This window comes from Equus przewalskii, chromosome 6, assembly GCF_037783145.1.
Source record: "Equus przewalskii isolate Varuska chromosome 6, EquPr2, whole genome shotgun sequence".
Taxonomy (NCBI): domain Eukaryota; kingdom Metazoa; phylum Chordata; class Mammalia; order Perissodactyla; family Equidae; genus Equus; species Equus przewalskii.
The window spans coordinates 2,589,001-2,706,085 of NC_091836.1; the positions used below are offsets into that span (position 1 = coordinate 2,589,001).

General features: G+C 64.2%; 7 protein-coding genes across 11 annotated transcripts; 2 read left to right on the forward strand and 5 right to left on the reverse strand.

Annotated features, from left to right (window-relative positions):
• Positions 1-345: 345 nt before the first annotated feature.
• On the reverse strand, positions 346-9,562 carry TBXA2R (thromboxane A2 receptor). The gene is made up of 3 exons (XM_070622570.1): positions 9,149-9,562; positions 5,016-5,857; positions 346-1,077 (listed from the first exon to the last, which is right to left on the reverse strand). The coding sequence occupies exons 2-3, from the start codon at positions 5,799-5,801 to the stop codon at positions 832-834; spliced, it is 1,032 nt and encodes a 343-aa protein (XP_070478671.1). The 5' UTR covers positions 5,802-5,857; positions 9,149-9,562; the 3' UTR covers positions 346-831.
• A 2,309-nt stretch (positions 9,563-11,871) lies between these two features.
• CACTIN (cactin, spliceosome C complex subunit) lies at positions 11,872-23,644 on the reverse strand. The gene is made up of 10 exons (XM_070622572.1): positions 23,385-23,644; positions 21,562-22,033; positions 19,185-19,280; positions 18,548-18,693; positions 17,536-17,698; positions 17,335-17,449; positions 14,384-14,576; positions 13,638-13,760; positions 13,240-13,523; positions 11,872-13,005 (listed from the first exon to the last, which is right to left on the reverse strand). The coding sequence occupies exons 1-10, from the start codon at positions 23,561-23,563 to the stop codon at positions 12,515-12,517; spliced, it is 2,262 nt and encodes a 753-aa protein (XP_070478673.1). The 5' UTR covers positions 23,564-23,644; the 3' UTR covers positions 11,872-12,514.
• A 1,650-nt stretch (positions 23,645-25,294) lies between these two features.
• Positions 25,295-73,838, reverse strand: PIP5K1C (phosphatidylinositol-4-phosphate 5-kinase type 1 gamma). Of its 3 annotated transcripts, XM_070622573.1 has the most exons (19): positions 73,651-73,838; positions 50,942-50,973; positions 49,548-49,640; positions 47,607-47,737; positions 46,678-46,795; positions 44,444-44,596; positions 44,014-44,313; positions 43,177-43,382; positions 41,623-41,706; positions 40,978-41,026; positions 38,609-38,693; positions 36,893-37,054; positions 36,075-36,213; positions 35,590-35,622; positions 34,852-34,956; positions 32,394-32,514; positions 30,998-31,075; positions 28,514-28,597; positions 25,295-28,232 (listed from the first exon to the last, which is right to left on the reverse strand). In XM_070622573.1, exons 1-19 carry the CDS (start codon positions 73,742-73,744, stop codon positions 28,230-28,232), a joined length of 2,070 nt encoding a protein of 689 aa, XP_070478674.1. In that variant the 5' UTR covers positions 73,745-73,838; the 3' UTR covers positions 25,295-28,229. The 3 variants fall into 3 exon arrangements, with proteins under 3 accessions (XP_070478674.1, XP_070478675.1, XP_070478676.1); XM_070622574.1 differs by lacking the exon at positions 30,998-31,075; XM_070622575.1 differs by lacking the exons at positions 28,514-28,597; positions 30,998-31,075.
• Positions 73,839-77,940: 4,102 nt separating this feature from the next.
• Positions 77,941-101,807, forward strand: TJP3 (tight junction protein 3). 2 transcript variants are annotated; one of them, XM_070622583.1, is made up of 21 exons: positions 77,941-78,180; positions 87,695-87,751; positions 87,862-87,971; positions 88,475-88,577; positions 88,725-89,025; positions 90,072-90,175; positions 90,948-91,107; positions 91,339-91,447; positions 92,584-92,642; positions 92,886-92,952; positions 93,046-93,202; positions 93,771-93,879; positions 94,004-94,241; positions 94,777-94,988; positions 97,306-97,401; positions 99,225-99,295; positions 99,595-99,805; positions 99,885-99,985; positions 100,208-100,489; positions 101,178-101,224; positions 101,614-101,807. In XM_070622583.1, the coding sequence occupies exons 2-21, from the start codon at positions 87,704-87,706 to the stop codon at positions 101,714-101,716; spliced, it is 2,688 nt and encodes an 895-aa protein (XP_070478684.1). In that variant the 5' UTR covers positions 77,941-78,180; positions 87,695-87,703; the 3' UTR covers positions 101,717-101,807. The 2 variants fall into 2 exon arrangements, with proteins under 2 accessions (XP_070478684.1, XP_070478683.1); XM_070622582.1 differs by lacking the exon at positions 77,941-78,180 and adding an exon at positions 83,985-84,188.
• Positions 101,808-101,890: 83 nt separating this feature from the next.
• On the reverse strand, positions 101,891-107,863 carry APBA3 (amyloid beta precursor protein binding family A member 3). 2 transcript variants are annotated; one of them, XM_070622584.1, is made up of 11 exons: positions 107,710-107,863; positions 106,525-107,182; positions 106,398-106,446; positions 103,958-104,103; positions 103,760-103,846; positions 103,515-103,673; positions 103,120-103,299; positions 102,824-103,036; positions 102,394-102,513; positions 102,163-102,303; positions 101,891-102,091 (listed from the first exon to the last, which is right to left on the reverse strand). In XM_070622584.1, exons 2-11 carry the CDS (start codon positions 107,098-107,100, stop codon positions 102,020-102,022), a joined length of 1,743 nt encoding a protein of 580 aa, XP_070478685.1. In that variant the 5' UTR covers positions 107,101-107,182; positions 107,710-107,863; the 3' UTR covers positions 101,891-102,019. The 2 variants fall into 2 exon arrangements, with proteins under 2 accessions (XP_070478685.1, XP_070478686.1); XM_070622585.1 differs by lacking the exon at positions 102,394-102,513.
• Positions 107,864-107,951: 88 nt separating this feature from the next.
• Positions 107,952-112,046, forward strand: MRPL54 (mitochondrial ribosomal protein L54). The gene is made up of 3 exons (XM_070622591.1): positions 107,952-108,746; positions 109,442-109,604; positions 110,346-112,046. Exons 1-3 carry the CDS (start codon positions 108,629-108,631, stop codon positions 110,476-110,478), a joined length of 414 nt encoding a protein of 137 aa, XP_070478692.1. The 5' UTR covers positions 107,952-108,628; the 3' UTR covers positions 110,479-112,046.
• A 50-nt stretch (positions 112,047-112,096) lies between these two features.
• Positions 112,097-114,450, reverse strand: RAX2 (retina and anterior neural fold homeobox 2). The gene is made up of 2 exons (XM_070622592.1): positions 114,061-114,450; positions 112,097-113,477 (listed from the first exon to the last, which is right to left on the reverse strand). The coding sequence occupies exons 1-2, from the start codon at positions 114,274-114,276 to the stop codon at positions 113,139-113,141; spliced, it is 555 nt and encodes a 184-aa protein (XP_070478693.1). The 5' UTR covers positions 114,277-114,450; the 3' UTR covers positions 112,097-113,138.
• Between the last annotated feature and the right edge of the window lie 2,635 nt (positions 114,451-117,085).

The window sequence follows — 117,085 nt, forward strand, 5'->3', positions numbered from 1 at the left end:
AAGGCACCTCCACCCCCTGCAGCCGGTGTGTCGTGTTGGGGGGAGAGCACAGGAGGGGGAGGGCACGAGGGTGGGGGGCGGGGCTGCCATGGTCGCCATGACAACACCGGATGCTTGTTAAGCGCCTCCCACGTGCCAGGCGCCTCACGAGGTGCTCACTGCGCGTGCGCTCGTCGTCTGGGGGCATCAGCGGGGTCTTTGCGCAGCGACCCCCGGGAACCCGCCCGGCGACGACCCCGAGACCGGAGGCGGGAGGCGCCGGGACCCGCCCGGACGCGGTTGCGTAGCAACCGGATGCAGGAAACTTCAAGGATCGACGATGATTGACGACTTCCGGACGCAAAGGACAATAAAGCCAGGCTGGAGATATATTTTGGCGAGAGAGGGGGTGTCCTGCCCGTTCCCATTCAGTCTTTTCTAGACAGAGCCTTCTGGGGCTGGGGGGGGTCAAAGGGAATCCACTGGACCCCAGGAAGCAGGTCACGGGGGTCAGAGCCCCCCATTTCCCAGGCTTTCTGGAAGGGGCGGCTCACCGGTCTGACCCCCTCCCAGCACCCCCACACGCCCTTCCCGGGGGGAGGGACTCAGGGGAGGGGACTCAGAGAGGGCAGGATGGAAAGGGGGGCCGGGGCGGGGGTGGGCTCCCCAGGAAGTCCGCAATCCTGCCGCTCAGACTTTGTCCATCCCGCAGCCCGGCTCCTCGAGCTCCGGGCCCCGCGATGTGACCGTGAGGGGCCCCGAGGTGCAGCGGGGGACACGCGGGCGGCGCGCTCTGTCCGGCTGTCCTTCCGGAGCCGCCGCCGAGGTGTCCACCGCCCCCCAACCCCGGGCCTACTGCAGGGAGGACCTGAGGGTCAGCTGGGGCTGCAAGGACAGCGACCTGGGCCGCGTGCTGAGGCGCGGGTAGAGGCGCCGCATCACCGCCCGGCGGAACAGGATGTACATCCAGGGGTCCAGGATCTGGTTCCACGTGGCCACGCGCAGGTAGATGAGCAGCTGCTTCTCCGTGGCGCGCGGCAGCTGCCCGCTCGGGCCCATGGCCGGCGGGCTCCGCAGCACCGTCTGCGCGATGAAGGCCTGCGGGGGTCGGAGGGTCAGCGCGGCCAGCCCTGCCCCCGCCCCTGCGCCCCCCACCCCCACCGCCCCTGCCCCTGCGCCCCCTGCACCGGCCCTGCCCCCGCCCCTGCGCCCCTGCACCGGCCCCCCGGCCCCTGCGCCCCCTGCACCGGCCCCTGCGCCCCCCACCCCGCCGCTGCCCCCTGCACCGGCCCTGACACCCGCCCCTGCGCCCCCTGCACCGGCGCCCCCTGCACCGGCCCCCCGCTCCCCTGCACCCCCACCGCCCCTGCGACCCCCCGCGCCTGCCCCCCGCCGCTGCGACCCCCGCCCCTGCCCCCCGCCCCTGCGCCGCCCTGCGCCTGTGCCCCCACCCCTGCGCCCCTGCACCCCCACCGCCCCTGCGCCCCCCTGCACCGGCCCTGCCCCCGCCCCTGCGCCCCCTGCACCGGCCCTGACACCCGCCCCTGCGCCCCCTGCACCGGCCCCCCGGCCCCTGCGCCCCCCACCCCGCCGCTGCCCCCTGCACCGGCCCTGACACCCGCCCCTGCGCCCCCTGCACCGGCCCCCCGGCCCCTGCGCCCCCCACCCCGCCGCTGCCCCCTGCACCGGCCCTGCCCCCCGCCCCTGCGACCCCTGCACGGGCCCCCGCGCCCCTGAACCGGCCCCCGCGCCCCTGCGCTCCCCGCCCCTGCCCCCGCCCCTGCGCCCCCTGCACCGGCCCCCCGCTCCCCTGCACCCCCACCGCCCCTGCGACCCCCCGCGCCTGCCCCCCGCCGCTGAGACCCCCGCCCCTGCCCCCCGCCCCTGCGCCGCCCTGCACCTGTGCCCCCGCCCCTGCGCCCCTGCACCCCCACCGCCCCTGCGCCCCCCTGCACCGGCCCCCCCACCCCTGTGCCCTCACCGCCCCTGACACCTGCACCTGCGCCCCACGCACCTGCCCCCACCGCAGCTGCGCCCCTGAACCGGCCCCCACCACACACGCCCCCCACTCTCCCTGCGGCCTCCCCGCACTTGGCCCCCACCGCACCTGCTCCCTATCGCACCTGCCCCCTCACACCTGCCCTGGCTCCTGAGACCCACAGCCCAGTCTGCCGCTGCTTTGCTGTGTGAGCTCGAGAGAGTTGCCTGACCTCTCTGAGCTTCAGTTGATGGGGCCACAAAATAGCGCGCTTTTCCTGCTCCTCTCCTGGGCGCGATTAAACACGGTGGAAAAGAAGACTTGTGGGTGCGCAGCGGTGGGATCGCTGTTCCTGCCTGCGCTATTATTCTAGCAACGGCTTATGTTTTATAAAAAGTGTATACTATAATGTTGCAAAATTATAGTCTAAAGTTGCAATTAAATAATTTACTTTTTATATTATATATTCAATCTAAATAATTTCATATTATATTTTAGGTAGCTTTTGGCAAATAATTTAATATTAAATAATTTTTATATTAAAATACTTTAATATTTCTTGAATGTTAGAGTTCATATTTAATATTACATAATATGCAATATATACTGTTATTTACAAATTATGTAATAATAATTATCTAATAATTAACATATTGTTAATTATAACTATAATAGAAAATTATAGTTATATATTATAAATTTAACAGCTATATCTGTAATGATTTAATATATAGGTATAATTATGTAACTTTGTATTATATAATAATGATATAAAGTATTAATCAATAATGCATTATTAGTCATATATAGTATTTAATAATTATATCATATATAATGTGATTACATGCTATATAGTAATTGGTATAATTATTAACTATTAATCATAATACAATTATAATGTGTATTATAGTTTATAATTGTACTTAAAATTTGTATTATCTTAAGTGTCATTATCATTCATATCATATTAGAATTATTATATTAGGATTGTCTCCTAAGCCCCTACTGTGTGCTGGGGACACTGCGGCGGCCAGGATGGAGCCAGGTCCCATGTGCAGAGACTCACAGTCCGGGGGGACCGAGCGGGACGGGGGCGGCCAAGGCCCCGGGGCAGGTCCCCAGCGGGTGGGCAGGCGTCTCCCAGGGCGTCGGAGGGGAGCGCCTGTGGCCTTTCTTCTGGGCACTAGGGAGCCACGGGTGGCTTCGGAGCGGGAGGGGGCCCTGGGCCGGGGCCGCCTGCCCCCTGTTTCTGTTTTGTGCATTTTAGCTTGTTTTGTCTTGTTGTTTTGCTAAGAACATTTTTACACATGGAAAGGGCGGGTGAGAAGGCGAAAGGAGCGTGGGTGTGGCAGGTGACAATGACGTGAGAGTCACATGAGGGGCGGTGATAGACTGCATTTCCCGCCAAGGGGACTCAGGAATCGTGACTGACTCAGTGATCCTACCCAGGATGCCTGCCCTGTTGTTGTCGAGCAAGGGAACTCCTAGTCATGCTTCAAAGCCCCAGCTCCAATGGTTCAGGGCAGGGCAGGGCCCGTTCGGGGTGTTCCTGGAGCCTGGGGGCCGCAGGCAGGTGGAGGCGGCTGGGCAGCGTGCATGCGGTGTGGCCTGCATGGGTCTCTCGGGGGTCAGGGAACTTGCATGGGGACACGTGTGTGCAGCCCAAACAGGGGAGGGAAGCGGGGACCTGCAGGACCCAGGCTGGGGGAGGGGGCGGTCCCAGGAGAGCTGCGGTTCTGGGCTGTCCCATCCTGTCCCTCCCAGGCCTGCCCCAGGGCCTTTGCATGGGCTGTGCCCTCGGCCTGGGTTGCTCCCTGCAGATCTCTACTCGGTTCACCCTTCACCTCCTCCATGTCTTTGCTCAAATGGCACCTTTCTGCCTGGCCAGCTCTGCTCCCTGCCCTGCAGCCCCCAGTCTCCGGGGACACCCAGAATGGGCCCTGCCTGCTCTACACCATTGCAGCTGGGGCTTTGAAGCATGAATAGGAGTTTCACTGCTCGATCGATACAAACCAGGAAGGCATCCTGGGTAGCATCACTGAATCATGAAACGTTTCCAGAGTCCCCTTGGGTGGCGAACTTTCTAGAAGGGCCACAGGGTCAACACAAAGTTAAACACGGTCTCTGTCACCCCCCACCCCAGCTCTGCCGTGTAGCGACAGAAACCAAAGGGTGTGGCTGGGCTCCAGGAAGCCTTTCTTTTTGGGTGCGGAAATTTGAATCTCATGTCCTTTCCATGTGGCACAAACTAGGAGCCTTTTTTTGATGTTTTTCTCCCACCCTCGTTCCCGGGAAAAGCATTCTTAGCAAAACAAGCGGGAACAGCAAAAACAGATGTGCCCTCCGCCCTCCGCGGGCTCAGTCTGGGCTCCCCCTCATCACAGCCACGTCTCCGCTCCCGCGTGTCGATGTGTCTTCCTCACCACGAGGCCCCGGGCGGGGGAGGAACTGTTCTCAGTTTATTTCCTCCTGTGTCCTCAGTGCCCAGATCAGAGCCTGAGATCCAGCAGCCACTCAACAAACATTTGTGGAAGGAACACACGAATAAATGAGTCCATTTCGTCCTTGCAGCCGCCTGCAGAGGCGGGAACTTTCTAAGCCGCATGATCGGGAGACGGAGGCTGGAGGGGGGACGCCCATCCCAGAGTCACCAGCATGGCCTTATCGGACGGACTCAACCGAGGGTCTGACTGCAGCCTCCAGACTCGTCGGACCCAATCAGAAATGAAAAAGCAGCCGCCCCAAACAGCCCAACGACACCGATCGGTGGAAGGACGTCAACCGAGCCCCCCTGACTCAGGGCAAACGTGCACAGGGCTCGGGGCCGGCCTGGAACGGGCACAACGAGGCCCAGAAAACGTTTGATGATTCAGTGATTCTGCCTAGACTGCGTTTCCCTGGTTTAGACTCGCAAGTAAACTCCTATTCATCCTTCAAGGCCCCAGCTCCCATGCCCCTCCTCTGGAAAGCCTTCTCTGAGACCCCAGGTAGAGCCTTGGAGCCCCTCCCTGGGCATCCCGGTCCCCAGACGCTGCCTTTGCCCCCACGGGCCACTCACCAGCAGCGGCATCCAGCAGATGCTGGCGACAACCATGATGCCCATGAGCTGCGCCATCATCTCGACCTCAGAGTCCCGCGGGCGCTGCTGGGCGGCCTCCTGGTTGTGGTAGACGTGGCAAAGGGTGGCCACGGTGACCGTGTTGAGCAGGAAGGACAGCACCACCGAGAGGCCACCGAGGAGCGAGAAGAGCAGGCCGAAGGCCATGTCGCCGCGCTCGGCGCCCAGCGTGAGGAAGCACCAGGAGCCCGGGTACTGCACCGTGTAGCGGCCCAGGCCCAGTAGCGGCAGCAGGCCCAGCGCCAGCGCCACGGCCCACACCAGCGCCACCGTGGCCCAGGCACGGCGCGGCGAGGCGGCCACGGGCCGTGAGAAGGGCCGTGTGATGCCCAGGTAGCGCTCCGAGGCCATGGTGGCACCCAGCAGGAGCGGGGACAGGCCGAAGAAGACCATGACGACGCCCATGAAGCGGCAGAGGTGGCAGCCGGGGTCCACGGCCTGCCAGTCGAACAGGGCGAAGTGCTGGGACACCACGATGGCGCCGGTCACCAGGAGCCCCAGGAAGTCGGTGAGGACCAGGCCACAGAGGAAGGTGAGGAAGGACGAGCGCGTGGCCGAGCTGCCGTGGCGCGCGCCCGCCAGCACCCTCAGCGCCAGCACATTGGACGCCAGGCCCACCAGGCAGAAGGAGGCTGCGAACCAGGGCGAGGCGATCAGGCGCCGGTCCGCCAGCGTGATGTTCATGGGCCGGAAACAGGGCCCCAGAGCGCTGCCGTTGGGCCACATGGTGCTGGGTGGAGCAGGGACGGTCACCACTCCATCCGGCCCGGGCTCAGTCACCCCTGGGGGGAGGCAGAGAGAAGAGTTGCTGGTGATTCGTTCTGCATCTTAATCTGAGGGGTTCTGGTGAACTCCTACACAACCTTCAACGCCTCAGCTCCAATACCCGCTTCTTGAGGAAGCTTTTCCAGACTTGGCTCACTCCCCACTCAGCAAGGATCACTACTCCTCCGACCTCCAGCCCTGTCCTGCCCCAGAGTCGGTGACCCTCAAGGATGAGGATGCATTCTGTGTCCTCTGGGATCCCCAGGGGACACAGGTTAGTATTTGCTGGGTCGCAGAGAAGGGCTGAGAAGCCCTGGGTTTGAACGCCCACCCTGGCGCCCACTGCGTGACCCCAGGTCCCTCTCTCCAAACTGCCGTGTCCCCACTGGCCACCCCTCTGAGCCCTCGGCGGACTGCAGGGTCCAGACAGGACTCGGCCAGGGTGGGCAGGGTTCGGGCTCCCGCGCCAGCTCTGAGGTGGCCCGCGGGTCACAGTCTGTTGTGAATGCGTTTTGGGGCCCCCTCCCCCAAGGGTGGTTTGGGGGAGCCCTCCTCACACCCCAGAGTCGGTTTTTCTCACTTTTGTGGCATCGTGTTTATCATGAGAAACAAGCCCAGAAACGTAGCCTCGTTCTGGGAACAGAAAACAGCTCGTCTGGAGCGACGTGTCCCCCGGGACGCGCTATAAACGGCAGCGGAGGGCCCCGGTCCCGGCTGCGCGGTGTGGACGGATCGAGGAGAAAGAGAAGCAGCTCCAGTTCCCCAAAAGGACACACCAGGGGGGACACCAGCTCCCGGGTCCCCAGCCTCCGCCCTGGGCACACACGAGCCCCCCTGGGTCAGCAGGGAGGGGGCACCGGGTGGGGAGGTGGGACCACCGAGGGAGGTACGGAGGGCCGGGCCGTCACAGCTCAGAAAGGTCCTATGATGACCCCCATACTGCAGAGGGGGGGGAAACTGAGGCCCAGAGAGGTTAAGTCACTTATCCAGGGTCACACAGCCTGGCCAGAGGTGGTTGAGATTTACACCCAGGCCTCGTTGCATCGTACCCTCCCGGTGACCTTGGGCTCGTCACCGCACCGCTCTGGGCCTCAGTTTCCCCTCCTGTGACCACTGCCCCTCAGCCCCATCGAGTTACAGGCCCTCGGCCGGCTCCTCTGCTCGGTTCAGCGACTCCTCATTGAGCCTCAAACGACACGGCTCTGAGCTTCGCACCCGGCACCAGTGGGTGGAGGCGGGGCCTCAAGTGGGGAAACTGAGGCCCAGAGAGGTGGGTCACGCGGAGTCGGGGCTTTCCGCCGGGGCGGGGGTGTGCTGTTTGCCGTCTCGGATTTGGCCTGCGTTTGGATTCCTCCTGGGACGGGGCGCTCCCTCCCTCGAGAGCTGCCATGCGCTGTTTCTCAACATTCCTGAGGACTCGGGTTGTATGTGCCGCCACTGCCCCAGCCTCAGCCGGGACGGCGGGCCAGCCCCTCCTGGGTCTCACGATCCCCTTTGCCCCCAGGCTTATCTGTGACCCAGTCCTTGGCCTGGGGGAGGCTGGAAACTGGCATGACTCCCTCTGGCCACAGCCTGCGGTTTCCAGTCTCCCCACGGGTTCAGTTGATAGCGCCCGGCTCAAGTTCCCCAGGCAAGCGAGCCAGGAGGGGCACCTGGCAGGGCCGCCCGTCCCCTTCCATGCTGGCCAGGAGGCATGGCAGGGCGCCCGCCTGCAGGGGACCGTCCTCATCCCAGCCTGAGGTCCAGAAGGAGCGCTGTGTGACCCTTGGGGAACTAGATTTCCCTCTCTGGGCCTCATGGGAAGCATGGCCCCCAGACTTGCTGGACGAACCCAGGATGCCAGGCCCGAGAGCTAAGGGGCTGGACTCCGAAGGGCTATGCTAATGAGCTTCCAGTTCTGGCACCCGGAGGCCCCTAGAGTCTAGAATTCCAAGGGGCTGAGGTTCCAGAACCTTCGCAGGAATTTGCCTGGGTCCTGGGTTCCAGAAATCTCTGGGTCGGCTCCCTTCTGGAGGACGGACGCTGAGCTGGCCGGTGGCCCGGCGGGGGGAGGCCGGGGTCGGGGTTGGGGGTCTCCATCCTCCAGGCCGGGAGGGAGGCGCGGGCACCCGGCTGGCTCCCCCACGCCCAGCCCCGAGGGAACGCGATCTGCGGTTCCCAGCGCCAGGCCGTCCTCTGCCAGATGGCCCCCGTCATCGCCTCCTCCCCCCACTCCACCGGCCACTCAACACCGTCACCCCGGGGCACACCCAGCCTCCCCCAGGGGCTGCGCTGACAGACAAGCTCGGCCTGGAGTCCCCGATCTGTCACGGCCGGACTCGGGGCACGACTTTCCAGAGCCTCAGTTTCCCCCCTCTGTGAAATGGGGTGACAAGGACACCGGCTCGCTCCTGCCTCTGAGCCTCCCTGCCTTGGCCGTGCGCCGTTCCCGGCCTGGCTGTGCGCAGGGGCCAGGTGCACGGGCTGCCAGGCGGGGGCCCTGATGCTCCGGTGACCTCGGCCTGCCCTGGCCCTCGGCCTGTTGGCTGACGATGACGATGACGCCCTTTGGCACGAGCCGGCAGGGACCGGGCCACGCCTGAGGCAGACCCGTGAGCACTCACGGGTGGGGACCCCCCGCCACACCCTTGTGTGGCTACAGACACCCGTGCAGACGCACCCACACACGCGGGGCCCCGGGCCCGCCCCACCTCGCTTCGTCTTGCCACAAGGCTCGATTTCCCGGAACTTTTCCTGTTTGCGACATGAACCAGCTCCCACCCCGGAAGGTGCAGAGCGGGGCTCCCCAGTGAGCCTGCCTAGGCTGAGCTGAACCTCAGCTCCGACTCATGTGGTCCCCTCTGAGCCTCAGTTTCCTCCTCCATCCAATGGGCATCCTCTGAGGGTAGATGTGAGATGAGGGGACAGGCCCCAGGCCACGCGGCTGGCGGTTAATGATGGACACAGACCTCACGGACATGTGCCACCATTGCATGCCCACACACAGACACACAACTGCACAGACGCGCGCTCACAGCCACACCAGGCCCTGGGCACCTTCCCTGTGGCCCCAAGGACCCCGAGTGGCCCCACAGAGACCCGGGGACACCCCACACATGCATTTCCGCGGCCACACAGCGACACAGCACCCACAGCCCGGGCACAGACTCATGAATGCCCCAGGACACCCAGCTTCGGCCGCTGTCACTGCCCAGGGTGACACTTCCGCCCAGGGTGACACACCCACAGCAGGGCGGGTCACTGACGGATGCCCCGGAGCCACCTGCCCACTCCCAGCCCCGCCTCCAGCGTGGCGGGCGCGTGCTCACCTGGCGATGCTGATGGAGACGGCGATGGAGGGGCCGCGCCCGGGTCCCCGCGCCACCGCGAGCGGGGCAGACGCCTGGGAGCTGGTCCGGGTGAGGCTGCGGATGGGCGGACGGGGGAGCGCGGCGGCCCGGCCTCCGGAGGTCCCTGGGGAAACTGAGTCACGGCGAGGGCGGGCCGCACAGGGGACCCGGCGCTGCCAGTCGCCGGGGCACAGAGGGAGGGCGGTGGCCGCGGCCGCGCCGTGCGCGGGGGCTCTGGGGGCGCGGGGACCCCTCCGGGCCGGAGCGGGCTCGGCGGGGCCAAAGACCGCGCGGGCGGGGGCTCGGCTCAGCGGGCCCCTGTCTGTCCCGGTCTCCGTCTGTCTCTTGCTCACTCTGTCCGTCCTTCTGTCTCACCAGCCCGCCCGCGGCGCTGGCCACGCCCCTCGGGCCCGGGCCTGGCCTGTGGGGGGCGGGGGGCGCGCCCCAGCCGGCGGGGAGATCGCGCGGCCTCCTGGGGGAGGGGACCCGGGGCCGCAGGGACAGGGGCGCGGTGGCGGGGGGTGGGGATGGGGTGAGGGCTGGCCCGCCCCAGCCTGGCCCCCTGCCCGCCGCCGCCCCGCATTCTTCGCCCCAGAGCCAGCGCCCCAGGCCGGACCGGGGAGGGGTGGGGGGTGGGGCGGCTCCCCAGGGTGCCCCGACCGCGGCCCAGGGGTCCAGGACTCTGAGCTAGTGGGCCCGCCAGGATGGTGCCTGGTACACATTGGGTGCTTAATCAATGCAGGATCTGTCTGAAACCCCTGCCAGGGCTGGGGGAGGGGGGTGCAGGGGTCCGGGAGGTGGGGGGGCCCAGACTCTCCAGCCAGCAGCTTCCTGGGCGGTCAGCTGAGAGCACTGGGGGGAGGGTCCTGTAAGGGCACAGGCTGGGAGGTGGCCCCAGAGCAGAGGAAGGAAAGCCCCTCCCTAGCAGCGCGCCCGCCGTGGGGCTGGGCCTGGGGCTGGGGCTGGGGGCGGGGTGGGAAGAAGCCCGGAGCCCCCACTGCAGGAAAGGCTGGGGACCAGGCCGGGCGGGGTCTCGGCAGCAGGGCCGTGGAAGCAGAGGGCACCCGCCAGAGCCCAGCGTGTCGCCGGCCGGAGCGGCGGGAAAGGGGGCTTCCTGCAGGCCCCTCCTGCCCCGGGCGTGGCCGCACGTAGACGGGGGTCTGCGGGCCTGGGGGGGTGTGGGGATCCGTGGGGGCAGGGCGGGGGCTGAGGGCTGCCCGGCACTAGCCGCCCGGCCGTGACCCCGCCCCACGCAGCCCTTAGGGCGCGAGAGGCGCCCGCGCGGCCGGCTCCCAGCGAGGAGGATGCGCTCCCGCCCCAGCCTCCCCGCGGCCCCGGCCTCCGGAAGCCCCTTCTCTGGCTCCCGGCCTCCCGGCCTTCCGGCCTCGGGACGTCACTGCACCCTGCGCCCCTCCAGACGGCCCCGCCCCTCTGCATCCCACCGCCGGAGGCCTCAGCCGTGGATCCCAATTTCTCTCGCTGGGCAAGGAGTCTCCCCAACTCCTATGCATCTGGCAGAGCCCTGACTCCAAGGCTCCGTCCTCTGGAAAGCCTTCATCTCCCCAGTAGTCTTGCTACCCGGCGACCCTCCTGCCATGCCGCTCTGCGGCCCAGCTCAGGGGGTGCGACACTTCTGAGCCCCAGGGAGGACTGGAAAACAGCCCTGCCCTCCGGGGTCCCCCAGGCTGGAAAGAGACAGAGCAGCACAGGGGCGGCCGGCCCCCTGCAGTCAGGGCTGAGCCGGAGGAACAGACAGGGCTTAGGGGAGCCAGGAAGGCATGCTGGGGGGAGAAGGCATGAGCACCGGGGCTTTGTGGGATGAACAGGAGTTCCCCAGGTCCGAGGGATGATGGCAGCAGCAGGAATTACGTGTGTGAAACTCTGGAGGCGAGAGAGGGCGAGGCTTAGGGAATTGCGAGGAGGCAGCTGTGGTGGGGAGAGGATGTGGGGCTGGGGCTCCAAATGGTGGGGCGGGCGATGGGGGGAGACTTCCGTTCCCACTTCCTCAGCCCTGAGATAAGAGGGACAATGTCCCTTCTGGGAAACAGCCGGCACCGGGGTCAGGGAAGAGCAGTGGGCTTGCATTTAGTCCTCAGGGCGCCCCGGTCGGGCGGGGTAAAGGGGAAACTGAGGCCCAGAGGGAGGAAGCGCCGCGCTTGGCCCGGCGTGGTTGGGGGCGGGGTCTCCGGGCCTCGGTCCCCTGCTCCCCGGGAGCCGTGGGAAGGGCTGTGCCGGCTCGGGGCTGGCGGCTGGAGCGGCGGCCCCGCAGCTGCGGTTTCCGGTGGGGGTCGGCCGGGAGCGTGTGTTCCTGGCCTGGGACGCGGCAGGGGACACTAGCCGGGTGGCCTTCTCCGAGTTGGAGACACCTGGGTTGGAACCCTGCCTGCCACTTTCTAGACTTGAAAGGGGGCCCCCGAGCCTCAGTTTCCCCAGCAGCAGCGCGGACACGAAGGCCGCCTGGCGGGGCTGCGGCGAGGCCCGGGCCCGGGTGGGGGAGAGGCCGCCGGCACCTGCGCTCCCAGCAGCTTCCTGAGAACTGCCGGCGGCTATTTTTAGGGGCCGTGGCTGTTTTGAAAAGGTCCCTGGGTTGCGCTCAGTTTCTCAGCTGTGACAGACTTGCTGCGGTGACACGGGACAGCAGTGGCGGGGACCACCGGCTGTGGGAACCCTAGACTATGTGCCACGTTTCTGAAAATCTAAAATTACTCTAAAATAAAACGTTTATTAAAAAACATGCAATCTCACCAGTAGACCAATTAAATGAAAATAAACAAGATTCCTGCCCGCCAAAAACAGTCCTTTTAGAGAAATAACCTCAGATGGTTCCCAATGGAGCAGGCCGTGGGGGGCCGCGCGGGGCTCCTCCCGTCGGGCTGGAAAAGACCCGCGAGAAAAACGTCACCGGAGACGTGTTTCTGAGGCGGACCGGGGAGGGGACCACGCCTGCCAGGCCCGAGGCGTCCGCGTCCCACACACGGAGCAGGAGGGCAGCGCTGGTGGCGGGAGGCGGCCCCGAGGAGCGCAGCCGTCCCCACGTGGGGGACACCGCGCCCGCACGAGGACATCTCGGGACCCTCGGTTCCCAGTCCCGAAGGCGACGGTGACACGTCCTCCACGCCCACTGAGGGGGCACTGACCCTCGGCCCGCGCAGCCCGGACGCCCTCCGACGGTCCCTCCAGAACGTGCGCGGCGGGGGCCTGGCCCCGAGGAGGGGCCATCGAGGCCCTGGACGCGGGTCTCCCGGCCCTCGGGCGCGTCCCCGCCGGCCGCCCATCCGCACAGCGCGGCGGCGACACTCGCGCCCCCGGGGCTCCGGCCCCGCCGGCGCCCCCTCCGGCGCTCGGTCACCGGCGGTAGCGGTAGCGCTTGAAGTGGAACCAGAGCTGGAAGATGCCGTTGGCGAACTGGCAGCGGAAGCCGTGGCGGTGCGAGTACTCCCACTCGCGGTTGACGATCTTGAAGGCGATGTCCTCGTAGGGCGGCCCCGCGTGGAAGCGCAGCGTGGCGAAGTCCTTGTTGTCGGCGCACGCCTCCAGGAAGTACTCGGGCGTGGAGCGCTTGTCGATGAGGTCGGGGTAGAAGATGTTGAACTTGTAGCCCTGCACGATCTTGGGCGGCGGGTTGTCGAAGTCGTAGTGCGTCTGGTTGTACTTGTTCCACTCGAAGCCCGTGTGCACGCGGTTGAAGAAGCGCGGCTTGCGCGGCCGGTACTTGTCCGCCCACAGGTACGCCTTGCCCGTCAGCGGCATCTCCACGCTGAACTGCGCCTCGTCCTGGCCCATGCCCTCCTTGGCCCGCCGGAAGAAGATGTCCTCGGCGCTCTCGCTCGCGTCCCCTGCGGCCAGGAGGCGGGGCGCGGGCATCAGCGGACAGCAGCACCACGGAGCCTCTGTTTCCCCGCCCCGCCCCAGCGGCCAAGGCCCCGCCCCCTCCAAGGCCCCGCCCCCCGCCAGCCCGGCCCCGTCTCCCCACCAGGCCCCGCCCCCAGCCCCGCCTCTCCGGCCAGGGCGCGCCCCGAGCCCCGCCCCCAGTAGCCCCGGCCCCGCCTCTCCCACCTCCCGCCGCGCACCTGTGACCTGGAGCTGCTGGCGCGACAGCTGCAGGCGCTGCAGGTCCTCGTCGGGCTCCAGCACGTGCGCGTCCAGCGGCAGCTCGTGGGCCGTGAGCAGCCGCGGGCTGTACTTGCCGGCGTCGTAGTCGTCCAGGCTCTGCTGGATCAGGTCCTCCTCCATGAGCACGGCCTCCCCGTCCGCCTCGCCCTCCGCCCGCGCCGCCCCTTCCGCCTCGGGCTCCGCGGGGCCGCCCTCCGAGGAGGGTCCCGGCGGGGTGGCGGCCGGCTCCTCAGGCTCCAGGCTGCGGGGAGAGCGGGCAGGGCTGGGTGGGCAGGCGGCGGGCGAACGGGCGGGCCCCGGGTCCCTGCAGCGGTGGGTGGGAAGGGGGACCGGCGGGCCGGGGAGGGGGGCCTACCTGTGGCCGGGCGACGGCGGCTCCTGCTGGAGGATGGGGAACAGGGGCTCGCTCTCCACGCCCTGCTCCTGCTTCAGCTTGTACAGCTTCTGCCGTAGCACGTCCTGGTGCCGCTCCCGGAGCCTGGAAGGCAGGCGGCGGTCACCCACATGTGACACTCGACACTCCAGGGGAAGGGGCCCTGCCCCTAAGGCTTTCTCCTGATCCCCTCTGGCTGCAAGGCCGGGCCGGCCGAGAGGGCAGCAGGGGCCCCAGCCGGGGGTTGGCCAGCCCAGGGGCACGGTTTTGGCCATGAGGAAAGTGGGACGCGGGGTCAGAGAGCCCTGAGAACGGTCCCACGGGGGAGGGGCGGGTCCCTGTAGAAGGGCATGCACGTGCGGGCGTGACCCCACAGCCCAGCTGGGCTGGACCAGGCCCCAGGCAGGCGAGGAAGACGATAAATTTAGAGGCGGCTGCACGGGTCGTGACGGGCGGGCAGGCGTGTTTACACAGCCAAGCACGCCGAGAATTTATACACAATGGGTGTGGGGCCTGCGGAAGGACGGCCCGGCTGGGCACACGCGGCCTTGAGGGGCTTCCTGCGCTGCCGGCTGACGCCAGGGGAAACACAGGGCCGGCGTGGTGACAGGACGAAGGCAGGCAGGCCCGCCGCGGGAGGAAAGCCCCGGGGCCCCGACTCCAGGTGGGGCCGGGAGCACCCCCGCCCGCGCGGCAGGCCCGGGGAGACCGAGGCTGAGCCCGCCCACCTGGCGCGCGCCGTGTGCGCGCGGAGCTGCTGCAGCAGGCTCTCCCAGTAGCCCATGTCCAGGTTGGGGCCGCCCGCGCGGATCTTGCCCTCGATGCCCTGGAAGATGAACTGCAGCTGGCTGTGCGTCTTGCCCTTGAAGACCGACTGCACGTCAGAGCTGACCGACGCGTTGACGCCCTCTCGCCGCTCGCCTGCGGGGGGGGGGCCGCTCAGTGCTGGCCGCCGGCCCGGGCCCCCCGTGCCGGTTCTCCTCCCCCGTCTCGGCCTCCCACCCGGGGGCCCGGCTTCTCCCTGGCTGCTGGCTCTCCCTGAGCCTGGCGACCGGCTGGGACGGATCTGACCCCCTGGGCCAGGGGGACGCCGCGTGGCATCTCTCAGCCCCTCCGAGGGTGAGCGTGACCCACAGATCAAGTCCGCGCACCTTGGCCTGGCGTGACCAGCCTGCACACCCCAACCACAGGGAGGAGCTGGGGGCGTTCATGTGCAGCCATACTCTCCAGAATTCACACCCTGCTCTGTTGGCCCCAGCCCGGTGGCCTTGGGCAAGTGGCTTCCCCTCTCTGGGCCTCAGTTTCCCCCTCTGTGAAGGCTGACAGGCCCACCACGCATGTGAGTGCCCAGCTGTGCCTGGCGTGAGGCCGCTCCCCACTGCAGCAGGAAGGGCTGCTCGTTTCCCAGGCTGCAGGAAGCCCTGACGCTGCCCTGAGACAAGAGACCACCTCTGTCCTGCAGGACAGTCTGTCCCAGCATCCGTCACGGCCGGGGGCCCAGAGACTCGTCCTTCCCTCTAGACTGAGAGGCCCCAAGGGGGGGCCCGATGCTGCCTGACCCTGGTGCCTGGGCACACCAGCCTCCTGGTTGTTCATCAGACAACAACTTTCACTCCCACCCTGCCCCAGGGCCTTTGCACCTGCAGTGCTTTCCAGCAACATGTTCTTCCCGGTCCTAGACCCCACCCGTCCTCAGCGTTCGGCGAGAATGTCCCTTCTACTGGGAAGCCTTCTCTGACCAGCAAATTTCTGGACCCAGACACCTGATTCATGGCTTCCCAAGGGTGAGGGCCTCCTTGGGCTTCCGGCTGCTGCCCCCAGCACTGTGCTGGGCCCAAGGGGAGCTCAAGCCGCCGCTGCTGGGTGGACACAGGGCGGGCGCCCGGCTTGTGCTCCGTGCTCGAAAGCAGGCTTCGACAGCCCTACCGGTGCACAAAGGGTCAGAGCCACTCGACGGGGTTGGGAGGGGCCCGAGTCCCTGCAGCCAGCCAAGCCGGCCTGGCACCAGCATCGAGACTCAGCCCGTGCTGGGCACCGAGCAGCGCCCCGGGGCTGGTGGCCTGGCCTCAGTCTGTCAAGATGCAGATACAGCGCACGGCCAAAACTGAATTTGAGACAACCCCCAGGCCCGGCCAGGCGGGGCTGCATCCTGCTCTCACACAGCTGGACGGAGCCGTGTGACAACTCAAGCCCAGACAGATGGCCCGGTGGGAGCCCAGCCACTGGCTGAGGAGGCAGGTCCCAGTCTGCGCCGCCCGGACGCCCACCCACAGGCCGGCAGATCTGACCGGGGCACTCGGGACAGTGTCGGGAGAGAAGGTGGCTGCGTGGGCACCAGCGAGGCCCCTGGGGAAGGGTAATGGGGGGCCCGCTGGGGAGGGACAGGGGTGTCCGGGGACCTGTTTCTATTGCACACCCAGTCAGAGAGAAAAAGAAAAAGCCCAACTTAATGTGAAAAATGAAGGCCCCGCTGTGGGGCTCCAGACAGACACTCATCTCTGAGGGCTCTTGGAGCCGCCTGGGCCCCCAGGGAGACAGTGGCAGAGGGGCGACCAACATGGCGAGGGGGGACGGGCCAAGAGAGAGCAGCGGGCGCCCGGGGGCCTCAGAGCGGCGGGGCCACTGCAGTGTCCTCTCAGACTTCCCGGGCCGTAGGCGGGGTCGCCTGCTTCCGAAGGACAAGGCCCTTCGCCTGCCACCCAGGGAGCCGCATCTGGAGGCGCATTTCTGACGGCACAGCTCCCCTTCCTGTCCCTGAGGGCAGGACGTGCCCCGCTGAGGACGAGGAACAGAGGGCCACTTCACCAACATCGATGCTTCTCCTGCCCCAGAGGAAGGAACCCGGCTGAGCGTGGGCCGAGCTCGAATGAGGATGCGCACACGCTCGGGGGACGGGACGGGAGGGGAGGGGAGGGTGTGTCCTTGGCCACCATGCAGCCGGCACTGAGGCCTAAGAGAGAGAGGGCAGTGAAGGACAGAGCTCCACGACAGGGACGTGAGGCTCTACGGGAGTCGGATGTTGTCAAGCCAGAGGCTGAGAGCGGGACTGCTGTGGTCACACAACCGTGGTTCCTGCCAGGGCGATGCTGCCCCCAGGGGACCCTGGGGAGTGTCTGGGGACATCTGTGGCTGTCACACTGGGGGGTGCCCCTGCATCGAGTGGGTGGGGGCCAGGGATGCTGCTCAGCCCTCCACAGCACCCAGGATGGCCCCCCAGAGATGACCCGGCCCCGATGTCACGGTGCTGAGCACGAGAAATGTGTCCCAGAGGCCACCTCCCTCGTGATGGTGGGCACACCCTCACTCTGATGACAGGTCCACTGACAAGACACCGAGGACGACCAGCTCAAGGCAGCGCGTCCAGGGTCCTGCCCTCCCTCACGCAGATGGAGCCTCCAAGGGACAGGGAGGGACCCGGGCAGGAAGCCCTGCAGGCCCCCCGCCCTGCCGCCCCAGACTGAGGGACAGCCCCGTCCCCGGCCCCGTGGCGCTCGCTGCCCATGCTACCCTCTGATGGCTCCGAGGCCGAGTGGGCTGCGGAAACCAAGCCGGGGAAGACTGAGGCGTGCACGGGGAGACCGGCCCAGGGGAGAATCTGGGGCTTCCCGTGGAGCCAGCGGGCCACGGCGCTCCCTCCAGACGCCCCCGTGTGGCCCTAGGGGCGCCCCCGCCCGGTTACCTGGCCCCTTGCCCGAGGCCTCCAGCTTGCGCAGCTTGGCGATCTCGTCCTCCGTGATGATGGTCATGTCCCGCCAGAAGTCAGCGTTCTTGCCCTGCTCGAGCTCCATGTACACCTGTGGGCGAGGCGTGCAAGGTGAGGGCAGAGGCGCGGCCCAGGGGCTGGGGGCCCGGGGGCGGGGGGTGACGGGCTGGGTGCTACCTGGATGTCCTCCAGCAGGTCCTCCATGTCGGCCACCGTGAGGCCGTTGAGGAAGGTGTATGGCTCGTGCATCTCCACGGCCAGGTCGTCGTCCTCAGCGCTGATATACTTGGCCAGCAGGTCGATGGGCTTGGCCCGCCCGTCCCGGATGCGGATCTTGGAGCTGCCGGGGAGCCGGGGGCAGTGTCAGAGCCGGGGGCACCCTCCCTCCTGAAGGCCCTGCCCTGGGGGCAACCGCCATGGGAGCTGGGGGAAGACCCAGCCTGTGGGGTCAGGGAAGGCTTCCTGGAAGAGGGGGCACCGGGCAGAGGAGCAGCTCGGGCGATGTGGGGCACAGGCCTGAGAGGGGCGGATGGGCGAGCGTGGGGTCTGCAGAGCGGCAGCGGGGAGTGGAGCCAGGGCAGAAAGGGCTGCTTCTCCCCGCCCAGCGGGCCATGCTGGGTGGACACAGGAGCCCGGCAGCCGTGTGCGCAGGGATGCGCCTCAGAGGCTGACTGGGTCCACAAGTGAGCCCGTGACCAGGGGCTCCAAGCCCGGGGGCCAGGTGCGGTGGTGGCAGCACGGCAGGGAGGGGCCGGAGCGGGCTCATGGGGCACGCACGTAGGCCTGGGCTCCAACACCACCGCGTGGCCCTGGCCACTCACAGCCCCCTGGGAGCCCCATTTCCTCTGTAAACGGGGCCGATGAGCGAACACGCTGGGAGCCGGGGTGGAGAGGGACGAGTGTGGCCTGTCCGGCCCGGCCAGGGCCCAGCGCATGCGACTCCACTCTGCTGCGAGGAGTGTGGCACATTCAGATGTCTCCTGGGTACCCGGCCCCATGGGGAGACGGGAGACCAGCCAGTGACAGGAGTGAGGAGGTAAGCACACGGGAAGCAGCGCAGAGAGGAGGGGCCGGCATCGGGGACGGGTGGGGAGGCTCCTGGGGGACCATGGGCAGCGGCGGGGGCAGCGGTTCCAGGCAGGGAACAGCAGGCACAAAGGCCCTGGGGCCGCCCCGCCTGCGCACGCACCGCAGCTTGGCCTGCTGGAGGTGGAAGTTGTCCTCCTGCTCCTCCCACGTCTTGAAGTGCTCCGCCTCCTTCTCCCGCTGCAGCAGCTCCAGCTCCTGCTCGCGCATTGCCTTCTCCCGCTCCCGCTCCAGCCGCAGCTGCTTCACCTGGGGGCGCACAGGCAGGGTGAGGGTGGGACGGCCGGACGACGGGGGGCTCACGCGGCCTGTCCTGTGCCCTCTTAAGCTGCGGGCTCCCCTGGGGTTGGGGGTGGGACTATAACCCAGGCCTGGCCTCAGCCCACTGGCCCTGCACACAGGGATCAGTCCAGGGACGCCTGAGGCTTCCGACAGACCCTGGGGCAGGAGGAGCCTCTCTCTCCTGGAGACACAGCAGCTTGGAGCAGCTGGGGCCATTTCAGCCACCTGGAAGGGAGCATCTGAGTAAAGCCCAGAGGCCAGCAGAGCCGAGGTGGAGGGAGACAGGGGGCTGGAGCCACTGCCTGAGCCCCTAGATCCAACTGTGCCTGCAGCCAGCCTCCCCTGGACTTTCCATATAAGCCCAATAGTTCCTGCTTGACCTAAGTGAGGGTGAGCTGGCCCTGGGACCTCAGGAGGGAAGGCTTCCTGACATGCGTGGGCGGGCCAAGGGCACCCACCTTCTGCAGCTCCAGTCGATTGTCCTCCTGGATCCGCTTGTTCCGCTCCTTCAGCTCCTTCTCCTCCAGGTGGCTGATCCCCTTCTTTTCCAGGGCCTGGAAAGGTAACCACATGCCCGCTGAGCAGATGCCTCCCTCCGTCTGCCCTCCCCGGCACGCCCCCTAGGGAGCCTTCGACACACTCGTCTGGGAGCGGGACTGGGCCACAGCGCCTGTGCAGATGAGGAGCAGGGCTCAGGGAAGCGCCCCACCCCTGCCTTCCACTGAGACGCTGCCTTCAACGCCCCTGTCACCCCGACAAGACCCGCCACAGGGGCAGGGAGGCGGCTGCAGGGCGCAGAGAGCAGAGACTGAGCAAAGGGGCTTGGAAAGCACGGCCGCCCAGGCGCTGCGATGGGGCAACGGTGCCACAGTCACACACCCCTGGGGGCGCTGCGACCACCGCGAATGATCCTCCCGGTCTGTCTCCTCGCCTGATGGGGGCCGAGGCGCAGGGGCTCGGAGACCCTCGCACCCCAACCTCGCCTCATAATCGACGCCCGAGCCGGGGGCACCTCCCGACCGGCACCTCCCCCGGCTCCGAGGGGTGTTCAACGATCCCCCCGCACCTGGAAGATGTGTCTCCAGGGGACCTGGGGCTACCTGGCTCGGGGCCGCCCACTGGCGCCTCCTGCCCCCCACAGCTGTGCAGGACGGCCCGGTTCAAGTCCCAATCTGCCATCACACGTGTTCCTCCTCAACATCGTGACTGCCCACTCCGCCAGCCCAGCAGCCCCAAGGACAAGGGGACAAGATGCACGACAACGCCCAAACTGTGGCCTGTCTAGTGCCCTCCCCAGACTAGAGGCGGCAGAGGCCAGGCCCAGCCACAGCCCACGGCCGATCAGAGGAGGGGCCGACGACGCCTCCCGGGGGTGAACCCCCAGGCCGGGCGGCCCTGAGAGGGGCGTGGGGGACACGCCTGCACACCACGCTGTGCACGCTCGCTCCGCTGACACTTACCGAGCACCCACTGCATGCCAGGCCAGGGGACAGAGCTGGCCCGAGAGCTCGCCATCTGGCAGGGGTGACATATTGGGAATTAGGATGTGTGTTCAGGTGGCAACTCCGTGACTAGACCTTCTGGACCTGCTCATCTTATGCCGCGGCTGGGCCACAGCGTTCTCTCCTCTGCCCACCTGGCTCGTGTGCTCACTCACAGGCCATCTGCCCATAGGACTGCTACCCCCAGGGACGGCCCCTCTGTCTCTCTGCTCGTTGACACACATGCCCAGGGCCCACACGGGATGCAGCACCCAGCGGATGCACAACACACATTTGTTAGTGAAGTGCTAGGGAGGGAGGGGCCGGGCCTGGATAAAGAACGCCGGGGCTCAGGAGACAGGGGCCAGGAGGGGCTCTCAGAGGAGGGGCTGTGTCAGCCGAGATATGGAGGGCGAGACAGCAGCGGCCATGGGAAGAAGTGGGAGTGTTCCAGGCAGAGGAACAGCAAGTGCAAAGGCCCTGGGGTGGGATGGGCTTGGTGTGTTCAAGACAACGGCAACAACTGTGCCTGGAACACATGTGACGCCAAAGCTTCTGACTGTGCCCGCCTGCTTTCACCCTCCCCCACACTGATGGGCACTGTGCGGGGTGAACTGTGTCCTCCAGAAGGATATGTCCATGTCCCAGCCCTGGAGCCTGTGAATGGGCCTTATCTAGAAACAGGCTCTCTGCAGACGAAATTAGTTAAGACGAGGTCGTCCTGGAGTAGGCTGGGCCCTAAGCCACCGACTGGTGTCCTTACAAGAAAAGGGGAATGTGGACAGAGACACAGAGAGGAGAGGGCCACGTGACCACAGGCAGAGACGGGAGTGACGAGGGTACCAGCAGCCAGCAGGAGCTGAAGGAGGCAAGACAGGACCCTCCCCTGGAGCCTCCAGGAGAGCACGGCTCTGGCGACACCCTGACTTGGGACTTCTGGCTCCGGAACGTGAGAGAAAGCCTGTGGCTGGAAGCCATGAGCCCAGGGCCTGGCTGGCGGGTAAGGGATCAGTGTGAGTGCCATCTCGAGAATGAGGTGGTGGCTCGGAGGTGACCGGGCATCTATCCTTGGGGATCCCCTCCTGGGCCCGTGTCACGTTGGGAGGTAGGCTGGTTTTCTGGGCAAAGGGTGCCTGAAACTCTCCCCTGCAGGGGGCAGGGGATGCAGCACGAGGAGCTGGTGTGCGTGCGCATGCGCGTGTGCACACGCTCAACCCCTGACCTGGGAGTGTGCCCAGAGCCACGTGATGTCTCCTGAGACAGGAGCCGTGACGCGCACACAGCCAAAGTGACGGGGGAGGCGGAGGCCTTGCAGGCGCCCCGACACAGGCCACGGGCCTCAGGGCGCGCTCACCTTGCTCCAGATGAAGGTGCCCAGGAGGTTGTTGTCGCCGAAGGGGTTGTCGGTGTTGGTGTAGCCCATGTACTCCTCGCCCCAGCCCATCTTCTCCCGCTTCTTGCGCTCCTTGGCCTCCTTCTTGGCCAGCCGCCGCGCGCGCTTCTCCTCGGGCGTCTCGAAGGCCTTCCGCAGCTCCTCCTGCTGCTTCCGCTCCTCGCGCAGCCGCAGCCGCTCCTGCAGCCTCTGCTGCTGGCTCAGCGCCGCCGCCCGGGGGCTCTGCGCGCGCTCCGCCGAGGCCGAGCTGGACGCCGAGGAGCTGGGCGACCAGGAGCGCGTCCGCCGGCCGCGAGCCCACCGGCCCCGCTGCTGCTGCCGCTCGTCACCAGAGTCGGACTGAGAGGACCGGTCCTGCGAGTGCCACCGGGGTGGCGGGGGGCTGCGGCTCTGCCTCCCTCGCCGCGGCCACCGCTCCTCCTCCGAGTCCGACCTGCGGAGGAATCCACAAAGGGCTGCTCATTCATCCATGCGATTCGACACGGGTTCCTGAGCGCCTGCTGTGTTCCAGGCGCTGTTTCAGGTTCTGGGGACACAGCAGGGACCAAACCCTTGATGGTGCCTGCCTTTGTGGGGCTCACGTAAACAACGAAACACACACACAGTGTGACAGAGATGGAGCCACAAAGAACAGGACACAGCCTTAGGGCATGGAGAGGTCAGCGAGAACCTCTCTGAGGACGCAACTCTGGAGGAAGCTACCGGGAGACGTGGGAAGAGCGATCCAGGCAGAGGGCACAGCAAGAGCAAAGGCCCTGGGGCAGGAAATCACTTGGCATGTTCAAGCAGCAGCGAGGAGGCCTGAGTGCCGGGAGCAGAGTGAGCGAGGCGGGCAGAAAGGGCGGGAAGGGGTGAGGGCACGGAGGCGGGCCGGGGCTGGTGTTGCTACAAGAACACGACCCAGACGACCCCTTTTGTCCAAGCTGTCAAAGAAGGACTTCCAGGAGAAGGTGGCGTTTAAATGGTCCTAGAGGACGGGTGGGAGTGAACTGGAGTAAGACTGGCAGGAACAGAGCCAGGGAAGGGCAGCGAAGGGAGGGAACAGAATGTGTGAGCCCTCAAAATAGATTCTTTAATGTTTGAGGGCCTCTGAATGTGTAGAGGACCAAACAAATCTGTCTTTATCTTGTTAAATGCTCCATCTCTTAAGCTCACGTCAAAAGTCCTACGCTGTGAATACCCATTACTTTGGAGTCCTTCAAAACAGGCTACAAACTTGAGCAAGTTTTCATAAACGACATCGACTCTAATTACGGATCCAGGGCGGCTGCCTCTTGGGAATAATTCAAACAGCCGATGGAAAACATACAAAGATGATAATAACAAGACTACACGTGATCCAGTGCGAACACACCAACACCAGGGGCTTAAACCGGAGTCGGCAAACCCTTTTCTGCCAAGGGCCAGACCGACCGACCCACTCACTCAATTCTGCTGTCGTGACAAAGTGCAAAAGAAGCCACGGCCGGGACACGGACAAACAGGCACGGCCGTGTTCCAATAAGACTTCATGTCTGGACCGAAATTTGAATTTCGTACGACCGTGTCACTCCCTTGCTCAAAATCCCCCCACGGCTCCCCAGTTCCCTCCGTAGCCGCCAAACCCTTCAGCACGGTCCACAGGACTCTGCACGACCCCATCTCCTACTCTCCTCGCTGTCCCCCAACCACCGGGTGCCCGGCCCGGGGCGCCTCTCGCCGCCCGACGCCCCATTCTCCGGGAAGCCCTCCCTGACGAGCTCCGGGGTCTCCCGGCTCCCCGAGGGCAGAAGCCGGACCCCAACCTGCGCTCCCGGCTCCGCCGCCTCCGCCTGCGCCGCCCCTCGTCGTCCCGGCGCCGCCGGTTTCGCCGCCCATGGCTCCCGCTGCGACTTCGGCTCCGACTCCCGCTCCGGCTCCGCTGCCTTCGGCCCCTGCGACCCGCCGAGCGCGAGCGCGAGCGCGAGCGCGTATCCCGACCCATCGGCTGGGACGGTGGCGGCGGCGGCGCTGCTGACACAAATTGCTGGGGTCCTGCGTCGGGGGTCCTTCCTCGCCCGCGGCGCGCGCCGGGCTGCCCCGTCCGCGCCTGAGCCTGGAGATAAGAACCCACGCCGCTGCCTTATCCAGCGGGGACTCCGACGCCCCGAACCTCTCCTTTGCCCGCAAGCGAGGCCAGCCTGATGGACTCCGGCCGGACTGTAGCCTCCAGGATGGGAGACTCCTGGTTCAGGCAATGCTAGGGGCAGCCCCATGTGGGTCCTCGCGCCACAGGGCGCCCGAGGAGCTGTGGGCGGAGCAAAGTGCAAACCAGGAACTGCGAGTGGGGCGGGGCCTGGGGAGGCGGGACCAACAAGAAGAAGGCCCAGGGAGGAAGCGGAGCCGGCGTGGGCGGGGCCTAGGAGGCGGGGCCAACGGGAGGCGTGGCCCGGGCGGAGCCAATGGGAGGCGTGGTCGGGGCGGGGCCAACGGGAGGCGTGGTCCGGAGAGCGAGGTCTCTTGGCCAGTGTAGGCGGGGAAGCTCCAGCACCGCAGTAGGTTCGAGACCACACTGCTCAAGTGGGCGAGGGGTGGGAGCTGGGCTGGAGACTGAAAAGCCTTAGATGTTGGGCTGACCTATGAGTCACCATCATGGTATTTCAGGGGTTAAGCTTTTTTAAGAAAAAGACTTGGCTAACTCCCTGAGTGGCCCATCGACCCATTTTATAGATGGGGAAACAGGCTGAGAGAGCGAAAGTCACTTTTGACACCCGCCTCCCCGACCCCAAGGAGGCAGCGTGGAGCTGGTCCAGCTTCGTTCTGTGGGTGTTGGGGAGCCGCGGGAGGTATGAAGGAGGGGCTGGCTGTTAGGTGGGGTCCCCTTGGGGCTGGTGAAAAGGATGGACCACAGGGCACAGGCCTGGTGGCCTGGAGATCTGAAGGACTCAAGTCCTGCTCTGAGCTCCCCCAGCCCACCCTAGAGGATGGTACTCAATGTTTTAATTTAAGCTAACTCTTTAAATGTTTGTCTTAAAAAACAACTTCATACCCCACCCCAAATGCTGGCTTTGTATGCTCTGCTTCTGCTTGGCGCCAAGGCACAAGGTGGGGGTGGCGGCGAACTTTCCAAAGGAAACGTCAGACCATGCCCAGCCACCCCTGCTAATGACCCCTGATTGTCATGGGATGTGGGTTGCCCTGGCGATGGGATGGCTCCAAACGTGACATGATGGGGGCCTGGCTTGTGACTCTCAAACTGCAGACCCATCTGTGGGTATTTGAATACTAATCTTTGAACAGAAGGCAGGCACGTTCCAGATCATCTGCGCATCTGGTTTATAAATGAGCGGTGCCGTTCTGCGTCTGCATCTGCGATTACGACTGCATTTGCAGAGGCTCGCTTACAGACAGGACCTGACTCTGTGCCGTGTTTCTCAAGTTGGGAGAAATACTTTCCCCTTAAAAGGGGTCCACGCATTACTCAACCTGAGCGACTTTGGCAGGACAAACACAAACTCTGGGGAGTGTTTGTTGCTTTGAGCCGGGCTGCACTGATGTCAGAAGCTTTTAAAAGTTTTCTGGGCTGAGCTGAAAGCTGAAGGCCACAGCTGTTGAGGCATTTGGGTCCTGTCGTTGCCGTTAATTCTTACTAAGGTTTCTTTCTGCTCTCGGTCAACATCAGTCCTTAAACTCCCAGTGGGACCCCCGACCGCAGACAGAGGCAGAGGGAGGTGGCTGATGCTTATTATCCGGTTTATTAGAGATCTCTTGAACGTAAAAAGAGGGAGGGGCGGCAGGGATGGGGTCCGGGGCTGCATACGAGTGTTACTCGGGGCCAGCAGAGGCTGCATGGTTACAGAGGGGCCCAGGGCTCTGGGTTTGAGCGAGACGGCATCCTGTGCCCGAGGAGGCCGCGCTCCCGATTGTCACACACCAGACCACGGGGGCTGAGCACACGGACCCCCGGTGAGAATTAAGACACACAAGGTTTGCAGGTTTTGTTGTGTTTCGAAATCAGTTCGGCCATAAAAACGAGATTGGGGGGTGGGGGGAGATGGGGGACGGGGGACAGGCGATGCAACTGGACCACCAGAGGGCGCTCATTCATTCTGGGTGGGGACCGAGGGGCTGTGGCGACAGGACCATGGCAAGGGACCGCCCCCCGCCCCCCGGGGGACGGGAATATTGCACTGAGCCAGGTGGTGGAGAGACGGGGACGAGAGGAGGCAGAGGACACAGGCTGGCAGGGGACAACGGAAGGTTCCACTTTGTCAGTCTCAGAAAACGCCTTCTGTCTTCGCGGTACAGCGGTCAGACGCTGCCCAGCTGCCCCGCAACAGCAGCCATGGGGGACGAGCCAGGAGGGAATGGGGTGTCCAGTGGGGGGGGGGGGTGACAGCTGGGTGGGTCCAGGGCCATCCCCGCCGGGGGTCTGCGGAAGGCCAGGAGTTCACTACACATTATAAATAGGGTCTTGCCTTCCCGCTCCCACCCCAGAAGACCAGGCCAGCGCCCCCGGTCGGCACAGCCTGCGGACAGCTGAGCATCCGTGTAACAGTTTTCTGAAAGGGGCCGAGGGATGCAGCCAACACAAACAGGTCTCCAACGGCCTCCTCATGACTTAACACAGAAAGAGGAACGTCACGACCTCCAGGAGGTCTGCGAAGCTCTCCCACAAGCCAGCATCCGGCCGGCGTGCTAGTTCGGGCTAGTTCTGTGATTTGCTTGGGAAAGCCCGAGGGGCCTGGCACGGACAGCGGGCCTGATGGCCACAGGGCGGCTCCCCTCCTCGCTCCTCGAGCTCTGGGTGGCTGAGCACGCCCTGGACGCGGGGCCTTCCGCTCCGGAGTGTGCCCGCTGCTCCGGTCATCCCCACGGGCTCACGATGTCTCGGGCGCCCGGCCCCTGGGTGGGGACTCCAATGTCCGCTTGTGGTGACACAGCCATCCCCGTTAGTCTGCCAGATTCATGTGCCTTCAGACCTCTGCCCGCTTAGCCTGGCTCCCTGTCAGTGGGCAGCGGGACAGGGATGGACTGGCGATGCATGGCATGTGGCCTGGCGCTGTCTGAAATCCAGGCAGGACGCCCCCGGTCCGGACAAAGGCTCCCCAGGCAGGAGGAAGAGGATGTCGCTTTGTTTCCAGCCGGGACACCTGCAGGCTTGCTTTGATGGGTCCCCTGAGGGTCCCCAGGGCCCCGCTCAGCGCCGGGGTGCCGCCCCTGCCGACAGCACGGGGAGGGTCCTGGGCACAGCCAGGCCACCAGGTTCCCTCCGGGCGCACGGAGCCGGCTGCACGAGGGGAGATGAGGAGGCACCCACACGGCAGGACGGAGTGGCAGGGCCTGCAACGCACTCGAGAAATCGAATTCCTGGCTCGGTGGCTCCTCCAGCTGTCTCAGGCTCCATCAGGGAGACGAGGGCTGGGGAGAAATTCTTCCAGAAGGTGCGGCTTCCGCTCCGAGCCGGCTCCCAGCTCCTCCCACGTGCGCCAAGTGGGCAGGGAGCACCATCCCGACATGTCACCCCTCAGGAAGGCGTGGGGGCGGGAGGCTCTGCAGAGCTGTGTGGGACACAGGGGGGGGTCCCCTGGTGGCCACCCCGCGGGTCTCTGGGCCCAGTGGCGCTGTCCTTGCTGAAGATGCCAAACCAAAAAAAAAAAAGGTTTTCATGAGGCATTTCTTTTCCTATCCTTCAATCAGCATAGGCATTGCCATCGCTTAATAAAGAGAGGACGTCCACCTGGTCCTGGGGCGAGCGCCTACTGGTGAGGGATCTGGCCCTTGGGGCCGGGTGGCCTGGCCGAGGGGGTCAGGCTCCAGGACACGAGTGCTCTGGAAGCCGCGTGTCCCGAGCTGAGGGCCAGCCGCCACCTCTGTCCCTTGGGCCCTGTCTTCTGGATCCCGAGAGGGCCACGCTGGCAGGAGAAAGAAGTCCACAGCCTCCAGCTCCACCGAGAGGGGGCGGCCGGGCGTCCACCTGGCGATTCCAGTCGCCTCCTGGGATCCCTGCTCACAGGTCACGTGGGAGGTGAGGGTGGCGGGAAGGGTGGAGGGCTGTCCTCAGGCCACTGGTCAGCCATCCCCAAGGACGGATGTCCGGCGCCCGGCTGCACGCCTGAGCGAGAGCGCCTGCCGTGCGCGGTGGGCCTGGCACCAGCGGGGACTTGGTGGCCCTTCCCTCCGAGGCGCTCTGTCCAAGACGGAGAGAGGGGACCGGGCCGGCCGAGAGTAGGAGCACGGACTCAGCCAGGGCGGCCAGGCCGCCAGGCGCAGGTCCCCACGCCAACGGGCCCGTTCCCTCGCGGGACACATGCAAGCACAGCGAAGACCCAAAAGTGCAGTGGAATGGATTCCTTGTTTTTCTGCTGGGTTTTTTTTTCTTTTTTTTTCTTTTTTAGAAAAAAAAACACACGTGTGCTGCGTCTGTGCGGAGAGGAAGGGCCCAGAATAAATAGAACCGGGAGCTCAGGGGTCACAGTATCACAGGCGCAGGGAGTTGCTGGCCGGGGCGCTCGCCCGGTCGCCCTGCAGTGGAGTGCCAGGCCGCCGTCGGGGGAGGGCGCGGGGGGCCGAGGTCCCGCGGGGCTGGGCGGCGGGGGCTGGGCAGGCGGCGCCTCTGAACGGCCAGGGCAGCAGCGGGCGCTCGGCTCTGGTGGGCGGCTGCACGGAAGTTACTGCAGGAGACAAGAGGGGCGGCTGAGGGCGGGCGCACAGGGGGCCGGACCCCCACCCGCCGGGCCTGGCCCTGCGCCGATGCTCAGGCCAGGGTCCCCTCGTGCCCAGAGGGCCAGATACAGGCCCCAGGATACTTACCCCGTGGAGCCACGGGCTGGCCTGCCCCTCCCGCCCCAGGCCTCAGTTTCCCCTCAGTTTCTGTCCCTGGGGTGTCTGGGGGCCGGGCTCTTGGGCCCTCTGTGGCCGAGGCCCGGGGTGGGGGCCGGGCTGGCGCACTTACTGTGTCGCTCTCGCCGTCGGAGGCCGGGCGGGCCGGGGCGCTATAGTGGAGCGGGGAGTACACCCAGCTCCTCTCGTCGGTGGGCTGCAGGGCGGGCGGGCGCGTGCAGGAAGGGCGCAGAAGAAGAGCAGGGTGCGAGGAGGCGAGAGGCAGAGGGAGAAGGAAGAAACAGAAATAAAAGAGGCGGACCCGATGCGGACAGTGGGCGGCGGCCTCTCCCGACGGGACCTGTGCCCACCCAGCGCCCGGTGCGGCGGGCGGGGACGGGTCTGCGGCCGAGCAGGTGGCGGCAGGAAGCCGGGAGTCACAGCAGGGCAGGCGCAGCGTGGCAGGAGGGGCAGGGGCCGGGCCTCCTCTGCCGTCCTCTCTCCCCACTGCCCACTCCGCCCACGGGGACACCCCGGCCCCGCGGATCCTACTGGGGCAGGACCCTTGGGACCCTCCCAGGGTGTCCTGGGTGGGGGATGGAGCCCATCTCTCCATGGCCTGGAGACCTTTCACGACTTGCTCAGGGGAGACCGAGGCACAGGCCACCGAGGGAGCCAGCAGCAGAGGCCTCCCCACCCCCTCCAAGAGCCCGGGGACGCTGTCCTGGGACGCGGGTGCAGCAGGGACCCAGGTCCAGGCCTGGGACAGGCAGAACCGGGTCTGGCCGCTGAGGGGCCGCCCTGAGCCTGGGTGAAACTGTGGGGAGGACGCACGTTCCTCCAGACCCACCCTGTCCCTCCCGAGACCCTCCCGGGCCCTGGCGGCGTCCTGGGGGCTCCCCCTCCACCCCCTCAGCCTGGGGACCACTGCCCTAGCTGGCCGGCCTCTGCCTGGAGAGGGGCCTGGGCACATACCTGCCCTGGCCACATCCCCTGAGCATCCCTTGGCCCCTAAACCCATGACGGCCACAGCCAGCACCCCCCAGACCGCCCCTGTCCGGTCACGGTTACACGACCAGCCTCGCCTCTGCACAGCTGGTGTCTGCACAGCCCGGGAAGAAGCGCCCGCCGTGGCCGCTGTGCTCTCGGGGGACCCGCCCCGGCTCTTGGCTCCCGCGGCCTCTCCGGGCCTCGGGCTCCCTGGGCCCGCTCCACCCGACCCCTCCTGCCCTCACAGGCCAGGCCCCCAGGGCCACATGGGCCCCCAGGAGAGCTCGTTCAAGCCTCGTGCTCAGCCCCGGGCCGCACACCAGGAGGACTGTGTCCCTCTGCGAATGGACTCGCACGTTCACCATGGAGCAGCAGGACGAGACCCCAGCACAGGGCCCACCTGTTCTGCCCACCGTCTGGGGGGCCGCCTGTGCCCAGCGCCCAGCCCAGGGTGGCCACTGCATGTGCTTGATGCCGGGCCAGCGGCCCGTGGGGCTCAGAGGTGGGACAGCGGGAGGCCCCAACGAGCCCTGTAAGAGCCGGGCCTGCAGGAGGGAGGGACCCAGAGCCCATGGTGATCCTGCGGTGACCCGTCTGCGGGCCTCAGGGTCCAGCCTTTGTCTCGCGGCTCCCCTCCTCCCGGCCAGCCTGCCCGCTCCTGCGTCCACGGCGCCCCTCCCCAGACCGTGCCCCCATCTTGTGCCTGCACACCCAAGGTGTCGCTCAAGATCTGCCGACCCCTCTCCAGACCGCCTTGCAAACTGCTCCCCACCCTCCATGGCCCCTGGGGCCACCATGTGGCCCCTGCTCCAGATCACTTCCGGGGTGTGGTCCCCCGTCTCTGCTGGACAGAGCATGGGGGCGCTGGGGCCGTGGTCCCCACTTCCTGGGCTGCTCGGCAGCGCCTGACACCCAGTGACGCCCAAAAGGGTTTGCTGATGGGCCTTGCCTCGAAGACAGGCTCTCACTGCAGGTCTTCCCCCGTTCTGCCTTTTCCTGTGCTGTGTGGCTCTAGGCAGGCTCCCTGACCTCTCTGGGCTGTGCATTTACTGCTCATGATGATAACAGGAGGCAGTGACAGTGCTATCACTACAGGCTATCCATGTAGCGTCCTGAGCACACTGGGTCGACAACTGTCCCCTGGACACAGGGCCGACTGGGGGTTTGGGCCCAAGATTTTGTCTAAACCATGCTCTTTCAGGAGCTCCCTGGGGAGCCGAGGCCTCGATTTCTCCATGTGTGAAACAAGCGTGGGGAGCCCAGGCCCTGTCTCCTGCAGTAGGAGCCCGGCTCTCGACCCCTCACTGACCCGTGTGCCTGTCCCTTCAGCAGGGCAGAGGGCCCTGAGGAGCCCTCAGCAGCCAGGTCTGACGTGGGACGAGTGTCCGCCTGACACGTCCCCGTCTCAGGAGAGTGGGGACGAGGGGAGGTGGCCCGGGGCTGGGGGTCATATGTGACCCCCCCCCGTGGCCAGGCTGGGCCCCCTGCCCCCGGTTGAGCGCCTGCAGGCCTCAGAGGGGACTCAGTGACATCCCCGTGGGACGCGCCCGCACGGCCGCCTTCCCCGAGGCCCCTCTCAGGGCGCGGGCGGGGCTGGGCTCCCTGGAGGCCTGTGGCGGTCACTTACAGTCCCCGAGGAGCTCAGCGTCACGGCCCGCAGACGGCGACGCCGCGGAGAGTAAATCCAGTACCTCCCATCGCTGAACTGGCGGCGGGCGGCGGGGAGGAAGGAGACAGCAGAGGATGAGGCGACAGGAGCGGGTGGAAGGCGGAGGGCGCTGGGTGGGCAGGGGGCCAAGCGGGGGCGGGTCTGGGGCGGTGGGGTCCCACGGTGGGCGCTACGTCCTCTGCCGCCCGTGGGGCCCAGCCGCCCTCGTAGGGATCAGGACCAGGCGCACATGACAGGACACAGCCACCCCCCCCAGCCCCTCACACACCCATCCAGAGGCCAGGACACGAACCAAGCCCCAGGGACGGGGAGTTGACACCGAGGGGGACGTGCATATGGGGCCCTGTTACTTCTCCAAGCCAGGGGCCCCGCAACCTGGCAGCACCGGCCCGAGACAGAGAGCGGGGAGGTGTCAGTTAGCGATGGTGGGGCCCCGGCCGGCTCTCCTTCCTGGGGGGCTGGAAGAGGATGGCCGCTGGGCTGCAGCATCTGGCCCTCTCTGTTGTAACCAGGACCATCTGACCCCTGAGCAGGGCCCCCCAGGGATGCGCCCCAGGACCCTCTGTCGGGGGCCACTGGACCAGACTCAGTGGGCTCTCTGGTCGCCCCGCACCTGCCTCCCCTGGGGTCCCGGCTCATCTCACCCATGTGCCTGCGGGAGGCATGTGGCCCCCACTCTGGAGGGAGGTCCCAGGTCCCTGGGGCAGACCCCGTCCTGCTCCGACAGACCCCACCCATCCAGCAGCAGCTGTGTCCCCGGCCCATGCAGTTGGCAGCGTGACGCCCACCTGGCCCTCAGTGCGCTGTCCTCCAGGACAAGCCCCCCAGCTACAGTCACAACCCAGTGGGAGCAGACGTATGTCACACAGCCCATCACACTGGCCCGGCCGCCCATGGACCCAGCCTGGGCCTCCCCGGGGGCTGAGCACTGGGCACTCCAGGTGTCTCCCAGGGACCTGGGCTGGCTGCGGCCAGGCATGGCCACAAGGCCTAGGGAGGGGGGCCGGGGCTGTTTGGGGTCTCGTGATGGCCTGGCCTGGCTGGCACGGGGTGGGGTGCTCCCACAGCATGTGAGTGTGACCATGTGCAGGTGTGAGCGTGTGCAGGTGTGAGCGTGCGAGAGCACACTGTGAGCACGCCGGTAGCCATGCAGGACATGGACGTCAGTGTTGACGGCTGAGCACACACGTGCGCCTGAACGTGCCAGCATGTGCATGTGATGTGTCAGCGTGAGTGCCTTCGTCTAAGCACACGCACACACATGTGATTGCGTCTGTGCAATATGTCCATGTGTGTGGCGTGTGAGTGTGTGTGCATGTGTGAGTGTGTCTGGTTGGGGGCCCGGGGGACTTACGAAGTAGATGTCCGTGGCGGGCGCGTCCTCCTCGTCCGAGGCCTGGCTGGCGGGCTCCGAGGCCTGGCTGGCGGTCTCCGCTTCGACGGCGGCAGAGGCGCAGGCTGGGCCAGCCTCCACGCTGGGGACACAGGCAGGACACGGGCATCCTGGGGCAGAGCTGGGGACAGTACCGACTCCCCCTGCCCATGCCCGGACCCTCCCTCCCTCCCTCATCCCAGAGATGAGACTCGGGAAGCCTGGCTATGGCGGCGTATCCTGATACACTCCTGTCTACACGCAAGGCAAACGGAACCCCAACACTGCCCGGACCCAGGGACCGCTGGGCACACCCGCCACCAGGCGAGGCTCTAGCCTGCGCTCTGCTCAGGCGCACACCCCGGGGGCAGATCCTGCCTCACCACTCACGCTGTGCCACCCTGGAGATCACATTCCTCCTTGAGCCTCAGTTTCCCCATCTGTAAAGTGGGGACGCACGGCACCCCCACCGTGGGGTCAGAACCCGTCTTCATCGAGTACTTGCTGCGACTGAGACCTGTTCAAGAGCCTTGCGTGAATTAACTGACGGAATGTCCATTGGGGCGGGGGGGCTGCTGCCGTCCCATGTGACAGATGAGGAAACTGAGGCTCAGAGAGGCAAAGAACGTGACCGGCGTGTGATTTTCGTCTCGAGAACAACATGACAAGGTCTGAGGTGATGGAACATCTCTAACTGGGCAGGACCTGCCCTCCAGCCACGCCGGGGGTCACGCTGTACTCCTGGGAGAGGCTGAGGGGCACTTCACACCGCCAGACTAAGGAAAAAGGCCGACAGTGGCAGGAACCGGCGTGTGTGCACGTGAGTGTGTGAAAGAAACTCTTTGTGGCAAAGCACGGCCGGGGAATGTGTGCCGTCATGGCTGAGTAAGGTCTCTTGAAACAGAACAGAAATTCTAAGAAACGCATAAAGCAATGATTACAAGAAAGTCAAGACAAATTTGACAACAATGCAATTACGGAATTAAACAGACCAAACATGAGACATAAGGACGGACATAAAGGAACCGACTGACTCCTGTCAGCAGGGGCGAAAGAACAGGCTGCAGGGAACTTCCACCCCTGGCAGAGAACGCACGTCTCTCCCCCTTGTCCAGGGACATCAGACAGAACAGATGTATACCTGACCACCAAGACTTTAATCCGTTTTTTTTTTAAAAAATACATTTTTTAGGCCACTTTCTTCAACTCAAAATCTAATAAAATTGAAAATACGCACTAAAAAGGTAAAGAAAAAAATCCTTAAAAGCTCAGAAGTTGAGAGAGACTCATAAATAAGACAGTCCAGGGTCCCCCCTCAGCACTGCTGACATCAGGGCCGGGCTATCCTCTGGGGGGGCCGAGCTGGGCACTGGCGGGGTTGAGCTGCATCCCTGGCCCCACCCACTCGATGCCAGGAGCACCCCCAGTGGTGACAACCACAGATGTCCCCAGACATCGCCTAGTACCCTGGGGGGCAGAGTTGCCCCCAGATGGTTGAAAGCCACTGCCTTACGTCAAAGGGGAAATGAAAAGAGATCACTAAGTACCCACACGGATGCCAGCTTCACATTAAGACCCAGGGAGGGGCCCACCCGTGGCAGAGAGGTTAAGTTTGCCCGCTCCGCTTTGGCAGCCAGGTTCACCAGTTTTGATCCTGGGCGTGGACATGGCACTGCTCATCAAGCCACGCTGTAGCGGCATCCCACAGGAGGAACTAGAGTGACCTACAACTAAGATATACAGCTATGCGCTGGGGCTTTGGGAAGGAAAAAAAAAGAGAGGAAGACTGGCAACAGATGGTAGTTCAGGGCCAATCTTCCTCGCCAAAAAAATAAATAAACAAACAAAAATAAAATAAGAAATAATAAAGATTCAACTTTCTATACCCAAGCGGGGGAAAAAAAAAGACCCAGGGGACACAGCAAAAGCAGTGCGCAGAGGAAAATGCATTATCTTCAGCACCTCAACATTAAAGGAAAAAAAGGGGGAACTCAGGCACTCAACCTACACTGGAAAAGAGGAAACAGGCAGAAAACAAAGCAGAAAGATCTAGAAAGAAGCAATTACTGGCAAGTTACAGCAAATGAAATGAAAACAAAGCACAACAGGAGGCCGTGGACCAGGTCAACGAGAGGGTCTTTGCAAGCACGGGTAATGACATGACCCTCCTGCCAGCCACGGGAGGCCAAGAGCTACAGAGAGGGACCACCAGGGGTCCTACGACGCCCCCCGGACCTCCTGTGCGGGGACCTCTGTCCTTCTGACACCCCAACACCCAGCACCAGAAGCCTTGACGCCTAGCCCCTGCTCCTGAGGCGGACTACATTTCCCAGCCTGCCTTGCTGCCAGCCAGTCATGTGACCTCCCTCGACCAATGGAATCAGAGCAGGGGTCCCGTGCAGGAACCGGCCATGGGACAGTGGCGTCCAGGGTCACTCACCCCGCATCCTCCTCCTTGGGGACCACGATCTCCACGCTGCACGCGGGCTCCACCTGCACCGTGATCTGCTGCAGGTCCTCCTCCGCGTGCGCCTCCTCCTGGGGTCTGGAGGCAACCGGAAGCCACGCTTCAGTTTCCCTCCATTCCCGGGAGCACCTCGGCTGTCACTCGCGGCGGGAAGCTGGGAGCCTGCACCGAGTGCCACTCGACCGGGGCCGCGAGCGGGCCCAGCCCTGCCTGTCCCTCCGGCTGCAACGCCTGCCTGGGCTGCGAGCGCGCAGCAACTGACCGCCCACCTGCGGCTCTGGGACCGGCTGGGGCATAACGAGTGACCGGTGGTCTGGCTCCTGCCCCCCCTTCTGGGGGCGGATGGGCCTGCCTGGGGCCTGCACTAGGGGGTGGGCTGGTTCCGGGGTTCTGATGTACGCGGGCCGGAACATTCTGCCAGGCCAGCATGCAGTCCCTCTGGACCACAGCACGCGAGGGCGGAAAGGTCCTGCCCTCGAGCGGGTGCTGGACTGGCGGGGACGCACTTTCCACCAGATGCTTCAGGCCACGACCTGTTTTCAACCGGCAGGAATTTCCCCCGGAAAACTAATTAGGGAAAGCAACCCCTGTTCCCGGCAGTCGACAGTCGTGTTACTGGTCACACAGTGGGGAACGACCTGGTGTCAGAGAGAAGCGCCGGGGTGGGGAAGTGGAGGGGGCTGCGCAGGGCGGTCTGGGGTCTCAGCTCACCGGCCATCCTGTCCCGAGGACTGTGTGCGCCGCCTGCAGAGATGCAAACAAGCGGAGCAGGTGAGGGAGGCCCCGCCCCTCCTCCCGGGGACACACCCAGAGTGGGTGCGCGGAGGGGGATGCGCGCGAGGCGGGGTGCGCGGGGGAAGAGGGCATGAAGCGGGGGATGCACGCAGAGGAGGGGGATGTGCACGGAAGAGGGGCGCGAAGGGGGGCTGCGCGCGGGGGAGGGGGCGCGCGGAGGGGGATGAGTGCAGGGAGGAGGTGGACGCGAGGGGGGCACGCGGAGGAGGGGGCGCGTGGAGGCGGGGGATGAACGCAGAGGAGGGGGCGCGCGTGGAGAGGGATGCACACAGGGGGAGGTGCACGGGGGGGGAGGTGCACGGGGGTAGGGGGCGCGTGGAGGGGGATGAGTGCAGGAGGTGGACGCGGCGGGGGGGGGGGGGGGGCCGTGTGCGCACAGGGAGACACCTCTGTCGGCACACCTGTACCGAGGCTGCTCCGATGTCTCCGAGGGGGACCGCTCCGGGATGGACAGGGACGTGGACGACAGGGTCGTGGCGATGGAGGCGGTGGTGGCCTCCTCAAAAGAAGGCGGCGTGCAGGGCAGGAGGTCGGGCCGGCCTGTGGGGACGAGGTGGTGGGCACCTGCGGGAGCCAGGCCCCCACGGCCGCCCTGCGAGGACTCCCGGCTCCATCTGCAGCTCCGCTCACCCCCCACCACCCACGCCTCCTGCTCCCACCTGCCACCCCACACTCCGTTCTCCCTGGGAGCTTTAAGAGGGCCTTCCAATAGCTTCCCACTGCTCTCAAACTAAAACCCAAACCCCTGCCTGCCCTGTGTCCCCCACCCTCCCCTCCTCCCTCTCCCCCTGCACACTCTGCTCCAGCCGCACGGGCCTCCTCCATGTTCTGCCCCAGGGCCTTTGCATGCTGCTTCTCCCTTCCCTGATGGTATTCCCCCACCCCTCCCTGCCTGGAATCGCTGGCCCTAGGAGCTGGGAGCGACCCTCCAGGTCTCTGCACACCTGCAGTGATGTGACTGGAGCCGTCACCTCCCCGGGGGGCACCTTCAGTCCCAGCTGCTCCTCCCTCCCCCTCCCTGGGTGGCTGCAGATCTTGGACTGGGGGGGCTGACTGTGATCCAGCCCCTCCCACCTGGTCAGGCCAGCTTCAGGGTCCCCGTCCTCACCCTGGACTGCCCTCTTGCTCCCTGCGCCCTCCCTTCTCAGCCCCCCAGGACGGCGCCGTCCCCAGTGGCACCCCCCGCCCCCGTCCCGAATGCACCACTCCTGCTGGTCACCTTCGTCCTCCAGCGTGGGGTAGCTTCGGGCGCCCCGCAGGTCGTATGGGGCGTCCTCGCGCTCACTGGGGATCTGGCTGGCCGAGAAGGCCGCTGTGGGCCCCGGAGGCTTGACGGCCAGCAGGGCGCCGCGGCCCTTCCTGGACGGCGACGACTTCAGGGCTGCGGAGGGAGGGCGGGTGGCGCTCAGCTGGTGCGGTGACACCCAGGCAGGGCCCCCCGCCTGGGTCCGCCTCTGCATGGAAGCCCAGGGGCCCCAGGAGATGCTCTATGAGGGGGTGGCCCTGCCTGCTGCCCACGTGGCTTGGCCCCGGGAGCCCCTGGGACCCCGGCCTGCCCACCGACAGAGATGGATGAGCTGTGGCACCTGGCCCCCACCTCGGGCCCCTAGAAACAGCAGGAGCAGCAGCCGCCAGCGCTTGGGGCCTCACCCACTTTGTCACAGCCCACCCTGCCGGGACCCCCACTTTCAGACGGGGAAACCGAGGGCCTTGGGCAGGGTGGGCTCAGCGCCAAGGACCTGGCTCAATTCAGGCTGTGGGGCCTGGGGAACCTGGCTCAGCCTCTCTGGGCCCTGGTGTCCTCGTCTGCAAGGATGGGGGCAGGCAAGGTAGGTGGACCCCGTCCCTAATGCCCTCCACACCCAGCCCAGCCCCGTGCTCTCCCACTCTTGTGACCTCTGCCCCCAGGAGGGCCAGCCCAGCTCCCGGCACACGGCAGACACTCAGGCTGCCTTGTGCACAGCCGTCTGCTCCTGGAGCCAGCACCCTCCCCAGGCCTCCATGAGAATGACACCCTTCCAGGAAGGGATGTGTCGGGCATGGCTGACAGCCGGCTTTCCGGGGACACATGCTGGATTGGTGGTGTTTGCCTGTTTCCACGGTGTGAATATTCTAACCACGGTCAGCCACGCCACCTGCAGGTGTCACACAGGGCGGGGCTGCACAGGCACCGTGAGCTGGCTCCCAGTGGCTGGGGCTACACCGGCTGGCCCAGGCAGGAGAGTGAGCCCCGGAGAGTGAGGTGCACACTAAGGCTGCTGCTGTGCCCAGAGACACTCAGTGAGCACGTGCTGTGTGCCAGGCCCGGGCTGGATGCTGGGGACACAGTGACGAGGCCGACCAGCACCCTGCCTTTTGGGGGCGAGGGGGAGGGCAGACGACAGACCCGTGGGGAGAAAGACCCTCTCAGGCAGCACTGGGAGCCCGGCCCGGGGTCCAGGACTCTAGAGGCCCAGATAGACATGGGGCCTCCCGAGGGCACCCACAGGCGGGGCCAACACGATCACCCTGTGCCCTCCCGGATGGCGCCCGGGCTGGCGGATGACCAGCCACCCTGGTGCCCACTGAGGCTGTGTTGCCTTGCCGATGGCGAGAGGTGCAGGCAGTCTCGCCAACTGAGCACTGTGCTGGGCCAGGCCCACTTGCCATGTGTAAACACATCTCACCTCACGGCTCTGTACAGATGGGGAAACTGAGGCACGGAGAGGGGCGTCACTGGCCCGAGATCACACAGCCAGGACAAGGCAGGGCCAGGACAGCAGGCTAGGCCCTGTGCTGCGCCCATGTGGGGCGGCGCCCTGATCCCCTGCTCTCTGGGCCGAGGCCAGGCTGCCCGAGTGGCAGGACGGGGAGCTCGGGTGCACCCTGCTCTCGGCCGCCCCCAATCCTCCCACACAGCCCCTGATGCCTCCCCTCAAAGGCCCAGGCAACTCACAGGAATTCTTCCGAAAGACTGTGTTGCTCATGAACTTGAAGAAGCGCTCGGCGTAGAAGCTGGGCCGGTGCACGGAGACGGTGTCCTGGGAAGGGAGGGGGTGTGAGCGCCGGGCACCCAGCACCCCGTGTGCCGCAGGGAGCCCAGGATACCGCTGTGTGGAGGGGAGATGGGTCCCTGGCACGGGGCTTCCCGGAGGGGCCCAAGGGTCAGGACCAGGGATAGGGAGGCCATGAGAGAAAGGTGTTTTTTTTTTTTTAAAGATTTTATTTTTTCCTTTTTCTCCCCAAAGCGCCCCGGTACATAGTTGTATATTCTTGGTTGTGGGTCCTTCTAGTTGTGGCATGTGGGACGCTGCCTCAGCGTGGCTTGATGAGCAGTGCCATGTCCGCGCCCAGGATTCGAACCAACGAAACACTGGGCCGCCTGCAGCAGAGCGCGTGAACTTAACCACTCGGCCACGGGGCCAGCCCCAAGAAAGGTTCTTTATTATAAACCCATCCGAATTTTTAATTTCTTGAACCGTGTGAATAAAAAGTTATTCAAAGAAGTGAATAATATCAAAATAAAGAAACAGAGAGGCTCTCTGAAGCCAGAGTTGGCACAGCATGGCCGGCGGCCGCTCGCTGAGTCAAGTTTTACTGGCACACAGCCGCGCTGGCCCCACGGCAGAGCCCGGCGGCCGCAGCGACGGAAGCGGCTCCCCAGGGCCAGGCAGCCCGGCCCGGCCCAGCGCTCGCCGCCGGGGGCTTCTGTTCTGTCTGTGCCACCGCAGACGGGACTGCTGTGCTCAATGGGCTGCAATGATGGGAATCTGTGTAAGGCGGGGAGCCCAGCACACAGTCAGTGCTCAATGAATGCTGGGACCCCAAGGTGGAGACTCCGTGTTCCCGAGGACCCAGTCTCCCCCAGGCCCTGTGGACAGCCACAAATGTCCCCAGACATGGCCAGTGTGCCCCCTGCTGTAACATAAAAGAACCCATCTGGACACGCGGCCTCCCGGGATGGAGATGACAGTCCCCGAGCTCACCTACACGGAGGCTGGCCACGTGCCCGTTCGGGCCGAGGGCTGGGGGCCGGCACAGGGAGCGGCCTCCTGCCTCACAGGGACGCACCCCACCCTCTGCCTCGCTCTCTGGCTGTCGCCCGGGCCAGGGGAGGGCAACGCCTGGGGATGTGTGGCGACACAGGGAGCACCTGGCCCAGCTCCAGGGTCACCCCACCTGCCCCAGGTTGCTCATACCTGCAGGGCCACTTTGATCAGCACTGGGGGACCCCTGGAGCTGACCTGAATCCTGCTTTGGGGGTCACGGGGGCCTGCTTAGGACCTGGCAGCTCTCCTGTCTGCTGTGGGTTTGCGACCCCACAAAAGGGCCACCTGCCACCTGGACTTGCTCGATGCACATTCAGGAAGCTCCACCTGGACCCTCCGAACACCCTCCGAGGGGTGTGGGGCTGGGTAGATCTTGGGTTTTCCCAATGGCAGGTACACAGATAGCCCCCAGCACTTTAGTAAGAATTGGTCTGAAGACGGCCATGGGGAGAGGCATCCGCCTGTGGCTGGAGCTGGCTGTGGGCACAGTTGGACGAGGGGTGCAGGCTGCCTGGGCCTCCGATGCATGGTCCTCCTGGTCTTCACGTTAAGAAATAACCCACAGGGGCCGGCCCCGTGGCCGAGTGGTTAAGTTCGCACGCTCAGCTGAAGGCGGCCCAGTGTTTCGTCGGTTCGAACCCTGAGCGTGGACATGGCACCGCTCATCGAGCCATGCTGAGACGGTGTCCCACATGCCACAACTAGAAAGACCCACAACTAAAAATATACAACTATGTACCACGGGGCTTTGGGGAGAAAAAGGAAAAAAATAAAAAATCTTTGGAAAAAAAAAACACAACCCACAGCCAGCATTTACACGGGGGCGATACCCATGGGGAAAGAGCTCCTGTCAAGCGTTTCTCAAACAGCTGAGACGTTCTGCCGAAGTGGGCCATGTCCCTGTGTGGCAACAGGGGTCAGAGCTGCGTGGTCCTGCCCGAGAACCCCTCCATGTCATGTGTTTCCAGAATGTTCTTTGCCTGGCTGGCCCCTGACCTCCCTGGTCAGGCTGTCCTTGAAAATATTTCCAAATCAGCTTAGGGTCCCCTCCTCCAGAAAGCCCTCCTGTGCTCCTCACCGATGGCTTGACCCCCCCTTCAGGGCTCCTCCAGCCGCCTGTGCTTCCCCATCATGGCCCTGAACCCTTGGCCTTGGTCATGGGGCCACCCCACTGGACAGTGACTCCAGGAAGGGGGACGCATCTCGGTTCTCCAGCACCTCGCCTGGCCCGGGGAGACAGTCACCAGTTTGTGGGCTGACAGAAAGAAAGACTCACCCCGTCGTGAACAAGGGCCTTCCAGGTGTGCTCCAGCTTCTTGATGAACCTGCAGAGGAAACGCCCAGAACGTCAGCCAAACCCTTGAACCAGGGGGCGTCCACCAGGGTGGGCCTGCCCCAGGGGACACTGGGCCACATCCGGGGACATCCGTGTCACGACTAGCAGTGCTCCTGGCATCGAGTGCGTGGAAGAGCTCTGGACTCAGGAACTGAGGTCACATGCTGTGCCAGCCAGGGGCCACCTCTCCTCTTCCTGCGTCCCCTTGTCCCCTCCCCACCTGCTGGCGGCTCCCACCAGCGCCACTCTGGGGGAGGGAGAGAAGAGGCCATGCGGACAGCCAGCCAGCGCCTCAGGAGCCCATCCCTCCCTTCTCCTTCCTGGGCCCCTCTGCTAGAGTCAGCCCCCTGCCTGCACCATGGCACCGCACTATGCTGGGCTGGGGAGCAGGGCGCCTCCTCCAGGCAGCCCTCCAGGACGCCCTGAGTCTACAGTGGGGAAAGCACCCCCCTCAGCATTCACCCTCTCAGAATACCCCTCGGGCTCTGGGTGGCCAGCAGGAGCCTTCCGGAAGGCTGAGGAAGCCTTGAACCAGACGGCATGCTGCTGCTGGGGGTGAGCGGGCAGGTGGGTGCGGGCACCCACCTGTAGGACTGCAGGATGTCAATGATGCCAATGTGCAGCAGCAGACGCTCCCCGCGGCCGTTCACAGCGGGGATCCCGCCCATCCTGGGGAGAGAGGGGCCGGGAGCCCGTGAGCACCCCCAGGCCGGGCAGGGGCCAGGGACTGCGGGGGACATGGAAGTCAGGGACGCAGGGAGGAGTCGCCCGAAGGGAAGGAGCCCGAGGCTCAGCATCCCCATGCCCCACGGAGGGTCCCGGCGCCGGGGAGCTCTCCCTGGCCCTGGGTGGGAGGGGGCCCCTCTCCCAGCCACCTCCCAACTTCACTGCTGGAGACCCGAGGCTGCGAGAGGTCCTGGCACTGAGACGAGGCGCACACACGCGTGCGTGCACACACATGCAGGCACCCACACACCTGCAGCACACCTTGCACACACATGCAGGCACATGCACACGGCACCCCAGGCGGCCACGAGGGCTCTCGGCGCAGGCTGGGGAGTTAACTGCCTCACTCAGCCCCAGGCCCACCCACCCGAGCCGGCCCAGCATGGTTAGCGAGGTCACACACGCAGCGGCTGTCCGAAGCCACGCCGACCCCAGGCCCGCAGGCCCTGCTCCCTGCACTCCAGGCGGCGGAGCTCACCTGCTCGCCCTGCCGTCCCCTGCCAGGCCCCACGCGGACCCTACGAACGCCAAGACGGTCTGAGGATGGGCCTGCGGAGCGGGGCCTTTGCACGTGTCGCTGCCCCCCCACCCCGCTCCAGTTGGGGCCCTGGGACCTGTTCCTCCTCGGTCCCCTGCAGCTGATGGCCTAGTGTGGCGGCCAGGCTGGGTCAAGCCTTGGCCGCACCAGTAGCTGGCTGTGCACCTGGACGGCGGCCCAGCCTGTGAGCGTGCTCCCCAGCTGAAGATGGGGCGCCACCCTCCTCCTCCACAGCCCATGAGGACTGAACAGGGTAATGGACGGGGAGGCTCCAGTGGTTCCCCACATGGTCCATGCACGGTGACCAGGGGACAATGCTGACACCTGTCTATAGGAGAAGCTCCCACCTGGGGCGGCTCTGCCCCCTGGGGGACACTGGGCATGTCTGGGGACATCTGTGGGGGTCACCCTGGGGGACCTGCTGGGATCAAGTTGGTGGGGGCCAGGGATGCTGCTCAAACCCCACAGCACCCAGGATGGTCCCCCAGAGATGACCTGGCCTGACGTCCACAGAGCCGAGGGGGACCCCACATGTGTGTCTCCCGACCAAACCCTGAGCCCGTGGGGCAGGAGCCGGGCACCGGCTGGGTGGGTGCACCAGGGAACGCTCCTCTCTCACTTCTTCAGCTTTGTCCCCGTCCCACTGCCCTCATCTTGGGGAAACTGTCCCTGCGGCTTCTAGGCTGGTTGTCTGGCTCTGAGAGGTCCCCTTCGTCCCCCCTCCTCTGAGGCCACCTCCCACCCTTTCTGGTTTTGCTGCACACGATGGGCCCAGCGGGAGGGAGGGCCGGCTGCGCTTCCACCTGGCCGGCCCGGGCCCTGACCCGCTGACTGACCAGAGCCCGAAGCCCCCGCCCGCCGGCCGCGCCACCTACGTGTCGTCGGCCTCGATGGCCTCGCCGCGCGCCGCGCCGCCCTGGATGGACTCCATGGCCGTGGAGTAGAGCGCCTTCTGGCCCAGCGGCCGCTTCCCGTCGGCGGGGCTCCGCGCGCCCTCGGCCTGCCGCTCGCGCTCCTGCTGGTCGATGTTGTGCACGCCGAGCAGCAGGCTGTAGTCCATGATCTTGAAGCTCTCCAGCACCTGCCGGGGCCGCGGTCAGGACGCGCCCGCCCCACCCCAGGCCCCGCCCCCGAAGCCACAGGGAGGCCCCGCCCCCGGGCACACCCCCAGGCCCACCCAGGCCCCGCCCCACCCAAGCTCCGCCCCCATGCCCCGCCCCATCCCACCCAGGCGCCAGCCCCCGCCGCCCCAGCCACAGGGAGGCCCTGTCCCGGCCACACCCTAGGCCCCGCCCCCGCCCCAGGCCACACCCCCAGACTCCGCCCTGCCCCGCCCCCGCCCAGCTCCAGGCCCCCAGGCGAGACCAGCACAGGGACCTCCGGATGGGCCGTGGGCAGGGCGCCCCACCGGGCAGGGCGCCTCTCTCTGCAAGGATGGTGGGGGCTGAGACTGGGGGCTGTCGAGGAGCCCGGCGGGCGCCCTTTCCCCCAAAAGCCCCTAACCGTGGAGGAGGGAGCGTGCTTTAAGTCAGGGGCTTGTGGGTTTGTGCCCGCGGGGGGAACACAGCCCCCTGTCCTGCACGCCGCGCGCGTCCCCGTCTCACGGATGGGAAACTGAGGCTCAGAGACGCAAGACCCCCTCGGCGACGCGCCCTCGGCCCCGCAGCAGGGGGCCCCTCTGACCCCGGGCTCCTCGTCCACCCGTGGCTCACCAGGCAGTCGCGCTGCAGCGTCTTGACGAGCGCGGAGAAGGTGTCGGCGTCGAGCAGCAGCCCCTCGGGCATGTCCTGGATGAAGTCCAGGTCCTTGTAGGTGGGGATGCTCTTCTCCTTCTCCTTCTTGCTGGCGCGCCGCTTGTAGGTGGAGCCCTTGAGGTCGAACTTGAGGTGCATCTTGACGACGCGCGGCAGCACGTTGTTCATGACCACCACGCGGATGTTCTTGCCGCCCGACTGCACGCAGTACAGCCCGTAGAACTTGGGCAACAGCGTCCGCGGGTTCTGGTTGAGGTTCTGGGGGGGGCGGGGGCGGGTCGGTGCAGGAGCCGGGCCAGCGGGCTGCCGCCTCCCCGGCCCCCCGCGAGGCCCCGCCCCCCCAGGCCCAGGGCAGCCCCCGGACCCTTCCAGAGCCCCCGCCGCCCACCATGTAGTAGCCGGGCAGCAGCTTCTGCAGGAACTCGGCCTCCTTGTGCATCACTGTCTTGATGATGAACTCGTCGTCGCTTGTGACATAGAAGAGCGAGCCGCTGGCGCCGGGGTTGGACAGCTCGATCAGGGGCTCGTTGCACAGTGAGTACTGAAAGGGCGGGTGGGCAGGGGACGGGGCAGGTCACGGATCACCCCCACAGGCCCCGGGGCCAGCAGACAGCCCTGGAACCGGTCCCTGTCAGCTCCATTTCACAGATGAGGAAACTGAGGCTCAGAGAGGGGGACTGATGGGCCAGAGGCCACACAGCAAGGACTGGAACCCGGCTAACCCCGCAGCCTGAATGTGGTCTACTGCAATGTATTCCCTCTCCTGTGAGTGACAGACACCCTATCGTACTAGGCTACCAACGCACCTGGCCAAGGAGCTGTCACAGACGCTGCTGAGTGGGATTTCGGTAAAGGCTCCCTAGACGGGTGACAGAAGCTGGTGCACCTTCTGTCTGTGCCCTTCTCTCCTTCCCACCCATTTCCCACCTGGAATGCTGCTGTGATAGCTGGAACCCCAGGAGCCACACTGGACCATGAGGTGACCCTCAGGATGGAAGCCATGCAACCAAAATGACAGAGAGAGAGGAAAGCTGCGTCCCTGATGGGCAGCCTGCACTCCGGCTCCCGGCCCACCCGGCCCCTGGCCCTTCCCCCTGACATCTCTTCCACCTCCGTGTGTACTGTCCATCACTCCACACGTTCCCGCCCACCCTTAGACAGTAAGGTCTGTGGAGGCAGCGATTTCTACGGGATTCTGGCCACTGAGGCTCCCCAGCACTGCCACGGTGCTCTGCGCACAGTAGGTGCTCAGTTTCTTGAGCAGATGAGGGAAAAGCAAAGCCTGCAGGCCATGGTTTCTGGCCTTTTCAGCTACTGAGCCAGTGGGGTCCCTTTTGAGGTAAAGGCTGTTTGGGTGCTCGGTTAATCCTACCTGAGCACCACCGGTATACCGGGACGAGGCCACGGGGTGTCCCCACCGGGCCGTTTGCCGCAGGGTAAGTGCCAAGCATGAACACTGGCTGTTTCTCAGTGCCGGCCCAGGACGGGCAGACGGGGAGGACACGGGGAGAAGCAGGGATGGGTCCACTCCCAGGGGTGCTGAGAGCCGTCCCGCCCAGGGAACCCCAATGTGCTGGCGTGCGGTGGGGTCCCCCTCAGCGTGGCTGGGGAATCGCGTGGCCACAGCCACCCACGGAGGCCAGGCGTCCCCTCCAGAACACGCTGTCCAGATGCCCCGGGGGCCCAGACTTGAAGTCCCTGCACTTTCTTTCATCAAGTTCCAGACAAGACCCAGCCGTCCCCGCGTCCCCACCCTGCGGAGGCGCCTTTCGTCTGTCCACCCCCTACTGATGGACACGGGCCGGCCTCCTGGGGCTGTAAACAGCGCCACGCCATCCTGGGAACACAGCGACCTGGGACCCAGGGAACCCACTGCAGAGCCACCAGCTGCACACACGACCCTCGTCCTTGCTCTGTGGGGCTGGCAGGATGGGGGACGTCTGCTGGGGCTGCGACAGGGCTGGAGGGGGACAGCCGTGCGCTGGCCGGTGCGACACGGACGCTACAGTCCGAGCCCCTGCCGTGGCGCCGGGACTCCTCGGCACCTGGACAGAGCCGAGCTGTCGGGGTCCCTGCGCCCTGGCCCAGTGAGTCCTGGCTGTCCCTGGAAGGATGCGGCCTCGGCCGAGGGCACAGCTTCCCACAGAGCAAGGAGGAGGAGTCAGAGCCCATCATCCAGGCCCCCCAACCACAGGGGGACCCCAGGACCCCGGGACGGCAGACGGAGACCCGTCACGTGTATCAACCGATTCTGCAGGCGTGACCTGTGACATACTCCTAACAACAAAGGGGCCCACAGAGGGAACCATCCCCTCGAGATGAGCTCGTGGACACTGTGTCGTCTGCTTTGCTGGCAGCCTCTCCCAGCCGTGGAGGAACAGCCCCGCCGACAGCCAGCAAGGGGCCGAGTCCCCACCAACATGAGCTGGGACGCGGCCCTGGCCCCAGTAGAGCCTCAGGGGAGACCCCAGCCCACCCCCGACTACGGCCCCGAGCCAAGACCCCGCAGAGCCACGGCCCGATTCCCGGCCCCTGGGAACCGTGCAGAGACGGACAGGTCATGTCCTCAGCCACAATGCCCGCGGTGACTCTGATACAGCGACAGCCGACGGACACACTCACCAGATAGTCGTCCGGCCGGATCCCGAAGAGCTCGCGGAAGTAGCGGAAAGCGACGGGCGCATAGGTCTTGAACCTGAAGTCCTGGAAGTGGTGGGCGGGCGTGAGGTTGCTGCCTTCACTGCGGGAGGAGGGACGCGGTGAGGGATGGTGGCGGTGTGGCCTCCCGCTGCCCCGACGGCCCCACCTGCCCAGGCCACGACGGTGCCTCCCGCTGCTGAGCCGCCAGGCTTCCCAGCGCGACCCACCCACACGGGGCTCCCGAGGGACAATGTGGCCGTGGCTGGCCTTGGGCTGGCCCCAGTATCCACCCTCCCTTCCCCCATTAGCAACGGGGCCCATGATGCCAGCTGGGCACACGGCCACCCAGAATCACACCACAGTACCCAGTGTCTCCTCAGGGAGGGGTGGTCACGCAACTGCGCTTGGCCACTGAGCTGTGAGTGGAACCGAAGCCCCATGTGTTGCTCCCTGGCCGTGCTGTTAAAGGGAAGGGGCATGTGCTCCCTGTCTCCTTCTCCTCTTTCCTGCTGGCGGATGCAGCTGTGATGGCAGGAGCCTGGGCAGCCACCTAGGACCACTGGTTAGAAAAGCTGCATGTTGAGGATGGCAGAAGAACTAGAAAGAACCCTGGACCCCAACACTGTGGAGCCCCCTGACCAGCCCTGGATTGTCTATTAGTTTTCTGTGTGTGTGAGAAAAACAAACTTGTATCTTTCCTTTTCCTGGTTTTTTAAAACCACTTTCATATTGCATCTCTCTGATTTGCTATCAAACTAACACCCTGACTGACACAGGGTCAGAGACCAGGGCAGTTCTCAGCGGAGACGGGAGCTCAGGGAGCAGGCAAGGCTGTGCGTGTCATGACAGTGGCTGCAGGGTGGGCTGTGGGAGGACCGAGCTGCTGGCGCCGCGGGCGGGGCCTGGCCCACCTGGGGAAGAAGATGCTCTCCACCACGTAGAAATCCTGCATGAGCACGTCGCGTTCCGGCTTGGAGCTCAGGTTGCCCACGGTGTAGCCGATGCCCAGCTGGATGGCCCCCTTCAGGGTGGAAGACGTGGTCTGTGGGGAAAGCGGGCCGCATCAGGACCCCCGGAAGGACCCCCGCCCGGCCCTCGGTCCCCGGAGGGAGAGGCAGAACCAGAAGCCCCTCGGGACTGGGGCACTGGGGCAGACGTCCAGCCTGCGGCTCGACCCGGCTCACACCGAGGCCGCCTGCCTGGCACTGTCACAGCCCCGCTGGCCTCGGCCTGCACAACCTGCAGCAGGGGACTGGCCTGGCCAAGACGCCAACACCGCTTCGTGCGGCCCCAAGCCAGTTTTCAATAGAGGTTCTGGAAGGTTCCAACATCTCAAAACTGCCTCGACACAGCAGGGGTCTGTCCAGGGTTTCCTTTTTTTTGGAGAGGAGCACAATTTATAGAATGATGCCCCAACTTCCTTTCTGTAGACCAAGTCCCTTCTATCTGCTTTCTAGAGGATTCCCATTGTCACAATGGGCAAGGGACATCGTCCCTCCCTGCCTCGGTTTCCCCAGCCGTGGACAGGACAGGCCCGGCTCTCCCAGGGCTGCACGCATTAGCTCGTGTAGGCTGCCCTTCCCCGTCCCGGGCCCCCACCATCAGTGGCCTCTTCGCCTGAACCCCTGCACCGAGGGGCCGCTTCGGCTCTCCGTGATCAACTCCTTCCAGAGGCCATCGACTGAACACACGCTCCCCGGGGAAGACACAGACGGCCACTGGGCACAGGAGCAGGGGCTCGACGCCATCAGTCCCCAGGAAAATGCAAATCAAGACCACAGTGGGGGACTGCTTCACACCCACAAGACGGATCGGAAAGTCAGACAACAGTGACGCTAGGGACGGGAGAGACTGGAGGCTCGTGCACGGACGGCGGGAGCGGAAGTGGTGCAGCCAACGTGGGGAACAGTCTGCTGGGTCCTCAAAAGGTTAAACACGGAGTTTCCATGGGATCAGCACTTCCACTCCTACGTGTGTGCCCGAGAGAAGTGAAACACGTGTCTGCACAAAAACTTGTACACAAACGTGCACGGCGGTACGGTTCACAGCCGCCAAACGGTGGGCACAACCCCAGTGCCCATCAGTGGACGATGGACACACACACGTGTCCCCCCACACGCTGGAATACCACGCAGCCGTGAAGAGGAGCGAGGCCCTGACACAGCCGCACGTGGACGGACCTGCACACACGACGCTCAGGGAGAGAAGCAGACACAGAAGGACCCACGGTGTGTGACCCCATTGACGGGAAACGTCCAGAACAGGCAGATTCACAGACAGGGAGCGGGCTCGTGGGCGCCAGGGGCTGGGTTGGGGGGGGAGTGACTGCTAATGGGGGCAGGGGTGCTTTTTGGGGTGATGGAAAGTTCTGGAATTGACATGCGGATGGCTGCACAACCCTGTGAGTGCACCAGTGACCATCTAATTGCACACTTCTGGGACGGCTCAGGTGGCGCACGCACCAGCTCTGGGCAGACCAGTCGTAGCAGGAAGGAGCAACTGAGGCAGGCGGGAGACGGTGGGGGGCCCTGGCCTGGCCTCAGCCTGGCTGCTTCCTGAGGGGCAGGGTGGGAGCTGTTGGCCCCCCAAGGCCACAGGCCGCTCCTGGAGCCAGCGGGCAGGGCAGCCTCGGATCACGGCCGGGCCGCCCACGACAGTGACAGGCAGCAGGGACCTCGAGGGACTGAGGTCCCGCAGGGAGGACCCTGTAACTAGAGCGTCTGTCTCCAGCCGACTGTGACCATGGCCCGCGCCTGAGCTTCATGGACCCTGTGGGGGGGACAGATGGCCCCCGGAACCCCTGGGAGCCCCCAGCCTCCCCGCCCCCCGCTGGCTCAGGGCAGAGGAGGGACCTTCTTATAGGTGGTCTCGCCGGATGCGTCCACACCCCGGTGGCCCAGCTTCTTCCCATGGCCGGGGCCTGGCTGTCCGGTCATCAGTGGGGCCTGGAGAAAAGGAAACAGGGGTTGGAGGTCAGCAAGGAGGGCCAGAAGGTTCTAGAAATCCTCACAAGAAAGGGGCTTTGTCGCCGTGCTCAGCCGGAGCCCAGGGCGGGTGTGGGTGGCTCCAGGGCACCGGCCACACCCCATGGGTAACACCCCACTTCCAGAGGGGCCCCCACCAGACAGGACAGCTGACTCCTGGAGAAGAGCCAGGAGCTCAGCTCAGGGCCCCCTGGGCAGGGCTAACATGGGGCCGGGTCACTCCCGGGGGGCGTCCTAGGCGCTGGGGGCATTCCCAGCCCCACCCTCTCGATGCCAGGAGACACCCGGTGTGACAGCCACAGATGTCCCCAGACATGGCCCAGTGTCCCCTGGGGGCAGGACAAGCCAGGTGAGACTCCTGGGCTGGAAAAATGGTGACAGCATCTCCTCCCCAAGGGGGTCCCGCGGGCCCACGGGGACTGTGGCAGACGTGACACGGGCCGTGCAAACAAGCTCGTGTGGAAGCCACCACCCCCCTGTGCGACCCTGCAGGGAGGCTGGGGACAGGGGCCATGGGGGCCTGGGGGACACGCGCCAGCTTGGGGACCAGAGCCGAGCAGACAGGAGTGGGCGCCCCTGCTCCCCAGCCCTCTGCCGGGACGCCCCCGCGACCCAGCAGGTGGACAAGCCCTCCTCTGAGGCCCTGGTGTGGCAGAGGCGTTCCGGGGGAGGAGAGCGGGCTCCGAGGGGACCCAGACTCCCCGCTGGGACGGTGGGGGACCCCTGCTAGGACAGCTGCATGGGAACACAGGGCCAGACACCCCGTAGGCCACTTTCAGGAGAGACGGCAAAGGCCGGGGACGGCACTGCGGCGCCTGAACCGGGGACGGCGGCCCAGACGGGCTCGGCCGGGAGAAGGGCCGATGGCAGGAATGGGGCAGGGAGGGACCACCACGCCTGTGCAGGGTAGGGTGCTGCCACCAGGCACCACGTCCACACAGCCCCAACCCACCAGGCCCTCCAGGAGCCCCTCGGGGACCCCGTGTGCACCTGGCTTCCCTGTCCCTCTCCGGCCCCCCAGCCTTCCTGTCCCCCTCGTGGGCCCAGGGCTGGTCCTCAGGCTTCACCCCCTGCACCCACCCTCAAACCAGGATGCTGGCAGGACAGATGCGACTGTCACCCGCCTGACAACATGTGTTAGTGTTGGGCCCAGAGTGGGGCAGCGAGTTGCCTGAGGCCACAGAGCGGGACACAGGCAGGGCCAGGCGCTCCCTCATCCATGTTCTGGAAGGAGGTGGGTCGGGGGCCCAGGGAACACTCACCTCCGTTGGGGCCGTCTTCTTCTGGGCCAAACCTGAGGGCGAGAAGGGAGAGACTTCAGACCTCGGGCAGCGGGCCCAGGCCGCCCATGTCCCCCGTTCACACGCGGGCGCAGCACCCACCACCTCACTCGGCACCCTGGGCCCCTGGACGGTCATGGGGACCCCTCGTGGGAAACGGGCACAGAGACAGGACAGGCCGAGACGGTGGGAGGGCTGGACACCAGGCGCCCCCAAGGCCACGGCCGGGGCCTGGGCCTCCCCAGAGGAGGGGAGACGCAGCGGGGAGAGGGTGCCAGACTCTAGGCCGCTGTTTACCCCGAAGACATCAGGTTCTCGGTCACAGACAACCGCGTGACTCTGAACTGACACAAGCCATGTCCCTCGGCGCCCTCACCAGAGACGCCTGGGCCACGGAGGAATCAGGTGATGAGGGGGGAGACAGCGCAGCCCACCGGGGCCCAGGGTCATCCCAGGGTCAGAGGCCGAGATGGAGACGCTGCAGTGCGGGCTGTGCAGACGGAGGAAGGGGCCCCGAGCCCAGGATGCGGCGCCTCTGGAAGCTGGAGGAGGCGGGACACGCTCCTCCCCTGGGGCCTCCGGGACCCGCCCTGCCCTCATGGGGAATTTAGCCCCGTGGGACCCTGTCAGACTCCTGACCCCAGGACCGTGTGGTTTTAGCCCAAGGGTATGAGGATGTGTGACAGGTGCAACATGAAACACACACTGAGTGTCTACAGGTGTCGCCTCCGGGGAGGTAAGTGGAGACGAGGACAGACAAGGGCTCCCAGTCCGGGACGGGGAGCGGAGAATGGTCTGGAAAAGGGCGTGGGAGCCCGCAGACGACCCGCGGCACAGGTCGGGTGCCGGTCAGCAAGGAGGACTCGGCTTCTCCCCAGGGACGGGAGCCTGGGGTGCGGCGGGCGGAGGCGGCCCTGACTCGGGCTCCGGGCGCCCTCTGGCGGCGGCCGCGAGGAGCTCAGGCTGCGGGGACCAGGAGGAGGGGCCGGCGCTGGTCCCAGGCGACGCGGGGGGCGGGCGCAGGCGGGGGCGAGAAGCAGGCGGCAAGCGACTCCGGACGCGGACGGAGCATCAGCTGAAGGACGGAGCCGGGGGCGGGGGGCGGCGGGGGCAGCCTGGCCGGGCGGAGCGGGAGCCCCCCCCACCACTGGGGCCCGTCGAGGGGCCGCTGGACCCCGCATCTGGGGCTCAGGGGAGGCCCAGGCGGGAGTCAGGACTGTGGGCGTCGGCGTCGTCGGGTGCAGACGGGGTTGGAGCCCCGAGGGTGGACGGGGGTGCGGGTAGGGGAGGGAAAGGTCGGGGGTCGCAGGTGTGGCAGGCCCAGGTGAGGGGTCAGGGGTCAGGCTCACTGACCTGCTCTGTCCTCTTCTAACACCCGCCCGCCCGGCCAGGGCTGGGGGAGGGGGAGGGGCTGCTAACGGGGACGGGTTTTCCTTGGGGGGGACAGGCATGTTCTAGAATCAGAGGTGTGACGGTCGTACAACATTCTAAAGACACAAAAAACACTGACTTGTACACATAAAAGTGTGAATTTTATGATTTATCAACTATCTTTCAATAATTAACAAAAACCAAGCCGAGAGGACACTGAGCTGTGGGCGTGGCCAGGCCAACCCGGGTGGGGACTCGTGTCCTTTCAGCCGCAGCCACAGTCCCTGAGCCAACCACCTGTGCAGGCACCAGTGTCGAGACCCCCAGGAGATGGCCAGAGAGGGAAACTGAGGCTGGGGGGGTGGCTGGCCAAGGCCATGGTCACGGCCACAGGGCCCACCAGAGGACAGACCGAGGCTGGGTCACCTGCCCGGGCCAGGAAGGCTGCTGATGGCGGCTGGCCGGGGCCACGCCAGCCACGTGGGGGTCACAGGGGCCACGTGTGTCCACGGCAGACATAGGGGGCTCCTGGCCATCCCGAGGCCCGGCCGACTCAAGCGGGTGGTGGAAGGTGCTGGAAAGCCGACATAATATTTTCGTTGGCAGCCCCACAGCAGAACAATTGCTGGTTTGCGTCTGGGGTGTGGGGGAAGGAAGAGGAGTGAAGGCAGGAAGTTGGTGTGGACCAGGGCGGAACATTCCAGGCCTCGTCTGGGGGCCCTGGTATCAGAGACATGAGCCGGCTGCCCAGGGTGTCCCCTCCTTGGCCCACCCAGGGCCCCTGAGCCCGGAGCCCACCCAGCCATGCCCACCTGCAGCTCCCAGTCCCTCATTCCGGGGCTTTCTGCCTGAGAGCGTGGGTGCCCAGCTCCTGATCCCCCACACACACACCGCCCCTGCACCCTCCCCTCCGCTCCCCCTGCCTGCCCAGCCATGCCACCCAGCGGCCGCCACCCAGTGACCCTCGGACCCGTGGCCACACTGACCCCACCAGAGCCTGCAGCTGGAGCATAGCACAGAGGCGGGGAGGGTACAGACGTGTGGCCTGTGGGGATGAGCAGGCCTGCCCCAGGACCTTGGCACAGTCCGCTCCCTTGGCCCAAACACCCTCCCAGCTCGTCCCAAGGATGGCTCCTCGACCTGCAGGTCTCAGCCCCACATTCCCCCCCGAGGGGCCTCCCTGGGCACCTCCCCTGCAGTCACACCCCTCGCTCTGCGTCTGCGCCCTCATCACTCTCCGGAGTTCCTCCTTTTCTGTCCGCCCCTCTAGGGACATGACTGGTTATCTGCTGATGAGCCACCCTGGCTTCAAGGAAATTCAGTATTAAAAATAGACCGGGGAGGGGGGCGCGAGGCGCTGCAGAGCGGAAAGCAGGCCGGGCGGACCCGCCCTGGGCTCAGCTGTGCGCGGCCCGCCCTCAGCAGACACCTACACGTGCTTGTTGACTGACTGAGGGACGGTAACACACACCCGTTCCTCTCCCCTCTGCACACAGAGAAGCCTCAGCAGCAGCAGCTTCTCCACGTTTGTCTGATGTAGAAATTGAGGCGGAGAAAGCTCCTGAAAGAACGTGGGTCCCCAGGACCTGGGGAAGGGCCTGAACGTCTGTCCTTCAGCAAAACCACCCGGCTCCACCTTCCGCGTCTATGCAGATCTGTCCTATGCAGATCTGTCCGCTGCTCCCTGCTCCTCGAGCTCAGCATTGCCCCCTGGACCAGCGCCGTCCCCTCCACCCTCGTCGCCCCCCAGTCTATGCTCCCCATGGCCCCCACCAGAGGGCACCTGGGAGCCGTGAGTCAGTCCCACTTCCTCTGCCCGCAGCCCTCCAGGCTCCCTTCCCTCTGGGAGAAGCCGAGTCCTCCCCTTGGACCCCCAGGCCCCCCACGACCTGCCCCGTCCCCACCCTCCCTCCCTCCTCCCTCTGCTCCAGCCACACAGCCTCCTCACTGTTCCTCCCACACGCCAAGCCCAGGCCTGCCCCAGGGCCTTTGCACAAGCTGTGCCCTTTACCTGAACCGCCCTTCCCAAGCCCCTTGCAGGGTTTGCTTCTTTGCTTCACTCAGGACCTGGCTCAAGTGTCTCCCTCTGAGAGGCCATCCGCCGGCCACTTCACCCAAAACAGTCCCTCTGAGGGCACCCTCCTCATCTCCCCAGCTTTCCCGGTCTTCCCAGCACATGGCACCCCCCGGCGCTTGTGCACTGTGTCTCCCCCACGACGGGGGCCAGGTCTGCTGTCACCCGCCGCCGGCCACCTGCAGGGCTCCCTGAGCGCAGAGATGGAGAGTCACCGCGGGGGGGGGCGCAGGGGCGGCTGCCAGCTGGGGGCCGGGCCGCGACTCACACAAACAAGTGAGCACAGGGACAAGGCAGGCGGGCCGGGCGCCCTCACCTCCCCGAGCAGCGGGAAGGGGCTGGCAGGCCTGGGGCTCCCGCACTGCAGACCCGACTCCGGGCACAGAGCCAGCCGGCAATCACGGAGGGACCTGGGGACCCTCAGGGGGCAGCGCCAACCCTCAGTCTGGCCAGGCCGGGCCGCGGGGAGCAGACTGCGCGGACGCTCCAGCTACTGCGGGAGAGACTCCTGCTCGACTGAGAGGGGCCCCTGCGGCCACGTGACGTCTCGGAGCAACAGACGGCGACAAAGGGACAGGAGAGCAAGGGAGGCTGGCAGCTGCTGGCTCCACCCCGGGGACACCTGAGGCCCGAGGTCCACGGCGGGTCCCTGCTGGAGGCCACGCACAGACGCAGGCAGAGCTCCTGCCGGAAGCCCCCAAGCTGGGGGCGGTTTGTTACACAGCCATGGCTCACCATCCGTTGACAGGCCAAGGGCGCTTCTAGAAGGAACGGGCAGTCTGTCCCCAGGGACAACTCGGGGAGCGGGAGAAAGGGCCTGGAGCTTCCGGCGCCTCTGCCAACTGGGACCTGCTCCATAAAAGAAGCGTCAGACACACCCAGGCGGCAGGAACCTGGCCCCAGGAGGAGCGAGACCCCGACACAGCCGCACGCGGACGGACCTGCACACACGACGCTCAGGGAGAGAAGCAGACACAGAAGGACACACGGCGTGCGACCCCATGGACGTGAAACGTCCAGAACAGGCCGATCCCCAGACAGAGAGCGGGCTCGTGGGGGCCAGGGGCTGGGGAGGGGTTGGGGGGACTGCTGATGGGGACAGGGCTTCCTTTGGGGGTATGGAATGTTCTGGAACCACAGTGGTGATGGGTGCATGACACAGTGAGTGAACTAACTGCCACTGAACTGCGCACTTGAAAGGGGTGGGTTTTATGGGGTGTGAGCCACATCTCAGCATGAGGAAGCGACTCCCTTTAGCAGCAGAGACAGTGCCCAAGGCTGTGCGTCATCCGGAACCTTCTCCAGGCTCCGTCCTGGCGGTCACTGATGCTGCAAAGCGAGGGAGTGCGGGGCCCCAGCCTCCTTGTCCTGAAATGAGGTCCTGAAACCAGATGGCGGCTGCGGACCAGGGGAGGCGGGCGCCCCTTCCACGGGGACCGGCCAGCTACCCCTGCAGCCACTCCGTCCTGGACCGAGACCTTCGTCAGAACCCACGGCTGGAGAATGAGACGCAGACACGGCCAAGTCCAAGGCCCTGAGGACGTGACCCAGCGAACACGGAATGGCCGTCCAACCAGGTCAAAGCCGCAAATGGGGACCCCAACCTCTGCTGTTCCCTCATCGTGGACCACCGGCCGTGCCGCCGTGACACAGATGCCCTGCTCTCCTGACAGAAGGCACCACGTGCCAACAGTCTGGGCCTCCAGGCTCCCCCAAAGCCCAGTCACTAGTCCAGGGTCCCCCTCGGCACCGTGACAGTGGCTGGGTCACCTCTGGGGGGCCGTCCTGGGCGCTGTGGGGGGCTGAGCAGCATCCCCGGCCTCACCCACTCAATGCCAGGAGCTCCCCCAGTGTGACACCCACAGACGTCCCCAGACATGGCCAGTGTCCCCTTCCCACAGACTCTCCCCCCAGCCCAGAGAGGTGGCTGCTCCTGAAAGCCTCGTGTCACAGTTGGGGGCACCGAGGCACAGCGAGGGGGACTCAGACGGTGCTGCCGAGAACGCGTGTGAGCCGGGCCCCTCGGGTCATCTTGGGCTCCACACGGACCACGTGAAGTGACGGGGACCCAAGGCCGACGGTCCTCACGGGAGGTGACAGGCGGAGGCGTGAACACAGGCACGCAAACACAGGACCTCCCTTGCTCACACCACCGGAACACCCTGGCTGGCCCGCAGGGTTGGCGGACGCCAAGGCAACCTTAAGACCCAGGGCTTTTGGGAGAAAGACCTCGGTTTCTCGAACACAAGCAGATCTGGAAACACGGGGCTGCACCCTCACTCACCTGGAGGGGGCGGCAGCTTCCTCCACCCTCGCCCTGCGGTGCCCACTCCCACGGCAGCCAGGGGACCCCTGAGCCAGACCCCACTGACTTAGTGACCCTATTTCGTGACTGCCGTTTCCGGGCTGGGGAAGCAGGGGTTTGGAGAAATGGAGGCAGTGACCCCGAGTCGAAGTTGAGGAACGCTCTGCTCGCATCTCCCAATCCAGGAGAGCCTTCGAGACTCGGCCTGGAGGTCACATCCAGGACAGTCAGGAAACGAGAGTCAGGACAGAGAGAAAAAGAAAGTGGGGCTGGGGCGTGTGCAAACAGGCAGACAGCAAAGCTCCCAGCCGACGCCCACTGTGACCGCACGCCGGGCGCGGCCAACGCAATAAGAGCAGAAAAAGAAATGGGATGGAGGCGGGAGAGGAAAAGCCAGAATTTTACTAAATCCAGAGAACCTACTGGCCAACCGTTAGAGCCAAACGGAGCAAGGAGGCCAGTGACTCAGTGAGGTCATGCGGCCAGCGCGGCGAGAGGAGGCGAGGGGACTCGGGAGACGCTGCCCTTCGCACCCGCCACCCGCTCTGCCACCCCCGCCGCCCCTGGGTGGGTCTGTCCACGGCAGCCGCCTCCGATCAACAGACCGATGGCGGGAAGGCCCCAGGGCGCCAAAGCCCCAGTGGCCGCTAATGCCCCCTCGCCAGGTTCGCACCTGGTGTGACGCTGACCAGGTGTGAACCAGGGTTCCGCTTGGCGACACGGAAAGAGAGAACTTTCCGGTGTTTGCGTCGTCTCGGACTTTAGCACCAGGGTTCGGGCCGAGAATCCCAGAGTTAATAGCTGATCAGAGTAACTAACGTCGCAAAGAACACGCTGGAAAATATCAAACTCTGGTTAATGAGACACACGCCTGGGCGGTGGCGGGTGGGGCGAGTGCGTCTGCGACTCGGAAACCATCCAGAAAGTCAGACGGATGGGGGGCCACGGAGCGGGTATGAAATAAATACAGCAAAGCGCCAGTCTCGGGGGCCATGGGCTAAGTGGGGCGCGTCTGCTGTCCAATTTGCTCAACTCTCAGCGCACCTGAAAGCTGTCGTGATAAAATGTTTTCCCTCCACGTTAAAGGCGAATTTTGACCTTTGATGCCAAGTGTCTTCAAGCTTTGCACAAACACATCTTTTGAGCAGATTCTGCCCAAGGAAGGTGAGTGATCACCCAGCTAGCAGCCGACACCACGGACCACCACTGTGCCAGGCCCCATGCCACGGGCTTCACACACATTCACTCATCACACCTTTGAGGAGGCTCGTTCCTACCTCAGGGCCTTTGCACTTGCCGTGCCCCCTGCCTGGAACACACTGTCCCTACATCTCCACTTGACTGGCTCCCGTCCTCCCTCACTCGGCTCTCAGCTTGAACGTCACCTCCTAGGGAGACCTCCCTGACCACACGGGTCCCTTCCCACGCCCGCCCCTCTACCACACCCAGTTTATTTCCCAGGGCTACTACTACTGTCTGAAGCGAACTTCTTTATTACTTGCTCCTGCCCGGGAGAGCAGGGACCGGGACTGTCTTGTTCGTGGCCGCCTTCCCCAACACCTGGCCCGACCCTTGGCACACAGTAGGAGCACAATACCTACAGGTTGAATGGCGCTGGGCAGGGGAGGGTGGGGTGGAGAGGGGGGCAGGGATCTGAGGAGACCCCGGAGAAGGCGGCCAGGACGAGGAGACCCCCGCAGTGCAGGGGAGGAAGGGAGGCGGGCCCCCGTCAGGTGCACAGTGGGTCCACCACCAAGACTGGGCCCAGAAGGAGGGACGCGTGGCGCTGGGCCCACGTGCGCGACGGCGTGTGGAGGGCAAGTGTGGACGGCATCGGGTGAGGAATTAAAAATGTCCCAGTAACAACTTCCCCAACCACCTTCTGTTGGCTCACTCGCTCATTAACCCCAAACAGCGGCGTCCCGGGTGCGGGGCCCCGTCTGGGGGACAACATGCCACAGAGGGCCTGGCTCTTTATCTAACTACACTGTTTAACAAGAAAAGATTTTAACATCTTATTTATCATTTCCTTTAACATCTTATTAAGAAAAGCACCAAACAACAAAATCCCTCTGTGCAGGCCAAACTCATTATTTTTTCTTCATCCTTAAACTAGGGGTCGGCACGGACTCCCCGTGAAGGGTCAGAGGTCTGGCGGCCGGGACAGGTGTCCTGCCCCCAGGGGACACTGGGTGGTGTCTGGGGACATCTGTGGCTGTCACACTGGGGAGGCTCCTGGCATTGAGTGGGTGGGGCCAGGGATGCTGCTCAGCCCCCCGCAGCGCCCAGGACGGCCCCCAGAGGTGACCCGGCCCGTCAGCCATGTGGGGGACGCGGGGGGACGGTGGTAGGTGACTGTTCGTTATAGCATTTTCTGGGTATTTGCGATATTTCGTGACCCAAGTATCTTTAATCAGACGATCCTCTCTACTTTCGTCTTTGGTTTGAAGTCCCCATATTGAAAAGCCACGAGCCCGCGCGTCCCCGGCCGTCCCCATGCCCCCGGGGGGCACCGTCACTGTACCCACGGTGCAGCCGGGGAGACTGAGGCCCGGAGGTCTTGGCGGGTTCCAGGCCGTGGAGCCGCGGGCTCCTGAGGATGTGCGTGCACGGGGTCCCTGCAGACTCCGCGAGCCCGTCCTCTCGGGCTTCCAGAAGCTTCCTCCTGAAGCATTTCTGTGGCTTCCCCCGCCCTCCAGGTGGAGCTGCTCCAGCCACGGGCCGTGTGTCCACAGCCATCTGCTCCCGTCCCCTCATCCCCTCGACGGGGCTCCTCAAGGACAGAGGCCGCGCCGGGCCCAGCACCGGCCTGGCACGGAGCGCTGGCTCTCCCCGCATCTGATGGCAACTGTGGCTCTGCCCTGGGCACCGACGCGCCTGCTTGGCGCCCTCTCTGAGCCGGGGCCACCTTCTGCGCAGCCCCTCGTGCCCACAAGCGCTCCGCCCGGGGTCGCTCTCGCCATCACGGGCGGCTCCGCTCCTCTCCCGGAGCCCAGCACAGGGGTGGGGGCGCCCGCACCCAGTTCCCCTCCAGCCCCCACCCGGCCCACAGCCTGGCGCCTCCCTCCTGCTCACCGCGCTCAGCCCGGGGTCCTCACTCTGGTCCTCCCCATTCAGCCTCCCTCCTGGCTTTGGGCCCCAGGCCCTGACACTGCCTGCGCCCCCTCCCCGACCCTCCCTCCTGCACGACAGTCCGCCTTCCGTGGTGTCCGGGCTCCAGATAGCTCTGTGGGTGGGCCTCCCCCCTGACCCCGTCCCCCCGGGGACCGCAGCAGCCAGCGTGGGCAGGGGCAGGCCTCAGCGAGCATCCGCCAGTGGAAACCTGGAGGGCTGCCTGGAGGAGGTGGAGGACGGGCACCACCAGGAACCGCAGGGAAAAGCACAGGGAACAGAGTGCACACACTTGCCTCACGCACAGTCCCACGGCCTGCAGGGCTTCCGGCCTGTCCCCAGCCATGCCCATGTCCTCCCTTTTCAGAGGGGGAAACTGAGGCTCAGAGAAGGGATACAGGATGCTTTGTGTTGAGAGAGAAGCCCAATTCACCTAAAGGAAGACAGGTGCGGAGGGGGAGGGGGTCCCGGCTGACACCCCTCAGGCCAGCGCTCTGCACCCCACGGACCAAACCCGCCACCGCCTCCTTTGTAGATAATGTTTCACTGGCACACAGCACGCCAGCCACTCACATCCCCCGGGGCCTGCAGGCGACCACTGACCGCTCACCTCACGCCTCAACTTACAGAAAGGTGGGAGGCTGGGAGGGAAGCCTCCAGGGGGCCTCGTCTCCACCTCCCCCACGGCTGCGGTGGGAGTGGCCACCTCTAGGTGGGCCATGAAGGACACTGTCGCCATCACGATCGCTCCTTGAGGGGGAGCAGACACCACGCCGTGAGGACGCGCAAGTGGCCCACAGAGCTGGGCCTCCTGCCAACGGCCATGTGGGGAGCAGCTCCCCCGGCCCCGGTCGAGCTTCAGATGAGGCAGGGCGGCTGACAGCCCGACTGTGACCTCATCGGAGACCCCAAGCCACGAGGTTTGGGGTTAAGCCACTCCAGACTCCGGACCCCCAGAAGCCGCGAGACCACAAATGCTCATTATTGCTGAAAGCCACTACTCTTTGGGGTGATTCATTTTGCAGCACGTGCTAACTGATGTACCCGGGGTTTCAACGTGGCCCCTGATGGCACAAATGACGGGTGAGGAGGTGACCAGTGGACGCCCTCCCTGCCCTCCCCTCCTTCTCTCCCCTCACTCACTGCATTCCCACCACACGAGTGGCCAGTCCTGCCCCACGGCCTTTGCACAGCCTTCTCCTCTGCCTGGACCGCTTAGCCCCATCTCACCATTCAGGCCTGGGTTACATGTCACCTCCTCCAGGAGGCCCTCCCTGACCACGGACTGAAGTTGGCTCTCTCCTCCCCTGGCCCTTTCATAAGTCCCACCCTGCTTGGCTTAATCCCTTCACTCCCCCAGTGGCCACGAGCGCCGTCCTTCACCACCCCGGCGTGGGGACACGTGCCTGGCACTCGGCAGGGCTGCCGGCACCAGCACCAGCTCCCTCCTCCCTGGTGGTGGCCCCAGGAGTCCCAGTGAGGAGGCCAAGGGGGGCAGGAGCCTGGGGTGCAGCCTGCTTGTGTGAGCCGTGTCAGCTCCCGGGAGCAGCCGGGGGCAGCGGGAACAGTGACCAGGAGCCGACGTTTATTTACTGCACTTGTCCAGTGGGGCCAGCACAGCAGATGCCCCACGTATTAACTCACCTAATGCTCCCTGCAGCCCCGGGAGCTGGGTACTAGCTTTCCCTCCACTAACAGAGGTGGACGCCGAGGCTCAGAGAGGCCAGGTCAGCTGCCTGAGGTCACCCAGGGAAAACTGGGGGTGGACGGACTCGATTCCGGGTGGTCAGGCTCCAGCCTGAGCCACACCACGTCACGGGAAGGAGACAGGAAAGAACTGGCTGTTCGAGGACCAGCAGAGCCTCTCAGGCAGGGAAAAGAGCTGTGCAAAGGCCCTGGGGCAGGACTGGGCTTGCGGAGTCGGAGATCAGCAAAGAAGCCTGTGTAGCCGGAGCAGAGGGAGTGAGAAGAGGTGAGGGCAGGCAGCGGACGGGCCTTGCCGCCACTGTCACCAAGAGGACCCACGTGTGGGTCGTGATCAGGGTCCGTCTGCAGCCCCTCCCAGCCTCCTGGAGGCAGGGCCGGGGTCTGCCTTGGCTGGTGTTTGAGGTGGTTGTTGAATGAACATCTGTGTCACTCACGCTGCTCAGGAGAGTGGGACAAGGGGGCACCCCATCGCAGGGGCACAGGGCAGGCCACCTGGCGCTGGCCTCTCCTTCTGGCTCCAGCAGCTACGCTCTTCCCGCCAGGCCCGCACACAGCAGGTGTTCCCTACAGAGCCAAGGGGCAAATGAGACGACGGCCAGCAGGCCCACGACGGGGCGTCACACAGCCATTCAGAGAACGCAAGCCGCCGCGGCAGAGACGCAGAGCCGCGCCGGACCCCAGAGAGGACAGGCGCTCGTAGAGCAGGGCTGGGGCCCGTGGAACCGTCCAGAACGGATCGGCCGAGAGCCCAGATGGAACCTGCGCATCCACAGGCTGCTGATCCTGACACGGACACAGGACAGCTCCCCAGGGACAAACAAAACAGAGCAAGGGGACTTTGTCAAAATTAAAGCTGTTTGTGCTTCAAAGGACACCCTGGAGAAAGCGAAAAGCTGACCCCAACGGGAGGAGGAGCCTGTGACTCGCACGCCCGAGAGGGGACTGTGTCCACGACACGGGACGCTCACGACTCCACGGCAGAAGGACACCCAACTCCGCTGAGACGAGCAGAGATCTGAGTGGACGCCGCTCCAGGGGACACACGACAGGCCGGACACTCGGGAAAAGATGCGCAATGTCACTCATTGTCGGGAAAAAGCGAATCGGAACCACAGAAAGACCGGCCCACCCCCACCGGGACGGCGACGATCAGACAGACGGACGGTGACGAGTGTCCGCGGTGACGAGTGTCCGTGGGGACGGGACAGACGGGAGCCTCGTGCCCGGCGGGTGGGGATGGAGACGGTGCAGCCGCTGTGGAGACAGGATGGCGGGTCCTCGAAAGGTTAAACATAGAGGGACCGTCTGACCCCACAAGGACGCTCCAGGTGCCCCCCCCAGGAGAGATGAGAACGTCTGTCCACACAGAAGGTCGTTCAGGAAGATTCACAGCCACCAAAGGCGGAGACGCCCCCAGTGCCCAACGACAGATGATGGCCACACAGCGGGGTCCACCCACACGCTGGAATATGACACAGCCGTGAAGAGGAACGAGGCCCCGACACAGCCGCACGTGGACGGACCTGCACACACGACACTCAGGGAGAGAAGCAGACACAGAAGGACACACGGCGTGTGACCCCAGTGATGTGAAACGTCCAGAACAGGCAGATCCACAGACAGAGAGCGGGCTCGTGGGGGCCAGGGGCTGGGGAGGGGGTAGGGGTGATGCTCATGGAGACGGGGCTTCTTTGGGGTGATGGAATGTTCTGGAATTGACTTGTAATAGAACAACTCTGTGACTACATTAAAAAACTGACGAATTGTACAGTTTAGGTAAAATGTGTGGCATGTGAATTACATCTCAATAAAGCTCTTACCAAAAAGTGTTTAGAAAAAAGCCAAAGTGCAGGACAAGGTCTATTTACAAACACGATGCAGGAGGTGTGCAGGGAGCGGGTGCGTGGCCGAGGGCCTCACAAGGGGACACACGCAGCTGGTGACAGGGGTGCCTCGGGGTGGGCCTGGGGGTGGAGCCAGGCCTGCACTTTGTGCCATGAACATGTGACCCCTTTCCAGAGGGAAAAGGACAGTCAGGAGAGAGCTGAATTCTCAGTGCGAGGGCAGCACATGCAAAGGCCCTGTGGTGACAGGACAGGTTGCTTTCCGGGAACAGCAAAGAAAGGGTTGGGGTGGTGGAGGGGTGGGCGCAGCTGGGAAGTGAGAACAGGGGTGGGGGGCAGTCTGGGGGCAGAGCCCTGACCGGCTGCCAGCCCTTCTACCCCCCCAACACTGAGACCTGCCCCGACTCTCTGCCCGCTTTGCTCCCCACAACTCGACCTCACTGTACAGAGCTTTTAAACGTGTTTCCAGAGACGTAAACAGGAAGCCCTGTAAAGGATGTGGGGGGGGGGGTGGGGGACACAGATTAATCCAGAACTCCACAGGCCCTAAGAGAAACAAGGTTCCAGAATCTTCACCACCTGGGCCACAAACACAGCCGCACGCCTGTCTGTGCTGCACACAGGCCCTGCCACCAAAGTCCAGGGCCCTCAGCTCTGGGCAAAGCCAGCCGTGGGGCAGTGGACAACTGCCATGTGGGAGGTCCCATGAGGCTGTGGGCGGCTGGGGGGCACCAGGTGGGCTTCCTGGAGGAGGCAGCAGAGGACTGGGATGGGGCGGGGACAGCAGCGCACGTATCCACCCTCACTCGCCGGCCAAGATCCACGGTAACCACGTCCATGTCGCGGGCTGCCCGGCCATCCTCGGTCACCCACCCGCGTGTGCCCAGCTGAGAGGACAGGCGATGCCCCCTCTTGCTCCAGCTCAGGCCAGAAACGAGTCCTTCTTGCGGCCTCTTTAAGGCTGTGGCTTCTGCATCTTCATCCTTCCGTAGCGGATTCTGCTGTTTGAACGGCCCCCGGGCTCAGAGCTGCGGCGCCAGCCGGCACTCCCAGGGCCAGAAGGCCGCCCGGAGGCGCCTCGCAGGGAAAACGCGGGGCCGGGATGCAGGCAGGTCAAGGCGCAGCGGCGAGTGGCCACCGAGCACGGTAAACACAGCGTCTTTAAACAGAGTCACGCGGACACCAGGCCAGGCGTCGGCGGCTCGAGGACAACGTCGCGACCAGAAGCCGCGGGAACCTCCCCAGAGCAGGAGCCCCGTATTCGCTGATTCAGAGTCGCAACGACTTTCTGGAGCAGAAGCGCCGCGAATAACGAGAATCGACCGTCTGTGAGCATTTAGGGACAAGGGGCATCGTGTCTGCAACGGATTCGCCATGGCCCAACTACATCCCTCTCACGCACACACACGCACACACACGCGAGATCACACACACTCGGAGGGACAGCAATCAGCAGAGCGTTGCCAGCCGGGGGACCTCAGGGAAGGGTGGTGCGTGGGGTTCTTGCAACACCTTCTGCCAGCTAAGAAGTGTTCAAAACAGAATGTTGAACAAAGACCAATGCACGCGGAGACGGGGACGGACGGGCACAGAAAACGTCTGCGATGCCGGTCATCAGCTCTGCAGGAACGGAGACGGCGAGACAGAAGCGCCGACTTCCCGCCGCCAACGGCTCCGCCAGCCACTTTGGCACCGAAAGCTCGTGATGACTTGCCAGATGAGGGCCAGAAATAGAGCAGCCACACACAGGAAGTCGGTCTGGAACAGAGGTGACGTCTCGAATGGGCGAGGGAAGCAGATGATCCAGAAAGTGGCATTGGGACAACTCTGAGCCACCTGGAAAAGCTCGGTTCGATTAAACCTTGTCCACCTGATGCCAGGATAAACCCCAAATACAGCAAGAAGGTAAGTGCTCAAAGAAAATGAAGCTACAGAAGTACCAGAAAAACTTAATTATGACCTCAGAACAGAGACTTTTCCATCCACGACACCAAACTGGGAAACCATGAATGGAGAGATTGATAAATTTGACCACATAAAACCAAAAGTACCTGCCTGCCATTAGTAATCATCCTAAGAGAAAATCATCCTAAGAGAAGATGGGAAAAAACTGCTTGCACTTGTAGCGTAGATAAAAAAAAAAACCTTCCATCATATGTAAAGAGCTCCTACAAATCAATAAGAAAAAGCCTGAAAATCCAATGGAACTTGGAAAAGACACAAGCACACAGTTTCCAGAAGATGAAGTGAGAGCTGAGATGCGTGCAACTAAATGCAGGGATGGGGGCAAGCAGTGAAGAGGGGTCTGTGTGTGTGGATCAGGACAGGCGGGAGCAGCGCCCACAGGCTTGCTGGAGGGCAGGCAACAAGGCATTGGCCTCGGCGGCGGGCCTGCCTCCCCAGTGGGTGATGCTCCATTTTCCAGCTCTGACAAAATACAGAGCATCGTTGGGGGAGAGCAAGGGACAGCCCCCCGCGGTGCAGCCGCTGCCCGTGTTACCCAGGGGGCAAGTCACTGTCTCCCAGACTCGACTCTGCTCCCTTCGCTGGAATATGTTTAATAAAACACAGATGAAACACGGGAAAAAGGAAGCGACACGTGAAGAGCGGTTCCTCTGATTCACGCTAAGAGGAACAGAAACCACAATGATGCCGAGATGTCCCTTTGCGCCATCAGACCGGCAGCGGCTGGGGACTGGACCAGACCCGGCGCTGTCCCCCGCTGCCGGGGGACCCCAGCGGCTCACGCGGCCCAGAGGAACCGCGCATTCTCGTTCTCTGTATTTTCTGATGCTTGTGACATCTCGGGACCTTGCAGACAGGGGACTGTTGCTTGAGCGTCAGCACCTACGACAGGTGTGCACGCCTCCCACGTGCAAACAAGACCCCCCCAGACACACACACAGGCCCACGGCCCCTGCCGACCCCCAGGGGGCCGGCCAAGCACAGACCGCCCGGAGCCGCTGGGGGACACGCACACGCTTCACGTTTGTCTCAGACGCACGCACGTCGACCCTGTCACTGCGCGTGGGCACCGCCTGGGTCCCGGCACAGGCTGAGGGCAGATTCCGTGTCAACGGAGACTCTCCACCCTTTGTGAATTCAGAGCAACGTGAAAATATTCTTAGTTACAGAATAAACCCAGGAAAATCGTCAAAAATGAACAAATAAACGAGAGAAACAGAAAGAAGGTATTTGCGGTAAAAACATAGAGAACCAAGCGCCAACGCTGAAGCGCAGGGGGCGCAGGGGCAGCCGGCCGGCCCTCTGTCCAGGGCACGTGCGTCCCCACCCCTGGCGCCAGGTGAGCCGTGTGACGAGTCTGCCAGCGACCGGCGGGCAGGTCACTCCCAGACAGAGATTTTCCAGATGAGGGTGCAACTCGGGTGCCCTTCTCCCTCTGCCGGGTGACAGAGCGCCTCGAGGTGACAGCAGCCCCGTCACCAGGTCTCCGAGTGACCACCAGGAGCACAGCCCCTGCTGGCCCCACGCGCACACTCAGCACAGGTGACAGACAAGGGAGGGGCGCTGGGCCGTGGGGATGCTCGTCATGCAGCAGGGCCTGGGCTGCACTGACAGATACACACGGCACCTGCTCACCTGGGCGGGACCCCGGGCTGATGGCGCCACCTGAAGAGATGGGGGATGCCCCCTCCCTCCCTGGCGCCCCCCACATGGCTAAGCTGGGCGCCTATGTGCCCCGTATCTGGGGCGTCCCCCGCATGCCAGGCCCTGTTCTGAGCATTTCCTGCAGGCTGACTCCTCCTAGCCTCACATGAACCCCGAGAGGAAGGCGCATCTGTGATTCCGCTGTACAGATGAGGAAACTGAGGCACGGAGCGGCTGAACAGCCTGACCTCAGGGCTGCTGGGACCCCGCTTCTCAGCCCTCCTGCTGCTCTCCCCTCCCCCACCCACGCCCACCCCCCGTCACATGCTGGGAGCACCACCTCCCGTCACAGCGCCCGGCTGGCCCCCAGCTGAGAGGGGACGGGGACATCGACTGCCACGTCACAGCTCCAGGCAAGGGGACACGCCCACAGCCCTCCCCGCCCCGTCCCTGAGCCCCAGACTCAGGTCGGCTGCCCTGTCTCCACGTGGGGCTCACAGCGTCTCACACTCAACATGGCCACGCTGGGCCCACCGTCCCCACAGCCGCTGCTCCCGTGTCCCCATCTCAGCTGAGGGTGGCTCTGTCCTCCAGGGACGCGGCCCACACCCTGGGGTGACCACTGCTGCTCTCTCTTGCTCCCACACTTGACCCGCCAGCAAGTGCTGTCAGCTCTGCTTCTAGAACCTACTCGGAATCGCTCATCTCGCCTGGCCTCTGCCTGGGCCCCCCGCATCGCCCCTGGACCAGTGCCGTCCCCTGCCCCTGGTCCCTGGCTTCCCTCCTCGTCCCACAGGCTTCCCTCCCCGCAGCCTCGGCCACAGGGCACCAGGAGCCCCTGCGTCGTCTGACCTCCTCCGCCCACAGCCCTCCAGGCTCCCCCTCCCTCAGGGGGAAGCCGAGTTCTCCCTGCAGCCCCCAAGGCTCCACACAACCTGCCCTGTCCCCTCCCTGTCCTCTCTCCCCTTCCTCCCTCTGCTCCAGCCACACGGGGCTCCTCGCTGCTCCTCCCACACGCCAGGCCCGGGCCGGCCCCAGGGCCTTTGCACAGGCGGTATGCTCTGCCTAGAACCCTCCCCCTCATCTCCACAACACACACCCGTTGTTTCCTGTGGATCTCCACTTGCACGCACCCCCTCCCGACCACCTGGGCTCAGCCAGGCCCCCTCACGCCTGCTGCCCTCTCTGCTCTGGGCACTCACCCCACATGCCGTGTTACACACCTCTCTCTCCCTCCATTCATCGCCTGCAGGAACTGCCGTCACCCCCAGGATACAGGCAGCACCCGCCAGGCCCAGCCGAGGCCCCAAGTGGGTGCTGTGGACACGGACGCCCCGGCTGCGCCCCGCTCCCCAGCGCCTAGCACGGCCCCCCGGCCGCCGGGACACCGGCGTGAAACGTATGCAGACGCGTGTGCGACCAAGAGGACAGTAGCTGTGACAAGATGCTGAGGGTCCTTTTCTTCAGTTGAAGCCAGAGGCTGGGTCCCCTTCACAATGGCTCAGGCCCCTGGGTGGCCCCAGCCCGATGGCCGGCACGGCCTACGGCTAATCCAGGGTCAGTAATCCCGCCTCGGGCCCCAAGCAGCTGGCCGCAGCCACGAAATCCCCAGCGGGGTCTCGACCTGCAGCGTCACAGCGAGGGGACATGTGGCTCGGCCACGGCGGCGGGGGCGCAGGGAGGAGGGGGCCGAGGCCCTTTCTGGAACCCGGCGCCACATCTGTGCATGCCCCCGTCACACAGCTGTCACCTCTGAGCCCCCTGGGGGCTGCGGGCCACGCCTGCGCCTGTCCCCTGAAACTCGGGACCCCACTGCCTAGTCTCAAAGGAGAAACTGAGGCAGAGAGGAGGGAAGCCACGTGCTCAGACACATTGTCCCCAGCCAGGGCGGGGTGGAACCAGCCCGAGCCTCAGGCTGCCCGGCCGTGGGGACCCCCGTGGGCGCCCCCCGCCGGCTCCTCCAGGGCCCTCCCACCCCGCCAACTGTGGGGCTCAGGCCAACACCCCCCGGGGCTCCGTCCCCTCTCCTCCCTCCACCTCCTCGGGCCGTTCAGGCCCCCAGCCCCGCCCTCCTGGACGCCAGCCCCCAGCAGCTCCTCCCCCCGAAGCAGCCGAGGACTCTGTAAAACGTGACTCGGTGTCACGGCCCCGCTTCAACCTGCCAGCGCCACCCACTGAGCTCAGAAGGGAGCCCGGGGCGCGGCCACTGTGGCTGCTTGGCCCCGTGGCTGGCCCTGCCCATCAGGCCCCACACTGACTCCACTTCTGTGGCTCCAGCAAATCATGCTCCTTCCCACCTCAGGGCCTTTGCACGGGCTGTTCCCTCTGCCTGAATGCTAACCCACGGCTGCTGCTTCTCACTGGGTCCCCTCCTCCCTGACCATTTCGGCCACAGTGGGTCCCAGGCACCCACTATCCCAGGGCGCCTGGGTCGTGCACCCATCGTCCAGTGTGGCCTCATTCAGGGCTCGACCAACATCTTCCAAAAAGGAGCAGAAGGGGCATGTTTTCAAGTTTGCAGCCCGTCTGGACTCGGTCTCTGCCGTGGGAGCGGGAGGCCATGTGGACGACACGCACACGATGGGCATGGCCGGGGGCCCAGGAACCTTGATGAACAAGATCTGGTGGTGGCCGGACTCCAGCCACTGTCGGCGGACCCTGGGTCTCATCTGTGTACTTGCTCACCGTCCGTACCCTGACCCCCCCCCACTGATGTGACCCAGGCACCCAGGACCCCACCTTGCCCCTAGGCGGCGCTCAGTGAGCACCATGGGAGGACTGAGCCCCACCCGCACGGGCTCCCGAGCAGTGCCCTCTGACCCGGCCCGAGGAGGGAGGGAGACCCAGCACCCGCCCGGCCCAGCCCACGCCCGTGTCACAGACAGAGACACTGAGGCGGAGCGTCCCCAGCTGGTGGCTGGGCTCCCATGGAATGGCCCGAGGCTGTCAGTCCCAGAGCCCGGGCGGGATTCCAAGGGGGGCCTTATGCCTCCAAAGGCCACGGCGCTGACTCGCACCCAGGGGACAAGGGACGTGGCGACCCCCGGTTACCCTTCGCTCACGGCTACAGAGGAGGCCCTGCTGGCCCTCGCTGTCCTTAAGCACACAGGCCTCTGCTGGGCTGCGCTGGCCTCCTGTCCCTTCAGACCTCCCCAAATGCAGGGGAAGGCTCACCGAAGAGGGGACACTGGAGCAAAACCTGAACGACCTAAGGAAGCAAATGACACAGGTATGGAGGACGAGTGTTCCAGGCTGAGGGAACAGCCATGCAAAGGCCCTGGGGCAGGCTGAGGCCTGGCACGTGGAAGGAGCAGCGAGGAGGCCTGTATGGCTGAAGCAGAGGGAGGAGGGGGAGGGGGGAGAGGGAGGAGGAAGGGCAGGGAGGGGACGAGGCAGGTCATGTGGGGCCTGGGGGGCTGCGGGGAGGACTCAGTTTCTCCCCCGAGGGCTGTGGGCGGAGGAGGACGGGCCCTGACTCAGTGTTTAGTGGGAGCCTCTGGAGCGAGCAGTGGGGGGCACTGGCACAGACAGGGACCAGGCCATCAAGGGATGACGAGGCTGGACCAGGTGGCGGCAGAGGCGGGGGGCACGTGGGTGGATCCGGGTCCGTCTGGAAGGCAGAGCGGACAGAAGCGGCCAACACATTCGACGTGGGAGGGCGGGGGGCGGGCACGATGCCGACAGTGCCGAGATGTCACGGACGCAGGAAGGCCAGGAGGGAAACGGCTCGGAAACAGCGAGCACAGCGCAGGCTGAAGCCCACAGGCAGCCCTTGGGCCAGGGCGGTCGGCCCCATGAACGTGTCCAAGCCCCCCCAGATACACCCCGAGATGTCCCCACGCGGCCCTCGGAGGCCAATGGAGACCCCACCAGGCCCCTTCCAGACCCAGCTCAGGAGCAAGGAGCTGGGCGTTTAAAGTGACCAGATTCTAAAGGGCAGGAGCTCTGTCCCGCCTCGCGTCAGATGGGCCAGAACTGCCAAGGCGACAACACCCGGAGCTGGCAAGGCTGGGGGACAGGGACAATCTCCCTCGGCCCGTCGGACCTTTCCGGAAAGCCACCGGGCACCGGACAGTCATTTTGCAACCTGCCTGCCCCGGACCCAGCCACCCCAAGGCGGGGACTCCGACCGCTGAAAACGGAGCGCCCAGTTTCAGGCCTGGCTTATGACAGCGAAAGGCCACTCCAGAAACAAGCGGGATGTCCCCAGCAGGAGGCTGGTGGAGTCGGCAGTGGCTGGCACCCCGACATACTTGGGGTGACTCAGGGAGGGCCATGACCGCCCCACTGCACAGACGGCGACACTGATGCTCCGAGAGGTCAAGGCGTCTGTCTGCCCTTCGAGGTCACACAGCAACGGAGCGGGACCCAGGCAGCCTGGGCCTCCCACCCTCTTCACCGCGGCACCGACCTCTCTCTAAGCAAATAACCGATACCGACGTGGGGAAAAAATCCAGATTCTTACGGATAAAGAGCGAGCAAGTTCTAGAATAAGAGATACAGCACCGTGGCTCTCGCCCAGGGTGACTGCGTCTCCAGGGAACCCAGGGCCATGTCTGGGGACGTCCGTGGTCGTCACGACTCGGGGAGCTCCTGGCATTGAGTGGGTGGGGACCAGGGATGCTGCTCAGCCCCCCACAGCGCATCCTGGGCCCCCAAACAAAGAATTTTCCAGCCCAAATGTCATCTGGGCGAGGAACTCGCACCGGCACCGCTGACACATCTGGACCATGTAGCGTGGCAGCCAGCACTCGCCAGGGCTACACTGGCGCGGGGAGAACCGGGGCTGGAGGGGCCAGGCAGCTCTCCGCATACAGGGAGTGAGATAAACCATCGGCGGGGGAGTCCTAATTCTACAGACTTTGGGGGCAGGTGGGAGGAGCCAGCCGTGTCTTTGAGGTCCCCGTGCCCGGGCCCAGCCACAGCCGGGACCTCTCTCTGCCCCGATCGGCGCCCGAGCCCCTGATAAGACACATGGTTGCTGCGCGGCCTCCGTGTGGCCCCCGGGTCTGGGACATCCTGTCTCCGACCAGCCCAGGCCCGAGGGCTGATGGTGGAGGGCAGGGGGCTACAAAGGACCTCATCTGAGTCCCCAGCCAGGCCACCGGCCCAGAACGAGGGCGAGGCGACTGGATGCTGGGAATGAATGAACGGGGTCATCCGCCAGGCGGGTCCAGATGGCAGCGGGCAGGGAGGCGGCGGGAGCCTTTCGGAGCCCGGGGGACGCTCGTGCTCTCTCTCTCCAGACATTTCTCCCAACTCCCAGGCAGCATATCATCTCCCCGCCCGCCAAGGAAGCTTCCGGAGGCCCAGGGGAGACGGAGGCTGGGTGCCCATGTGGGTGTCTACAGGGACTCAGCCGGCCGGGGCCCGAGCTGCTGGGGGCAGCAGAGGATTCTGTGCACCGGAAACTTCCTATTAGGGAGCGTGTGATCGCAACCGAGAAGGAACCAAGGAACCGTTCCTCTGGGCTGTGGCTGGCTCTGCACACCGCCCCGGGGCAAGGCAGGCGCCACGGGCTGGGCTGGGCCAGGCCACTCGCTCCCCACACCTGCTCTGCCGGGGGCCAGGGAGGGACGCCAAGGAGAGAGGCAGGAGGAAGCCATGTCCCTACACGGCTCCCACAGCCCCCCGGGGGCCAGGGAGAAGGCTGGGGGGGGGCCTCCTCCTCTGCCATCTGCTTGCTGAGGCCCCACACTGCAGAGCCCTCTGGACCTCATGTCCCAGACCTCTCCTCTTATAGGGAGGTAAACTGAGGCCCAGAATGGTAAAGAATGACCACTGCCCTGGAAACCGGGTCTGGTGACTTCCACAGGGGGAGAGGACACCGTCAGCAGGCTGACCCAGATGGCCTCAAAGACCTCCCACCTCCACCCCAGCCACCCTGACCATTAAGATGGGCCCACGGGTGACCGCTAGTTGGGGGAAGGGGCGAGGCCTGGAAGCTGACACCAGCAAGGTGAGCGGCCCCGAGGACCGGGTCCAGGCAGGGGCGCACATCTGGGACACTGTCACCTCCCTGCCATGCCCCGCCCGGCCTTGGCAGCAGGGCCCACCACCAGAACGGGGGTGGGGGGCTCCACCATGCAGCCCACACACGCAGAGCAGCCCCCCGCCGACGAGATTGGGGGGGGCCGTCGTCCCCGAGCGCCCTCGGCAGGAGGCAGCGCGCCCACCCACCGCGCGTCCTCCAAGGGGCTGTCACGCCGGAGGTCAGGATCCGTCTTCAGGGGGCTGCTCCACCCACAGCCTGCAGGATGGGGCCCCGCACCCACCCGCGGCCCGGCTCCCCACCTCCAGGACCCCCGGAATGGGCGGCGTCCCCCAGCCCCAGACGGGGTGCTCCATCCCCCGACCCGGGCTTGGGGCGCTCCATCCTCCGGCCCCGAGACGGGGTGCTCCATCCCCCGGACCCGGCGTGGGGTGCTCCATCCCTCGGCCCCCAAGCGGGGTGCTCCATCCCCGGGGCGCTCCATCCCCGGGGTGCTCCATCCCTCGGCCCCCAAGCGGGGTGCCCCATCCCCGGGGCGCTCCGTCCCCCCCCCGCGGGCGCCCCGAGTGGAACGCTCCGGCCCGGGTCCCCGCGCCCCTCGGCGCTCGGACGGGTCCACTGGGCGCCGGCGGGGGGGGCCGGCGGGTCCATTCGGGGAGCGGGGTCCGGAACCGTTACCTGCCGCCGCCCCGCTCTCCGCCGCCCAGGCCGCCTCCGCGGGCACGGCCCCCGCCTCGGCGCTCTCCGCCTCGTCCGGCACCTCCAGCTCCATGGCCGCGCGGACCGGCAGGGCCGGCGCCCCGGGGCTGCGAGCCGACTGCGGCCGCGCCGAACAACAAGCGCCGGCGGCCGCAGGGCGGAGGGCGGGCCGGGGGCGGGGCGGGGCCGCGCGTCATCGCGCACCGCGCGCGCTGCCAATCGGGGCTCGGGGGCGGGGCCTGCGTGCGCCCCGAGCCTCCCAGCGCCTCGTGCGCCCCCGCGCGCCCGGGGGGTGGAAGTGCAGCGCCGCTCCCCGCACTTAACGTCGGTCTGTTAGCAATATCCCACATAATCAATACAAATAATATTTACAACTAGCAAACTATCTACCTTCCTACTACAAAGAACACCTGCTTATTTCACATGTTTTAATGTAAATATTTATAATAATAAGTTTAATTTTTATTATTCTGCTCAACATAAATTATATATATTACAATAGACATAATATTATTTTAAAAATTAACATGATATTATTACGTAAAATAACATTAATACATAACTTACAAATATCATACATAATATGTAACGTTATGTATAATGTAAAAAATAAGTTTAATTTTTATTATTCTGCTCAACATACACTATATGTATTACAATAGACACATTTTAAAAATTAACATATTATTATCTAAATAATATTAACATATAACTTACAAATATCATACATAATATGTAACATTATGTATAATGGAAAAAAATAGGTTTAATTTTTATTATTCTGCTCAACATACACTATATGTATTACAATAGACACATTTTAAAAATTAACATATTATTATCTAAATAATATTAACATATAACTTACAAATATCATACATAATATGTAACATTATGTATAATGGAAAAAAATAAGTTTAATTTTTATTATTCTGCTCAACATACACTATATGTATTACAATAGACACATTTTAAAAATTAACATATTATTACATAAATAATATGAATATATAATTTACAAATATCATACATGATATGTAACATTATGTATAATGTAAAATAAATAAGTTTAATTTTCATTATTCTGCTCAACATAAATTATATATAACAGACATTATTTTAAAATTAATATGATATTATTATCTAAGTAATATTAATATACACTCACAAATATCATACATAACATATGACATGTATAATGTAAAATAAATAAGTTCGATTTTTATTATTCTGCTCAACATAAATTATATATGATAGACATGTTATCAAAAAACTTAATATATTGTTATAAAAGTAATATTAATGTGTAACCTACAAATATCATGCATAATATATATGTACAATGTAATAACAAATAAGTTATAAGTAGTGACTTATATTATTATGAAATGCCAGGCTCGGTGCTAAGCTGACTGTCTGTGGAATCTCCATAAGTTAGAGAGCTGTTTTTTTGTTTCCTTTGTTTTCCTTTTTCACTACTCGTATATTCCCAGCACCTAACACAGAATCTAACACCTCGAAGACAATGAATATTTGATGATATGGATCAAGCCGACGGAAACTATTGTCACCCCATTTTACACATGAGCAAACAGAAGCTCAGAGAGCTGGAGCCACTTGCTCAAATCACGCAAAGAATCGGGCCCTGAAACAGCATCTTTGTGTATTGTCTCAAGAATCATTGTGTTAATACTGTCATTAAAGTCTAATGGTGAATTTATGAAAGATAAGGCTAGGTGGTCATTAATTTTAAGGTCATGATTTGGGGAGTAATAAATGTTGCTGTTAGTTTCACTGGTTATTAGCAATTTCTGCTGGGGGTGCGTGGGGGAGTGGGGCGCCCTGTGAGTGAGGGACGGAGCTGGGATGTTGTCACCCAGGCCTTCTGGCTCCAGAGACCTGGCCCCTTGTCACTGAGTCGGGGCCTGGCGAAGCCAGTGGAAGGCTAGCAAGGTTGGTTTTTGGGGTGCTTGGCAATGCAATGATGGGGAACAGGAAGATGGAGCAGGTCACAGTCAGACCCAGGGAGTGGAAAGATGCTTCAGAAATGCTATCCATCAAAACAAAGAGACAAATCAAAGAAAGGGGAGAGATGGAGAACAGGATTGCCCGGGATTGGGCAAAGGGCTCCCGCAGGTGAGCAGAGTGGAGGAGCCAAAATGCTCCAGGGAACTGATGGATCATGGATACACACAATGTGGTCCAGCCACACAGTGGAATATTACTCAGTCAGGAAAAAGGAAGGAGACCCTGACAGCTGCTCCCACGTGGACGGACCTGGAGGACGTGATGCTCAGGGACATGAGCCAGACACAGAAGGACACACACTGTGTGGTCCACTCACAGGAGGTCCCCAGAGGAGCCACATCCACAGAGACAGAAAGTGGATGGGGGGCCAGGGGCTGGGGGAGGGGTGGGAGTCAGTGTTTCACGGGGACAGGTGTATGTTACCACCATCTAAAACAAAAAAAGGGATGGAACTCCCGAATCATCTCTGCTCTATCTTGAGAGAGAAGATTTAGACCAATGGTTCTCAAAGCGGGGTCCCCAGACCCGCAGCCTCAGCATCACCCGGGAGCTTGTGAGAAATTCCGATCCTCAGGGCCCCACCCCAGACCTCCCACATCAGAAACTGCAGTCTGGGGTTCAAGGTGCCCCCCAAGGCGATTCGGGCGCCCGGTAGAGGTTGAGACAGAAAGGCCAGGGGGCAGATCGGCGATCAGGGCCACGCAACCGAAGCAAATTTAAAAAAAAAAACACAAAAAACAGAAAAACCCAACTCAGGGTTGATTCTGAAACTCTCCAGGCCGGACGTCAATCCTCAAAGAGAAAAATCAAGAAGTGGTCCAACCGCATTACTCAGAGAGGCGGAAGTGAACGTCAACCGAATTGAGCTTAAAAAAGCGAAAGGGGCGCCGCCCCCGGGAAGCGAGAAATTGTTGGGGGGCGATGTCGCTGCTCCTTTGCACAAATGCCGCGCGAGAAAAGTGACTCTTTAAAGCGCGTGCATGGATAAATTTTAATTAAAAATAAAAACTTAAAAAAATAATCAACCAAACTGGTGCTGGAAAGTGGGGGGCGGGAGGGGAGAGGCGGGGGGCCGGGATCCGGGCGGGGCTCCGGCTGCATCCGCCCTCATCCCCGGTCCCGGGTCCCCATTTTGCAGGATGGAGAAGCGAGGAGGCCCGGCCCGTCCGGTTGCTGGGTTTCTGGCTCCCCTGGTGGCGATAGTGGCTATTGCCGCCAGCCGGCAGGTGGGAGGGACGTGCATCTTCATTCATTCATTCATTCATTCATTCATGGCACAAATATTTATTGAGCGCCTACTGTTTACCAGGCATGGGGATGCAGGAATGAGCAAGACAAAATCCAAGACCTCAGTGAGGCGACATCTAGAAGAGACAGACAAATAAATACAAGACAGTTGCGACCACGAATAGATACTTAGAAAATAACACAGTTGTGATGCAAAAAGATGCAGCCGACAGGCAATCCGGATTAAGCGCCCCTTCCAGCGCCGTCCGGAACTCCGACGCGAGCCAATTTCCATCTAAAACGGGAAACGCCATTTAACATTTTCTAGTAACCACGTTTTCGAAAGCAAAGAAGAAACCGGCGGGATGAATTTCAACGATGTATTTCACCGAACCCCAGACGCGCGAAACATTGTCCTTTCAACATGGAATCGGTGTTCAAAAGAACGAGCCGCTTTTTGCATCCCTTTGGGGGGACCCGGTGTTGGCAATCCGGCGTGAATTCCACGGTTACCCACACCTCGTTCGTTCGCCCCGGCCACCCGTGGTTGGCATCTAGAAGGTGCGGACCTACTGTGCGCCCAGCAGGGTGCAAAGCACTTTACACACATTCTTTCCTTTAGTCAGTCTTCCAAACGCCCCTGGGAAGCCGATGCTGGTGTTCTTTATATTTCTCAGATGAGGAAACCGAGGACTTAGCCAAAGGGACCCGGCTGGGGTGTGGCTGGAGATTCTCAGGACAGACCCCGGGGGTCCCTTGGTGGCAGAGAAGCAGAATTTGCACCCAGACCCGCTGGCTGGGAAGGAGGCAGCCACTGGGCCACCGTCTGTGGGACGGCTCTGGAGTCCCCGATGCAGGGGGTTGGCGCGGCAAGGGGGCCAGGAGGGTGCCACTCACTCACTCCTTCACGGATTCAGCAAGCGTTCCCCAAGGACGCGCCCCGGTGGTTCCAGTCCCCCGCGCCGACGCCTCTGGGCCAGGAGGGGTTAAGGCCAGCTGCTCCCACGTGAGAGCACCTTGCGACAGAGCCACACACCCAGCCGGCCGCCGGCCCGGGCTCCCTCACACCCGCCGGTCTGCCCTGCACATTGTCGCTGGTCCCACCGTTCTCGGGACCCGCCAGCCTGTTGCTGCCGAGAGGGACGGACAGCTGGGCCAACAGGTGGGCAGGCCTGAGCTCAGCCCCCAGGCCCCCTCCCCGCCCCGCATGCCAGCCGGCCACCCAGGCCCGGGCTCCTGCGGCCTCCTAGACAGGTGAGTCCCCCAGCCTGGGGATGGCTCTGCCCCCATCCCTGGGGCGCAGCCCCGCCTCCCCCTCCGCGGGGTCCCGGGACCCCCGTCACCTCCCCAGCTCCCCGGAAAGGGAAACTGACACTCCGTGTGGGCATCTGACACGGTTTCCAAAGGATTAGCTGCCGCCAGTTTCTGCCCCTGGCCGCCTGCCCGGGCCGCCGCAGCCACAGACTTGAAAGGGTCATTGTTGGCCCAGGTGACACCCGGAGGCCAAGGGGGCACTGGTTGGTCTCCGATCCCCCCACAGAGGAGGGGAGGCCCTGGCGGGGAGGCAGCCCGTCGCCTGGTTGGTGTCTGAGCCTCCTGGAAGTTCTTAAGAGGCCCCCAAGTTTGCAGAGCGTCGCCTCCCCCCACTGCTGGAACCTTGGGGAGCCGGGGGCGGGGGTCCCCAGAGGGCGCATCTCTCTTCTTGATTCGTCTCCAAGCGAAGACTCCCAAAGGGGAGACGCAGGAAGGGGCGGGGGCGGCCAGCGGTCACACAGTCTCCAGAACCTGGAGGCCACAGGGGGTCCAGCGGCAACAGCTCTTTCTGGGTCATTTGCTCCCAAAAGTGCAGGACAAAGCGAGCTTCGGGCCAACCCGGTGTCCGATGGCGCCTTAGGGCCCTTTGTCCGGGACCAGGAGGGGCCCCGGGGCCGGGGAGTCGGGGCGTCCCAGACGCGGGGTGCAGAGCCAGCCCTGTATTTGGGGGGACTCCCACGGAGAGGAGAGGCTGGGGATCTGGGGTGCGTGGGGTTCGGGGGTTCCATCTCGACCATCAGATCCTGCCCTGCCCGGGGTTGGGAGAGAAAACCCACAGAGCCTGACAGAGCTGGCCTCCCGCTCTCTGTGTAAACTGAATATAAGAGTCTCCGCCTCGCTGGGCTGCTGAGGGCGGGGAACAGATTCTTGTTGGGGATAAGCCGTCCCGCCCAAAATCAGAGCTCAGAATACCGGGGCATCTGCCCTCCCTGTGCGATGGAGGGGAAACTGGGGCTCAGAGAGGGCCACTCGCCTGGGGCTGCACAGCAATGCAGAGCTGTCAGGCAGACAGGAGAACGGGAAGCTCTGGGGGCTGCCCCGGCCCCCCAACCCCGTGCCCCAGGCTCAGCATCCTGTGAAAGCCCTGCCTCCCCGGCTCAGTGCCTCCGCCGGGCCCTGAGCTCTGAGGAAAGTCCCCAGCGGGAGTCTGGGATCCTGTCCTTCCTCCTGGGGCTGGGCCGGGCGCCAGGCGAGCAGTGTTTGCTCAGGGTGGAGCCAACACCCTTTGGAATGAGCTGAGGTTAGTGGGAGACCCGACTGGGAGGAGGGGTCGCCCTGGGAGCGAACCTGCACTGATGGAGCGCCTACTGTTTGCCGGTGGCATCTGGGCCTTGGGGATTCAGCAAGGCCCCGAAGATGCCTGCTCTCGTGGGGCTTATATTTTGGTGGGGGAAGATGAACAAGAGACAAGAGACCTAATAAGGAAGTAACTTGTATTCTCGGTTGTATCCTGGGTTAGAGGATGGTCAGTCAGACAGGAAAAAAAAGAGAAAAAAAGTGGGAGGTACCCCGACCGGAGTGACCCGGCGGGCGGGGCGGTGTTTTATAATCTGAAAGGAAAGGTCAGGGGAGGGCTTCTCACGAAGCCACATTTGAGCAAAGACTTGGAGGAAGTGAGTAGTTTGGGGATGGGCATTCCAGGGAGCAGGAACAGCATGTGCAAAGGCCCTGGGGCAGGGCTGTTGGAGGATCAGCGAGGAGGCTGTGGCTGGAGCAGAGGGAGGAGGGGGAGAGAGGGAGGAGGCAAGGCGGGGGGGAGGGGCAGGTTGTGTGGGGCCTGGGGGGCCGCGGGGAGGACTCAGCTTCTCCTCGAGGGAGGGGAGCCTGGAGGGCTGCAGGCTCAGGGGCTCCGCGCGCCCTCTGGTGGCCGCTGCGGGGAGGACAGGCTGGGGGGACAATGGCGGAGGGGACAGCGCTGGTCCAGGGGGCGATGCTGGGGGCCCAGGTGGAGGCAGAGGTGGGAGAAGTGGGCAGATTCTGGAAAGATTTTGGCAGAATGAACAGCCTTTGCCGACATCCCAGAGCCAGCTTGGGGTCCCAGGTGACAGGGAAGAAAAGTGGGAAGAAGGTTCCGGAACTTCTAGGTGAGAGGGCCCGGTGGAGGTGGGTGGAAACCTCCCCGCGGAAGAGCCTTGAACGCCGAGGGAAGGCTTTCAGTGTTAGGACATTAAAGGATCATTTTTTCCCCCAAAAAAGATAAAACCACGACTCTCACACCATATGGAACAAGCAGGCGGGTTCCGAGGTTACCGAACTCCCTCATTCGCGCGAACTCGCTCATTCGCGCGCGAATAGCGAGATTCCACACCAGTTTAAAGAGGAAAGTGGGACAGGACGGACCCACGGAGGCCTCGAAAACGCCGCGACGAATTTACAGGTCGATGCCAAGCGGCCCTCGGCCTCCGCGGGGTCCCTGTGCCGCCCGCTCCCCGGGATTTTCAGGGCGGGAAACCGGTCCGAGCAGCACCGAGGAGTCCCGGGGAGCCGGCCTGGCGCCGGGCAGACGCTCCGGAAATGCGCCGGGAGCCGGTGCCCGGGGGCTCTAGAATGTTCCAGAGCCGCAGGCCCCGCTTGGGAGCCGCGCGTTCCTCGGTGGCCCCGTTTGTGGCACGTCTTGTCTCTTCTCCCCGCTGGGCTGCGACCTTCCGCGGTGGGTCGTGTCCCCGCCCCCCGAGGAGGGCCAGAGATGCATGCAGTAGGTGCTCGATAAGTGCCTCAGTCGCTCCCGGGGAGCCACCGAAGATTCTAAACGGGGGAGGACGGGCAGATTCTGGGCGCCGCGGGCTCGGCCACGAGGCCCCCAGGGACCAGCAGTGTGGGGGGCACGGGGACCCGGAGTGGGGGGCTTCGGGGAGCCCGACTGGAGACAGGGACGGGAGAACGGGGGGGTGGGGCGGGGGGACGGGGGGGGACGGAGGGCGGGGTCTGGACACAGACAATAGACCCTCAATGAAGACAGTTTCCAGGGGTCCCCCTCCAGCCCCGGGGACCCCGTCGTTCACCTTTGTTTTCCCCGCTGGGAACCAGATCCCTATGATACAGATGGGGAAACTGAGGCAGGAAGCAGCGGGGCTGGAATTCCGAAGGGGCCCTGAGCTTCCTCCCCGCTGTGGGGACCCTCCCGGGAGCCCCTCAGGCGGCATCCCCGGCTCCAAGCTGCTGGTCCTCCACGGTGCCAACTCGCAGGACGTCCCTCGTCCTCTGTGCTTGTTGCCGAGCCGGCCGCGCCCGGAGGTGGCCCTTCCTGAAGCCCAGCGCCTGTGCCTGCTGCTCCTCCGGGCCTGCCCCAGGGCCTTTGCACGGGCTGTTTACTTCCTGGAACACCCAGGTCTCTCCATGCTCCCGCCACCTCTCCTTCAGGCCTACTGTCCCCTCTGCCCGGATCCCTTGTCCCCTAGGTGACTCCTGCCAAACCCAGTTCTCAGCTCAGCGCCACCTCCCCAGGGAAGCCCTCAGGAGCCTCCAGCCGGGGCGTGTCTCCTGGCAGAGCTCTCGGAAGTCCAGGTCAGCCTCCCGAGGGGCACGATTGTGCGGGTCGCCCGGGCCCCCGGGGCTGCCATCAGGGCGCAGACCGTCTGTCCTGTGCGTACACAGTGGGCGCTCAAAGAGTGCTGTGGCCTGGCGGGCGGGCTGCAGCGCGGCCTCGGGGCATCTTTGGGTTCCGGTCAGACCTGTCGGGCCACAGGTGTGACCTCAGCCAAGCAGCCCGTGTGACTCCTCTGGGGGCCCTCAGCCCCGCCCCTGCCCTCTTGGGCCTCAGTTTCCCCCCAGGCGCTCCGAAGGGGCAGAGCAGGGGCACCCTCGAGGCCCTTTCGGCCTGGTCCCCCTGCCCCCTCCTCCCCTCGTCCCCTCGTCCCCTCCTGGCTGATGGCGGCACTGCGTTCCGCCGGGAAGTCGATCCAGCCGGAGTCTCCTGTGTTCACGGCTCAAAGCGAGGGCTGGAAACGAGTCTGGAAACGAGTCTGCGGGGTGAACGACTGAATGGAGGGAATGAACGAATGAAGGACCGTGGCCTCGGCCACGCCCTTCCCTGAGCGGTGCCTTTCAGCGCGGTGGCCGAGGGGCCCTAGGGAGCCATCGAGTGTTCTTGAATGGAGGCAAGGATGTGTGAGGATAGACTGACACGTGTCCTGGGGGGCTGCCCCCTTCTTAGGGGGGTTTCATGAGAACAGACACAGCGATTTAAAACCCGCTTGACCCTGTTTTTCCTCAAACCGTCTTGTCCGTGGCCTGCTGGGGGCCAAACGGCATGCTGGGAAAGGCTGAGCCGTGGGTGGGTATACAGCAGGCGCCCAGCGAGCCTTGGTTTGGGGTCATGGTGTTGCCACGTGGGTCCGCACGGGGACTCTCTATGCATCTTATGCCTATTCACCCACTAATCCTTTGACGTGGGTCCTGTGATTTTCCCCATTTATAGATGGGGAAACTGAGGCACAGAGCGGTCACGTGGCTTACACAAGGTCGCACTGCTGGACCAGGACAGCGGATCACATCGCTGTCCTACTCCAGCCCCCGTTAAACCCTCCTAACCTTCACTCTGTCAGGGCTGTTATTTCCCCCAATTACAGATGGGGAAACTGAGGCCCAGAAAGGGGAAGTGACTTGCCTGGGGTCCCACAGCAAATAGGTGAGAGATCCAAGATTAGAACCCTTCCATCCCTCAAGTTCAAGGAGGTCCTTAGAAGGGGCTTCCTCAAAGGGTTATTGCCTGGGGGAGGGGGGGCCTCTGGGGACCCTTGAGGGGCTGATTCTGGCTGACGGGTGTCCCTGGACTTGTGTTTTTGGGGAGGACTCAGGTGAGGTGAGAAGCCAGCTTGGGGGCCTCAAAGACTTTGGGTATATTACCTGCCTGTTCACTTGGCAAACTCTTACCCAGCCTTCAAAACCCCAGCTGCAATGCCCCCTTCTCCAGGAAGCCTTCCCTGACCCCCGGTTTCCCCTCTGCCTCTCTCTTTCTCCAGCCTGGGCTTCCTCTCTGCGAGGTCTTGACTGGGTGAGGCTGGGAAGGGGCGTCTATGCCCAGATTTGCTGCTTCCACCTGGGGGGGGGGGGTGAGCTGGGGCACAGGAGCAGCAGGGACACAACTGGTATTCCCCCCCAAGCCAGAAGGAATGTGGGCGGAGCCCCCGCCAGCTCCACCCAGGTGACCTCCTCCCTCCCTCCCGCAGGTGGCTGGGTGATCCCAGCTCTCGCCTTGGAGGGTGGGGCTGGGCAAGGGGCAGGAAGCCCGACCTTTACCGCCCCACCTTTGCCCTCGGGAGCCTGCGGGGTCGCCTCCCGCGCCGCCCCGCCCTCCGCAGCCGGGTAGCAGGCCAGGCCCCGCTGGCGAGGCTGTGCATCTTCAGCAAGTTCGCGTCTCTGGCACCCCCGGGCCTCAGTTTCCCCTCTGTGACATGCACTCAACCTCCCGGGGATGGGGCGACCCGAGGATGACCCGCCCCGCGCCCCGGAGGCCCAGCCCTCGACCAGCTCCCGACCCCCGGGTCCCCTCCGCCGAGCCTCCGGGGGGGGCGGGGCGGCTGTCGGGGCTGCAAGGGCTCCGCTCCGCGTGCGTCCGCCCGCCGGGTCTTCCCTGCAGCCCGGTCCGGCCCGTCCGCAGCCCCGGCCGCCGGCTCGCGTCCGGCTAAGCGGAAAACCCGGCCTGGGCTCCGCGCCCCCAGGACCCGGATCCTCGCCCGGAGCGGGAGCGAAGGCGGCGGGCGCGGCGCCCCGAAGGCGTGTCGCGCCGGGGGCGGGGCCGCCAGGGGACGCGGAGGAGGAAGACCGGCAGGTGCGGCCCGGAGCGGCGGGGCGGGCGGGAGGAGGGCGACAGCCGAGCGTCCCCGGCGCCCCGACCCTCCCAGCCTCCTCCCTGCCCCCGGGGTGGGGACCGGTTGACTGTTTCCAGGCCCCCCCTGGGGCCGGGGCCCTGAAGAGCCCCGGGGTGGAGCATGGCGGTGAGATTCCAGGTAAGTAGCCCGGCGAGGGCAGGAGGGGGAGGGGCTCGGACTGGGGTGGAGACTGGGGCCCGATCCGGGACCCCCAGACCACCCTCTGCCCGCCTAACAGATGGGGAAACTGAGGCCCAGCGGAAGGCAGTGGCTAGCCCGGGCTGCGTAGCCTCCGAAAGCTGCCTCGGGGGCGTCCTCTGCCCCAGGGTCACCGGGAGACCTGGGTTCAGATCCCGATTGTTCTGTGCAACTTCGGGCCAGCGGGTCCACGCGTCTCCGTCCTTTCTCTCTGAAGTGGCAATAGGCGCCTAATAAAGACCCACGCCGGTTCCCAGGGGCACCCGGCCGAGCTCAGCGGGACCCTGATGACGGACAGCGGGCGGTGACTTCGTCTGCGGGCTGGGGAGGCTTTGTGGGCGCGGCGAGGCTGCGGGACAGGAGACCGTTGATTGGCGCCTACTGTATACGGAGCCGTTCTCTCGCGTTACCCGGCAGAGATGGGGAGGGGAGCCCCGTGTCTCTGTTTGGGGGGACGTCGCCCTCCGAGGATGGAGCCTGAACTGACCCACGCGCCGTACTGGGTCTCAGATCGGGCTCCGGACGGGTAAACTGAGGCCGCAGGGGGCACGGGGCTCGCCGGGGCCACACCGCCCCAGGCTCTAGGGCCGGGCAATTCTGATTCCTTCGCGTCCTTCCAGGCAGCTCCCGGGATCCCCTCCCCGACTCGATGTGTGTGGCCCCCTCCCGCCCCTCCCCCTCCATTGTTCCCCGAGGTGGAGGCGGGGAGGGGGAGAGGGGACAGCGGCCCGGCAGCCACGTGCCCCCGGGCTGTGTGACTTGGTGCGACCTGTCCCCTCTGGACGCGACCTGCCCTCTCTGGACGCGTGTCCTGCCCTTGCCAGGGGCTGGGGATAAGGCCCAGGCCCCGCCCCCTCGGAGCTCACCTGGACGGGGCTGCGCTGAGGGGGCTGGGAGCTCTGGACACACCTGGTTGAGTTCCTGGCCGAATGTGCCTTTTATTCCACCATTCACCCATTTCTCACACTCCGTCCCCTTGCTCGTCCTATGGCGATGGTGCTGGGCTCCACCCACCCGGAGTCCCCAGACTGGAGGGGTGTGAGGGAGACAGGTGGACTGGGATGTCCCAGGCCCCAGTAATCAGGGATGTAAGCTGCATGTATGGGCCCTTGGAGGAAGGGACGGTGGCCCTGGGGCTTTGAGGCATGAATAGGAGTTTGCCAGGGAGGACGGGATGTGCAAAGGCCTGGAAAGGAGGGCCCGGGAGATGCTGATACTGTCACCAGAGAGACAGCCCCGCCAGCCTTCACACCCCAAGGGGGAAGACCAGAAATTTGCAAATGGCGGATTAAACAGGACAGTTTAATGTGGTTTTAGATGCTGTGAATAAAGCGTAATAAATGAAGCACCCCGGGGAGATGGGATGCCAGGGAAGATTGGCTAGCCAAGGAGGACCCCCTGGAGGAGGCAGCGTCTGCGCTGAGACCTGAGTGGCAGGTCCCGGAGGGTGTCTCAGGCACAGGGGGCAACCAGGGCAGAGCTTATCTGAGGTGGGCTGTGGGGTCAACCTGGACCCCACGGGTGCATGGGAGCCCCGGAGGGTGTTAGACAGACCTCCCGTATCCATGGAGGCGAAGCCGGCAAGCTGGGACAAGCCTGGGCCACCTGCGTGCGACAGCCCCTTCCCGGGGGTCCCGCTTCCCTGGGGGCTGTTTTCTTCAAATAAGGCCAGGAAATTAAAATTCCAGGAGGCCGTTTAACGACCCACAGTATAAAATCAAAGCAGGTAAAAAAGATTCTGCTTTGAAAAATAAGTTCGGAAGAAAGAAAAAAAAATGGGAAGGATGCTGCGACCCCCGGTTTGGAGTGAGGGTGCGAGGCAGGCCACTGGGGCTCACACTGCGCTGTGTGACCTCAGGCAAGTTCCTGAACCTCTCTGGGCCCCCGTTTCGTTTCCTCCCCTGTGAGGTAGGAAGAGGACCGGGGCCGCTTCCCGAGGTTGTTCGGGATGACAGGAAGGGGTTTTTGAGAGCGCTCACTGCCGGCTGCGGGAAAAAGAATTGGGGGGGTGGGGACCCAGCTCACAGGTGGGGAAGCCCAGGGACCTGAGTGTGGATGGGGGCCCGACCGCCTCCGCCTGGTTCTCTCTTCCGCTCCCGCTCCGGGAGCCGGGGATGCTGCTCACGGGGACCGGGATCCCCAAGAGAAGGTGCCGGAGTGCGGGGCGGCCGGGGACACAGGCTGGGGAGGGGGCCCCCAGGAGCAGGGCAGCCCGGCAGGAGGTAAGGGATGGGGGCTGCTTCTGGCGGCTCCGAGCCCCACTTCTCCCGGGGTCTCCACGCCCCCCATTCCCCGGGGTCTCCACCCCCCAGCCCCACCGGCTCTGTTGTCCTGGCAGTGACCTCCTGTCCTCACTCCTCCCTGCGTCCAGTAGACACGGGCTCCCCGCTCCTCCCAAGCGAGACAGACAGAAGTCTCTCCTCCCCGAAGCCCGTGTTCCGGCGCGAGCCGGAGGGTGAACAGATTTTAAAAACCTAGAAGATGTTCAGGGGTCACAAGTTCTATGAATCAGGGTGATGTCCAGGGAAACGGGCAGAGGTGGTCTGTTGGGGGCCGGAGGGGTGACTTCACCGAGGAGGCAAGTTCGGGCTCCTGGAAGGAGGAGGTGAGGGGGCGAGTCAGGTGGATATCGGACAGAACAGTGTCCCAGGCAGCAGGCACAGCCTGTGCAAAGGCCCTGGGGCAGGCCTGGGCCTGGCGTGCGGGAGGAACAGCCAAGAGGCCCATGTGGCTGGAACCGAGTGAGCTCCCTCTGCCTGCGGGCCTGGCTGGATGCCCCCCGGGCTGAGCCAGACCTTCCAGAGGGAAAAGGGCCATGAACTGGCCTTCCCTCCGCTCCCACCCCAGTTTGGTCATCTAAACTGGGATTTCTCAGCTTCAGCACTTTCAACACTTGGGGCTGGACCGTTTTCTCTCTGTGGGGGGTTGAACAGCATCCCTGGCCCCCATCCACTTGATGCCAGGAGCTCGCATGGTGTGACAACCACAGATGTCCCTAGATGTCGCCCAGTGTCCCCTGGGGGGCAGAACGGTCCTCAGTTAAGAACCATTGACTTGGGGCCCAGCCCGATGGCTCAGTGGTTAAGTGCACACGTTCCACTTTGGCGGCCCGGGGTTCACCGGTTCGGATCCCGGGTGCGGACATGGCACTGCTTGGCAAGCCATGCTGTGGCAGGCGACCCACGTATGAAGTAGAGGAAGATGGGCACGGATGTGCGCTCAGGGCCAGTCTTCCTCAGCAAAAAACAAAAAGAGAGAGAGAGAGCCACTGACTTAAATCCATTTCACAGATGAAAAACTTGAGGTCTCAAGAAAGGCAGCATCTTGGCCACAGGCTGGGATCACGGGAGCATCAGAGCCAGGCTCCTCCCCCAGGGCTGGGCTCCCTGGATGCTCCCAGGGACGTGCCACTTCCTCACGCCCCCGTCCCTGTCCCCTCCCGCCAGGTCTCGGACATGGAGGAGCTGACCATCTGGGAGCAGCACACGGCCACGGTCTGCAAGGTGAGGCCTCCCTCCGTCCCCCCCCGGGGGGGGTTCAGCTCAGCAGGACTCGAGAACCTGTGTCCCCATGGGGAGGGGACAGAAGCTCATCCTGGCTGTCACCCCCCCAGGACCCCCGCCGTGGCTTTGGCATTGCCATCTCTGGCAGCCGGGACCGGTCCAGTGGCGCGGTGGTCATTTCCGATGTGGTGCCCGGAGGGCCGGCCGAGGGCAGGCTGCAGTGAGTATGAGGTGGGGGGCGGGCCCCGCGGGGACGGAGCTGGGAGGCTGGAACGTGCTGGCACCTTCGGGCTCTGTTGACACCAGCCGGGAGCTGGCAGCAGGACAGAGTCAGCTACGTGACCCCCACGCCCTCCGTGGAAGTTCCTGGTCCTCCGATGAGGTTCCTGGGGTCATAGTGGCCCCAGGGTGCTCCTGGCACAAAAAGTCCTGGAAACCTTTTTTTTTTGGCCGGAGTGAAGCAGACGCAGTGTCCTGAGCCGTTGGGAGCAGGCGGCTCCTGGGAGCTCTGCTGGGAAATGATTCTGGGCCCCGAGTGGCTCATGGGTGATATGGCTCAGCCCCGACTCGGAGAATATGAGGGATAAACGGCTCCATGGGCCCAGGGGCACCAGGGAGGTGGAGGCAGGCCTCGTAGACCTGGGGGTGCCTGCCCCGAAGGTGGGTGGTGGGGGGCCCCCCGTGGGAGGCCTCCTCCCTGAGACCCGGCCTCCCCCCACCCAGGACTGGGGACCAGATCGTCATGGTCAACGGGGTCTCCATGGAGAACATGACCTCCAGTTTCGCCATTCAGATCCTTAAGACGGGCACCAAGGTGGCCAACATTGTGAGTGGGGTCGGGGGGAGGGCCCGGCTCGGCCCCCACTGGGTCCCGCTGCCCGAGGACAGCCCAGAGCGGGCGGGGGTCCCCCAGGGCCACCGGTGCATGGACAGAGCCCTGAGCTGCCCCCTCCCCGCCCGCCTCCCCTCACAGACGGTGAAGCGACCCCGGAAAATCCAGCTGCCCGCCACCGGGGCCGGAGGGGCCGGCCTGGGACACCAGGACTCGGACGACGAGGCCGACCGCGGCCGGGGCTACGACGGGGACACATCCAGCGGCTCCGGCCACTCCTGGGGCGAGCGCTCCCGCCGGCCGAGGGGGGGTCGCCGGAGCCGGGCCGGTGGCTCCGAGGCCAATGGGCTGGCCCTGGTGTCCGGCTTCAAGCGGCTGCCGCGGCAGGACGTGCAGATGCGGCCCGTGAAGTCGGTGCTGGTGCGGAGGACGGACAGTGACGGTGAGCGGCCGGCCGGCTTGGGGACCGTGGGGCTCGGCGTCCCCGAAAGGGGGCCACACTGCTGCCCTGTTCTCGTCTGGTGCGCGGCGGGCAGGATAATGGGCCCCAAAGACGTCCCCATCCTGGTCCCCAGACCCGAGGACATGTCACCTCAGTAAAGGGACTCTGCAGATGGGCTAAGTTGAGGCCCCTGGGATGGGGGTGACCTGGGAGTCCCCGGGGCCCAGGGTCATCCCAGGGTCAGAGGCCGAGATGGAGACGCTGCGCTGCTGGCCGTGCAGACAGAGGAAGGGGCCCCGAGCCCAGGACGCGGCGCCTCTGGAAGCTGGAGGAGGCGGGACACGCTCCTCCCCTGGGGCCTCCGGGACCCGCCCTGTCCTCACCGGGAATTTAGCCCCATGTGACTCATTTCAGACTCTGACCTCCGGCCCCGAGAGTTGACAATCTCATGTTGTTTTCCAGCCACTCAGTTGGTGGCCATTTGTGACACAGGCCCCAGGAAACTCACCCAGGTGACATCACTAGGGTGTCACCGCAATCGAATTGCCTTCTTGACACCAACCACGGGGATGTGACCTCTGACCCGAGTTTCCCTTCAACGGTGGCAACGTGACCTTAGGGTTCTGGTCCGGTCGCGAGGTGACAAGGGACGCTGGCACGTCTGCTCCCCACGTCGTCGTTTTAAGAACAACAGTCACATCCTAAAAACCCTAATCGCGATGTCGCTAAGGGTATCGGGGCCCTGACATGGGAGCCCCGACGGTGGTGTCATCGGGGCGTCAGGAAGAGGGGACTCGGCCTCTGTTGCGTCTCAGGCCTCCCTGTGACCTCCGTGTGATGACGCCAGAGTCCTGTGGTGACATCGCACGTCCCACCTCATTGTCACCGTCGGGACAGCCCTGGTGTGACCCGGCGGGAGCCCGGCCTGGCCCTCCCTGCAGGACAGGGGCCCGGAAGGCGGACAGAGCCAAGGGCAGGCGGGAAGGCAGAGCTCCGAGAGCCCAGACCCCAGCCCCTGCCTCAGTTTCCCCTCTTCCCCCCCACAGAGTTCGGGGTCAAACTGGGCAGTCAGATCTTCATCAAACACATCACGGATTCGGGGCTGGCTGCGCGGAACCGCGGGCTGCGGGAGGGGGACCTCGTCCTACAGGTGAGCCAGGCTCCCGGCGGGGGCGGGGCAGGGAGCCCGAGTCACTCGGCAACGTCAGCCGAGCTGGCCCCGAACCGCTTGCCGTCTGCATTGTTACCTGCCTCCCAAAGGTTGGAGGTGGCGCCAGGATGCCCCCTCCCCCATCTGCTGCTGATCCATTGCCAAATGTCGGTTTCTAGTACCCCCTTGGGGTTGTCTGTTTCTAGTGACCCTGAGGAATTGTCTGTTTCTAGTGGTTTGGGGCCGACACTGGAAACAGCTTGGTGGGGGGACTAGAAACTCACAATTCCCAGGGTTGCTGAAGACCAGGCACTCCCAGGGGAAACTGTTACAAAGGGATTCCCGGTCTGAGTGGAGGGGACATCGTCCTCCCCAGGGACTGTGTTTCTCACCCACCTCGAGATGTCTGTTTCCGGTCCCTTTAAGTATCCTCCCCCCTTCCTCCATTCCAGTTGTTTCTAACATCTGTTCCGAGTCTCTCCTGAGAGCTTTTCTTTCCTAGGGAGACGGGGAGAGTCCACCCGTTTCCAGTTTTTCCCTAATGCCTCCCATCCCGCCTAGAAAATTGTGTCTAGAATTCTTGTGGAAGTCAGTTCTTGGCGTAGTCCCTTGTCACGGCAGGAAGCCAGGGCTGTCATTTCCTCATGAGAATGTCTGTTTTTAGGAAGCCCCAAGGATTGTGTGTTTCTAGTCCCCCCACCAAACCGTCTGTTTCTAGTTCCCCCTATCTCTGGTTAACTCACCTCCTCTCCTCCTTCCGGGTCCCTTTTAGATCAACGGGGTGTCCAGTGAGAATCTGTCGCTGAGCGATACTCGGCGACTGATCGAGAAGTCGGAAGGGAAGCTCACCCTGCTGGTGCTCCGAGACCGAGGGCAGTTCCTGGTGAACATCCCGCCGGCCGTCAGTGACAGCGACAGCTCCCTCATGGAGGGTGAGGGGCCAGGAGGCAGGCCGCGGGGGATGGTGGGGGGTGCTGAATGGAGGGCGGAGCAGGCGGGGGGTCCCCGAGGCTCAGAGAGGGACAGAAACTTGCCCAAGGCCACACAGCTGGTCAGGGCCGGTCTAGGTCCCTTTGCCTCGAGGGGCCTCGATGTTCCGAGCGGTGAAATGGTCCAGCCCGGAAGGCGTGACTGTGGCTCACGGGGCGCCCTCTCCCCCGCAGACATCTCGGAACTCGGCTCAGAGGTGTCTCAGGTGCCGCCCTCCCACATCCCGCCGCCACCCCGGCACGGGCGGTGGAGCCCAGATGGCAGCCGATCCAACTCCCCTGTGTATGTACCCCTGTCGGCCGGGAGGGGATCATGGGCATGTCTTTGCCAGCGGGGGGTGTAGCCTTGAGGGTGCAGTCCCGGCGGCCTGCCTGGAGGAGGCCTTCCCTGTCCACACACAGTCCTTCTTGCCCCCAGTATGTGGCTCTGGGTTCTCAGCACGGGAGAACCAGATGTGGATCAATGATGCGGAATGAACTGAATTTTTTTTTTCTAGAAGCCTTTTGACCCAAGAAGACTCCCTTTTAGGGATTTATCTTGGGGGCAAAAGAGCCGTGGGTGTGTGCAGGGACCGGGGCGCACCAGCGCTTCTGCTGCGTTCTGTGGGTCACGCAGACCAACCCTGGTTCAGCGTGGGAGGGCGACTCCAGCAGGCCGGGACTGCCAGGAGGTGGCGTCACAGGGGGGCCATCTCGGAGGCCAGAGGAGAGTCCGCCCCAAAGCCCCAACTCTTAGGGTGCTAACTAACGATGACAAAAGGAGATGATGCGCACGTGTGCTCCGCCCACAGCGAATGCTCAGTCCGTGAGCGGCTCTTCCGCGCTTTATGACGATTCTAACATACTCTCGCTCGGGAATACTAGACAGCCGTGAAAAAGGATGTCTTGGAGAGTGTATTTAAAAGGGCCAGGAAAATGCGCTGGCGTCGTGTGGGATGAATGAACCAGCTTGCAGGACACAGGGCAGCATTTCCCACAGTCCTGGAAGCTGCAAGTCCACGATAAACGTGACCGTTTGTGACAGGCTCATCTCATTTCGAGCCAGCCCGAAAGGAAGCCTTGACTTGACTCAGCCATCCCCAGGGCTCAGAGGAGGAAACTGAGGCTCAGAGAGGGAGAGCCATGGGCCCGAGCTCACACAGCCAGGAAGGGGCAGAACTAGGATTTGAATCTGAGTGCAGCTAAAATCCTGGGGCCTGCCCGGTGGCGCAGTGGTTAAGTGTGCACGTTCCACTTCGGTGGCCTGGGGTTCACGGGTTCAGATCCTGGGTGTGGACATGGCACCACTTGGCACACCATGCTGTGGTAGGTGTCCCACATATAAAGTAGAGGAAGATGGGCACGATGTTAGCTCAGGGCCAGTCTTCCTCAGTAAAAAAAAAGTCCTAAAAATCACTCCTCGACATCCCCCTGCACCAGGGAGAGCCCCCGGCTTCGGCGGGAAGGTTCCGGGGACTCCAGAAGCATCTCAGAACCAGGTGAGCCCAGGGCGGGTGGGTGGTGACTCTGAGCGCCCTCCCCTGATTTTTCTGATCCCTGCCAGTGAGGCTGTTCCAGGCAGAACAGAAAGGTTGCCACGGGCCTGGGAGGTCAGGGACAGCTCCCTGGGAAGGGACGAGGACTGGGTGACGGCTTTCCACGTGGCAGGGCCACCCAACAGCAAAGGTTGGGGGGCCGGACCGGCCCCTGTGCTTGGGAAAGAGACCACTGTTCCCTTCCAGACTCCGCCAGGCCGCGCAGCTATGACATCTACAGGGTCCCGAGCACTCAGAGTGTGGAGGACCGTGGGTACGTGCCCCGTGGGGGTGTTGGGGAAACAGGCCTGGAGGGGTGGGGGCTCTCCAGGGACGCCCACCGGCCCGTCTCCGCCTCCCCCCGCAGGTACAGCCCCGACTCTCGGGTGATCCGCTTCTGCAAGGGCGCGAGCATCGGGCTGCGGCTGGCGGGGGGCAACGACGTGGGCATCTTCGTGTCGGGGGTGCAGGCTGACAGCCCGGCCGACGGGCAGGGCATCCAGGAAGGCGACGAGATTCTGCAGGTGACCGCGGGTGGTGGGTGGTACCCGGGGGGTGGGGTCTCTCACGGCTTGTGTGTCCTCCCCTGGGGCTGCCCTGGGGACCCGCCAGACCCCCCCAGACATTCGAACATATTAACGTCTCCCCGTCTGTGTCATGACCTCGGTCGGGTCATGCCTTGGTGGCATCTTAATTCCCCCACAATTGTCATCCCCCATGGTCACTTTATCGTCTCCTTGTCTGTGCGACTGTGTCTTCACTTTTGACTGTCACAAAATTTCGACCAGCGTCATCCCGTCACAGCTGTGGCCCCTGCCCCCACGGTTTGAAGTTGGGGACCCGCTGCGCCTCGGTTCTCCGTGCGCGTGTTGCAGGGCCCGGGTCCCGTTTCTGGGCCGAGACCCCCGTCGGCCCGTGACACCCGAGCTGCTGCAGGGGGACGCCCCGGTGGAAAGCCGCATCCCATCGCCGGGGCCCCGATGGCGGCTCTGGAGGCAGCTGGGGGGGCTCTGTCCAGAAGAAGAGCTGGGGTCTCGGGCCTGGCCAGGGGGCACCCCGGGCTGAGTCCCATCTGGACCCCCTTCCTGGCAGGTGAATGACACGCCGTTCCGGAACCTGACCCGTGAGGAGGCCGTGCAGTTCCTGCTGGCGCTGCCGCCCGGCGAGGAGGTGGAGCTGGTGACACAGCGGAAGCAGGACAGTGAGTGTGGGGCGAGGGGTCCCTGGGGGCTGGGATCCTGGGGGGCCGGGGCAGCAGCCCAGCCAGCTCATGGACCGCCCCCACCCCCATCCCCACCCCATCCCCACCCCCACCCCATCCTCAGTCTTCCGGAAAATGGTGCAGTCCCGTGTGGGCGACTCCTTCTACATCCGCACCCACTTCGAGCTGGAGGCCAGCCCGCCGTCCTGCCTGGGCTTCACCCGGGGGGACGTCTTCCACGTGGTGGACACGCTATACCCGGGCCCCGGGCAGAGCCACTCCCGTGGAGGCCACTGGCTGGCGGTGCGCGTGGGCCGGGACCTCCGGGAGCAGGAGCGGGGCATCATTCCCAACCAAAGCAGGTGGGGACCGCGCCTCAGTTTCCCCGCTAGGAATGGGCATGGTGTCGCTCCTTAGTGGTGGTGATGGTTGACGTGAGGAGGTGCCGTCTGCACTTGTGTCAGTGTCCTAGGGCCACTGTCCCAGCTCCCCACAAACTTAGTGGCTTCAAACAACATGCATTGATCATTTCACGTTCTGGGGTCTGGAGTCCTAAACCCAGGGGCGGGCAGGGCGGGTCCTTCCGGAGGCCCCAGGGGAGGAGCGTGTCCCGCCTCCTCCAGCTTCCAGAGGCGCCGCGTCCTGGGCTCGGGGCCCCTTCCTCCGGCCGCACGGCCAGCAGCGCAGCGTCTCCATCTCGGCCTCTGACCCTGGGATGACCCTGGGCCCCGGGAATCCAGTGTCACCCCTATCCCAGGGGCCTCGACTTAACCCATCTGCAGAGTCCCCTCTGCCCCGTGAGGTGACACGTCCACGGGTCTCAGGATTGGGATGGGGACGTCTTTGGGACCATTATTCTGCCGACCCCCGTGCTCAGTGATCTCCCCCCCTCCCCAGGGCGGAGCAGCTGGCCAGTCTGGAGGCGGCCCAGCGGGCCCTGGGGACGGGGCCCGGCGCCACAGCGGCTTCCAACACGCGGGCCGAGTTCTGGCGGCTGCGGGGTCTTCGTCGGGGCGCCAAGAGGACGACCCAGCGGAGCCGAGAGGACCTGTCTGCTCTGACCAAGCAGGGTCACTACCCACCGTACGAACGCGTGGTGCTGAGAGAAGGTGGGCCCCGGGGCGGGAGAAGCCGCGGGGGGCCCCCGAATAAGGTTGTTCGGAAGTAGAGATATAATGCGAGAGCCACACAGAGGATCTGGAAGAGAAGTCGTTGGAAATTATTTTATTTTATTTAACATCCTCTAGTCAAAGTATCTGAGCAGGTAACCCATAGGAAAATGATGGAGGAGCCAGTTCACGTTCCTTGGTTTTGTTGTGAGTCTTTGAGGTCTGGTGTGTATTTTGCACCCAGAGCGCGTCTCCCATCAGACGAGCCACATTTCAAGTGCTCGACAGTCACACGTGGCCACGTGGCGGCCACACCGGACAGCACAGCGGGAGGCATTCTATCTTTAGTGGGTGCTGCTGTTTCTAGGTTGTCAGCTGGAGGTAAATAGATGCCCTTAGAGATACACACTCACCCGTGGTCAGGTGTTCAGACCAAAATGTGTCCACGCATCTTCACAGCAGCATGATTCACGGTAGGCAAAAAGCGGAAACAACCCAAGTGTCCATTAGCTGATGAGTGGATCCACACAATACGGTCCATCCATGGAATATTACGCAGCCGTGAAGAGGAGCGAGGCCCTGACACGGCTGCACGTGGACGGACCTGCACACACGACGCTCAGGGAGAGAAGCAGACACAGAAGGACACATGGCGTGTGACCCCATAGACGGGAAACGTCCAGAACAGGCCGATCCACAGACAGAGATTGGGCTCGTGGGGGCCAGGGGCTGGGGAGGGGGTGGGAGTCACTGCTGATGGGGACGGGGTTTTTTTGGAGGGTGATGGAATGTTCTGGAACTAGTCATGCTAGTTGCACAACATTATGAGTGACCTAAATGCCACAGAATTGTCCACTTGACAATGTACAGGTTGAAAAAGGAAATTTCGTGCATGCGTATTTTGCCGCTGTTTAAAAATGAAACCAGCACACAGATGCCGTCCCTCTCTGGGAGTGGGGGCGGGGCCGGGGAGCAGGCTCTTCTGGATTTCCAGAAGGAAAGAGACTCAGCGCTCACCCACGGCCTCGGGGAGGAAAGATTAAGGCCAGGTGCAGAGGGAGGGCTTCCACAAGGAAGGGCGGAAAAAACGGGCAGAGCCAGGCGCCCGGGCGGGGAGGGCTGAGCTGCTCTCTTCCGCTGGGGCTCCGGCGTCCAGACGAGAAAGACTTAAGAATAAAAGGCATGTGCTTAATTTCCACCCCAGCCGAGGAGACTTTAGAAATCTGACTGTCTCGCGCTTTCAGAGCGAGAGCCAGGCCTAGAAAGAGAGGAAGGGAAGGGATGATGCAGAGGGGCCACTCGCCTCCCTCCCTTCAAGATGCCTCTGCGCCCTTTTCCTCGTGGGTAAAAGGGTCATCGGCTAGGCCAGGGGTCAGCAACTCCTCCTGGAAAGGGCCACACAGTAACTATTTTTGGTTTTGTGGGTCCGATGGTTTCTGTTGAAACTCCTCAAATCTGCACGAAGGCAGCCAGACATGGTCCATAAAGGAATGGACATGACTGAGTGCCAATAAAGCTTTATTTACAAACACAAGCAGTGGGCCGGATGTGGCCCTCAGGTTGTGGTTTGCTGAGCCCTGAGTTAGCGAGGTTCGATCACTCTAACAGACCCCAAGTGACAGCTGCAGAATCAAAAAAGAAGTTTCTGTTTCGAGGAACAGTCCCGGTGTCAGCAGCGGAGCAGGTTCTGGCTGCTTCACGGTTTCAGCGCCCCAGGCTCCTTCTGTCTCGTTTTTCTGGCTTACTGTGTGGTCCAAGGAGGTGCACCCACAGCCACATTCCAACCAGCTGGAAGGGGAAGGAAGGCAAGGAGGGCCCGCCCCTTTCCTGGAAGGATGTAACCCAGAATTGCATATATCAATTCTGCTTGCACCCCATTGGCCAGAACATAGTCACATGGCCATCCCTAGCTGCAAGGGAGGCTGGGAGATATAGTCTTTAGCTGGGCAGCCATGGGCAAGATGCTCAGCCCTTTCCTCAAAGGTTATAACCCAGGATTGCATACAATTCTGCTTGCACCCCATTGGCCAGAACTTAATCACACGGCCATCCTTAGCTGCAAAGGAGGCTGGGAGATGTAGTCTTTAGCTGGGCAGCCATGGGCAAGATGCTCACCCCTTTCCTTGAAGGATACAACCCAGAATTGCATATATTAATTCTGCTTGCACCCCATTGGCCAGAATATAGTCACATGGCCAGTCCTAGCTGCAAGGGAGGCTGGGAGATGTAGTCTTTAGCTGGGCAGCCATGGGCAAATGCTAGCCTTCTTTGCCACAAATAAGACCGTGATTCTTGTCATTGTCTCTCTGTCCCTCAGCCAGCTTCAAGCGCCCCGTGGTGATCCTGGGACCCGTGGCAGACATCACTATGCAGAAGCTGACTGCTGAGATGCCTGACGAGTTTGAAATCGCAGGTGAGAAACCAGGTCCCTTGGCCACCTCGAGGGAGAATCATTTCACAACCCTTTCCGAGCCCCTGGGGCTGGCACAGCTTGAGGAGGGGGCTGCTAATGAGGCGACTTGCGGGAAAGAGTTGAAACAACCATGGCAAATGCGAGGCAGAGGAGCCACCCTCTAATTCCCCAGGCCAGACATCCTCAATCAATCCTGGCACTGTCTGGACCGACCCTCAGAATCCTTCTTAACACAGTTCGCCAGCAGCTGTCGCCAGTTGAGCCGATGTGCCACCTGTTCCTTCTCTTGTTCAAGAGATGTTTACTGAGCTACAGACACAGTGTCGAACAAGACACACAAGGTCCCCCCAGGAGACCAAAAATTAACAACTACACAAACAATTCATCCAGAGGAGGGGTCAGCAAATGACAGCTCCCGGGCCACAGCTGGCCCACGGCTGTCCTTGGACGGCCCGCTGACTGAGAATGGTGTTCACACACTTTTGACGGTGGAAAAGGAGTTCGGGATGAAACATGATGCGACACGTGACGGGGACGTGAAATGCGAATGTCAGCGCCTGTCAATAAAGTTTTATCGGCACACGGCCATGCCCACTGGGGGGAGAAGATGAGAGAGGGGGACAAGGACAGACGGTGAGAGGGGCGGCGGCACAGCGTCCTAAAGCTGAGGGTCTCGGGCCTCGCCCGCCTTCCAGAGGCTTCTCCAGAAGTGGAGGCAGGGGCAGGTCAATGTCAACCGCAGTCAGATGCCACGTCCCACCCGGCAGGACAGGGTGGCCCTGGGACACGAAACAGCGTCTGTGAGGACCGGGAGAAGTCGGCCCCTCGTGTGTGGCTGGCGGGAGTGGAAGGCGGGCTGAGGGTCCTCGACAAGGGAGACGTTGAGTTCACCACGTGGTCCAGCAACCCCGCTCCTGCGCCTCCACCCCCCTCAAAAGCGGGGGCCCCAAGAGATGTGTGTGCACCCGTGTCCGCGGCAGCGTGAGTCACAGCGGCCTGAAGCAGAGGCAACCCGGGTGTCCGTGGATGGGGGACAGACGCACACAGTCTGTCCATCTACACCCTGGAATATTATGCAGCCGTGAAAAGGAAGGAGAGCCTGACGCCTGCTCCCACGTGGAGGGACCTGAGGACGTGACGCTCAGTGACGTGAGCCAGACACAGAGGGACACACCTGTGTGGGCCACTCACAGGAGGTCCCCAGAGGAGCCACATCCACAGAGACAGAAAGTGCATGGGGGGCCAGGGGCTGGGGGAGGGGTGGGAGTCAGTGTTTCATGGGGACAGAGCTGCAGTTTGGGAAGATGGAAAGTTCTGGAGACGGATGGAGGGGACGGTGGCACAACCGTGTGAATGTGCTTCATGCCGCTGAGCTGTGTGCTTAAAATGGTAAATTTTATGTAATGTGTGTTTTACCACAATGTAAAAAAAAGGCCAGGCTGTGTCCCCCTGGGTTGTGGGCCCGGGGGCAGGGCCATCAGGAGGGCTTCCTGGAGGAGGCGTGGCAGCATCCCAGGTCCTGGAGGACAGAGGGGGCTTCCCTTGGGTCACAGCCCGAGCACAGGCCCCGAGTCCGGCCGAGCCCAGGACAGCGGGTGGCTGGAGCAGACTGTGCTCAGGCCCCAACCCTGAGCAGGTGACCCTATGTCCCCGAGACTCAGTTTCCCCATCTGCCAGATGGGCCAGCGACAGGAGGAGTACGGGCGAGTCGGGGTGGGGGAGGGTGGTGCTCCGTCCATCCGGCCGAGGGGAGCCCCGGCGGTTCTGTGGGGGGAGCGGCGGGAGGACGCGATCTGAGGGCTGCACCGCCCCTCCCCCCGCAGAGAGCGTGTCGAGGACGGACAGCCCCTCGAAGGTCATCAAGCTGGACACCGTGCGGGTCATCGCCGAGAAGGTAAGACGGCTGCGCGGCGGGTCCCGTTTCCCGGCTGGGGAAACCGAGGCCCAGGTGGTCTCCCACAGAGCCCCCTCTTGGAGGGAGGCCTGGTGATGGGGGCGGGGGGCTCGAGAGGGACAGAGCCCGCCCGGAGCCCCGCAGCCGCAAACCCCGGGAAGAGGCAGAGAGACTCAGACTGGGGCTCCGGGGCCCAGGACGCTGCGGGTGTGTGAGAGGCTGGGGTCCACTCTGACCGCAGACTCGTCCTCTCCCTCTCTCTCTCGGCTTCGTCCCGCTGTCTGTTCCGGCCTGTGCAGGACAAGCACGCGCTCCTGGACGTGACCCCCTCGGCCATCGAGCGCCTCAACTACGTGCAATACTACCCGATCGTCGTCTTCTGCGTCCCCGAGAGCCGCGCGGCCCTCAAGGCGCTGCGCCGGTGGCTGGCCCCCGCCTCCCGCCGCAGCACGCGCCGCCTCTACGCGCAGGCGCAGAAGCTGCGCAAGCACAGCGACCACCTGTTCACAGGTGGGGCGGGGCCTGGGGGTCCGGGGTCCGGGCTGGGGGGCGGGGCCTGGGTCTCGGCGCTCACGACCCCGCCCCGCAGCCACCGTCCCCCTGCGCGGCACGAGCGACGCCTGGTTCCAGGAGCTCAAGGGCATCATCCGCGAGCAGCAGACGCGGCCCATCTGGACGGCCGAGGACCAGGTGACACGGCCGGGGCGGGGTCACGACCTGGTGCCCGGGGCGAGGTCGGTTCGGGGCCGGCCTCAGCCTGGAGTTGGGCAAGGTCAAGGTCAGACTCCTGGGGGTCAAGGGTTAAGCCTCAAGCTGAGGCCTGGGCGTCCGGGGTGACCCTGGGGTTGAGGGTGAGGGTCTTGACCCGGTCGGGCCGGGGGTCCACTCAGCCAGACCCCCCCGGCCCCGCAGCTGGACGGCTCCTCCGACGACAACCTGGACCTCCCGCTGCGCGGCCTGGGCGACAGCTCGGCGGACCTGAGCTGCGACAGCCGGGTCAACAGCGACTACGAGACGGACGGCGAGGGCGGCGTCTACACGGACGGCGTCTACACAGACGGCGACTACACGGACGGCGAGGGTGGGCGGCACACGGACGGGGACGAGGAGCCCCCCGTGCCGGCCCTGGCTCGGTCCTCGGAGCCCGTGCTGGCGGACGAGCCCCCGAGCCCGCGGGGTCACCGGGCGGCCCAGGTGAGCAGGGCATGCGGGGCGGGGACACCCGGGGACCCGCCTTCCACCAGATGCCTGGGAACCGAAGCCTCTCTGATCAGATCTGAGTCACTGAGCAACTTCGGGGAAATGCTGTGCCCTCCGGGCCTGAGTTTCCGTGTCCGGGACACGGGCCAGGTGATCAAATCTGGACGCCACTGGGTGGTTGTTCGAACTCAGGTCCCCGCCCATGGTGGCCCGTGTGTAACAAGTATTTCCTCAGCTCTCATTCCCGTGGGGCCACCTCAGCCCCCCCCAACCCGGCTGTGCATTCAGGGAAGGCCCCCTCCCTCCGGACCCTCTGGGTCCGCGTGGAAACGTGCAGATCCATGAGGTCTGCCGTCACAGTGGTGCTCCTGGGGTTGTGCAGTGCCCGACCTGCTCAACTGTCCGTGGCAGCCTGGCAGTCTTCTAAGCACTTTACACACGTGAACTCATTTACAGACTCCTGACGACAGCCATCTGAGGAACTTTCCAGAAGGGGAACCCAATTCCCCCTTTGCTGACGGGCCAGGAGCTCAGCCATGGCCTTCCCCTGTCCCCCCACTTCCTCACTTCAAATCAGGGATGGGTTTCGGACTCGCATGGGGACAAGGGGGACGGGGGGAACATTCATCCCGATTTGTCATCCTTTTGCGGGAAGGGTTAACTGCTTTTCTCTGGCTCCAAGGTGGACAGCCGCCACGTGCAGGCTCCGAGGCGACAGGACAGCATGCGGTAAGGGCCCCTGGGCCCCACACTGGGGCCTCAACCATTTCCCGGGACTCAGGCTTCCGGGGTTAGCAAACCCTAGAATGAAGCCACGCCTTCATGGTGCTCCTGGCCAAGCGGGCAGGACAGAGCCGCTCTGGGCCCATGGAGCTGGGGCCATGGGGAGTAGGGACCCTCTTCCTGAGAGGATCGTGAAGCCTTCCTGAAGGCCAGGGCACTGCAGCTAGGGCTTTGAAAGATGTGTAGGAGTTCGTTAACAAGACCCCACCCCCAAGTGCCCAGTCTTGTTTGTGCTGTCTACACCCGAGGTGCCTCCCACAGAGCAACCTCAGTTAATGGTAGGGACGCTCCCGCCCTCCCCACCTGCAGCCCCTCTTCCATTTCCTGCTCCCCAGGATGTATGAGCAGGAAGCTTTGCGGAAGAAGTTCACACGAGCGCGAGACGTGGAGTCCTCCGATGAAGAAGGCTACGCCTGGGGCCCGGCCACCGATCTGTGACCCCTCCCTGGAGCTGGGCCTCAGTTTCCCATCCAGGACCCGGACCCCTGCCTCCTTCCCCGTGGTGTTTAATAAATGGAGTATTTTCGCAGCTGCGGCTTCTAGTGGCTTCCGGGAAGGACCCGGGGCAGAGGCGGGGCCTGGTCTCGACCCCACAGACTGCGATCTGAGCTCTTACCCGTTCGATAAACATTTAATTTTTTACATCCGACATAACGGAGGGCTGGGGGTCCCGGGGGCCCGGCCACCACGGAAGGTTCCGGGCGGGGGGCTAAGGCACAGCGGTGGCAGCGACGGCGGCCGTCACAGGTACACGGGCTGCTCCTGGCCGGTGAGCAGGCGGTAGGTGGCGACCGGCATGGTCTTGATGTGGACCTGGGGGAGAGGGCGGGCGGCTGGGCGGGGGCTGGGGGCGGGCGGTCCCCCTTGTCCCCCGCGCCCCGCACCTCCACGTGCGCCTCGGTGAGCAGCTCGATGATGCGCGCGTGCGGCGTGGCGACCACGCTCTGCCCGTTGATCTCGATGATGCGGTGGCCCACGCGGACGCCCCCGCGCTCGGCGATGCCCCCGCGCAGAAGGCTGCAGATCTGTGGGGACAGGACGTGGTGGCTGCGGGGGCCGCGCGACGGGCCGCCCGCCCACCCACCTGTCCCCTGCCACCCCGGGCCGGGGCTCACGATGCCATCCTCCACGCAGAAGCCCAGCTGCTCGCGGGCGTGCGGCCGGCGGATGATGGCCGTGGTGACCGGCGGGCAATGCACGATGCTCAGGGTCACCAGCGTCTGCGACTTCACCTCCTGCCGGGGGCACGGGGGCCGCTGGCCTAGCTAGGCCCATGGGGGCTGCCGGACCGACCTCCTGGCAAGCTGCAGCCCCTGCTGGGCCTCAGTTTACCCACCCATCAGATGGAACCTGCCGTCCAGGCCTTAGATTCTGGGAGGCCCCTCGAGGGGCGGGGCTGTGTGACCTCTCTCCTCCCCAGGCCTCAGTTTCCCCTGAGTGCCCACGTGCAGGCAGGACTTCATATTCCATGCTGTCCCTTTGGGGACGGTTGGTGGGAGGGGACCACCGAGGGGACGTGGGGAGGTGGGGCCCCGGGGGACTCACGCGGACGGCGGCCTGGCAGGCGGCCAGGGGCAGCCCCACCAGGCTGGCCCCGTTGATGGCGGTCAGGCGGTCCCCGATGCTCAGGGCGCCCGAGCGCTCGGCTGGGCCGCCGTGCAGCAGGTTGGCGATGACGGCCGTGGGCAGCAGCGACCCCCAGCCCGACTCCACCAGAGCCACGCCCAGGGCCTCGCCGCGCCGCTTCTCGATGCACACCTGTGGGGCACGCGGGCACAGCGTCGGTGCACCCCGGGGGCGGGGGACACACGGCAGGCAGGGGGCCGCCGCTGCCCGCTCACCTCCCTGCAGTTGTCACTGTTGGAGAAGTGATCCAGGTCCCCGTTGTGCAGGTGGCCCGGGCCCACGGCCCCCTGGCCCTGCCGCGCGGCCACCTGGCCGGGGTCCAGGCCGCTGTCGCGCAGGAACTGGCTGTAGGCCACCGCGAAGGCCTGGCCGATGGCCTGGGCGATGAGCTGGGCCTGCGGGCACGGGGGACGTCTCGGGGGGGCCGCCCGCCTCCTCCAGGTCCCCCCCAGCCTCCCGGCGTCCTTGGCGCTGAGCCCTTGCGCCCCCCGGGGACGGGATTCCCCAGAAACGGTGCTCTCGGGGCGTCGGGGATGCCAGCCGCTGTCTCAGGACTCTATGCGGGGGGACCAGGGGGGCGGGCGGGGGGGTGGCCGGGCCCGGCGCTCACGTCGTCGGCGCGGAAGACGTGGCACAGCATCTTGCAGAGCCGCGGGCCGCCCGCCGGGGGTGGGGGCCGCCGTGCCCGCCGCCGCGCCATGAGCACCAGGATGCTGCCGATGTCGGCAATGTAGGAGATAGTCTGCAGCGCGTGGTCCATCATGGCCTCCTGCACGGGCGACACGGGGCCTGGGCGGGCTGCGAGGTCCCGGCGGAGCCCCCCCACCCCTGACCCGACGCCGGCCCGGCCCCTACCTGGGAGTCGGCCGTCAGGACCTTGACCCGCTTGGTGGAGACGAAGAGGTCCACGTCCGTCATGGGCTGCGTCTCCCCGTCGGGGGCCTGTGGGCACGGGGGACGTGGAGGCCCCCGAGGACCTGGCCACTGCCCCCCCAGGCGGCCACCCCCCTGCCCGGCGACCCTGGGGAGCCCCGTGGCCCGGCGCGGCCTCACCTTGACGCGGTCCACGGCCTCCTGGGCCTGTGCCATGCGCGCGCTGGGCGGCGGGTTCCGCTGGGACAGCAGCTGCGTGGAGCCCAGGTACTTGGCCGCGAAGATGACACCGTCCAGGAGGTCCTCGTAGTCACAGGGTCCAGGCGCTGCAGCAACGGGGACGACGGTCAGCCCCGAGGGCCCCCAGGCTCCGCCGCCCCCGCCGGCTCTGCCCCGAGGCACCGAGCTCCAGCCCGTGGGGCTGACCGTCCTGAAGCGCACGGGGCCATCCCCGGTCCCCACCACGCCCTCAGCTTGGCCCTCACAGCTCCAGAACCTTCCATCAGTCTGGAGCTGGCTCTGCCCACGGCTCCAGGGCCCCCAGGCAGAGGACCCGGTTTCAAGAGCGGCTGTGAGTCCAGAATGACGGCCAGATCCAGAAACAGCTCCGGTGCTCACGGGCCCCCCCCCCACCCCCCGCCCCGGGCTTCTAGAATCCCGTGATCAGCCTAGAACCAGACGGCCCCACTCTCGTTCCTAAAACGTGCAGCGTTACAGGACTATGGTCAACGCCACCAGATGGTTCTGGAATTCTCCCAATCAATCTAGAACTAGTCTACTTGACCCGTTTTTTCTAGAATTCTCTCTAATCAGCCCAGGACCACAGGCAACTCGGCTCCGTGGTCACGAAAACGCCCGATCAGAGCAGAAAGAAGTAACTGTTCTGTCTCTATCACTCTCATGCTGTCCAGACCCCAGATGGCTCCAAGCCACGATTCTAGAACTCTCCGACAGGTCTCAAACTAAACCCGCCAGGGGTTCTAGATGCCTAGATGACTCTAGAACCACAGGCTTCTCCCTTCCACGATTCTAGAACTTCTGAATCATGACAGCATCACGTAGCTCGTCCCAAGGTTCTAGAATATCCTCAAATAGCTTGTGACCCCAGCTGCCCCCGGGGGTTCTAGAATTATCTGAACAGTCCAGAAACACACAGCTCTCCTCAATGGTCTCAAATTCCCCCCAACCCAGCCCAGAATCACACACAGCTTTGCCCCCTGGCTCCCGAATTCCCTGAGCCACCTAGAACCAGATGGCACTGCAACGGTTCTAGAAAGTTCTAAGCCGTACCTACTGCTGCTTGGTTTAGAACCACAGGGACAGGCCCCCAGTCGTGGAGGCTCTAAGTGAATTTAAGTACAGCCAGCTCTGCCCGGTGTCCCCCACGAGCTGAGTGTTCCGGAACGGCAGGCAACTCGGCCCTGGGGTTCTGGAATTGGGCTAACGTGGCAGCCACCAGGCACCAGGGGACACCGTGCACTTGACATGTGACTGGTCCAGACTGACATGTACCGTAGATGCAAAGTGCAATTCAATTTTGAAGACTTAGTGTAAAAAAACGTGAAATAATTATAAGATGCTAACTAGATGTTGAAATAATGTTTTCAAGACATCGAGTGAACTAAAATACACCATTAAAGGTAATCTTCCCTGTTTTATTTTGAACGGGGATAACCAGGAAGTTTAAAATCACATATGGCTCACGTTACTTTCCCACTGTATGGCACAGTTCTAGAACCTTCTGATTCCTCTAGAATCAGAGGGCCCTGCCTCAAGTTCTAGAACACCCCTTGCTGGTCTAGAACCGCAGACGACCTCCATCCGCTGTGGTTCTAGATCGCCTGCCTCTGAGCAGAACCAGGCGGCTCTGGCCAGCATTCCAGATCATTCTCCAGCCCGGGTTCCTTTAATCTAGAACCACAAGCAGAGTGCCCAGTTCTAGAACTCCCGAGGTCAGCCACAGCTCCACCCACGAGTCCAGAACCTTCGTGGACCTACAGGCCCAGACCAGCTCCCCTCCCCACAACCACAGAACTTGCTCTTTGACCTATGGCCTCTAGTAGTTTTGGGGGACATTCTAGAACATCCCAAATGGCCAGAACTGGTTCTTTCAATCCTTTAAGGCAGAGATTGGCAAACTGTTTCGGCAAAGGGCCAAAGAGTAAGTATTTCTGTCCTTGTGGGCCAGATGGTCTCCGTTGCAACCTGACTGTTCTGACACAAAGGCCGCCAGAGACGACGACACACCAACGCGTGGACGTGACCGTGGTCCACTCTATCTGCGGACCCCGACATCCCAACCGCGTCCCATCTTTACGTGCCAAGAACTCTTCTCCTTTTGGATTCTTTTCTAGCCCTTTCAAAACGCACAGGCCACCCTCGGTTCCAGATCTGATGTGCCACCAACCCCCAGGCCTGCCCTGCCCCCTCGGCTCCTTCCAGAACATTCTCCCGACTGTCTCTGCTCTCCCAGGCCGCGTGGAATCCACTCGAAAGCAACCTCTGAGCCTCATCTGGAAGCAACTCCTGACGGGCAAAGCTCTGGGGCAGATCCGGGAGCCCGAGTTGGCTGCTCTGACCCACCCCCCACCCCCTGGGCCCGGGCGGGCAGGGTACTCACCCTCCTGGAGGGCAGGGCGGGACGCAGGGGACGCCGGGGTGGCCGGGCTCTGCAAGGAGACGAAGAGGGCGGCCTGAGTCCCGGGCTCGGCCAGCAGCAGAGGCGCCCGGGACCGGGCAGGCTGTACCTGGGCGCCGGTGGGTGGCCCTGCAGGAGCCACCAAGGGCACAGTCTCCAGCCAGGGCTCCGGGGAGCTGCTGGAGCTCCTGCTGCCCCCCTGCTCGGCAGAAGCTCCCTCTGCCCACTCCGGGGGGCCGCTCTCCTCCTCCGGGTCCTCGGGGGGCTGCAGAAGGTGGGGAGCAGGGTCCGGGGGCTCCTCGGGATACGACGGGGAAGGAACGGCCTCCTCGAGGCGCAGAAGGCTCAGCAGGTCATCCCGGCCGGCCTCGGCCGACAGGAGCCCGTGGGCATCGGCGACGTCCTGGGGGGCCAGGCCATGGCCGGTGGCGATGTGCAGGGGGCAGGGGGGGCCATCCGGGGACAGGGCCCCCAGGTCACCCGGCAGGGCCTCAAACTGCTGCACGAGGTCCTCGACACTCGGCCCGTCCAGTTCCATGTGACTCAGGCTGCCGGGGCCTCCGGGCGCCGGGGCCCACTGGAGGTCACGGGGGGCGTCCTGAGAGGGTGAGAGCGAGCCCCCGGGCTCCTCCAAGTCCATGGCCGGAGGCACAGGCGGGGGGCGGGGCGGCGTCAGGAATTCCATCCTGGACCCCAGGCCGAGACCGGCATCTGAGAGATTCGAAGGGTCGGTTTCCCGGGGGCTAATTTGGTGCTGTCGCCGGGCGCTGCGCACACAGAACACGGGATTTAATCCTCGCCATACCCTGCAGGGAACGGCCTGCCCCGATCCCCGTTTTACAGTCGAGGAAACTGAGGCACAGAATGAGCAGGGGTAAGGCAGTGGCTTCCCGGGGCTCCAAACCCCGACGACTCCCCGGTCCCTGTCACCCCAGCCCCGGTTCTTCCAAATCCTCCTCCCCCGCAACGTGGGGCCCAGGCTGGAGACACACCCCGACCCCAGAGACCCCAGAGACCCCGGACTCAAGACCCCAGACTTTAGACTCAGGGCCCCAGACTTAATCGTAGAGATCCGAGACGCCAGAAAACAGACCCTCACCTGCCACCTCCGAAGCCACGGCCCGGGTCAACTCCAGACCCCGACCCCGACCCCAGAACCCAGGCTGAGGGCGGACCCCGAGCCTAAAGCTCAAAGTTCAGACCCCAGCGCTCACGCAGACCCCACGCTCAAGACTTCAGACCTCTGGCCCCAGGCACCGCCCCAGACCCCGCTCTGTCCCGCGGGGACACTCACTTCTCAAACCGAGGTGGTCCCAGCGCGCGCGGACCCCAGGACCCAGCGTCCAGGGTCCGCCCTGGTCGTTCCAGCCGCCGCCGCTCGCCGCTTCCCTGGCCCACTGGGCATGCGCACGCTCGCGGGGTCTGCTGGGAAATGTAGTTCTTCCAGCCAGACTCGCCGCGCGGGGGCGCTAGGTGTACGCACGCCGGTTCGAATCCCCGGCCTGCATCCATGCACCGTGGGCGCATGGGCTGGCCTCTGGGCGTGTTTCCTCAACTGCAGAATGGGATTCATAATCACTGCCCGCCTCCGACGGCGGCGGCATTCTCCCAAGGGATGACGGCTGGGTAGGAATGGGACTGGGAAATACTGAAGGAGGGAAAGGCGGTCTCTTTGGACTCCGGGGAAACCGGAAGCAGCGCGGGGACCCTATTGTAGATGGACTTCCGGTTTGGCTTGTATTAAGGAGGCCGAATAACGCCTCCCGGCTTGACTTTATCTCCCTGAGCGTCGGCTCCGATTGCAAACGGGGGATAATAATAGTACCCGCCTCCTAATTGTGAGGATTAGAGAGGAAGCTGGCTAAGGATTTAGCAGAAGGGCCGGAATATAATGAATCCAACACGTGTGAGCTGTTTATTACTTTTAGGTTTCCGGTAATTTTCCTCAAATAGAATCAGGAATGTACAAGGTGCGATCTTTGGGGTAAATGACCAGTAACTGAAGAAGGACAAGAAGTCAATGAAACACCCTTTGAAAGTCGCCTCATACAGTAACGGGATATCTATAAAAGTTTAGAGAAGTCACGATGAATGTACACCTGAGGCTGGAATACTACATTTCCCAGAAGTCTCTAAGAGCCTACAACTCCCAAGGGCCCCTTGGCCGCTGACGTCTCCCGGAAGCGAGCACGTGCGGGCAGCCAGCATACGTCATGGCGGCCAGACGCCTCTTCGGAGCTGCCCGGACCTGGGCCGGCTGGCCGGCGCGGCAGCTCCCGGATCCCGCCGATTCAGGAAGACTCCTTGTACGGGATTATGCCAAGAAAGCGGGTGAGCTGCGTTAAGAGGGACCGAGATAAGCACGGCGGGGACATTGGGGAGTTGCTAGTGCGCAGGCGCTGGTTGCGCAGGTGGGTCCTAGCATCAGTGCGCAAGCGTGCAGAGGCCGACGCTAGGCTTTACGCGCATGCGCAGTTTGAGGGACCCGCGGGCGCGAGTCGTGAAGCCGAGCGGCCAGTGAGGAGGGTGTGGGTTACGTGGAGCACATGCGCTTCACTGCGCAGGCGCAGAGTTGTTTTTTTTTTTGGAGGCGGGGTCAGAGAAGGTCATGAACTTGAATTCTCAGCCTGTTTCTGCCCCCTAATCACAGTGTGACCTTGGGCAAGTCACCACCGGAAATTCGAGAAGGCAGTGGGCTCCATCTAAGGATTAACCACTTAAGCAAAAGCGAACAAAGTGATTTAAAGTTTAGCTGGATACAGCCTTGCCTGATCTCCTTGTGGCGAGGCGGGAATTGACAAATGTTCGGCCTTAAAGCCGCGTGGCAGCGTTTTCTCCGCGCCATAGACAGAAGGACTCGAAATGGAGCTGCAGAGCAGTGGCTCGGTCACTCTTGAAGTCGTTCTGAGGGCCGCAGCCAGGGTCCAGCCAGGCCCCCGGGGAGGGGGCAGCCGGGGGAGGAGGGCGGGGCTGGGCGGGGCTGGGCTGAGCCGACTCTCCCCACCCGCCCGCCCGCCCGGCCGCAGTCGTTAAGGGGGGTCGAGGCGGCAAAGGCGCGGTCAGCGAGGCCCTGAAGGACCCGGAGGTGTGCACGGACCCGGTGCGGCTCAGCACGCACGCCATGGGCGTCAACATCTACAAGGACGGGCCCGACGTGGCGCTCAGGCCGGACGCCGAGTACCCCGAGTGGTGAGTGGCCAGGCGGCGTCCTCCCAGGTCATCGGGACGCCCTGGGGGGTCGGGGGGTAGCCGGGGGGCCTCATATGACTGGGGTTACGCCTCCGTCAGAGGGTCGTGAGGAGTTAGTGAGATCAGGATGCCTGCGAACTGCATCCAGCAGCGTCCTTTGTTTTAAACAAGCATTTATTAAGCGCTTACTGTTTGCCAGGCCCTGTCCTAGGTGCTGGGGACACAAAAGGGCACAGAACAGGCCAGAGTCCCTGGTGACGGGTGAGGGGGGCCTGGCTGATCCAATCTGAGGTTTCACGGGTCAGCCCCCCCCCCCCCCCCGGGGAGGTGAGGCCAGAGTCAGCACCTGAGTGGGTGGGGGGAGCTTCAGAGGCAGGCGGAGGGAACAGCCCGTGCAAAGGGCCTGGGGCCGCACTGCCCCTGGCTAGTCAGTGGAATGGCTGGGAGCCGAGGTGGAGAGCCGGGGAGACGGGGCAGGGAGGGGACGGAGCCCAGCCCCCTAGGGCCCAGGGGGCTACAGGAGGGATTTTGCTTTTGGCCGCGAGAGCCAGGCATGCGGGCCACCGACGTGGGCTGATCCTTAGAGCCGGGGAAGGTTCAGAGAGGTCGAGCGAGTGGCCGGGGAGGCGTCACAGCACAGCCAGTGGCCCGGGGGCAGGAGAGGGCTTGTGTGTCCCCCTGGGATCCTAGTGCCGTCGGGAAGGGGGGGGACCGCCCTGAGCCCCGCCCGCGCCCCGCCAGGCTGTTCCAGATGAACTTGGGCCCCCCCAAGACGCTGGAGGAGCTGGACCCCGAGACCCGCGAGTACTGGCGGCTGCTGCGCAAGCACAACATCTGGCGCCACAACCGGCTCAGCAAGAACCAGAAGTTCTAGAGGGCGGGTCGCCCGAGCCCAGGCCGCGAGGACCCCGAGGGACCCCCGAGGGCACGGCTCCCACCATCCCGCCCCCGAGGGAGACTGTCTTTCCGGGAGAAACAGCCTTTTCCATGAACGGAGCCTCCCCCGGCTCCCGTGTGCGCCCCTCAGCGAGGCTGGATCAGGGCCGGGCTGGGGGGGGATAAAGACCCCGGGCCCGTCCTTGGGGGGGGTGGTCTGACAGCGCCCGGAGGGGGAGGGACGCCAGCGGGGAGGGGCCCCAGCTGCCACCCCCTGCTGAGCCTCTGCGGGCCATCCTCACCTCCAGGCAGAACTGGATTTCTTGTCTGGATTCTTGAATTCTTCGCCCTGTGCAACGGGCCCCACCTCAGTCCTCGAGGGCCGGATTTTTCTAGCCAAGCCTCTGGGTTGCCAGGGGATCAACCCCACGCAGGCCACCCGAAGCCGAAGAGTGTGAGCTTCAGGAACTGAGATGTCCGGGAGTGGCTTTGGCTTCAGGCAGGGGTGGATCCAGGTGCTTCAGTATCCGGATATGTGTCTCTGTCTATCTCTGAGTCCTTTCAGCCTCCAGTGGGTAGTTCTCCCCGGCAGAGTTGACTCCATCCTAACCCATTTCAGCAAGGACTTTCCTTCCTGTGAAGGTCACGGGGCTTTCTCCAGGGGCAGTCACTTGAGCCCAGGCAGCTGGGCTGTGGGTCATCCTCCCGTCCATCTGTAGTGGTCGCACTGGTGCTCGGGTCTCAGCTGTCGTGTTGTGCGCCCGCCACCACCCACCCCCCTCGAAACACATCCTGGCGTCTGCATTGGGCACCGAGAATCTGGCCACACACAGCCCAGGGGAGAAGCGCGGCTCCCGCAGCCCCACCTCCTGCCCGGCCTGGCTGCGAGGGCGGGTGTGCGGGGGTCGCAGGGCTGAGGCCTGAGCCCGCGGACTGGAGGGTTGGAGGAGGCCGGCCCGTCACGTTGGGTCTGCAGGCCCCACCCTCTCCCGGGTAGGCTCCGCCCCCATGGCCATGGCCCCACCCTCTCCCCCCGCCCCCCCCTTCTCTGGGTAGGCCCCGCCCCACAGCTGTGGCCCCGCCCTCCACGCCCGTCTGTCTTCTGGCTGGACCAGTGGGGTGGGGGCCTTGCGGCTAATGCCGCCGGGTCCCGAGAAAACGGGAGCCTCATCCGCTTAGGACTCTGCCGAGCGGATTACTGCCCACCTGCTCTGCCTGGTGACCTGCCCTGGGCCGGCAGACAGTCCCAACCCTCCCACGGCTCCCCGTGGCTCTCGGGAGGGGCCAGAGATGTAACAACCATGGGGCCAGGCCCGACCTGCCCCGTCCCCTCCCTGCCCTCTCTCCTCCCTCTGCTCCAGCCACGGGGACCTCCTCGCTGTTCCTCCCAGACGCCAGGCCCGGGCCTGCCCCAGGGCCTTTACACAGGCTGTGCCCTCTGCCTGGGTCGCTCCTCCCCCAGGTGTCCCCATGGCTCCCTCCTTCCTCTCCAGGTCTCTGCTCTGGGGTCACTTTGTCCACGAGGCGTCCCCTGACCGCCTATTAAATTGCAGCCCTGCACGACCAGTTGTCGTCCTGGTTTTATTTTCCCTCTAGGACTTGTCACCAGCTCGCGGTTTGGGTTTTACTTATTTATTTTTTTAATCGTGCTTTTTGTCTCTCCCACTGGAGTGGCAGCTCGGTCAGGACAGGGGTCTTTGTTCTGTTCACCATCCCGTCCCTGTCGCATGTTGGATGAATGATGGATGGGTGGATGGGTTGGCCCGGCAGCTGTAGCGTCACCACGACATGGACCCGGGGCCCGTGTGCTGCCATCTGAGGCTGGAGATGAGCAGGCGGGCTGTGGGCCCCGCGGGTGTGGATGTGGCCTGAGGGCCGGAAGTGAGCCTGTGGTCGCTTCCTGGACGCAGCCCGGAGGGGGCGGGGTGCCGGCCGCTTGCAGCTTCTGCCCCTGTGTCCCCATCCCCCTCCTGCTCTGACCGGGGCTGCCTGTTCCCTGGGGAGACGCCCCGTTGTGCTGGCACCGGTCACACCCCATTCCTTGCCCCCAACAGCCTCGTGTCCTGAGTCCGGCCCGGCCCCGGGCAGGGCGGCCGTCTTGCCCTCATGAGCCCCGGGGAGACACGGCTGGGTTGGCCTCGCTGGGCTGGGGGACGTGACGGGGTCTGTGGTGGGGTGGGGGGACAGAAGCCACACCTGGGTACCTGGAGGGAGCAGGGACGGGCGGTATTCCCCCAGCGTCACCTGCCTCTGCCTGCGTGTCCCCCGTGAGCGCCCGGCAGGGGTCCCACCGCTTCGCACGCCCCCAGGGACCCAGCGCCGTGCCTGGCGGGACGGGGTCAGCAACGAGTTTGGAAACGGCTCCGTCCACTCCCGGCCGTGCGACCTCAGGAACCTGGGTGGGAGATGAGCAGGGGGCACTCAGAGAATCAGCGTCCCGTGGCTCCTGAGGCCCCAGGAGGGGCAGAGGGTGCCCCGAGGCCAGCCGCGGGTGGGGGACCCGGCGCGGGAGGCCACTGACGGACAGGGAGGGTGGGACGCGGAGGCCCCAAGCCTTGCTCTGCAGCAGCGGTCTGGTCTGGTGGCCGGGCCGCTCTGTGACCAGGCTGTGGTCGCTGTCCCCGGGAGGTCGCAGGCCCTGGTGACAGGGCGGACGGCTCAGGCCGGGGGCCAGGCCCTGTCCAGCGCCTGCGCGTGCTCCTTGGCCAGCAGCCGCAGCGACGCCTCCTCCAGCGCGAAGCCGTCCGAGAAGGCGGGCCCGAAGGCGTGGGGCGCGAAGGTCGCCTGCAGCCCGGGGCCGGGGCCCAGGAGGCGCGGCAGGCCCGGCCCGGCAGGGGGCCCGGGGCCCAGCCAGGGCTCCAGGGGCAGCGGCACGGCCGGAGGGCGGGCGAACGGCAGGGCTGGGGCCTCGGGGAGCCTCGGGGCTGCCACGGCCCCGGAGCCGGACTCCAGACGCTCCTGGCGGCGCCACTTGGCCCGGCGGTTCTGGAACCACACCTGGAGGCGGCGAGAGGGGTTCTCCCAGCTCAGGGCCATCGGGGCGCAGCCAGGCCACTCTTCCCCACCTGTGGCGTTCCTCCCCACCTCTCAGGGTGCTGCCTGCTGTCTAGCCTGACTCCCTCGTGCTGCAGCGCCTCAAGGACATGGCCATCTTCAGGGCGGGACCCCTGCCGCCTGGCTCCCACCGCATCAGCCCCCGAGGCTTTTTGGAATCCAGTCCCTCCTTGCCATTCCCTCTGCCTGGGCCCCCTCGGGCTCCCGGCTCTCAGGCCCCAGGCATGAGGTCCAAGCCACTCGGCTCGGCATTCGAGGCCCTTCACGAGCTCTTTCACAGCCCCATTCTCTGCCTCCCCTTCCACCGCCGCCCAACCAGCTCAGCGGAAACACCTTCAATGTACTGCTGCCACATCTCTGCACAAGCTGTTCTGGATGCCTAGGAAAACGCCCCTTCTCCTTCCCAGCGGCAAACTCCTACTCCAACATCAAGGCCCCAGCCCTGCATCTCCTCCTCCAGGAGGCCTTCCCGGTTTCTCTTCGGGCCACAGCCTGGGAGGGTCCCCGGGTGGCGGGACGCCCTCACCTGCACGCGCACCTCGGGCAGGTGCACCTTGGCTGCCAGCTCCTCGCGGCTGTAAACGTCCGGGTAGTGGGAGGCCTCGAAGGCCCGCTCGAGCTGGTGCAGCTGGTAGGTGGTGAAGGTGGTGCGGTTGCGCCGGTGCTGCTTCTTGGGGGCCTCCTCGCCCGGCCCCGGGGCCCCGCCCTCCGCCGCCGGCCCCTCGCCCGCGCTCAGGAACATGCTCCTCCGCGCCCCCGCCTGGCGGGGCGGCAGCGCCACGGATGGGGTGGGACCGCGGGAGGGACGGCCGGCCGGGCAGGCGGGGAGGGGCCCGCGGTCCTCGTCGGCGTCCCCGTCGACCTCCGACTCTCTGTCTCCACCTCCTTCCCTGTTGATGCCTCCGCGTCTGGCTCCCTACATCTCTGTCCGTCTGTCTGTCTGTCTGTCTCCCTGTCTGGGACCCAGGACGCAGAGGCTGGGACGCTGCCCCCACAGCTCCCTCCCCCGCCGCCCGCGCAGCGCTCACGGCCAGGCAGCCCCTCCTGGGCCGTGGGATCCGGCGTCCACGGGGCTCCGCCCGGTGGCCCGAGGGGGGGCCCTGGGGAGGATTAGCCCGGTGATTAACTGAGCCTCCCGGGGAGGGCAGCCCGACGGAGGGCTGGGGCCGTGGGGTGGGGGACACGTCAGCCTGGGCCTGCCACCCTCGCTGTAGGACACCAACAAGGGCCCGCTTCTCTGGGCCTCAGTTTCCCTAGCTGTGACACCAGGACTCAGCCCTGGAGCTCTCACGCGGACTCCACACAGTGAATGGTATGCAGTCAGTGCTTACTGAGTGTCCAGTTACGGTTTTTATCAGCTGGGGCCAGAAGAAGGCCCTCTCAGAGTCACAGATGTCAACGGGGTGGGGGAAGCTGAGGTCCCAGGAGGTGAGGGCAGTTCCAGGTGGCTCCCTGGGCACTGAGTAGGACAGGGCATAGGGGGCATTTTAGCTGGGTTTTGAGGGATGAATAGAAGTTCACTCCATTCTCTCAGTCAACATGTGATGGAGCCCTGACTGTGGACCAGGTACTGCCCACAGTAGGCAACAAAACACAAACCTTGGAGCTGACATCCTAGTGGGAGAGACAGACAACCAGCAACTACACCAGGAAAATGCAGCTGCTGGTGGTCGGAGGCCTAGTGAGGACACTCAGGCCGAGGAGGGACGGGGCACGCAGGGTGGGCTGCTCTTTTAAGGATCTGCATGGGGATCTACTGGGAGCCGTCGGGGGTGGGGGGCAGGGGAGGGACACAGGCGGACGGCGTTTGGGACGAGAATCTGTTGTGGGCAAGATGGAGGCCGGGAGGATGCAGAGGCCTGGTCAGGGCCATGGGGATGGCGGGGGGCCCGGGGGACAGGAGAGCAGTTCCACGGGGACAAAGTTTGGGGAGGAGGAGCGGGCGATACGCAGGCCCGTTTGGGGGCAGGTGGATGATGGGATTGTCACGGGGGCGGGGGCCCGAGAGTCGGCACAGGTTCCAGGGGAAGCCCCCCAGGCCGGCCTGCCAACCCCCCAATCCGAGGAGCCTGGGGGCTCAGGAAGGGGGTGCCCCGAAAGCCGAGAGGAGAGGGGTGGGGGGTGGGGGCTCCTGGACTTGGTGACAGGACGGGAGGGCGGCTGCCCGGCCCCGTGGGACAGGAGTAGATCCTTCGGGAACGTCGGCTTCGCGGGGAGAGACACACGGAACAGCTGGTAGAAAAGGGGCGAGGGGCCTGGAGGAGGAGCCGTGGCCCAGGAAGGAGGGGACTTGGGTAGGGGAGGCCCCCGACCCCCTGAGCGCCGGCGGGAGGGCTCCCTGGGGTGCCCCCTCTAAGGTGGGCTCAGCCGGCGGCAGCCAGGGGAGCGAGGCCTGTGGCTGGGGGACAAATCCCCTAATTGCTTCATCACTTTAAAACACGAACGTGCTGCTCTGTTCTCAGGCCCCAATTAGCTAATTGGCCACAGTGGGGGGTGGGGGGGCTTAAGAGGCCGCGGGAGGGATGGGGCATCAGGCCTGGGGGCTTTGGCGACTTAGCGGGAGGGACGGGCTGAAGATGCAGACGCTGTGTCAGCTTAAAGGGCCGGATTAGGGGTGGCGCCGGGGCGCAGGCGGCCCCCCCGCTGGACTCGTGAGGCCAGGCCACTCTCAGCCCCTCTGGCCGCCCACCCTTCCTGTCTCCCCCAGGAACAGACACTAAACCCCTTTGGGTGCTGTTGGGGAAACAGGCCAGAGGGTGGGCAGTGCCTCAGGGGCACGGCAGGAGATCCGCAGGACCTTGGGGCGTTTCTCCAGCTCAGGCTCAGCTTGGCAGGATTGGGGGGTGCGGGGGGGGGAGGTCAGCCCTGGGGAGGGCGTGCTGTGGCCCGTGTCCCCTCCCTAGCTCAGGGGGTCCCGGGGTGGGGACCACGCCCAGCCTGGCCCCAGACCCCCTCTGGGCCTCCTGGAGGCTGCCAGGCTGGAAGCGTGAACTGAGAGGGGTGGCTGACGGTCAGAGTCATAAACGGGCGCCAGCTGCATGCGCTCAGCCCTCCGCTGTGTGAGCCCCTGGGGTCCTCACCCCCCACCCTGGGAAGAGACGCCTGACCACAGAGGAGGCTGCCGGGGCCTGGCAGGGGGACCAATCGCCAGTTTGCCAGGGACTGTTCCAGCTTTAGCACTAATGTCCCCCATCCTGGAAACGCCCGATGTCCGGGATGGTTGGTGACTGCAGGCCGGGCCCACAAAGCCAGGGGGGCAAAGGATCCGAAGCTGGTGGTGCAAGCCAGAGGCCCAGCCCCCAAGTGAGGGGACAAGAGAGGCAGGGTCCGGGACAGGCCACGCAGCGGGCGTTTCTCAGCGAGCCCCCCAGAGGCCCCGGGCCAGGCTGTTGTGTTGTGACAGCAGGACGACGCAGGTGGCTGCCCCAGAGCGTCCCCCGGGGGGAATGACGCTGCAGGGGCAGACCCTCTCGGGGCATGGGGCTCGGAACCCCGCGGCCGCTGGCATTCTCCCAGAGCCCTTTGTGCCTGGGACCCCAAGGGTCAGGGCG

Excerpts from the sequence above, each read along its gene's own strand:
- TBXA2R (XM_070622570.1), bottom strand. The coding sequence starts at position 5,801 with ATGTGGCCCAACGGCAGCGCTCTGGGGCCCTGTTTCCGGCCCATGAAC. Across the intron at positions 1,078-5,015 it reads TCTGCTGGATGCCGCTGCTG|GCCTTCATCGCGCAGACGGT; the intron begins GTGAGTGGCCCG and ends CGACCCCCGCAG.
- CACTIN (XM_070622572.1), bottom strand. The coding sequence starts at position 23,563 with ATGGGTCGGGATACGCGCTCGCGCTCGCGCTCGCGCTCGGCGGGTCGC. Across the intron at positions 18,694-19,184 it reads ATCGACTGGAGCTGCAGAAG|GTGAAGCAGCTGCGGCTGGA; the intron begins GTGGGTGCCCTT and ends GTGCGCCCCCAG. Across the intron at positions 17,699-18,547 it reads CTCCAGCAGGCCAAGCTGCG|CTCCAAGATCCGCATCCGGG; the intron begins GTGCGTGCGCAG and ends GCTCCCCGGCAG.
- PIP5K1C (XM_070622573.1), bottom strand. The coding sequence starts at position 73,744 with ATGGAGCTGGAGGTGCCGGACGAGGCGGAGAGCGCCGAGGCGGGGGCC. Across the intron at positions 47,738-49,547 it reads GCGAGACCACCTATAAGAAG|ACCACGTCTTCCACCCTGAA; the intron begins GTCCCTCCTCTG and ends CTTTCCCCACAG. Across the intron at positions 46,796-47,606 it reads GAGAGCATCTTCTTCCCCAG|TGAAGGCAGCAACCTCACGC; the intron begins GTGGGCCAGGCC and ends CTCCTCCCGCAG.
- TJP3 (XM_070622582.1), top strand. Across the intron at positions 88,578-88,724 it reads GCACCAAGGTGGCCAACATT|ACGGTGAAGCGACCCCGGAA; the intron begins GTGAGTGGGGTC and ends CTCCCCTCACAG. Across the intron at positions 100,490-101,177 it reads GGGGTCACCGGGCGGCCCAG|GTGGACAGCCGCCACGTGCA; the intron begins GTGAGCAGGGCA and ends TCTGGCTCCAAG.
- APBA3 (XM_070622584.1), bottom strand. The coding sequence starts at position 107,100 with ATGGAATTCCTGACGCCGCCCCGCCCCCCGCCTGTGCCTCCGGCCATG. Across the intron at positions 106,447-106,524 it reads GGCCACCCACCGGCGCCCAG|AGCCCGGCCACCCCGGCGTC; the intron begins GTACAGCCTGCC and ends GTCTCCTTGCAG. Across the intron at positions 102,514-102,823 it reads CCTGCCAGGCCGCCGTCCGC|GAGGTGAAGTCGCAGACGCT; the intron begins GTGAGTCCCCCG and ends TGCCCCCGGCAG.
- MRPL54 (XM_070622591.1), top strand. The coding sequence starts at position 108,629 with ATGGCGGCCAGACGCCTCTTCGGAGCTGCCCGGACCTGGGCCGGCTGG. Across the intron at positions 108,747-109,441 it reads GGATTATGCCAAGAAAGCGG|TCGTTAAGGGGGGTCGAGGC; the intron begins GTGAGCTGCGTT and ends GCCCGGCCGCAG. Across the intron at positions 109,605-110,345 it reads GACGCCGAGTACCCCGAGTG|GCTGTTCCAGATGAACTTGG; the intron begins GTGAGTGGCCAG and ends GCGCCCCGCCAG.
- RAX2 (XM_070622592.1), bottom strand. The coding sequence starts at position 114,276 with ATGTTCCTGAGCGCGGGCGAGGGGCCGGCGGCGGAGGGCGGGGCCCCG. Across the intron at positions 113,478-114,060 it reads TGCCCGAGGTGCGCGTGCAG|GTGTGGTTCCAGAACCGCCG; the intron begins GTGAGGGCGTCC and ends CGCCGCCTCCAG.